The sequence below is a fragment of the Manis javanica genome, chromosome 12 (genome assembly GCF_040802235.1).
Source record: "Manis javanica isolate MJ-LG chromosome 12, MJ_LKY, whole genome shotgun sequence".
NCBI lineage: Eukaryota > Metazoa > Chordata > Mammalia > Pholidota > Manidae > Manis > Manis javanica.
In genome coordinates, this window is record NC_133167.1 from 27956205 (window position 1) to 28082901 (window position 126697).

Genomic DNA, 126697 nt, shown 5'->3' on the forward strand with positions numbered 1-126697 from the left:
ATTAACTTCCATGTAAACAATATAGTCTACTAAAGAATAAGGAACAAAAATTAAAATAAAAATAAGTAATTAACTTTCATTTAAAACACATTGTAAAATAAAGTGCATGTGAAATATAAAACTCCAACTCACAGTAATCAAAGCAATTGTTTAGAACGAAGCCCACAAAGGATTTTTTTGATGGGAGGATTGTTTTATCACTGACCTTGTTTAGAATTGCTGGCGCATTGTGATCACACAAAAAGCAGAAGGACTTCAGTTGGCTTTATTATTGTTTTTAAATTCCCTACACGGTACACTCCCTTATCGCCTGCACCTGGACAGATGGCTCCCCATTGCACCTTCTTGGTACACCACTGTTCATAATTAAGCTAGTTAAAGTTGATTTTGTTAATTTAATCATATTTTATAATGCATTCGGGTTTTACTAGGAAAACATAGAGGATTCACTTTTTAAAATAGGTGAGGGGGATAAAAAGGCACAAAACCTCAGTTACATATATGTTAGTCCTAAGATTGTACATCAATGATACTTTAAAAGGATACACAGCGAAAAAAAAAAAAAAAAGGAAGAAATGCAGTTCCTAAATGTGTTGTCTCACTCCAAAAATGATTATATATATATAAAAGTTAGCCACAGGGATGAAAGAACAGCAGAGAATATAGTCAATAATATTGTCATGTTTATATTGGCAGATAGTAAACTTGTTGGGATGAACATTTAATAATGGAGATAATCATAGTAATCACACTTATGGGGGTGAGCATTTAATAATGCAGATAATCGCTGAATCAGTATATTGTACACCTGAAATCAATATAATATTGTATATCAACTATACTTCAATAAAAAAATATTTCAAAAGCTTCAAACCTAAAATTGTGAAATAAATGTGATTGCCCAATTGTTACCAGCTCTGTGCACTCAAGTTTCCTACACTGAAGAAAGTTAACAGGAAAAGATTTTTATAGGGACACAAAGGTCTAAAAGGGCAAATTCCTGGACGGCCCAGCAAGATGTCGTCGGAGGGAGGGGGGCAGAGGAGAAAGGTGTGGGACTGCGAAGCAATGCCCTGCCAAAAGTGGGCGGGCGGGAGGGTCCTGGGGGCAGCCACTTCTCGGCCTCCTCCGACTGTATCCATTTGTGATGCAGGCCCATTGTGACCCAGATCTGTCCATTTTTTCCTTGGGGAAACAATAATCTGAATGGCTGTGTAAGATCTCCTGATTTTTAAATGATGGAAATTAATTCAAACTCCAGGAAACACAGCTCAATGCAAACAAATCACAGCTGTGGCTGCAATACGCCCCCGGGCCACCAATTTCTTACTGAAAAATCCAAGGAGTGGTTAAATCTGTTAAAGTTGAGAGAATATGCTCTCTTCTCCAATCCTTCTTCTTTCCCTAAATGTGACATTTTAGAAAAATCCAAATACTTACATCATATCCATAATCTGCAGTTTAACGAGAAAAGTAGTGCAATTAGGGCAAATCATTGGGAGTGGCCTGAACTCCCAGAACAGTCCTTTCTCTTGAATCTGAACCAACTATGGTGTCACCCAGATGTCTGTTGACTAAGTGATACACAACAGATTTATTTAACCACTGGCAACCCACATTTCTTTTTCCAAGGCAGCAAGTTAAAAGATTATTTACCTCCCTTGGTTACAAGAAGAGGAAATACTTTTTTCAAGACTCAGGGTAGCTGCAACCAGTTCTCCCACAAAAATTATTAACCATCAAGATTCAGAGCACAGAGCCCTGAAGCCTTTCCTGCACGCTTCCCTGCAGCTGCGCAGCATAGGCACCTTCTGAAAGGTGAGTGTTTACTTTGCCCTCTGAAAGCTTCAGGCCCTGAGTATCTGAGATTTGCAGGGAAGAAAATCAACCTAAATCCTTGTATGTAGCTTTCATTTGGTTTGGCATTTGGCATATTAAAAGAGAAGGTTTATTCAAATTAGAGATAACAATAGGAGTCTGTCCCCACATTTCCGCAGGTCATTAGAGCTTTGTGTATCTGAATTAAAAAGATGTATAGCTAAATCCTCTAACAGACTTCCTGAGTACCCTCATGTCAGTTCCTGCAGTGGCCCTACAGGATTAACAACAAGACCTCGGAGAAGGCTTTGTCTTCAGTGGCCTTTGGGAATTCTTTGGTTTAGGTGGTTGGAGAGCTGCCCTGTATGGTAAGGTTGGCAAGGCCCCTCAGTGTGACCCCCCCAGAGCCACGAAGTCTGTGACTGAGTCCATTTCAGTGCCTAGGAAAAGCGTGCCATGGTTCCCGCTTCACTGTTCAACCCAATTTACGGCTCCGAAGTCTAATCTCTGACCCTTCCTACCGTGAAGAAACAAGCCTAAGAAGGGCCAGTAGAACAAGAGGAAAACAACTGAAAAGAAGTGAAGTCTTTCTGTTTTTCACAGAGCAGCTTCTTAAAAGAAAATGTCCACTTATATCGTGTTAGGTGTTTTCCAGTGGTTATGTTCCACTGGAAAATTAAGTGGCTTAATTTTTAAAAAAAACAATAACAGAAAGATCAGTAATGATTAACAAAAATCAGTATGACCCTATCATATTCTTCCAAATGTCTATTTCTGATCTTTCTATCATCAGAGCATTTAGGTGTCTGGGGCAAATTTGCTTCAAGGAAAGAATAACAATATCCTTGACCATAGCAAAAGATGGAGGTCAAAATGCTGACTCCAATTTTTTCAGGTGGATTTGGGGTCGGGAGGGGTGATGACCATCGTAAAATTGTCCATTCCACTCTATTAGGACTTCACTGGCTTGACACAAAATTCCTCCTCTAAAATGCACCTCTTCCAAAGAACAGATCCAACAGTTAAATTTTAAGCATCAGTGCAGAGAAGCTATTTCTAGGGTAAGAGATATCCTGTTCCCCAAAACAATATGATAGAGGCACTGTTATCTTCTCGTTTGAGCCCAGTTGAACCTACAGACCTGCTCATGCACATATACGCCTCTTGAGAGACCCTTTGAAATCCAGACCACAAGAGGCTTCAGGGAACTTGCAGAGATGTAGAAAGTGGTGGAACGATCTTAAATCCTTTTACCTGGCAGAAGTTATTCCTGCCTCTTCCTCCCATTCACTCAATTCTGGAAACATCTGTTCTTATAGACAGATTAATGGTGAAGTCTCTACAGACAGGAGTTTGGAGTCAGAATGCCTGGAACTGAACCCCAACTCTGCAACTGACAGTAGAGGCTCTTTTGAAAGATCTCCAACGAACTAACTCACCAGCTTAACCAGTGCGCCCAACAGCCTGGCTGATGTCCAGTTGCACCTATTGAATATCTGGGGTGGCAGGTAAGTTATCGCTAGCACATCTGAGCACTTCAGCTTCAACTGCTTTTGAATAATGGATCAACGAGATGGCATGCCTTAGAATGTGTGAGAGGAGTTCCTCAAATGCCTGGCAAACTGTAGGGCTCATTAGCCTAGATTTTGTTTACTGTTCTTGAGTTTTTTGGACCAGTTTCAAAGCTAAGTAAGCATATGTTTCAATTCTGTTGATTCCGAGGGTAGCTAAAACATAAAAATGAAATGCTTACACTTTCCTGGGTTTATGTTATGCACTAGACTTGGTACATAGTAAGTGCTTGTTAAACGTCATGTCTTCTTTCTCTATCCTTTGCTGCTCAGTGCTTCCCGCTCTACCACCAAAAAATCAACTCAAAACCATGTAACTGAACTAACTGAAATTCTCTCCAGAATGTCTTGTGGATGAAATTGCTTTTGTGATTATAGAAGACAGCATCTAACTATTAAATACTAATATTATTGACGCAGAGAACTGGTGACTCGAGGAGAGTCTCCGGCAGAGAGCCCCACTACTCCCTCCTCAATGACCACATCTACACTCAGGTAACACTGCAAATATGCCAGAATGAGCACTGGTGGGTATTTCTGTGGAACAAAGGGATTGAGCAGATACGGGAGAAGTACTCCTTCTAGGTTGAGGGATATTTGTCGTTTGAAAAGCATACCCACCCCATCCCCCAAGGTCATTCTGGTACGTTCCCACCCCATCCTCACCCCCTATAGTGAGGATTATGCTTTAGATTTTGTAGACTTGGTCTTGCAGGGCAAGAACAATGATTTTCCTTCTGCCTTTCATTGTTCTTGGCTAAAACCGTTCTGTAAAAAAGATTAACAATAGAAGAAAAGAACGATTTTAATTCCGTACATATAGTGCTCCACAAAGGAGGCTCAAAAGGTGGCCGGAAGACTGAGAACTATATACCATCCTAAACTAAGAAAAGAGATTACAGCTCTAGGGCATAAGCGGGGAAGGCAATTCACTGGAAGGTGAGGAACTGTTTGGTAAACAAAGATGGCCCTGCCAGGCACCTAAATATCCCAGGTGAAAAAGTTCTCTCCGGTACTAACTCACTTCCTGATACAGGTCTCCTTTCAAATGTAAATATACTTTATAAATGTAGATTTCTTTTACAAAAGGGGTAACTTCTGCTTTTAGAGTTTCTTTAGTGCCTAAAGTTTCTTAAAAATATTCAGTTCAAAATAATCCTTAAGCCACCTTTAGGGTGGCACATTCCCCCCCTTCAGTCTTTCACAACAGTCAAATACAAAATCATGTGCTTCTCTGGGATTCCACTGACCAGCGTTCAATTAGCAGCCTAACAATGTTTTATGACCTAATAATGTTCAATTTCCAATTATCACATGGTCAACTTGATGTTAGACCTTACAAAAATCAAGTTAGCTCTGCAGAGGGAAGTTAACCATATCAAGGCATGCTTACCTTTAAATTCTTCATTTCTCATCCTGTGAATGTCTGAATTCTGAGTCCTGCCTCAGGTACACAGATGTGCCCACATCTGCCTGGAGCACAAATGAGAGGAGGAATAAAAATCAAGCCTGTAATTTCCTCAGAGCCTGGAAAATTCCCTCTCAACCTCCCTAAGTAAAGAAATCAAAACTGAAAGACATACTTAAGTAATATGTGATTCAATTCTTCACTATCAGAAATATGCTGAAATGCAGTAAAAGAAATGTCTGTCCTAATGAGCCCTACAGTTTGCTGTGCAATTGAAGAGCTCTCCTTTCACATTCTAAAGGTTCTTTTCATTCCACCCTTGGAATGAAATTTAACTTGACTTTTCATAAGCAAAAAGCCCACCCAAACAAAGGAGGGGTTGGTGCCTCCCACTTCGCGGCTTTTTTCAGCCTGTAGCACCGCAGGCAATAACAGTGATTTCCATTCAAAAAACAAACCTCAGTTACACTCACGTGCATGCTGTGCAAAAGAATTAATTTGTGCAGTATGTTCGCTGCTTACTTTTCTCCTGGAATATATGATGAATTTTTATGGAGGGTGGTGGAGGAAGGGAAGAACCACATTCAAATGAAACCCAACATCATTCTCCTCTACAGTGTCATTTCAAAAGCCAGACAAAAGCCAAAAGTGGAGGCTGGGAAAAGAGTGTACCACGAAGCCGCTCTGAAAACCACCCTCCATTTCATTCTGAAGCGGAAAGGTTACTCCCAGACATCACAATAGCTCCTCTCCTGACAGTAAATTAACTGGTAAGTGCTTTCTTATTTGTTTTCCTCAAACTGACACATTTGCAGCTGACCTGATGAGGATTCCTGCAGATGATTTATTTACAGAACAGAATTGTTACTAACTACCAACTGGCCAAAAAGAAAAAGGACTCCTGATAGTTTACAAAAAGCTCTGTGTGCAAATTCATATTTTTGGTCCTGCCAAAAACATTCAGAAAGGATTATAACAGGGTTTGCCACGGCTGCTGATTAAATCTAAAACACCGAGAGAACAGAAGGAATTGCTGGGGTGGGTGAGTGGGAGGGCACAAAGAACTTTCAGTAATTTCCTCAGCTTTTACCTAGAAAATTATAGCTCATAAATGTGGATTTTAAGTGGCTATGACTCAGAATATAATCAAATAATCAAATATCCTTTGTGGAAAGCCCACTGTAGAGAAATCTAGTAGGAGAAAATGGTACTCTGAGATGAAAATGGATTTTGCCCTCTTTAGATTACAAGGTAGGAAAAAGTTCTGAATTGAGTTATATAATGTGGTTCGGTTGTTTTTTCCTCTTTTTAAGATGAATAGCTGGTGGTTCTTCAAAACAAACATTTCTTTTTTGTTGCTGCCTTTTTGAAATCTCATAATCAATTGCCTGTTAGAATAATTGGTACTTGGGCTCTCCTAATGAAGTACAAATGGCTAAACGCAGGGAAGCAGCTGGGAGAAAAGGTTCAGCTCATGCAATTGCTCCTTTGGTAGTCGGGTACCTGTGAGCACCTATTGCTTTTTGCCTGATGGTTTATCCTTCCTCCAAATGAAAGCTAATGAAAATGAAATGAAGGGTTGATAAAAACTTTTCATAAGCAATTACTCTCCTAAATTGGCCCTTTTCACTTGAGCTCATTCCCCAGGTTTCCACAAACTTGTTGCTAAATTAATCCTGTAGTATTTTTTGTCTTGTAGGGGGTAAAAGGCCAAAGGACCTTTCTCGAGGTCTCAAATTACCTAGTTCAAGTAATTCCTCTTACTGAGTAAACCTCATCAGGCTGCACATCTTCCAGACACGAAATGGTTTTTAAGTGTTTTCATGGTGTTTATGATTTTACTGAGACTTAAGTCATTTAGTTTATAAAAAATGTACATTTTCTGTTTCATTACCACTAATTGTCATCTTGAGATGTATAACCCAATATTCCATTTTCAAAGGGTACAGCACTTGGAGCTAGCCTAGGAAGTAACTTTAAAAGGAAAAAAGCCTTATGTTCAAAGATTTTTCTTCCAAATTATTTATAATTTTAAAAAAATCAAGAGAAATCTAAATATTCAACAGTAAGAGTCTAGTTAGGGAACTTCTTAGATATCAGCTCAATGAAATATTTTGCAGTCAATAGGAAATCATAATTTGGAGAGTTGTGTAGCATCATGGATAGATGCTTATAATGTCAACAATGATTATATTTATGTGAAAAGTAAATGAAGAAAATTTACAAAACTGAAAATAGCTGAGTTAAGCTGGTAGTGAGCTTATGGTGTGCTACTTGTGTGTAAGGAAGGAAAATTTTTTCCTCCACCCTCTTAGGTTGTGTTCTGGAAGGCCTGTGAGTTAAACTGACAAAAGACACATTAGCAAGAGAAAACACAAAATTTAGTCACATATTTTTATTAGCATACATAGGGGAGGTCACAGAATAATGTGACTCAAAGGGATGGGTAGAATTTGAGGTTTTTACACCATGCTGGCTGATAAAGGGAAGGGGGAAAGGGCCATTACTGGAAAACAACTAACTTCTGAAGGGGAAGGGGAGAATGGGTTCTTACTGGGAAAACAAATGGCTTTTTAGAAAGACAAATGGGCTCTTAGGAGAATAAAAGGACAACATGGTAGTTTTTATGTTAACATCTGTTTAACTGTCGTATGTAGACTTCTCATCTGTGATATGAGTCAGTCTTCCCTGGTTGCTCCTTTGGGAGAGGATATATGACAACTGAGTTCTTTTGGGACCTCAAATGCCTCTGCTCAAAATTTTTAGGCGGATAAGATATCAGGAACTCAGGTGCTTTTGTTCAAAATAAGTTTCGTGCCACAGTAGAATATGCTGGTTCCCTTCAGGTGATACATCCCTACTTTTTTCCCCCTAACTTTCTCTAGTATTTCATTACTTTTGTAATTTAAAAACCTTATAATATTGAAAATTTCCATCTACTTTTTTCAAGTCACTACTTTCAATAGTTAAACCCTTCAGTCTTGTGGGGGCTCCTTAGTTCTAATTCACCTGCCTTCTTTGGTGGCATTAACTTTAGGTAAGGTTTCTGCCTCATAAAACTCTTAATGAAAGGAGAAAAGGCCAAGAGCACAATAAAAACTGATAGCATAAATATTTAAAAGGTGGAAAAACATAACTAGTTAGATGAAGATTACTAACCTAGCATTCTCTTAAATTGGACAGTTTCCAAATACGCCTCATATCTATGATTGTACGATATCTTTATACTTGTTATTTTGATTTTTCCTGTCACCCCAAAGCTCCAATCCTAACTCTGTCCCTAACTTGTTTCTAATATAGCTTGAGGCAGAGCAATTTCTCTGGACCTCACTTTCCTCTAAAATAAGTCTAATGCGCTAGGTTCCTTCCAGCAATCCAACCCCTTCCCCCCTTTTTAACCTCTGCTGGTTAAGTCATTGCTCTGTGTGATGTGTGTAATGGGTACTTAGCACATATAGTGGGTACCTAATAAATATTGGTGAGAAAGTCTCTTACTCAGATTCTCTTCTTTAATATTCTTCAATTATCACAGTATGTTCCAAGTATTCCATTAATGAGCAAATAATTGGAAAAGTGCCCATCATTGTTAAAGAAAATGTGTCCGTAGGAACAAAGTATACATGATTCAAGTACAAATTTTTTGCTAGAAATTATACAGTCCTCCTTCCATTCAAGTGAAGATATTGGGCAGGGATTAAATGGGTGAGGTGGTGGGGAGGGAGGGGGCTCTATTTTTGTCTGTGGAAGAATTTCTCTTTTAAGCAAACTGACTTAAGGGAGAGCCAATCATCCACCCTTGATCTCTTTGGCACCTTGTTCAGCAGACACAGCCGACTAGCCCACGTGAACTTGAGTGTATGAGACACTGCATACAACAACGCTCTATAAGAGGCATGCTAATAAAGACTTGGTTTGTGATAAAGGAATTTATCAAATCAAATAAATAAGCTATGTCAGGGCTTTTTGAATGGTTTAACTTTTATATTGTGTTCTTTTACTCTCAGTTTTCACCTGCATGTTCAGGCAAAGGAAAATGAAAGTTGGAAATTTTGGTTATTTATTTGGGAGTCTGCTATGTTCCATTTTTGGGGGGAGAAGGGTGGTTATTTGTTTACCATGAACTAAGAGAGGCCACCTGTCCATGTCACATGCAGTCAAGCAAATATTGACTGAACTCTCAGCTGGTGTGATAGAAGACACAAATATTTTAATGGAAAGATCTCACCTTGGTAAGCTTCGAGTTAGTTGTGCTGCCAGGCAGACAGAGTTAAGTTGTTAAACTAAAAAGTTTTAAAAGTGTGTCCTACCTACAGAATAGAGGTCAGAAAAGGGGGGATGAATGAGAAAGGAAGTGTGCAAGTTAACAGAGGAGGTGAGGCAGAGAAGTGGGTACTGGTGTCGTCCCTCATGAGTTAAAATGAGATGAAAGAATTTGGATTTGATGAGCAACTGATGGGGTGAACCCACCAGAAGTCTTCCTTGGCTTGAGGAGCCTTGTGGAAGCCTGGGCCTGTAGAAGAACTTGCTAGAAAAGAGGAGCCCAGAACAGCCTTTGACCTCTGAGAGGGAGGGGTGGGTAAGAATGCAGCGTGCAAGTGAAATGTGGAATTGTTTCCCCTAAAACATCAGTGCACGAGCAGCCCTATTTTGGGTCTCCTCTAACAAAAAAAATATAATGGAAGCCAATTCTTCAACCCACTACTCTCATTTCATCCCAAAGCTCATCCCAGCTTCAACAGGACAATGTAGCCCAGGTGCTCCGGTGGTGCACCTGATAGAGGCTTGGTGCCCTAAGAGGAGCAAACTTATATACAGACACATGTAATTCATCCTTGGAGGCCCAGAAATACTTTATTAACAAACTCTTCTCAAATGTGGTAGTAGGCAAACAGAGTGGGTACTGCATCAGCCAGTGGGGGCACCCCAGTGATTCCTAAATTAAAACTCTAAATACTGCATGATTTGTGTCCACTGCCACCTGGGGGAATTTTAATATTACAATAGAAATACATTTATATAGCACTTTACATTTTTTGCTGTGCAATTTTCAACACCACTGCTGGCCACTTTTCTCTAGAAATCCACGTCTAACTGAACTCCGCCATGGAGGTTCTCACTTTGGTCCTGGAAACCTGTAATACCAGTGTTGCTCATCTACATACAGTATTCCAGAATTTAACCAATTCCAATAATACAGCTGCACTCAAAGGAGGCAAACCCCATCCGGGACCAGGAAATTCCCAAGTGGACTTTATTTTGAGCCTAGTTTTTAAGTTGAAAACTGGAATAGGAAAAGAATTCAGGCCCACCAGTGGGTTAGGTGGACATTCTTAAAACCAAACACCAGAGGCCTCGGCATCCCTGGCAAAAAGGCATTTTCTGGATGACAAGGGTCCAAGTAAGGTGAAGCCAAGAAAGTTATTCATTTCATAGAGTTTAACACAAAGAATTCAGTAAGGAGAGGTCATAGTCTTATCTCAGGAATCATGCAGAAGCAAAGTAGATCTCATGTGTGCTTTAAGTGGCTTCCAGGGTTACTCTCTGAGGTCCTAGTTCTGTGTTTCTCTTTATGCAAAAAAGAAAAAAGGTATTAAAGAAATGTCCATGGTCAACCCAGTTAATCATGCTTTATGTCATCGGTTGCCATAGATCTCTATTCAACAGAAAGTGATCATTGCAAACACATGAAATAGCATTACACAAGTGTTTGAGGAACACTAGGGGGTGCATCAGGGCTTGGGATAAAGGCAGAGTTTGTACTGAAAAGGGAGGAGTTCATGGAGAAGGACTCTGAAAGGAGGTATGCAACTTGGCAGTTTGAAACGACAGAGAATCCAAACGAAATCTAATAAATATGTGCAGCGTTGAATTTTCATAGGAGCGAATTGTCCCTAGTGGCATGAAAAATAATTTGTTTATAAAATTAGGTCATGGGACCTAGAAGCAAGTGCTTATAGATAGACCATTTTTATTTTATTTTTGTGACATTTATTCAAAATGCTTCATATTTCATAAAACTTTCTCTTTGGTGGTTTATAATGATAACTCTATTTGAGTGGAAAAAAATCTGGTAATGGGGCATTGTGCTTAGTTATATAACTAAGAGCTGACCTAGTTTTTTTGTTAGTTTGTACCATATGAAAGTGTTATTTGACCTTGACCATTTTGACCTAACAAAATGGCAGTTTCTTATGTTTCAATATAAAATATGGATCACTAACATAATAAAAATAGTAAAATATATTTTTATATGTAGTCATATTTTTTTATTTGTATATTTTACTTACATACATTATATAGTTAACAATATTTAACACTGAAACCCCACTAAACAGACTTTAGTTCTGATGACTGAGAAAGCACTTCCTCCTTCATTCACTGAACTTTGAGCATCTATTGTGTTTCCTACACTCTGCTCTATATTTGAGATATAAGGAAAAGTAAAACATAATCCTTGCCCCTGAGGATCTTACAGGTGAGCAAGGGAGATAAACACATTAACAGATAATTATGACAGAGAGGTTGTGTACAAGAGTTAAGAAGGAAGTCCCCAAAGTCATACAAACCCAGAAGTCTTGTCTGGGCTTCACCACTTTACTAATATCCCAATGTCTTCTAGCCTCATGGAAATAATAATAGTACCTCACAGGATTGTTGTGAGAACTAAATGTGAAAATATGTATGTAAAGTTAGTTCGCATTTTATTGTATTTAACAAGTGCTCAGGAAATGTTAGGTATTCCCATAATTTGTTAAACACTATTATATAATTAGGTGTGCTTGGTATTTGTTTCCTTTTGAATGTGGTTAGGGGAACTGGTTTTAATTATAAGCAACACATGATCAGACAGCCATACAGTTTATAATGATCTAGCTTGCTCTTAATAGTAGTTTGGAGGAAAATCTCATCTTTCCCTGGAAATGGGACTTGTCAGTCAGAAGTTTTGGTCTACTTATGTGGCTGCACAAATTTAACACATCTCTCAAGAGTGAGGCTAGCTTTCCTAGGTACGCAACATTCTTTCAACAGCTTTAATAAGAAAGAGTAACTAAACACAGTAATGAATGGATTTGATGATAATTAGGAACTTAAATTCCCTTCTCAAACTCACCTTTGTGTTCTCAGACAAAAGCAAATGTTAGTTGTTGTCGAGAAGCCTGTGGACATGAATGTCTTTTATCAAAACCCACTTAATAGTCTTTCCCCCAGTCAGCACATATTATTGAGCAACAAAACTACAGCCTGCTGGAGGAGAGACATTCATCAAATAAGCATTCAGATATATAACCAAAGATTGTAAGTGAAGAATGTAGAGCAAGAACCCTATTTAGACTGGGGATAGGTTTGTGGAGGTCAGGGAAGAGTTCATTTAGGAAAGTAGCATCTAAAAATACAGCTTACCCTTTAGAAGAGCTACTTATTTTCTCTTGAATTCCAAAACCACCAGCAAGTTCAACAAATAAGAGCTTAGTCAAATCAATTGTTTGGTTACCTTATGGAAAATACCAAGTTGCTATAAATTATTTATTCTATCATCCAATTGTACTGATAATATTAAACATGACTTTTCTGTTATTCTGCCCCATATGGGCTTTCACTTCATTAACTCCATTCAAAATAAAACCATTCACCGCTGTAGTAATTTTTATCATTATTAATATGCACATAAAATGTACACTAATAAAGTTCTTCATAGGCAGTAACCAAGAGATGGGAAAAATTTAGAAGATAATAAAATTATGGTAAAACTAAGTTCTTCATACTTTGGGATAGATGCCTTGCTCTGGGACAATATTTCATGTAAAAACATGTCATTTCTGCATGGTTTGCCTTTTATTTTTTGAGAGATTGAATAGGGAAGGGGACACTTCAGCACACACTTAAACTGCTTGTCTCATAGGAGGAATTATAATCAACCACAAATACAAGTATTATTTTCAAATTTCCCCAGAAATATATTAATGACATCTCCCAAACACAAGAAGGAAAAAAAAGGATTGTAGAAAGTGCCTCTCCATTATAACTTTTACTAGAATATATACAAGAATATTCACACTCAGTTATTTCAGCCTCAAATAAACAAAAGCTTGATTTTTAGAAACCGGATCTCTTTTCCAGCCATGTCACATGGAATCTATTCAGATCCACAGAGTGCTTTTCAGTAATTTCCTAAAGAATGGCCATTTTTTACCTTCTAAATTTTTTTTAAGCTATCAGTAAATAACTTAACATCAAACTTAGGAGAATGCCCAAATAGAACTTCTTTTTGGAAGAACTGGGATTTGTCTTGTTGAGATTGTTTCAAACACAAGTGATAGGTTTTCTAGACAGTTGGATTATAGCAAGTCAGTGGGATTACAGCAAGAAGCCTAGCTATGTTGCACTGATCTTCATCACATGAAATGAACTCATCTACATGAATAATTAGATGAAAAATAAATAAAATCCTTTAGTAGAACATTATTACAGGATCAGAATGTCCTCCTTTGGAAAGGAATGAATGATCACAATGTAGCTTTACTGGGACAGCAAGAAACCATTTTTTGTTGCTCCCATTGGAATCTTTCAGCTGATATTTTCTCTTAGGATGACACATAAATCAAAATGTTATTTAAATTAATCACAGATAATACCATCAAACAAGCTCTCTGATTAGTCAGTGATCATTAAATTAGCTGGGAGCCTGGGAATTTGCTACCTTTCAACAGGCATTTGTTAGTTATGTTAATTATTTTGTAATACACCCCAATAAGAGGATCCATAAAGTAAGATACTAACAATATCCTACAGTCCTATGAGCCAGGCACTGTGCTACACACATTCATCACCTTGTACAATTCTTACAACAACCCTACAATGGTTTACGGATGGGGTTTCTCCCAGATCACAGATAAAGAAACCGAAATTGGTTGTCAGACAAAATGATATGGTACATGTGGCCACTGTCTTAGTTTTGCCATTGTAGGGGAGGGGGAAAAGGTATTTCTAGATTCTGGGCTGGAACCACTGTAACAAAAGACAGGTTAACAAGAGAAAAGCATAGAAATATTTTTTAATCTAAGTTTTACACAGTGCAGGAGACTTCCTAAGGAAATGAAGATTTGAGGAAACAGTTAAACTTGAGTGTTTGTGGATGATGATGAAAAATGGAGAATTGTGGAAAAAATGTAATAGGACAGAGGGGTGTGAGCTTAGAGTAGTAGTACAGGTATTGTTTGTTGAAATTGCTCTGAGTGCCTTGTTTTAGGTGATAAGGATGCTCCTTTCCACAGGGGGTAAGAGGGGCACCTCTCATATGAGAGTCTTAGAACCTGCCTCAGGGGAAGTCAGAGAGTCTGTCATGTGCCTGCCCTTTCTCAAAGTCTTTCAGCTTAAGATTATCAATATGCCAAGGTGCCATATTTTGGAGTAGCATTTCCTGAACACTGGCAGTCTCCTTGTTGGACTAAGAAGAAAAAAAGTGAAGTAGTACCTGCAAATAAGAAAGTGGAAACTAGAAGTGCACCAGAAACAGATGTAAGAGGAAACAGGAGATGGGAGATAGAGAAGAAAATTAGGATAGTAATAGGTGACAATGTAGCAGACACTGAACTTCACTTAATTGTCTCATTTCACCCTCAGAGCTGACCAATTAAGTGGATATAATTATTATGCCTATTTTACTGATGGACCAATTGAGGCTTAGAGCTTTTTGCTAACTTCCCAAGGCCACACAGATACATAGTAAATGGCCCTGCTGACTCTAGGGCTCCAATTCTTAGCCGTCGTAAAATACTGCCCAGAAATGCTTATGACTGTTTCTGGATTACATTGAAGCATGCAGTGAGGATGGACTGGTGGGAAAAGGGAAGTTTAACAACTGGAGAGACCAAGATGACGAGAAAGCAGACAGACATGAAAGACCAGAAAGGGGGAATGCAGAAATAAAACTCAACTTTACATAAACACCCTAGATATATTTAAATATCCCAAGGGAGAAGTGAGGCAAGGGCAGTTATAAATTAGATATAACTGGAATTTCTTTGGGGGCTGCTGTGACTTCTCTCCGTCGCACTTTGTCTGGCAGATAGTGTTCTCCGGCCAAAGAAGCCTTCTGTGCTTTCAAACTGCAGCGCTGATCAGGCAAAATGCCACAGCTAAACCAGTTATTTTGGAGTTTGAGGAATGCTAGGACATTGTCTTGGCTCTCTAACTCTGAGTAGTTGCTGCAGGCATTAGAATGACCTCAGTCTGACTGCAAAAAAAAAAGAGAGAGAGAGAGATAAAAGGGAAGCTGCACATATTTGAATACTGTGTTAATACTCTGGCTGTGCAAAACAGTTATATTAATCTTGCTTGTTGGTCTCTTGATTCCAACAGTGCTATGAAGGCTTAAAACACACAGTCCTTAAAGGGAACAGATAGGATGAAGGGAAGAGAGTCTGGCATCCCCAAGGAATTCACTTGGGCAATACCAAGCTCATGGTGGTGTCAGGGTTCTCCTTAAGCCCTTCCCTGCTTGTCTGTTGTTCACTTAGCCCTCCAGTCCTCTGAGGGAGTGCTTCCCCCATTATCCTAGGAGTGGAAGGCAAATTTAGCTTTTGGAAATTGAGTGGACCAGAAAGAAACTTCATATACATATATATATTTGAAAACCTTACTAACACCCTCTCTCCATTCTGAGTTGTCCTCCCAAGGACAGACGAACACTTTTGGACTAAAGACCTATTAAAATAGTGAATTTTTTAAACAGGAAAATGATTCATATACAAATGTAAAATTAACATGTTTCAAAGATTTTATTTAGCTCACTAATGAATGATAGATTCAGTAAGATGTTACAATGGGTTTAAAGGAGATTTCAAAGTATACATGGGGCATCAAAATGTTGGATTTATAAACAACAACAAAATGGCCAGAGTGGTTACTATTCACAGAGCAATCATCAGTTGCGTTCACTAGATACAATTCATTGTATTTCTGTGGACAAGGATCATTGGCATTATTCTTTCTTTTTTTGTCTCCCTTTCTTTTCTTTTCTTTTCTTTTCTTTTTTTTTTGTATCATTAATATACAATTACATGAGCAACATTGTCGTTACTAGATTCCCCCCATTATCAAGCCCCCACCACATACCCCATTATAGTCGCTGTCCATCAGCATAGTAAGATGCTGTAGAATCACTACTTGTCTTCTATGTGTTATACTGCCTTCCCTGTGGCCCACCCCAACCTACATTATGTGTGCTAATCGTAATGTCCCTTTTTCCCTTTATCCCTGCCTTTCCATCTATCCTCCTCAGTCCCTTTCCCTTTGGTTACTGTTAGTCCATTCTTGGGTTCTGTGAGTCTGCTGCTGTTTTGTTCTTCACTTTTTCCTTTGTTCTTATACTCCACAGATGAGTGAAATCATTTGATATTTGTCTTTCTCCGCCTGGCTTATTTCACTGAGCATAATACCCTCTAGCTCCACCCATGTTTTTGCAAATGGTAGGATTTGTTTTCTTTTTATGGCTGGATAATATTTCATTGTGTATATGTACCACATCTTCTTTATTCATTCATCTATTGATGGACACATAGGTTGCCTCCATTTCTTGGCTATTGTAAATAGTGCTGCAATAAACATAGGGATGCATATGTCTTTTTGAATCTGGGCTCCTGCATTCTTAGGGTAAATTCCTAGGAGTGGAATTCCTGGGTCAAATGGTATTTCTATTTTGAGCTTTTTGAGAAATCTCCATACTGCTTTCCACAATGGTCGAACTAATTTACGTTCCCACCAGCAGTGTAGGAGGGTTCTCCTTTCTCCACATCCTTGCCAACATTTGTTGTTGTTTGTCTTTTGGATGGTGGCCATCCTAACTCGTGTGAGGTGATATATCATTGTGGTTTTAATTTGCATTTCTCTGATGATGAGCGATGTGGAGCATCTTTTAATGTGCCTGTTGGCCATCTGAATTTCTTCTTTGGAGAAGTGTTTGTTCATATCCTCTACCCAATTTTTAATAGTGTTATTTGCTTTTTGCGTGTTGAGGCATGTGAGTTCTTTATATATTTTGGGTGTTAACCCCTTGTCAGATATGTCATTTACAAATATATTCTCCCATACTGTAGGATGCCTTTTTGTTCTTCTGATGGTGTCCTTTGCTGTACAGAAGCTTTTTAGTTTGATGTAGTCCCATTTGTTCATTTTTGCTTTTATTTCCCTAGCCCGTGGAGATGTGTTCATGAAGAAGTTGCTCATGTTTATATTCAGGAGAGTTTTGCTTATGTTTTCTTCTAAGAGTTCATGGTTTCATCACTTACATTCAGGTCTTTGATCCATTTTGAGTTTACTTTTGTGTATGGAGTTAGACATTCATTCTCTGGCATGTAGCTGTTCAGTTTTGCCAACACCAGCTGTTGAAGAGGCTGTCATTTCCCCATTGTATGTCCATGGCTCCTTTATCATATATTAAGTGACCATATATGCTTAGGTTAATATCTGGACTCTATTTTGTTCCAGTGGTCTATGGGTCTGTTCTTGTGCCAGTACCAAATTGTGTTGGTTATTGTGGCTTTGTAGTAGAGCTTGAAGTTGGGAAGCGAGATCCCCCCTCTTTTATTCTTCCTTCTCACGATTGCTTTGGCTATTTGGGGTCTTTGGTGGTTCCATATGAATTTTGTAGCTATTTGTTCCAGTTTGTTTAAGAATGCCATTTGTATTTCGATAGGGATTGCATTGAATCTGTAGATTGCTTTAGGCAGGATGGCCATTTTGACAATATTAATTCTTCCTACCCAAGAGCATGGGATGAATTTCCACTTATTAGTGTCCTCTTTAATTTCTCTTAAGAGTGTCCTGTAGTTTTCAGGGTATAGGTCTTTCACTTCCTTGGTTAGGTTTATTCCTAGGTATTTTATTCTTTTTGATGCCATTGTAAATGGAATTGTTTTCCTGATTTCTCTTTCTGCTAGTTCATCGTTAGTGTATTAGGAATGCAACAGATATCTGTGTATTAATTTTGTATCCTGCAACTTTGCTGATTTCAGATATTAATTCTAGTAGTTTTGGAGTGGATTCTTTAGGGTTTTTTATGTACGTATCATGTCATCTGCAGTGAGTGACAGTTTGGCTTCTTCCTTACCTATCTGGATGCCTTTTCTTTCTTTGTGTTGTCTGATTGCTGTGGCTAGGACCTCCAGTACTATGTTGAATAAAACCGGGGAGAGTGAGCATCCTTGTCTTGTTCCCGATCTTAGGGGAAAAGCTTTCAGCATCTCACTGTTAAGTATGTTGTTGGCTGTGGGTTTGTCATATATGACCTTTATTTGTCGAGGTACTTGCCCTCTATACCCATTTTGTTGAGAGCTTTTATCATGAATGGATGTTGAGTTTTGTTGAATGCTTTTTCAGCATCTATGGAGATGATCATGCGGGTTTTGTCCTTCTTTTTGTTGATGTGGTGGATGAGATGGATTTTCGAATGTTGTACCATCCTTGCATCCCTGGGATGAATCCCACTTGATCATGATGTATGATCCTCTTGATATATTTTTTATTTCAGTTTGCTAATATTTTGTTGATCATTGACATTATTCTAAGTTGTCTACAACTTGCAAAGTTGTAAATTACTCAAAGAAAGTGGCAGGCAGAGAGAAGTTGACACACTAGATAGCATACCCAAGAATTTTTTTGTCTATTTCAAAGTCCTTCAGAATTTTTCCACACAAGCCCTAAACACTGAGAAAATTCTGATCTCCCTATTCATATATAATTAAATGTAAAAGAATAATGAACTAAAACTCACAAATTTCATAATGAAAGTGAAATAGTTTCTTCCTGCAGAATTTCTTACTGCAAAGTTATGGATGTATTATGGAAGTTAAACATTTTTATTATTTTAATGCCTTTGCTTTTTTGGTGTACTAACTTAGTCAGCTTTTGGAGTAACACTCCCCTCCGGCTAACTTGGCTGTGGCCACACTGCTGACATCGTCAGTAAAGTCCTTTCATAGGCCAATCTTAGTATAGTCCAAAGCTGAGTATTTCTTTCTTTTCTCTTTCTTCCCACATATAAGGAAAGTGACATGGTATTTGTCTTTCTCTATCTGACTTATTTTCCTTAGCAGGACACCCTCTAGGTCTATCCATGTTGTCGCAAATGGCAAGATTTCTTTTTTACGGCTTGAGTAATATTCCATTTTGTATATGTACCACATATGCTTTACCATTCATATATTGGTGGGCACTTGGGTTCCTTCTATACCTTTGTTATTTTAAATAATGCTTCAGTGAACATAGGTGTGTATTTCTTAATAAAATAAATTTAAAAAGAAAATGGAAGAAACTTTTTTTTTTTTTTTTGAGAGGGCATCTCTCATATTTATTGATCAAATGGTTGTTAACAACAATAAAATTTAGTATAGGGGGGTCAATGCTCAATGTACAATCATTAATCCATCTCAAGTCTAATTCTCGTCAGTCTCCAATCTTCTGAAGCATAACGAACAAGTTCTTACATGGTGAACGAATTCTTACATAGTGAATAAATTCTTACATGGTGAACAGTACAAGGGCATTCATCACAGAAACTTTCGGTTTTTATCATGCATTATGACCCATAAACAATCACGTCAAATATGAATATTCGTTTGATTTTTGTACTTGATTTATATGTTGATCCCACATTTCTCCTATTATTATTATTATTTTTATTTTTAATAAAATGCTGAAGTGGTAGGTAGATGCAAGATAAAGGTAGAAAACATAGTTTAGTGCTGTAAGAGGGCAAATGTAGATGATCAGATGATCAGGTGTGTGCCTATGGACTAAGTATTAATCCAGGCTAGACAAGGGCAGCAAGACATCCACGGATGCAGAAGATTTCTCTCAAAGCAGAGGGGGTGAGGTTCTGAGCCTCACCTCTGTTGATCCCCAAATTCTCACCTGATGGCCCCCCTGCAACTGTGACTGTGGAAGAAACATTTTTTATGTAGTACTGTCACTGTAAACAGGTAAAATATCTGAAAATAAAACCCAATTATAAATCATATTTTTCATGATACTTACATACCATAATCATGTCTTAGAGCATATCTGTATTAAGACTACTGTACTTATTTCATTTTTAAAAGTTCCACTTCAATGTGTAATGAAAAACTTAAGATATTTGCTTGGTCTGTTAGTTAAAAGGATAATTTTTCATTATTCAATGCAAAGTAACTAATTACATATTGAAAATTTAAAATATAAGTTGCCTAGGGAGCAAGCAGTTTTCTAGATTGAAAAGTGAGAAGGGAGGGGCTGGACAAGAGAACAAAGATGAAAAAATTGAAAGGTCTTGGTTATACTTAGCTCACCTTTCTCTGATTCTGAGCTGAAAGTAGAAAGAGTAGGTACAGTGTAGTAAAACAGAGCATAAAGGGTGTCCTGAAAGATCCTGACACAACGGCAGAGTGTGTTTCAGGGTGACACTTGCCAGTTCGGACTGAGCTTCCCTTAGTCACCAGCACCATCGGCCAGCCTCCATCGGTTTGTCAGGAGGTCACAATCATGAGAAGGCAGTTGTTTTGCAGTTAACACTTCTGCCCAACCCCGTGTGGACAAATAGGACAAAACTGATACCCCAGGCTGCTGCACCCTATTTCCACAGCTGTTTAGGTTCCTCTTGGTCCTTGTTCTAGTCCTGATTTCTGCATTCCGACTCCTGGCTGATCAGTCTCCTGCACCTTTATTCATTTCTGGTCTCAATGAGTGAGTATTGACATTTCAGTAATATGTAAGCTATTTTCTCTGACTTTATAGCCATCTGACTTCATCCCTCCATGTGTGTGAGCATCTATTCTCCTGATTTAAAGTCTTGCTATCCTATGTGGTGAGTCATCCCCTCCCCGGCCCTCAGTTGGCACTGCACTTTTTGCTTCAAGGTCTCTCTACCCCTGAGTGCCCTAAAGGGCTTGCATTCAAAAGGCTCTCTGTTGCTCCCTCCAGGACCCCAACAGCTAGCTCAAACTATTTTCTAGCTCAGATTCATCCAGTTTATTTTATTGGTTGCTGAAATAATTCCAGAATGCTGATTCTTCCAATTTGCAGTGAGAAAGAGAAAATAAGCCCAAGAAATAATACCAAATTAAATTTTGACCATAATGGTGGGAGCTGATGTTTAGTAGGTAAAATTATTAACCTGTAGTAACATCATATTTATTTTAGATCTACCTCACTTATTCTTTCAACAGGTATTTATTAAGCATATTTCATGTTTAAGGAATTGTTCTAGTAACTAAGGATACAGCAGAGAATTAAAAAAGGCAAAGTTTTGGTACTCAGGTACACTGTATATCAAATGGGATTTCTTAGAGTGAGGAGGTAAATAATTAATGACTTAAATAGTTCTACTTTATAGAGGGGAGAACTTTAAGAGTCTAATTGGTATGCTAAACTGTTTCTCTCAGTTAATCACACATAGGATAACTATTAAGCTTGGGGCAGCAACTTGAAATAAAGGCTTAGTGCTTGAAAAGGTATCGTCTTGCAAGTATTAAAGAGTTAAGCGACAGCAAATACCCTGGCCTGTATTTTCTTTCCAACTTTTTATTATGAAAAATTTCAAGCATTCAGAGAAGTTGAAAGAACAGTTCACAGAAGAACTATATACCTCTTGTCCAGATTGGTTGCTAATATTTTGCTGTATCTGGTTGACTTATTAATTATTTATATATATACTTTAACTTATGACTTGAAAATAATTTTAGGCTTACAGAAAAGTTGGAAGAAAAAGACAAAGAATTCTCTTACATCCCCTTTGCCTACACTCACCAATTGTTAAAAGTTTCCTCATTTACTTTTATGTTCTCTCTGTATATGTAGCTTTCTGAACCATTGTATGGGAAGCTGCATACTTCATGCCCCCTTTTGCATAAGTGTCTGTTTGTGTCTATTTCTTAAGAACAGGGACATTCTACATAACCATTGTATACTTACCAATCACATAAAATTTTGAATTGATGCAGTACTATTATCTATAAGGCATATTCCAGTTTTGTCAAGTGATCCAATAATGTTCTTTTTGGCCTTTTATTTTTCTCCTGTACAGGCTTCAGTGCAGCATCACATAATGCATTTAGTTGTCCTGTCTCCTTAGTCTCTTTTAATTTGGAACGTTTCTGTAGCTTTTCTTTGTCTTTGATGACATTGGCATTTTTTAAGAAAACAGAACTTAAAAAGAGAAGTGTTTCTCATTTGGAGGTTGTCTGATATCCATCTCATGTGACAGATTGAGTTCTCCTAGAGGACTCTGAGACAGAGTTTAGTGATCAGATATGTATTAGATTTTGCCCTTAGGAGCAAGACCTGTGTGTGGAAAGGGGCAGAGGGATACCTGGGCAGGAGAAGAAATTGAGCTGCAAGGTAGAGCTGACAAACATCATCTACTCTAGGTAAACCTCCAAATCAGAGCTAAAATGGACCCCTCAGAATTGTCCCCAGGTGGGCCAAAGTGGCCAGGCCTTCTGCTTCTATCTCAGTCATGGTGGGAGGTGAGCCACTCTAGAAGGGCATGAGGGCTCTTTGCAGTACTTGCAGTCCCTGAATGGCTGCTAGCTGGAGGCTCTCTTAGTGGCTCTCCCAAGACCTTGGACAAGTTTTTCCTTGAAAGGGTATCTGGAAAATGCATTTCTAGCCACTGTTTTTCATGATTAGAATCAGGTTATAAACTCCCAACTGGACAACTATTATGTATTTTTTTTTCTGAGTCTTTGTAAATTATGTTGCAGACTTAGCCCCCAAGACTTTATCAGACACTCTCACAAAGGAGCATTCTCCTACAAAACAATATTATTAACACAACTAAGAAAACAAAAAATAATGTCTTAATGATATCTAGTCTATATTTAGATTCCCCCAAATATCCTCAAAATTACTTTTATAGCTTTTAAAAATCAATGTCTATACCCTAATTTTTTAAAAAGATGAATGTAAAAAAAAAAATCAGCATCTAATCAGTGGTCACATATTGCATTTGTTTTTGTCTTTTCTCTTTTAATCTGTAACTGTCCTTGTATTTGTTTTTCTATGAAAAAGACTTTGTCAGGAGACTAGACCTGCTCTCTTGAAGAACCTTCCTATTTTCAATTGAAAGTCCAAAACTTAATGTCACAAGAACTAAGGAAAATAGTATTTGCTTTTAATTAGATAGTTAGAGTATTACTACAAATAAAGCAATCTTTAAAGATGTGTACTATCTTTGCTAGAATGGTAATTGAATGCCTAGTTTTATATTTATTATTAATTAAGGAGAGTCATAGAGAAATAAAGAGATAAAATGATTTAGTATAGCAATTTTATTACTCATTTATTAAATTAAGTTAACTCAATATTTGTGCATGTATGTGTGTGTGCATGCATAGCCAGATTCTACTTAACCTTCACATCTTCTCTGACAAATAATGAAACAAAATAAGAAGCTTCTTAGTTTTTTTGGCAATTTGCTAGTGAGAACAGGAAATGAAAGAATCATATTATCTTATCCCATCATATTATGTTGTATCATAATCATATTATATTATATTGTTACTAAATCTTCTTTAGTGCTTTAAATGTAGCACTCTCATTATAACCAGCCTAATCCTCTTAAAATATTATGACTCATTCATTATAACAAATTAAGAAAGACATGAGATACAATAATCTTTTCAGATTATTTCCAAACAGGCTTCTTTAACCAATGTCCTTTAATTGAGCTAGTTATAAGTTTTCTGATGGAAAATAATTATCTCTGCTAGATATTAGTCAAAATACTTTTCAGAATTTGTCAGTGACTACCACCTTGACAACTGACAAGAGTATCTTCCTCTCTCCTGCCTCTTTCCATCCCTCCTTTCTCTTTTCTTCCTTTTATGGAAATAATTTACTGTTAAAACTATTCTGTGGGACTCATTTTCCACCCAAACTAAGATCTATCCCATAAAAATTAAAGGAAGTAGGAAATTTTCAATATAAAATTTACAACTTTTTATGAGATAATATAAAACTAGATTTAATGTTATGAGTAGAGTAAGATATAATAGACCCTGTCAGTTTTGCTTATTTTGAGCCAGTCTGTTTTGATTCAACACCATGCCTTTTATACCCATTGTGGTTAAGTCCTGTACTGGGCCCTTTGATGAGTTGCAGATTTAACTGATAGATTGATTTGTTCATTTACTTATTTATTCACTGCTATAGTCTCTAGAGCTAAAGCAAATTGAGGAAGGAAAAAGAGGTGGTGGAAAAATTCACGTTTTTCCACAGGAGTTTTAAGTATTAAGTGGGTTATATATTGTTCTTCTTAGATTTCATAAACCTAATGTTTAAAAGAACACCAGGCTATTTGGACCAAGTGGGTTTCAGATGAACTGAGTATACCTGTTCAAACTCCCTGTCCAGTTGATAGCAAAAATAGCAAAATAAGGACCTCAGAAAATTCCCTCCTCCACAAAAGCAACAAGAAACTGGCAAAATGGTAAGAATCAACTTTTTCATAACTCCGGAAATTACCCAAAGGCTTGCAACAATCTAGGGAGTGTTTATTAAAAACAAAAAAAACAAAAGAAAAAAATAGATCAATCTCAGTAAAAGAAGTGAACTTTGTGGCATTTTTAACTTGCTCTAGTCCCATCCTGGACTCTTCTGCTCTGTGATATTCTTGAAAACTAAGAACCTGCATTCACAGTGAAGACCAGCAGGCCCATAGCCCCCGGAAGGAACAGAAAGAGGCTGGAGTTCCTTCAAAGTTTCATTCCCAGAGAATTATTATATGACCTGTCTGGTAGTGGCTCCCTGGAAAACCTCACTTGCAAGACTGTCTTTATTTGACCTAACTCAGCCCACCCAGCATGAAAACCTTTTTCCGCATAAGCATTTATCAAAAACAATTATAGGCAATTCCTTAACTTTGCAGCTGCCTGAGGTGATGGATACCAGTTTGGAGAAGGTATTAGACTAAGCAAAAGCTTAAAAAGAAAAACTAGGGAATGAGGGGATTTGAAAAGCTCTGGCATATACCTAGGACTTAGGAAGGCCACCTGTATGTATACAGTTGTTCTTGTGCTCAGGGCTCTGTGCATTGTCAGGAAAAGACCTGCAAAGGCCTTAAGCTCACACCTCTCACCTTGAGGCTCTGTGCAAGCAAAGAATGAAGGCTAAGGCAGAGTTGAAAATGTGCTCTCAACACGCACACACAGACCCTCACCAAAAACTAGGAGACTTACTGGTTCCAGGCATTTGAGGAAATCTGCAGGTCTTAAATTATACCTTCTGAGCTTTGCACGTTGGTAACAGTAAAGGAAAAGTCATGGGCCATAGGACAGCCAACGAGCTTTGATGTCTCTCTGGATTCCTGCTCCTTCGCATTTCAGTCAGGCCACAAAGGATTTTCCTTTCTTTCTTGCCAGCTCAGCCATACATTCAAAAAGATGATTTTTGCATTCAGTCCAGGATTTTTAGTGGTTTCTAGTGAAAAGTGTTTAAAGAATACCCAGTGTACCCTATTGCCAGAAACACACCACCACCACCCGGCTTTTGAGCTATTACTTTCCCATTGTCATCTCCAAGAAGGGTCTACTTTGGTTTTTATTTCATATGTGAAAATAGGAGGAGCAGAGTTAAGCAGATGGCAGTGACTGCACTGTGGGGGAATCCCACTTGTATTTTGTTACTATTCAGCCTCAGCCAGGCTTGAACCAGCTGCCATTTTCTCTTATGCTTGCGGGGCTGCAGCAGTCCAGACACAACACTCTCCCACAATAGCTGACTCTACCCACTTCTTTTGTCACAAAACTTCCAATATTCTTTGTGCCACAAAAATGTGTTTTTATCTTAAGGTTTTTACTACAGGAGGTTTAATCACTTAAGGTTTAATCACTACAGGAGAAGAGCAGATAACAAAAACCACTGATATGAGAGATTGATAACTTAACAAAAGATCTTATGATCATGTCCTGATTTCTTTCTGGAATGACTTTTTGTCTCCCAGTTTTACTATTTTAAGGAATTATTCCATATTTAGGTGAAGACCACAGGGACTCTGTATTCAAAAATGACGCTTCTTCCTAAGCTGAAGATGTCAGGGCCTGTGGATGCTATCAAGGCAGGACAGTAAGTATATCTCTCCTCTCTAGGGGACATCTGGCACCTCTGAGAATCAACAGATTGAATGACACCCCAATCATTCATCCTCTGTCCTGATTAGGAATATTATGGGAATTGTTTTATAATCTTCTATTATTATATGATAAAACACCCAAACATAAACTAGATTCTGATTGTGGACCCACTTTTAACCACCTGGTTAACACAAGCCTTTTTTCCTTCTGAAACTTTGATTTGCTACTATGTTAGGCCTTCTTACTCTTGACTCATTTTTTAGCTTTTCTTCTGTTATTTTCCATCTCATTGTCTCTCTGGGCTACATTTTAGATAACCTCATATCTTCTAGTTTACATTCTTGCTTTGGCAGGGTCTAAGCTACTTTATACATTCAATAAATTAAATTTCAGTATTAACTTTATAACTTCTAGGAGTCCTATATAAAACTTTCTTGACCCAAAGTAGGTGTCCTGCCTAAAATCCTAGTAGTTATTAGTGCTTTTGTCTTTAGCATTCATGTCTTTAAAAGTGTTCTGCTTTCTGTTTTCTCATGTAGAAAATAAAAGGACCAGATTGTATCTTCTCTAACATCTCATCTCACTTGAACAGACTATAATTCAATGATTTAGCAACCCTGACTCTACACTCTTTCAGAGAGATTAAAGAATGGAAATTGGTGTGTAAAGGGAGAACTCTCATTCACCAACTAACAATGGCAAGTTGAAAAAAGCATAAAAGTTATAGAAATGGCAACTAGATCTTTGGGGTGAATATGGGACATAAGAAACATTGTTTCCCTTCACTGTGCATTACTTATGAAAGACATTTTATAGTGTCCTCTCTCTTTACCCTCCTTGCCCCCCCCCTCCTTCTAAAAAGCTCAACAGAGGTAGCACTACATATATGCATTGGTTGATAGAATACTATGGCTAAGCCAAGAATCAGGAACCGTCACTGTGTCAAGTATAACATTAGAGGGACCAAAGCAGTTCCAGCATTGGCAGAACTTCAGACGTGTTCAAGTCCCCTCATGTTTACTTACTGATTTCCTGCTTCTAAACCTTCAATTTATGGTTGCCTCATAAAACATCTCCAAGTCTAAGAACTGGGCCATCACCTGACACAGCTTTGCACTAGAATGAGAGCTCCATGGGTTTCACTGCTGTTCACTACTGTTTCTCCAGGACCCAGATATAATATAATATAGTAGATGCTCAATATTTAAACTAAAATGTCTCTTTCCCTCATATTGTTTTATTTTCTGGATAGATAAGAGCTCCCTTTTCTTCATGCTAGACCTTGAGGCATTTAAATTAAGTTACCCTGTCTTTTCTTTTCCAGTATAAATAGCTTATACCAGTTCATTCAGTGCTTTCTCTCCATCCTGTTACCACTCTCCTGGACGTGCTCTATCATTGGTCCTCTTGAATAGTAATTCTCAGAAAAGAATACAGTGCCCCCAGGTGCAGTTTGACCAGTTCAAGCAGAGCAGGACGTTCCTCCCCCAGTTCCATTAAAACAACCCAAGGGAAAATTCACTTCCCTTTCTTGACTCACATTGAACCCATGGTCAAGGAGAAAGCAGAAACTGAGCACGTCTAAACACTGGAACAGGTTACCACAGGACATTAATCTTCATGCCTTTGGCGAATGGTGCTCACCCATGGAAATGCTAGTGAGGGTGGTTGATTGGGCCCCTACCTGGGGGCATCATGTTGATTGCCTTTTGGATGGTGAAAGGTTACTGTATAAGTCAGTAGTCCCATATTACATTGCCCTTTAATGTAGGCTTACCAAATCCATCTTAGGAAACTAACTCAGGGCCTAGAACTGCTACCTCAGCACATTAGCAAGCAGGAAAACCTGTCAGGGAAGATGTTTGCCTCGTACTGTAACTGGCTGAAACTTCAATGCAGATGCTGCTTAATAAGTGAATTCTGAAGTGAAAGAAGACAGGTAATTTCTAAAGAACATTCTGGACACTGCCTTTCTGCCCCATTTTTCAGGTCAGTGTGGTAGAATTAGGTTTTTTTAGAAGTAATACAGTGGCCATTTCTGCATTTCTTTTTTCAGAACCTTCAAACTTCTGTTACCTTGAATGCAAGGAAGACCAAGGTGTCTTCAACGCAGGATATATGATTACTGTTGAGGTGATTTTTCTTAGGTGGTTTTAAAGATGAGCCTAGAATTGTTGCCTTTTGCTTTTAGTATCTAGATGCACAAGTTATTAAACATAGTTTCAGGGAACCAGATTTTAGGCTTCAAATGGTTTGACTGACTTTGCCTTGTTAGAGAAAACTCTGTGATAAGCAAAGATACAGGAACCTGTTTTAAAAGTAGAATTTTTAGAAAGAAGTTGTATTGTATCAAGTGGTTTGTTTACTGAGTTCCTTCCAAGTTCCTTTTCAGGAAAGAAACTGGTTGCATTGTATTTCAAGGAAGGTATATTGTGTTACTTGTACAGGTGCCAGGGTATTTCCTGACTTGAGTGTTTGGTGAAGCACTCGGCTTTCAGTTCTCTGAAGTACTGAGACAACAGCGACAGTGCAGATACATGCCTACATCCATTCTTTCTCAAGAACCACCATACTTTATGACCTTTGGAAAGTCACTTTTGTTTTCCTCAAGTCCCAGACCTCTGTTTCTGGGACAAGATGAGTCATACCAAATGCAGAGAAAAGACAGTAAATGAATGAAAATCATTTCCCTGTATGTTGCTATGTCCAGAATCACATTGCAAAGCAATATAGTTAAGAGGGCTCAAAAGTTTTCTTCCCTCGCATTTCTACGACTAGTCAGAAAGTAAAATGGAAAAGATGCCATAATATGAAATGAGATAAAAATAAGGAAAAGAGCTCTAAAAATATAGTCATGGGCCTTCGCATTGAACCAATATCCTTTCCTTCCTCTCTCCTCCCCTTTATTTCTTCCTCCCTCCCTCCCTCCTAACTTCCTTCCTTCTTTTCTCAGTCAAGGAAAGAAAAGAAGAAAATAAAAAGGGGTTTGGAGTCTATGCATAAATGCTTTCTCTCCCAGTTTCTACTTATGCAAACTTAAATATGAAGAACTAGTTAGGAAGTGGAGATTCTGTTTCTTATGCAGTTCTACAGCTGTTTTGGGCACTGTTGCATGTTTATAACCTTTTCTCACAGATGTTACATTTTATGAAATGTGATTCATTAGGGTGGTACTAGAATCTTTAGATGGAAAGAAGTCCCTGAGGGCTGGATGATTACACAAGTCTGGTTCATGCAAAACCTGAAATATTTGAATAGACTATTTCTTGGAAACAAAAAAAGGCAAAAAGATTTTGCCATATGTAAAAAAAAAGAGCAATGATTTCAAATTCATTTTCTCTGGGAAGAATAAGGGAGGGGGACAATATTCTTGTTTGGGGAGATTTTTTTTTTTCATTTGCAAAATGTTTTTAATTTGTGGAGACTTTTTGTTTTGGGCCTTGGTCATATTTTTGTTCTAATGTGCCAAAAAGAAAAAAAATTTACCAGAAGATATTTTTTGAATGCCTACTCTGTGCAAAGCACCAGATTTGGTGCTACTTGGAGGCAAGGAGAATAGAAAAAGAGTTAGAATACATTGTTCTTATATCTTTGAGTTTCTCATAAAAGTTTAAAACTAAATGTCACTTGTATTTTTTAAACAAGGCACCTGGGGTCCCAAGTGGGAAAGTGGCTCAACTGAAAGTCATGCAGCTAAGTGACATGCAGAACTAAAACTTCGAACCATCTGCTTAGTTCCAGGGCTCTTTCAACACACCAGGCTACCTTGTACCCATAGACTTAAATAGTGCCAAATGTCATGGCAGGGCAGATCTAGAATGAGGCAATTAAAGCAAAACTATACCAGGTGCCAAAAATCTCAGGAATCAAAATGAATGCAAAAAAATCCATGCTGAACACAGTGTCAAAATTTCAAGGGAAGTTAGGATCTGAACCTGCGCTTGAATGACACAGCCTCACTGTAATTTTGGCCTCATGTCATACAATCTGAACTTCCAGGCGGACGAAGGGGGAAATCCACCAAGAAAATATTCCCATGGCTGAGATAACTATAAGGAATCCCTGAATGTCTAGAGTGAGATGTACAGGTGTTCAAAGATGGCTCATAAACTGTTCAAGGTAGTGTACTGAGATAAAATAGCTCTCAATTGTTTTCATAACAAACTGAAACTGAAGAGCATGGGGAAAAAACGCAAGGTGTGACCATGGGTCATGCTAACCTCTAAGGGCCCCTGCTCCCATAATGAACTGGTTCCTTTCAAGGGCTCTGGACAAAATGAAGTCCTCAGAGCCTCACCCTGGGGTTTGGTTGGAGGGTTTTGATCCAAGCTAGAAGTTGGGTTAAAGGTTCTCTTCCCCTTTTGATTTTCTCTTTCAACCATGTCCTATGCCTGAATGTTCAGCTAGTCCCTAGATATGCACCACTTGTACCCATGCCTTTAGAAGGCTAAGAAGAAATCACAGTGGGGTCTGGGAGGACAGGAGAGGCCTTTGGGCAAAGGCAGTCCTCCAGATTCATACGTGGTCCAGTTCACCTAGAGAGACCACAAGGGAGCTGAGGACATAACCTGTGTGGGAGCGGGGAAGACTATGCATTTATTTGCCTGAATGTCCTGAGATCCAGCGAAGATGCGCTGGGTGGGAGGTGTTTAGGCTCCTGGTCCCACAGTTTGTTTCCTCACTTTTCCCCATTTTGCAGTGATTTTGACAGAGTCAGAACGACTTTAGGAGTAGGAGAGATTCTGGGTGGACCTCTGGAACCAGGGCTAATATGCATCTGTGACAGGAGTTCAAGGTTAAATACTGTTCTCACAAGCTGGCTCTGCTGGGCCTGGAGGTGGAGGTGGGTGAGGAAAGGAAGGAAAGAGTCTAAGAACCAAGCAGCATTCTTTTTCCTTCTGTTATTCTGAGCTTCCTCCTATCTAGTCATCCTCATTTGCTGGGAAGAGGGGCTTGTTTCCTATTTTGTTTTTTCATTCAGCCATAGGTACTGCTCTAGAACAAAAAATAGAATCCTTTTATAAATTCAGCATCATTCTCAGAATCTCTACCGCTTTAAAGACTCTTGAGAAAGGATTCTTGTGCCTCAGGTACTTAATGGTTAAGGACATGGCCTTTTACAAATTTGGATGAGTACTGTAACCATGACAACTTGCCAACTTGCCAACTGAATGGTTTTTGCAAGCATTTTAATTTTCCTCATCTTCAGTTTCCTAAGCAATAAGTAGAGAATAAGGGCTTAAAAATAATACCTGTTGTCATAGATTCTTGCCTTTAAAGGATGATGTTAAGGCCATCTTCCTGGATATATCAAAGCCTTCTAGACTATTCCAATCAAGCAGCCATTTAGGCTGTGCTGGAACCCCCTTAGTGCCCACCAGAGCAGTGTATCTGTTTGCTCGGTTGTTGGTTGGTAGGTTTTTAACATTCTCAATTTTTTTTTTTTTGAGAGGGCATCTCTCATATTTATTGATCAGATGGTTGTTAACAGTTAACAACAATAAAATTCTGCACAGGGGACTCAATGCACAATCATTAATCCACCCCAAGCCTAGTTCTCATCAGTCTCGGATCTTCTGAAGCACAATGAACAAGTTCTTACATGGTGAACAAATTCTTACGTAGTGAATAAGTTCTTACATGGTGAACAGTAAAGGGCAGCCATCACAAACTTTCGGTTTTGATCATGCATTATGAACTACACACAGTCAGGTCAGATATGAATACTTGTTTGATTTTTTTTTTTTTGAGAGGGCATCTCTCATATTTATTGATAAAATGGCTGTTAACAATAAAATTCTGTATAGGGGGGTCAATGCTCAATGCACAATCATTAATCTACCCCAAGCCTAATTCTCATCAGTCTCCAATCTTCTGAAGCATAACGAACAAGTTCTTACATGGTGAACGAATTCTTACATAGTGAATAAGTTCTTACATGGTGAACAGTACAAGGGCAGTCATCACAGAAACTTTCGGTTTTGATCACGCATCATGAACTATAAACAATCAGGTCAAATATGAATATTCGTTTGATTTTTATACTTGATTTATATGTGAATCCCACATTTCTCCCTTATTATTATTATTATTATTATTATTTTAATAAAATGCTGAAGTGGTAGGTAGATGCAAGATAAAGGTAGAAAACATAGTTTAGTGCTATAAGAAAGCAAATGTAGATGATCAGGTCTGTGCCTATAGACTAAGTATTAATCCAAGCTAGACAAGGGCAATAAGACATCCATGGCTGCAGCAGATTTCTCTCAAAACAGGGGGGGTGAGGTTCTAAGCCTCACCTCTGTTGATCCCCAATTTCTCACCTGTTGGCCCCCCTGCGACTGTGCCTGTCTTAGGTTGTTCCTCCCTTGAGGAATCTTACCCGTCTCTGGCTAACCAGTCATCTTCCGGGGCCATACAGGGAAATGTAAAGTTGGTAAGTGAGAGAGAAGCCATATTGTTTGAAAAGGTTAGCTTTTTACTTCTTTGCAGATTTATGTCCTGTGGTTTCTATGCCCAGCATTTGTCTTGAGGTATCTTTACCACTTGGAAGAATTATGATACTCGGTAAATTCGATATGAGGCACGAATTCTATTTAAGGGTTGTAATTAGGAAGGAAGAAGAAAAGCTATAGAAGTAGCAGACGGAAGAAAACATGGGAAGATTGGTTATTTCTCTGACATATCTTCTTATAGAGTAACTTAAGCATGTATAGGTTTTAAACTACTAATTAATTGTGCACACATGTTAACATAATAGGAATAGAGTTACATAACCAAAGCAGACCTACAATTACCAGCCATCTCCAGTGAAACCAAGAAAACCAGTTAGGCACCCTAAGCATTTGTGAAAATGTATCTATGATATGATGGATATTGTCTAACTGAAATTGAATAGTTTGAGAAAAATCAGACAATTTAAAACAATTCCTGGGAACTGTTCACATCCCAAATAACATTCTCCATTTTAACAGCTGTTAAGTTCTTGCTTCTACTAAGCCAAATGTTTACTGGCTTTTACACCAGTATTTTTTTGTGCTGGCTCCAACACTGAGTAAACGCCTTACTTTTTCCTCATCTTCAAGTATCTAAAGAGCTCTCAGACTCCTCAAGTCCTCCTTTCTCATTGATTTCTTCTACCATTCTAACAGAGACATAATTTCAAGTGCTCTCAGTTTCCCGTGTCCTGTCTTTGCACTGCTTTAGTTTTCACTGGTCTTCTCAAAACTGGTTTTGCAGACCTCAGAAAACTACTAATATTGACTGACCATGACTCAGTGGAGCCCTGAGGTTGCTAGCTTTATTTTTAGTACCATAAAATAATTAAAGAGGTTCATGGTGAATGTCTCTAAACCATCCATAATAATGAGTCCAGCGCCCAATTGTTTGATTATGATCAATAGGTAAGTCTTTCAACTTGTGCTTTATTCTGTCTTCCACTATCTCATTTTATCCCATACGCCCTCCTGCCTCATTCCAGGGGAGATAGAAGGCATATATAATTTCAGGCATAATTTTGTATGAATGGAAGGAAGTCCAAGAATTGTTGCCCTTCCCACTCCACCCCCTCTCCAGTTTTTGCTGCTGTGTCGAAAAAACATTACTATTGCTACCAAAACAGGTTTGCTTTAAACCCCCTTCACCAAGTTACTTACTACCTCTTTGGATGATCAACAATATTGTTCTGTGAAGTAGCTGCAAGTTTAAAATAGTCTGCAGGTTCCTTGACTGTTGTTCCTTCTCCTTTAGGAGAATAGCTTTCTCTTTCTTTAAAAAAAGGAAGTAACTTAAAATAGATTAAAAGAAGAATATAATGACTGCCAATTCAGTTCCCACCCTGAACCAGGTATTCCCCCACAGACTTCTATAAATGTCATTGACAGCATGTAATTGAGAACCAAGACACTGTCATCAGTGCAAAGTAATGGTGAAATAGAACACAGAGGTATATGATGGTAGCAGCACAAATGTCCACTGTGTGCCCTTGACTTTTCAGAAGCATAGATTTCAGAGACTGAAATCTGTCTGCAGAGATTTCAGGTCACAGTTAAAGATTCTAGACCCTCACAAACATAGTCATGTTTAACCTTTTTAAATGTTTTAAATAGATACAGATGACATCTATTCATAAGAAGTTTTATAATCTGTTAGGTACGCTATTGTGGCTGCTGTTTCCAGAATCAGTTCTTCAGGAGACATAATGCTGCCCAGAAGACATTTAAAAGGATTAAAGCTTTAGTTTTGACCATTTATATGGATGAAGATACCCAAAATATATATTGGGACATTTTAGATCTCCATTAGCTATCTAGTCATATGCCCTACAAAAACAAAGTTACAGAAGTCTTGTGCCAGCTTGGTTTCCAAATTCAGTGCCCACATTCTTCCTGCTAAAAATTTAACGAGTACACAGAAATCCCTTTTCACTGAATACTGATTTGGGGATTTCTCTCTGTGATCAAGTCTTTGAAACATTACATCATGGTGGTTATGCTTTCTTAGAGTATATGAAAACTGAGATAAAGACCTAGATTATATCCTTTAATCAAAAGTGAATAAACAACTTTTTTAAAGAGAGAAATAAGGGAAATACACAGTGTTGTATTTTATTTTCTCACTGTCTTGGCTAGATGGGGGGGTAATAATGGCATCTGGGGACTAGAATGGGGTTCCCCAACTCAAGTGTCTGGAGAGGGCAGGATTCTAACAATGTGTGAACACCACAGTGATTCAAAAATGAAGCCCACAAAGCAAAATGAATTTTAAAATTTCTGCTTAAAATATTCTCACCCATCTCTTGAAGTATTGCAAAGAAATCCCACTCTTTCTGCCTTCTAACTTTCTACCCCCATTGTGTATACTGCTTTCAGTCTTAAACTGGTAATAATAGCTACAGTTCTTGAACATCTGTGTGCTGGGTACTCAGCTAACCACTTTTTGAGGATTTCCTTAGGTGATCATCTCAGCAACCCTATGAGTCAATACTATTACTATTCCCATTTTGCAAGTGGGAAACTGAGGTTTCTATGTAGTAGGTGATTTGTGTAAGATTCCACAGCCAGTCACACCAGTTAGGATGGCCACCATCCAAAAGACAAACAAAAACGAATGCTGGCGAGGATGTGGAGAAAGGGGAACCCTCCTACACTGCTGGTGGGAATGTAAATTAGTTAAACCATTGGAAAGCAGTATGGAGGTTCTTCAAAAAACTCAAAATAGAAATACCATTTGACCCAGGAATTCCACTCCTAGGAATTTACCCTAAGAATGCAGGAGCCCAGTTTCAAAAAGACATATGCGCCCCCATGTTTTTTGCAGCACTATTTACAATAGCCAAGACATAGAAGCAACCTAAGTGTCCATCAGTAGATGAATAGATAAAGAAGATGTGATACATATACACAATGGAATATTATTCAGCCATAAGAAGAAAACAAAATCTTACCATTTGCAACAAAATGGATGGAATTAGAGGGTATTATGCTCTGTGAAATAAGCCAGGCGGAGAAAGATAAGTACCAAATGATTTCACTCATCTGTGGAGAATAAGAACAAAGCAAAAACTGAAGGAACAAAACAGCAGCAGTTTCACAGAACCCAAGAATGGACTAACAGTTACCAAAGGGAAAGGGACTGGGGAGGATGGGTGGGAAGGGAGGGTATAAGAGGAAAAAGGGGCATTACCATTAGCACACATATGTAGTGGGGGCATGGGGAAGGCAGTAGAGCACAGAGAAGACAAGTAGTGATTCTATAGCATCTTACTACGCTGATGGACGGTGACTGTAATGGGGTATGTGGGGGGAACTTGATAATGGGGGGAATCTAGTGACCACAATCTTACTCATGTAATTATATATTAATGATACCAAAATAAAAAATAAATAAAAATATATAAATAAATAAAAGATTCCACAGCCAAGAAGAGGGGAGACTGAGATTTGAAGGCAGGCATTCTGGTTCCAGAGCCCATAGACCACGTCATTGCCTGACACTTTAATTATACCTGTGCATTAGTTATCATAAAGTCTTGCAAAGGAAGTAAGCCTTAAAGGTTCTTCCTGATCTAAGGTTAATCATTTGCTCTGTTTTCTCCCAGCAACCAACAGAGCCATACAGATTTGACAAGTCAGGACTCCTAAGTTCTGGGTGGAGCATCAAAACAACTGGTATGTAAGTAGGCACTGACTTTTCAAATATGAGTTTCATTCTCTTAAACTGTCCAAGTGCAGCATGGGAGTTAGACATGCAGGTCAGTCTGCAAGGGCTTTTTATGAAAGGACTTTGATCCCGGCAGAGTGAAAATAGGTATCATTTTATTTGCAGTTGACTCAATTTGTTTTTCATAAAAAAACTCTCTCCCAACCTCACTGCCTTTTAAAGTAAATAAAACATTGATGTGTAAAATTAGCTTTTCTGTCTGAGGTTGAATTTAATATCAACTCATTAAGAAAGTTACTCTGAAGATTATATTCAGTTTAGTGAAGTTTCCTGAAAGATTTTATTAGTTTCCTAAATGAATATCTCTCAGATAGGTCTACCTTATCTCCATTCTCACTCTCACTGCCTAGGGCCCTTCCATCTTTGACTTCACTTGTGGCAGTATTCTCCCAAACTGCTACCAGATGATCTTTAAAAAAACAAAGATTCGGTGATACCACTCCTTGCTTCAATGTTTTTATTTGCTCCCAACTGGCAGTGGAATAAAATCCAAATGCTTAAGCATGACATTCAAAGGCCCTCATTACCAGAACTCTCCTCCTTTTTTGTCTCTTTTCCAGCTGAATCAAAATACTTCCACTCTTCCTATTAGGCCAAGGAGTATTGTCATTGGTTTTAATGTACAGCATTAAGCAGTAAATGGCAAGAGAATGTAGTTAGGCAAGATGTTTCTGTATTAAAGGGTAAGCTATGCCAGGACTTGGCGTGAGAGGTGCAATCTGACAATTATTGCTTTACCACCTCCCAACCAGCAGGAGCTGTCAATATCACACCCAAACTTCAGATTCAATTTAAACCTTCTTAGCTTCCTTTGAGTAATAAACAGGGTTTCTTTATAAGAGACACTGCTGTGCCTCAAAGCCTTCCAAGCAGGATTGTTCATCCAAAGGGCAGCAAAATATTCTACTGGTGCCAAACATCTTGAGTACAATCTGGGGTGTGGCATGCAATTTATATTTGATAGTTAGTGGAAAATACTGAGCAATGCTTCTGAATAACCACACACACACACATGCTTTTCCAAAAATCTCTCTTTACTAAGACACCCCTTGAAAAATAAAGTTTGCTGCCTATATATGTTTGCTAGGTCATGGATCTGTGGTTTTCACCAAAGAGCTTCTCTTTGCATTCTTTTTTTTTTTTTCCACTCATTCTATTCATCCCTGTCATCTGATTAAAAGTAAAATACATTTTCCCTCATTGGCCCCAGTGGTTTTCAAAGGAAACACATTGAGCTCCTGAGTTCTTTTTCCACCAGGAAGGGGCAGTCTACACAGGCAGTCTGCATAGACAAAGGTCAGTAACATTAAATTCTCTTCTCTGTTCAAAGTAGATTAGAGCCTGAATTTTCTTAAGATTCTGTTAGGTATACATTTTGCAGTGGTCCATGGAAACCCATCTAACTCAACATTATGGAACTAAATCAAACCCTTCTACCTTCACCAAATATTCTGCCAGAAGGAATCTTTGTGTTTTATCAAGGTAGATAAATAGAATGTTTCCCTCCATAGCCAAGTCTCATTTAAAGCCATATTTAAAAGTTTAATGACACATATTTCTACCAGATGTCCTTCTCCCAAATCATTTGGGTTTTTTTTTTTGAGAGGGCATCTCTCATATTTATTGATCAAATGGTTGTTAACAACAATAAAATTCAGTATAGGGGGGTCAATGCTCAATGTACAATCATTAATCCATCTCAAGCCTAATTCTCGTCAGTCTCCAATCTTCTGAAGCATAACGAACAAGTTCTTACATGGTGAACGAATTCTTACAGAGTGAATAAATTCTTACATGGTGAACAGTACAAGGGCATTCATCACAGAAACTTTCGGTTTTGATCATGCAATATGACCTATAAACCATCAGGTCAAATATGAATATTCATTTGATTTTTGTACTTGATTTATATGTTGATCCCACATTTCTCCTATTATTTTTATTATTTTTATTTTTAATAAAATGCTGAAGTGGTAGGTAGATGCAAGATAAAGGTAGAAAACATAGTTTAGTGCTGTAAGAGGGCAAATGTAGATGATCAGATGCTCAGGTGTGTGCCTATGGACTAAGTATTAATCCAGGCTAGACAAGGGCAGCAAGACATCCACGGATGCAGAAGATTTCTCTCAAAGCAGGGGGGGTGAGGTTCTGAGCCTCACCTCTGTTGATCCCCAAATTCTCACCTGATGGCCCCCCTGCGACTGTGCCTGTCTTAGGTTGTTCCTCCCTTGAGGAATCTTACCCGTCTCTGGCTAACCAGTCATCTTCCGGGGCCATACAGGGAAATGTAAAGTTGGTAAGTGAGAGAGAAGCCATATTGTTTGCAAAGGTTAGCTTTTTACTTCTTTGCAGATTTATGCCCTGTGGCTTCTATGCCCAGCACTCGTCTCGAGGTATCTTTACCACCTGGAGGAATTATGATACTCGGTAAATTCGATCTGAGGCACGAATTCTATTTAAGGGTTGTAATTAGGAAGGAAGAAGAAAAGCTATAGATGTAGCATATGAAGGAAACTTGGGAGGATTGATTATTTCTTTGACATATCTTCTTGTATAGTACCTTAAGTATGTATAGGCTTTAAACTACTAACTAATTTGCACACACATATTAACATAATAGGAATACGGTGACATATACAAAGCAAATCTATAATTACCATCCATCTCCAGTGAAGCCAAGAAAACCATTTAGGCACCCTAGGCATTTGTGAAAATTTATCTATGATATGATGGATATTTTCCAACTGTACTTGAACCATCAGACAAATTAAAGCAGCCCATTTCTGGGATCTGTTCACATCCCATATGTTCTTTTAACCATAGATAGTCTATAGTCATGAGATTTTGGGGTGCTACAACTTGCACCCCTCCCAACTCCTGGTTGAGTTCCAACAGTACAGATCCGGTCAAATTCGTTGTCTCACTGTATGCACATGCCAGCCTAGACATCTCCCTCCTCCTTCTTATGGCAAGTCCAGGAGACGGTGGGCTGGATGCAGCCACAACCGCAGCATCGTCCGGATCCCTGTGGAGGCTTTTTGATGATCATCCCCGGCACGAGTCCTCCAGAGAGTGCTGATGCCGGAAGCTCCTCCTCATATCGTATCTTAGTTCATTTTCTGGGTATCCAAGCTAGGCCTTGATCTTCTGCGTAGAAACAAACAGACCCTTTGCCCACACTTTGACATGCCCTCTATACCACTGTGAACTCATTGGAGGTCAGCACACAGTAACTGCTTTTTTTTTTTTTTTAATTAAGAGAAAGGAATATTATCAGAAAAGAGTACCTCCATAGCTGATCATCTGACACCCTTTAAGTGATCAACATTAAGGATATTTAAAGCATGCGTTGATCTTTGATTTACCAATAGTTTTATCCTGTTAAGGAGTAATCCCCCTTTTCTTTCTTTCTTTCTTTTTTTTTTTTTTTTAAATTTTTAATCTACACTTACCTGAAGAATACTATGTTTACTATGCTCTCCCCTATATCAGGTCCCCCCTAACAACCACATTACGGTTACTGTCCATCAGCTTAGCAAAATGTTGTAGAGTCACTACTTGTCCTCTCTGTGTTGTGCAGCCCACCCTCCCCTTTCTCCCTCCCCCCCATGCATGCTAATCTTAATACCCCCTTCTTCTTCCCCCCCCTTATCCCTTCCTGCCCACCCATCCTCCCCAGTTCCTTTCCCTTTGGTACCTGTTAGTCCATTTTTGGGTTCTGTAATTCTGCTGCTGTTTTGTTCCTTCAGTTTTTCCTTTGTTCCTATACTCCTCAGATGAGTGAAATCATTTGGTATTTCTCTTTCTCCGCTTGGCTTATTTCACTGAGCATAATACTCTCCAGCTCCATCCATGTTGCTGCAAATGGTTGGATTTTTCCACTTCTTATGGCTGAGTAGTATTCCATTGTGTATATGTACCACATCTTCTTTATCCATTCATCTACAGATGGACATTTAGGTTGCTTCCAATTCTTGGCTATTGTAAATAGTGCTGCGATAAACATAGGAGTGCATCTGTCTTTCTCAAACTTGATTGCTGCGTTCTTAGGGTAAATTCCTAGGAGTGGAATTCCTGGGTCAAATGGTAGGTCTGTTTTGAGCATTTTGATGCACCTCCATACTGCTTTCCACAATGGTTGAACTAATTTACATTCCCACCAGCAGTGTAGGAGGGTTCCCCTTTCTCCACAGCCTCGCCAACATTTGTTGTTGTTTGTCTTTTGGATGGCAGCTATCCTTACTGGTGTGAGGTGATACCTCATTGTAGTTTTAATTTGCATTTCTCTGATAATTAGCGATGTGGAGCATCTTTTCATGTGTCTGTTGGCCATCTGTATTTCTTTTTTAGAGAACTGTCTGTTCAGTTCCTCTGCCCATTTTTTAATTGGGTTATTTGTTTTTTGTTTGTTGAGGCGTGTGAGCTCTTTATATATTCTGGACGTCAAGCCTTTATCAGATCTGTCATTTTCAAATATATTCTCCCATACTGTAGGGTTCCTTTTTGTTCTATTGATGGTGTCTTTTGCTGTACAGAAGCTTTTCAGCTTAATGTAGTCCCACTTGCTCATTTTTGCTGTTGTTTTCCTTGCCCGGGGAGATATGTTCAAGAAGAGGTCACTCATGTTTATGTCTAAGAGGTTTTTGCCTATGTTTTTTTCCAAGAGTTTAATGGTTTCGTGACTTACATTCAGGTCTTTGATCCATTTTGAGTTTACCTTTGTATATGGGGTTAGACAATGGTCCAGTTTCATTCTCCTACATGTAGCTGTCCAGTTTTGCCAGCACCATCTGTTGAAGAGACTGTCATTTTGCCATTGTATGTCCATGGCTCCTTTATCAAATATTAATTGACCATATATGTTTGGGTTAATTTCTGGGGTCTCTAATCTGTTCCACTGGTCTGTGGCTCTGTTCTTGTGCCAGTACCAAATTGTCTTGTTTACTATGGCTTTGTAGTAGAGCTTGAAGTTGGGGAGTGAGATCCCCCCTACTTTATTCTTCTTTTTCAGGATTGCTTTGGCTATTCGGGGTCTTTGGTGTTTCCATATGAATTTTTGAATTATTTGTTCCAATTCATTGAAGAATGTTGCTGGTAATTTGAGAGGGATTGCATCAAATTTGTATATTGCTTTCGGCAGGATGGCCATTTTTACGATATTAATTCTTCCTAGCCATGAGCATGGGATGAGTTTCCATTTATTAGTGTCCCCTTTAATTTCTCTTAAGAGTGACTTGTAGTTTTCAGAGTATAAGTCTTTCACTTCCTTGGTTAGGTTTATTCCTAGGTATTTTATTCTTTTTGATGCAATGGTGAATGGAATTGTTTTCCTGATTTCTCTTTCTATTGATTCGTTGTTAGTGTATAGGAAAGCTACAGATTTCTGTGTGTTGATTTTGTATCCTGCAACTTTGCTGTATTCCGATATCAGTTCTAGTAGTTTTGGAGTGGAGTCTTTAGGGTTTTTTATGTACAGTATCATATCATCTGCAAATAGTGACAGTTTAACTTCTTCTTTACCAATCTGGATTCCTTGTATTTCTTTGTTTTGTCTGATTGCCGTGGCTAGGACCTCCAGTACTATGTTAAATAACAGTGGGGAGAGTGGGCATCCCTGTCTGGTTCCCGATCTCAGTGGAAATGCTTTCAGCTTCTCGCTGTTCAGTATAATGCTGGCTGTGGGTTTATCATATATGGCCTTTATTATGTTGAGGTACTTGCCCTCTATTCCCATTTTGCTGAGAGTTTTTATCATGAATGGATGTTGAATTTTGTCAAATGCTTTTTCAGCATCTATGGAGATGATCATGTGGTTTTTGTCTTTCTTTTTGTTGATGTGGTGGATGATGTTGATGGATTTTCGAATGTTGTACCATCCTTGCATCCCTGGGATGAACCCCACTTGGTCATGGTGTATGATCCTTTTGATATACTGTTGAATTCTGTTTGCTAATATTTTATTGAGTATTTTTGCATCTACATTCATCAGGGATATTGGTCTGTAATTTTCTTTTTTGGTGGGGTCTTCTCCTGGTTTTGGTATTAGGGTGATGTTGGCTTCATAGAATGAGTTTGGGAGTATTCCCTCTTCTTCTATTTTGTGGAACACTTTTAGGAGAATGGGTATTATGTCTTCTCTGTGTGTCTGATAAAATTCCGAGGTAAATCCGTCCGGCCCCGGGGTTTTGTTCTTGGGTAGTTTTTTGATTACTGTTTCAATTTCTTTGCTTGTAATTGGTTTGTTTAACTTTTGTGTTTCTTCCTTGGTCAGTCTTGGGAGGTTGTATTTTTCTAGGAAGTTGTCCATTTCTTCTAGGTTTTCCAGCTTGTTGGCATATAGGTTTTCATAGTAGTCTTTAATAATTCTTTGTATTTCTGTGGAGTCTGTCGTGATTTTTCCATTCTCATTTTTGATTATGTTGATTTGTGTTGACTCTCTTTTTCTCTTAATAAGTTGGGCTAGAGGCTTATCTATTTTGTTTATTTTCTCAAAGAACCAGCTCTTGGTTTCGTTGATTTTTGCTATTGTTTTATTCTTCTCAATTTTGTTTATTTCTTCTCTGATCTTTATTATGTCCCTCCTTCTGCTGACTTTAGGCCTCATTTGTTCTTCTTTTTCCAGTTTTAATAATTGTGATGTTAGACTATTCATTTGGGATTGTTCTTCCTTCTTCAAGTGTGCCTGGATTGCTATATACTTTCCTCTTAAGACTGCTTTCGCTGCATCCCACAGAAGTTGGGGCTTAGTGTTGTTGTTGTCATTTGTTTCTATATATTCCTTGATCTCTATTTTGATTTGTTCATTGATCCATTGATTATTTAGTAGCATGTTGTTAAGCCTCCATGTGTTTGTGAGCCTTTTTGTTTTCTTTGTAGAATTTATTTCTACTTTCATACCTTTGTGGTCTGAAAAATTGGTTGGTAGAATTTCAATATTGTGGAATTTACTGAGGCTCTTTTTGTGAGCTAGTATGTGGTCTATTCTGGAGAATGTTCCATGTGCACTTGAGAAGAATGTATATCCTGTTGCTTTTGGATGTAAAGTTCTATAGATGTCTATTAGGTCCATCTGTTCTAGTGTGTTGTTCAGTGCCTGTGTGTCTTTACTTATTTTCTGCCCGGTGGATCTGTCCTTTGGGGTGAGTGGTGTGTTGAAGTCTCCTACAATGAATGCATTGCAGTCTATTTCCCTCTTTAGTTCTGTTAGTATTTGCTTCACATATGCTGGTGCTCCTGTATTGGGTGCATATATATTTAGAATGGTTATATCCTCTTGTTGGACTAAGCCCTTTATCATTATGTAGTGGCCTTCTTTATCTCTTGTTACTTTCTTTGTTTTGAAGTCTATTTTGTCTGATATTAGTACTGCAACCCCTGCTTTCTTCTCACTGTTGTTTGCCTGAAATATGTTTTTCCATCCCTTGACTTTTAGTCTATGCTTATCTTTGGGTTTAAGGTGAGTTTCTTGTAAGCAGCATATAGATGGGTCTTGCTTTTTTATCCATTCTATTACTCTATGTCTTTTGATTGGTGCATTAAGTCCATTTACATTTAGGGTGACTATTGAAAGATATGTACTTATTGCCATTGCAGGCTTTAGATTCGTGGTTACCAAAGGTTCAAGGTTAGCTTCTTTAGTATCTTACTGCCTAACTTAGCTCGCTTATTGAGCTGTTATATACACTGTCTGGAGAGTCTTTTCTTCTCTCCCTTCTTATTCCTCCTCCTCCATTCTTCATATGTTGTGTATTTTGTTCTGTGCTCTTTTTAGGGGTGCTCCCATCTAGAGCAGTCCCAGTAGGATGCCCTGTAGAGGTGGTTTGTGGCAAGCAAATTCCCTCAGCTTTTGCTTGTCTGGGAATTGTTTGATCCCACCATCATATTTAAATGATAGTCGTGCTGGATACAGTATCCTTGGTTCAAGGCCCTTCTGTTTCATTGCATTAAGTATATCATGCCATTCTCTTCTGGCCTGTAGGGTTTCTGTTGAGAAGTCTGATGTTAGCCTGATTGGTTTTCCTTTATAGGTGACCTTTTTCTCTCTAGCTGCCTTTAAAACTCTTTCCTTGTCCTTGATCCTTGCCATTTTAATTACTATGTGTCTTGGTGTTGTCCTCCTTGGATCCTTTCTGTTGGGGGTTCTGTGTAATTCCATGGTCTGTTCGATTATTTCCTCCCCCAGTTTGGGGAAGTTTTCAGCAATTATTTCTTCAAAGACACTTTCTATCCCTTTTCCTCTTTCTTCCTCTTCTGGTATCCCTATAATACGAATGTTTTTCCTTTTGTATTGGTCACATATTTCTCTTAGTGTTGTTTCATTCCTGGAGATCCTTTTATCTCTCTCTATGTCAGCTTCTATACGTTCCTGTTCTCTGGCTTCTATTCCTTCAATGGCCTCTTGCATCTTATCCATTCTGCTTATAAATCCTTCCAGGGATTGTTTCACTTCTGTGATCTCTTTCCTGACATCTGTGATCTCCTTCCGGACTTCATCCCACTGCTCTTGCTTTTTTCTCTGCATCTCATCCCATTGCTGTTGCATTTTTTTCTGCATCTCTGTCAGCATGTTCATAATTTTTATTTTGAATTCTTTTTCAGGAGGACTAGTTAGGTCTGTCTCCTTCTCAGGTGTTGTCTCTGTGATCTTTGTCTGCCTGTAGTTTTGCCTTTTCATGGTGATAGAGATAGTTTGCAGAGCTGGTACAAGTGACCGCTGGAAGAGCTTCCCTTCTTGTTGGTTTGTAGCCTTTTCCTGGGAGAATAGCGACCTCTAGTGGCTTGTGCTGGGCAGCTGTGCGCAGACAGGGCTTCTGCTTCCCGCCCAGTTGCTTTGGGGTTTATCTCCGCTGTTGCTGTGGGCTTGGCCTGGCTGGGGCTGTTCCTCCAAAATGGTGGAGCCCCGTTGGAGGGGGAGCAGCCAGGAGGCTATTTATCTCCGTAAGGGGCCTCTGTGCTCCCTGCTGCCCAGGGGGTTAGAGTGCCCAGAGATCCCCAGATTCCCTGCTTCTGGTCTAAGTGACCTGTCCTGCCCCTTTAAGATTTCCAAAAAGCACTCTCCAAACCAAAACAACAACAGCAACAATGAGAGAGGGAACAGAAAGAAAGAGAAAAAAAAAAGGAAAAAACAAGCGATTTTTTTTTTTTTTTTTTGTCCTCAGGTGCCGGTCCCAGGCACCTGCTCACTGGTCCTGCTGCCCTGTCTCCCTAGCACCAGGGTCCCTGTCTTTTCAAGGCTTCCAAAAAGCACCCACCCACCGGTCCCGCAGGGAAGGAACGCTCAATATTCTTTGTCCTCAGGCACTGGTCCCACGCACCCGCTCACCAGTCCCGCCGCCCTGCCTCCCTAGCACCGGGGTCCCTGTCCCTTCAAGGCTTCCAAAAAGCACTCGGCAAAACGAGAGAAAAAAAAGGGGAAAAACGCGCGATTTCTTCCGTCCTCAGGTGCCGGTCTCAGGCACCCACCCACCGGTCCCACAGGGAAAAATGCGGGATATTCTTTGTCCTCAGGTGCCGGTCCCAGGCACCCGCTCACCAGTCCCGCCACCCTGCCTCCCTAGCACCGGGGTCCCTGTCCCTTTTAGGCTTCCAAAAAGCACTCGCAGAAAAGAGAAAAAAAAAAAGGGGAAAAACGCGCGATTTCCTCTGTCCTCAAGTGCCGGTCTCAGGCACCCGCCCACCGGTCCCGCAGGGAAAAACGGGGGATATTCTTTGTCCTCAGGCACCAGTCCCAGCCACCCGCTCACCAGTCCCGCCACCGTGCCTCCCTAGCACTGGGGTCCCCGTCCCTTCAAGGCTTCCAAAAAGTGCTCGCCAAAAAGAGAAAAAAAAAAAGGGGAAAAACGCGCGACCTCCTCCGTCCTCAGGCACCGGTCTCAGGCACCCGCCCCCAGGTCTCGCAGGGAGAAACGCGGGATATTCTTTGTCCTCCGGCGCCGTTCCCAGGCACCTCCTCACCGGTCCCGCCACCCTGCCTCCCCAGCAACGGGGGCCCGTCCCTCTAAGGCTTCCAAAAAGCGCTCGCCAAAAAAAAAAAAAAAAAAAACCGCTCCGGTTTCTCTCCACCCACCGGGAGCCAGGGGGAGGGGCGCTCGGGTCCCGCCGGGCTGGGGCTTGTATCTTACCCCCTTCACAAGGCGCTGGGTTCTTGCAGGTGTGGATGTGGTCTGGATGTTGTCCTGTGTCCTGTGGTCTCTATTTTAGGAAGATTTTTCTTTGTTATATTTTCATAGCTCTATGTGTTTTTGGGAGGAGATTTCCACTGCTCTACTCACGCCGCCATCTTGGCTCCGCCCCCCTCATTTGGGTTTTATAGATGAGTTATTGCTACACTTTCTGCCAGAACTCTTGCAGTGAAATCTAGTTACTCAGAAAAGAGTTTCAGCTTTACCATCTATTAAATCTGAATAGATCAGAAACCCATTTGTTTAATTCAATGAATAGTTATGTGCTCCAGACCCAGACATTTGCCACTTGAGTGGCAATGTGACAACGTGGATCCTCGTGGCCACTGAATCCCTACAGTAAATATGCCTCTTTCCAGTTCTTGGAAACCAAGCCACAGACTCCAGGGATGGTTCTCTGAACTTTTCTCCACACCAGGCATTTTCCACACATTTCTAACATACTTGAGTGTACTTGCATATGTTCATGTCCACAGGATAGCCTGGCACTTGCTTAAGTGGCTGCTCAAAAGATTTTATGATCATGTAGATCTTTAGTAATCTTTATTTCAGCTAGAATGATTTACTTGCCTTTCAGCAGCACACATGGTTTAAGACAAATACAGTAGCTATTTCCTCTTTTCAGTCAAGTCTAAAAGCCTCATCCTGACATTGTTATTGTGCTCTTCCAAATTGAAAACCTCCCATCAGCTAAGGTGGTTGGACTGCCTATTTAATAAATGACAGTGTTTCTTGTAAACCTGAGCTTAAAGACCTCATTCTGCCTCTTCCCCACCTTCATTTCTGGGTATTGTCCAATAAGACTTCTTTCTATTGCCCAGACATTCCTCCTGTTTCACTGCTGAGTCTTCACTCACATCTTTCCATCACGTCTCAAAAAAATATATATATATACATACACATATATTCACATAATTAAACTGAGGACAGATTTTCCCACATTCTCTTTCTGTATCTCTTTTTGCCCCTTCTCTCTTACCCACCAAGAATAAACAGATAAGTTTAACACAACATGTTTGATGACACAGCAGAATATCAATTTTTTGAAGTTTAAAAAGGCATCTCTATAGACTCTTAGCTTTAAATTGGCAGAAATGCACAAGATAGTAATCTTTTTTGTAGAGCAGTTTTTTGCTTTGAGGGTGCAGATATTATTTTGAGATTCCATTATCCATACTTCATTTGTGCTCTCTTTTGCATGTGTGTAGTTTTAAATCTTTGAACAATTTTATTTCTTACTATATATAAGGTGCAGTGTTAGCAAAGATTTAATTTAAGTGCTGACAGCATCTTGCAAAGTATCATAAAGAGTGATTCGGGAGTGGTGGTGACCACTGCAAATCAGAGTACATACCTGTCTGAGGAGGAAAGCAAAAGCTGCTGACATTCAAGCTCATCATTAACAGATAATATAAATTATCAGGAGATGGTAACAATTGGAATCTTTTTGTGGAACCTCCCCATGTTTAAATATTAGTGTCTACATCAAACATTTCAAAATACTTTTTCAACAAAATTAAACACAGACCAACAGTTTGCAACCTCTGTAAAGCACAATTGATTGGTAATGGGATGGAACAGACCAGGCCAAATGAGGACTCCAAGATAATAAGAGTTCCCCACAGTAAGAGAGCAGATTCAGCGGCAGGAAAGAGAAGGAAGGAGTGCAGACTGAGCTTAGTGTGTGTAGATCAGAGTTTCTTGACTTTGTCTGGTGATGTCTGTTTAGCCTTAGGAGTGCTCCCATTTAGAGCAGTCCCTCTAAAATACCCTGTAGAGGTGGTTTGTGGGAGGCAAATTCCCTCAACTTTTGCTTGTCTGGGAATTGTTTAATCCCTCCTTCATATTTAAATGATAATCATGCTGGATACAGTATCCTTGGTACAAGCCCCTTCTGTTTCATTGCATTGAATATATCATGCCATTCTCTTCTGGCCTGTAAGGTTTCTGTTGAGAAGTTTGATGATAGCATGATGGGTTTTCCTTTGTAGGTGACCTTTTTCCTCTCTCTAGCTGCCTTTAATACTCTGTCCTTGTCCTTGATCTTTGCCATTTTAATAATTATGTGTCCTGTTGTTGTCCTCCTTGCGTCCCCTCTGTTGGGAGTTCTGTGTGCTTCCGTGATTTGAGTGACTGTTTCCTCTCCCAGTTTGGGGAAGTTTTCAGCAATTATTTCTTCAATTACACTTTCTATCCCTTTTTCTCTCTCTTCTTCTTCTGGTACCCCTATAATGCAGATATTGTTCCTTTTGGATTGGTCACACAGTTCTCTTAATATTGTTTCATTTCTGGAGATCCTTTTATCTCTCTCTGCATCAGCCTCTATGCGTTCCTGTTCTCTGGTTTCTATTCCATTAATGGCCTCTTGCATCTTGTCCATTCTGCTTATAAATCCTTCCAGAGATTGTTTTATTTCTGCAGTCTCCCTCCCTACTGTGTCAGTTAGCTCTTGCATTTTTCTCTGCAGGTCCATCAGCATGGTTATGACCTTCATTTTGAATTCTTTTTCAGGAAGCTTGGTTAGGTCTATCTGTCCAGATTCCTTCTTGGGGAGGATGTCTGGGTTACTCTGGTCTGTATCAAATTCTTCTGCCTGTTCATGGTGATAGAGGTAGTTGTGGGGAGCTGGCACGTGTGTCAGCTGGGAGAATCAAGTCCCTTTCCACTTGTTCCTGGCCTTCTTTTCCTGGGAGAATGGTGACCCCTAGTGGCTTGTGCTGGGCAGCTGTGCACAGACAGGGTTTCTGATTCTTGCCCGGCCACTGTGGAGTTAAGCTCTGTGGTTACTGTGCGCGTGGCTGGCCTTAGGCTGCTGCTCTGCTATGGCAGGCCACGCCAGAGGGGGAATGGGTGGGATGCTGTTTATCGCCCATGGGGCCTCAGAGCTGCATTGCTGCCCAGGGGGTTAGGGCACCTGTAGTTCCCCGGTATTCCCAGCTGTTGGGCTGAGTGTGCCGGGACGCTTCCATCCAGCTGTGGGGTTCCTGTCCCTTTAAGACTTTCAAAAAGCACTCGCTTTTCTTTGTCCCAGAGGCACTGGCTGCAGGGACCCGCTCACAGGTCTTACTGTCCTGTTTCCCTAGTTTCCAGCACCCCACACAACCACTGTGTCTGCGCTCAGGTGTGGCTGGCTAGGGCTGGGTGTTTAGCAGTCCTGGGCTCCCTCTTCCTCCCTGCTCTGACTCCTCTCCCCCTGCCAGGAGCTGGGATGAAGGGCACTCGGGTCCCGCCGGGCCGCGGCTTCTATCTTACCCCCTTTGTGAGGTGCTGGGTTCTCGCAGGTGTGGATGTAGTCTGGATGTTGTCCTGTGTCTTCTGGTCTCTCTTTTAGGAAGAGTTGTTTTTGTTGTATCTCCTCCCGCTGCTCTACTCACGCTGCCGTCTTGGCTCCTCCCTCCAAGTTTCTTGACTTTGTCACCATTGATTTTTGGAGCAGGATCATTCTTTGCTCTGAAGGCTGTCCATTATAGGATATTTGGGAGCATCTCAGGCCTCTATCCACTAAAGGCTATTACTTTTCCTCCACTCCCCTAGTGTGACAACCAACAGTGTTTCTAGACTTTGTCAAAAATTATGCTGGGTTGAGAATCACTGGTGTCGACTTGGTTGGTAATAAGGGATGGGAATTGGCATTGGGGCAATGCCTCATGAGGTGGTAGGTGAGTGAGTAGTCTCACCAAGGTGGGAGCACAGAAGCATGGAGCGTGGGAGAGAGCAAAGGCACAGAATCATGGAGATGCAGTAGCAGAGGTTACAGTGTTCTCCAGAGGACTGGAAAGAACCAGAGGTATAGCAATCCAAAATGAACCCAGAAGCAAGGACTAGGAACTAACTAGGTGGTTAACCTGGTTATCCCAATCAGAGAATGAAGCAGAGGTAGGACCGTGGGTTGGATGACGGCCGAGTTATACTTTGCATTAGCGACATGGTTGAGTTCAATCTAGGGGTAGTGCATGGCTGACAACTAAGAGTTGGAAGACCAAGCTGTGGGGATTAGAGCAGTAAAGAGACAGGAACATGGGGGCCTTCTAATCAGAGATGGCAGGAAGCAGGCTGAGATCTCATTTATCAGTGTGATTTATTCCTTCTCAAAAATCAGAAGCCTTGTCAACAGCGCCAAGTAGCTCTGGTCCTAGATGTAGATCCATTATTTTGCTTTTCTTACCAGGGTCTTCCCTGTAACAGAAACTCAGAAAAGTCAGGAACTTGTCCATGGCATTTTTTTTTTCTGGGGAAAAAAAGAGTTGTCCTAACTCTTACAGCTAGTCTCCTATGTTAATTGCCAGAAAGAGAGGGTCTCTGGATAGGCCTTGAGTAACATTAAATTGTGGTTGCCTCCCTGGGACCAAGAGATAAGTCATTCACAGAGGCCAGCACAAGCCTCCTTCACTGTTGAAAAGCTCAAAGTGTTCAAGAGTTTCCCTGCCCCATGGACCACAAATTTGTAGCTGGGTTGAACACGGCCCACAGTTGCTTTGTTTTAAATAGTAGTTTAGAAGCTGAAAGTTCTTCACATTAAAAAAATATATAGATATTCAACCATTCTTCATAAACTCTGGTAATACTGAGTCTTTATTTCCCACATGGAAACAGTTGGTCAGAACTGAGTAGCTGCTGTTCACTGAAGGCAAGTCTACTACTCTGTGGTTCACCCAAATGCTGTTGTCTCCCTGACCTGGAATACTGTGCCTGTTAAAGTTACCTGCACCTGGGGACATTTAAATTATAAAATAAAGTGAACAGGATGTTTTACCTTTGCCAAAAGAGTATAGGTCTAATATCACAATTCAAGGTCTGCCCCTCATTTCCTTAGGAAGTGGGAGTCCTACCAGCCCACCAGAGTCAAGTGCAGAAACTCCCTCATACTCAGTCTCTGTGCTTAAAAAGGGTTTTCTTTAAGTGGCTCCCCAACTCTTGCTGTGGTAAGAGAGATGCCTCTCACAAGGTCAGGTTCTTCCTCCTCCCGTTGGAAGCTCCCCGCTCTCCCTTCCAGGAAGCTTCTGGGAGCCAAGACCATTGTTAGGAGCAGCCCTTACCTCAAGGGTTTCTTATAACATCTGTTAACAGGGTTAGGCATTGCCAGATCTCCACCACAGTGCTTAATGACAAGGCCCAGAAAAGCTAAATTAGTTAGAATATAGGTTCCCCTGCCTTAGGAAAAGACCAAAAGAGCAGTGGAAATATCTTCTTACACAGTTGACCCAAGAAGTAGGGCTACTCTGCTCCACAAAGTCATCTGGGAGCCCGAGCTTCTACCTTGTGAAAAACCACGGTTTCCTCATCCACCTTATACGTGATGGCTCATCACGGCATCCATATTCTAGACAGCAAGCAGATGAAAAAGGGGTAGCGGAGGGCCTTGGACTCTGGCACAGAAGGTCCCAAAGTCTGGGGGTCATTTTTGAATCCTCTCTTTCTCTCACATCTGGTGCATTAAGAAACCTATTGACTCTATTTTCAAAATAGATCTAGAATCCAATCATTTTTCATCATCTCTGCTGCTACCATCCTGATCCAAGGCACCCCCATCTCTAGCCTGGATCATTGCAGTCATCTCCTTACTGGTCTCTCCTCTCTGTACTTGCTTGCCCCACCACCCACCACTACACACAGCAGTCTATTCTCAGACTATTCACAGAAAGAAGGATCTATAATATAAAACAGATTGCTTTTTCCCTGTGCTCAAAATTCTTCAGTGGCCTCCCATTTCCCTTGGAGTGAAAGCCAGTGTCGTACAATGGCTACAACAAACATCTTCATGATCTGACCTCTCACATGCTTGTTGCTTCTTTCCTTCTACTCTGTCCCTTGCTCACTTTCCTCACTCTGTTCTAGACATACTGGTGTCTTTACTGTTCCTGGAATATGTTAGACACACATCTGCATAGGGCCTTTGCACTGTTGTTCCCTGTGCAAAGTTCCCTGGAATACTTTGTTGTTCCCTGGAATACTCCTGCCTGAAATATCCACGTGACTTAACACTTCTATGGTACTTGCCATTTTTTTACATACTATGTGGTTTGCTTTTTTTTTTTCATTATATTTATTTATTTTCTTACTGTTTATCTCTTCCTGCTAGAATCTAAAATCTAAGAGGGAAGAAAGTTGTCTTATTTAGTGAAGAGTAATAATCAGCTAGAACAGTGCCTGACAGATGTAGGCACTTAATAAATATTCAGTGAGTGCGTGAGTGATCAGGATTCAGAAATGGTGGTTGATAGCTCTGAGTTAATGTTATGGGTTCAACTGTGGCCCCCCCAAGAAAAGATAAAAGGCGGAAGTATTAGCCTCCAGCATCTCACAGTGTTATCTTATTTGGAAGTAGGATTTTTACAGAGATCATCAAGTTAAAGTGAGATTATTAGGGTAGGTTCTAATTCAGTATGGCTGGTGTTTTTATAAAAAGGGGAACTTTGAACACAAAGACACAGGAAGAATGCCATATGATTATGAAGGTGGATATCAGGTGATGCATATATGTACTGCCAATGGCTTTCATCCCCAGGCAAGTTCACTATGGATTCAACGTGACCAAAGAAATGACAGTAGGACGTTGTTGGGGCGAAAGAGTTTATCACCCGGCTTGTTCTCCTGGTGGCAGGTTGAGCACTAGCGTCTCTGCCTCTGCCCAGAGCATTGGGCCTAGCTCTCCATATAGTGCAATAATCGCATATTGCCTACTGGTGTGGAAGCGGTAGCCTAGCAACAGGCCAGTTACATCATCAGTGGTTAAGTTCAGTGAGGATCCTGGCCATAGGAACCCCAACTTCCCCACAATGTACAAGCCAAGGAACCCCAAAGTTTGCCTGCAAACCACCAGAAGCTAGGCAATTGGCATGGAGCAGATACTCCCTAACAGCCCTGAGGAAGAATCAACTGTGCCTACACCTTGATTTCAGACTTATAGCTTCCAGAGCTGTGAGACACAAATTTCTTTGGTTATTTTAAAATTCTAAGACTTTAAGTGTAGGGTTCTTTGCTATGGCACCCCTAATATAGTTCATTTCTGGATGTTTGGGTAGGTCTAAATGAGGTTTAAAAATTCAATTAGATCAGGAGGTGCCTGGAAACTTTGAAGCAGTGTGTAAACTAGATATAATAACTAAACAAGAATGTGTCTCAAAGGGCTAACTGTGTCTGCCCAAGGACTCAGTAGGACAGTTGCTGAATTCTGTCTTACTTCTCTTGTCTCCATTCTACTCCTTCTCCTCACCGTTGCCACCATACATAAACATCTAAGTCATAGGGGAATTCCTAGCTTATGTTTCTCATGAAGGCTTCAGCTGGGCGACATTCAGCAACTCTTGAAGATCTTCCTCCAAGCCTGAATTAACTGGTTCTTGCATCAACTCAACTGCTTTCTGGAAAACTGGGAACCTCTCTGATGCAGGTTTTTTAATTTTTTTTGTTTGAAGGGATTCTGAAATTGATAAGATAGATCACTCATCCTCAAAGTACCTTCCCTACCTCGGGAGAAGTGGGAAGAGGAGTGGTTGGCGTCCTTTAGCAGATGCTGTGATCCCTCTGGCCCAGCAGGCTCAGTAAAGGCATTGGAAGAGCAAGGCTCCTGACTCCTGGCCAGCATACTGGTTGTGTTCCAATTAGGAGTCCTCCATGGGCTTTCTGTGTTTGGGTAATGAGGTTCTTTCTACTTAGTGCTTAGGGATTTGTAAGGTGATTTAGACCACTACCTAGGCCATTTGGCTTCAAAATTGCTAATAGCCTGGGCACCAGGAAGGTAAGGGTGTCCTAGCATACAGGCAAAAAACAAGACTGAGTAGGGGACTTCAGACTGGAAAGGATTTGACACTGAGAAGGATCAGCCACCATAAGGAGAGGAGAAGGCAGAGTCATTTCCCAGATCTGAAAGAAAAGGGGAGCAAGAAAGAAGCCAGTTCCTGCTCACTAGAATAAGACAGATGAAGAAGGGACTTGGTCTCAAGGAAGAAGCTAGGATCCTGGTGATAGAACTGTGGGTCAAGGTCAGAGAGATTCTGGAAATGACATTGACTTAGGGGTGAACTCACAGACTCTCATCTGAGCTATTAAAATTACATTTGGTTCTGAAAAGGATTCATAGCAGAGCCAATCACTTACCAAACACACATTAAGCACCAGTGATATACTAAGACTTATACTAGGCACTGTGAGGTACAGAAATGACCGTCACTGCTCTCAAGGAGTTCACAGTTAGGTAGGGAAGAAATTAAAGGTACATCAGTGACAGTGTAGTGAATTAAGTACGGTATGAGGGGAATGTCTTGGTAGTTAAGAGCTCGGGCTTTGGGTCCAACAGATTTGAGCTGAGATCCTCCTAATTAGAAGGTTCTAATTAGACTTAGACTCTAATTAATAGGTTGTGTGAAGCTTCTCCAGGCTTCAGTATCCTTTCTTGTAAATGTCAATAACAATAGTACTACTTACCAACTTTATAAGATTCTTACATGGGTCAAATTAGATCATACATGCATGGCACATAGTAAATTTTCAATAATATTGTCTATTATTTATACTAATATTTATTATAATTATCTGGGGAAAGGTAATCTCAGGAAATGTTTCCAATAAAAGGTGTCTTTTGAGCTGAATATTGAAAAATAGAGAAGCTGGTTGGGTCTGGGGTTGAGAGAACACTAATGAGATGCTTTTGCTTTTTAATTATGCCCTGCCGGATTCCTCAGACAAGTCTAGGTGGGATAATGAACCCACTGTGAGTCAAATCGAGGGTGAGGTGCCTCTAGACAACACAAGATGTTTTGACCTCTTCGTTTTAACCCTACTATAATCCCAAATCTTAAATATTTGCCCCATTAGTGATTGTAGCTCCATGAAATGAATACAACTATTAATCTTTCTGTACTTGATTTTGAATACTAATAGAAAATAGAATTGATTTTAGAAAAATCAATAGAATTGATGAATTCTGTCTTACAAAATAGAATTGATGAGGCTATAATTGTAACCAGTAAACTTTTTTTGATTAAGAAATAGACATTTAAGAGTTCTTAACCCAGGGAAACTCACCTTGATAGGGGGGAAAAAAGGCCACACAAAAAAAATTCCTTTGATAGTAGGTAAAATTTGGTATGGACAGAAATAAAATAAAAGTAATTAATAAGTTGGTTGTTGTAAATGTAGAAAAGGATTAATTCAAAGTAACTCAAAATAATGGAATTCCAGTAAAGTAAAAACTTAATGTTTAATTGTATTCTATAGTTAATAATGAAATTAAATGGTCATAATCAAGTTCACTCCAAAAGATTCTTTTAGTTGAAAAGTCTTCCATATTCTTATAGCTCTGATTAACATGTTTGCATTCATAAACATAGAATCAGTACATCTGTGGTGCAAAACAATGGGTCAGAATCTCCAGTGCTTGCCTGTGGCATCCAGGTGGATGGGTTAAAGAAGCAGTTGGAACTCTGTCTAGAGCTTAAGAAGTCAGGGTACAAATAAGGATTTTGAAGTCATCATCACATAAGTGTTAATATGTTTTCATTTGCACCTTTCATAAAAAAATAATACATAGTAAGAACTTAATAAATGCCTGTTGAATGTCAGATTCTCTCTAGTCAGCCCACAGTCTTTATGAACAGAGGAATTGCCCTTGTAGAATCAGTCATTTTAATTTAGCACTTACTGAATACTTCACAAAAATGAATTCTTGCAGCTTTGGGGAACATGAGAGCAAAACTGAGGGCACCTGGAGTGTAATCACAAGTTCTACCAAGAAATATACTATTTCCAGTACCTCAGATGGCATATTTTTATTCTTATGTTGTGTACTGAATAGTTCTTTTAAAAATTGCTTTATTTCTTTTTAAATTTGCTTCTGTAGATATCCTCATTCTCCACTTGGCAAGACCATGGAAGATCTAGAGGAAATATTATTTGAAGACTTTGAGAACTACTCCTACGCCATGGAATATTACTCCCCAGAGTCTGATTTGGAGGAGCAGGTCCACCCAGGAGTCATTCACTGGGTCTCCCTGGTGTCGTACTGTCTAGCATTTGTTCTGGGAGTCCCAGGAAATGCCATTGTCATTTGGTTCACAGGGTTCAAGTGGAAGAAGACAGTCACCACTCTCTGGTTCCTTAATCTGGCTGTTGCAGATTTCATTTTTCTTCTCTTCCTGCCCCTGTACATCTCCTATGTGGCCATGAATTTCCACTGGCCCTTTGGCATCTGGCTGTGCAAGGCCAATTCCTTCATTGCCCAGCTGAACATGTTTGCCAGTGTTTTTTTTCTGACAGTAATCAGCCTAGACCGTTATATCCATTTACTCCACCCTGTCTTATCTCATCAGCACCGAACCCTGAGGAACTCCAAGATTGTTGTTGTATTTGTCTGGCTTTTGGCTTCTCTGATGGGTGGTCCTGCCCTCTACTTCCGGAACACTGTGGAGTTCAATAACCACACTCTCTGCTATAACAATTTCCATGAGCATGATCCTGACCTCACTCTGATGCGGCACCATGTTCTGACCTGGGTGAAGTTTATTTTGGGGTACCTCTTTCCCTTGCTGACAATGAGCATTTGCTACTTGTGTCTCTTCTTCAAGGTGAAGAGGCGAAGCATCCTGGTCTCCAGTAAGCATTTCTGGACCATCCTGGCTGTGGTTATGGCCTTTTTGATCTGCTGGACTCCTTATCACCTGTTTAACATTTGGGAGCTCACGATTCACAGCAATAGCTATTTCCAGCAGGTGCTGCAGGCCGGAATCCCCCTCTCCACTGGCTTGGCATTCCTTAATAGTTGCTTGAACCCCATCCTTTATGTCCTCATTAGTAAGAAGTTCCAAGCACGCTTTCGGGCTTCAGTTGCAGAAATACTCAAGCACACGCTGTGGGAAGTCAGCTGTTCTGGCACAGTGAGCGAGCAGCTCAGGAACTCTGAAACCAAGAGCGTGTGTCTCCTGGAAATAGTCCAGTGAATTCTTCTTATTCCACAAATCAGTGTAAGGCTTGTGTGTGGGTCCCCTAACAAGGCGCTTTCCAATTATTTAGTGCAAAGATACAGAGCTGACCTTATCTTGTTGTTTTGGTCAATTTATTGGCATCACACTTTTGTGTGGACACAAAACTTAGGACAGATCTTACCTTTGTTCCCCTGCAACTTAAATTATCTATATTATTCTTGCTATACCATAGTGGGATTGATCACCACTATTGAGATATGAGTTACTGTATTTTTCAACTAAGTAACTTTTAAGTGTTCGATCTTAAGTATATGATTAACTAATTCCAAAAATGTTAAAATGTGTTTGTTTAAGCTCACTTTAATTTTGCACAAGTAACCTATTTGACATTCTTAAAATGCAGCATGTGTCCTTAATTTCATGTAATCTGTGTATATACATTTATGAATTAAAGTAATAGTTGGTTATAGTAGTTTAAAGCATTGTTCCAGTTAACTATTAATGCTTAGTAAACAGCCCCCAAATCTAATTGCTTAGATTTTATTATATCTCACAATTCTGAGAATCAGGAACTCAAAAAAGGGACAGAAGGGAAGTTCATTCTGCTTCACAGTGTCTTGAGTCGCAGCTGACCTGGGATGAGCCAAATGGCTGAGGTTGGAGTGGGTAGGGGTTGCCTGAGCAGCCGCTCTCTCCTCTTCCCTCTTCTTCCCTTTCCCCTTCCCCCAACCTCCCCCTTCTCTTCTCCTCTTTCTTCACACAGCTATCCAGCATGACACCTCAGCATAGCCAGACACTCCTTATATGGCGACTTAGTGCTTCAAGAGATCAAGGTGGAAATTTCATGTTCTCTTAAAGGCTATGCCCAACATTGACACAGTATCACTTCGTAGTATTTATTGGCCAAAGCATCACAGACCAGCTCAGATTAAAGGAGAGGGGACATAGACCCCACCTCTCAATGGAGATGTGCTCTCATCTTTAATCCTCATGATATCATTAGAAAAATAAACGTTTTTGGAAAGTTCTGGATATGTGCAAGTATGTATAAGATTGCTGTAAACATAGAACATTGACCCTGCGAGTAGATAGGCCAGCCCAATCTCAAAATGATTTCAGAAAAAGAAAGCACATGTGACACATTGATAGATTCCACCTACTTCTAGTGCTCTAACTGAATTTACATAGGCATCTAAGACTAGTAAAAAATTATTTTAAGTCAGTGACCTCTTCATGATGCAAATCTGTCACACTTTCAGACTTTATAGAGTATTTTAACCTCTATTCATTTACCCCTTTTGCAAATAGATTAGTACCTAAGAGGTATACAGAACCATAATAGATGGATATTGTGAGGGATGCCAAGATGCTTAAGGTACTTACATTTTAGGAAACATTCCTAAAACAAGATAGACCATAATAAGTGCTATAAGAGAGCCAAGGAAAGTATAGATTGTTCAGGGAGGAAAGGTGGCATCCAATGTAGAGGTGAAGAAACACTAGAAATATATTCCCCTGCCTTTGGGTTTTCCTAAAGATCCTCCTATCCCTCGTTTCTGCTGATATTTTTTTTTTTAAAGGAATACAGAGTCTGCTACTCACTACAATTTTAAAAATAGATTTAGTTTCCTATTTCTCAGTTTTATTTTGAAAGTTATTAGGAGAGCTGTGTTATTTCTTGAATCATTATCTTTTTTTATATCATCTCTTAGTTTTGGAAATGCTCGTTAGGTCATCTATTGGCTGTGTTCTTCACTGTTAGCCCCATGCAATAGTCAGGCCTGGTTTTGGATATTGTTCCCCCAAAATGTGTGGCTAGCTCAGCATATTCCAAACTTCTGTCACTCCCAAATGTCATGGTTTCTGCTATATCCAGCTTGGGGTGAGAGAAGGTAGGGAGAGAATTGCTCATCGTGAGCTTCCGGCTGTTTAACCCTGACCCTCCAGGGTTTGAGATTGTTATACCCTGGGTTCTACGTGGCCCTCAAGGAACAGAGCCTGGTTTCCCAGGATCAGGCGAAGAGATGGAGGATCCAAAAAAGAAAAGAGAACTCCGAGAGCCCATGCTTAGTTTGAGCAAATGGAGAGACTCTCAGGGCTGTGGGAGAGAGGAAGGCTGAGGAGTAGGAAGGGGATTCAGCCACTAAGGCAGAAGGAAATTATGGAGCAGGTACCATCCTGGAAGTTACATTTCAAAGTTACAAAGGTGGTGATTGCTGACCTTTGTGAGTTTGTGAGTCTAGAGCCTGTAAGTCTGAGGGCCTATGGAAATATTTGAGGTCTTAAATATTTTTGGCTCTAGAATACAAAAAGGAAACTTGAAACTCAAAATTAATAAAAACTTAATTACGTCTGTAAACACCTTTCTGTTCATCAAATGAAGTACTTTTTAATTTTTAAGGTATGATTGATATACTCTTATGAAGGTTTCACATGAAAAAACAATGTGCTTACTACATTTACCCATATTATCAAGTCCCCGCCCATACCCCGATGCAGTCACTGTCCATCAGTGCAGCAAGATGCCACAGATTCACTATCAAATGAAGTATTTCATAGTTATATAGAAACTTACATTTCAAAATTATACTGAAATATGGGATTTCAGTATATTTGAAGGTTTGATGAAGAGTGGAGCCTACAAGAAGAAAAATATTGTAAGGAGGGTCTGCTAAGCTCTTGGAGGAAGTCTGGATTCATTTGAGAATCTAATGAAAATTATTTTTCTGGGCTTTTACCCAGAGAAAATGCTTTTAAGTAAAATATCAGGAAGTCCTTAGACCCCAGGCTAAGAACTCCACAGTTTTAGTGGCTTTAATAGTAGCTGATAGTAGGGATATAACAGGAATCCACTTGGAGAAAGTAGCAACCGGTACAGGCACTTCCCAGGAGAAACAGGAGCTTGTTTTTTGTTCTCAGTTTGAGGGAAGATCCAGAGTAGTGTAGGACCCAGGATTGGGGACCCCAAGTCTCCTCCCCTGGCTCTGTGACCTTGGCTAAATTGAAATTTGTAGACATCACGTTCCCCTGTCTGCAAAGTGGGGATAACAATAGCAGTACCTGCCAGATAGGATGATTGAGAAAAGTAAATGAGCTGATGCAGGTAAAGCACTAAGTGCAATTCTTAGCTCTATAAATACTTGATAATTAGCTTGTATTACACTTATTCAGTGAAACTCCTAGCATCTTCTACCATCGTAACTGCTCAGTAAATGTTAGATCCTTTCCTTCTCTTGAGTGAACATTAAAATCTCAGGAATAAGGGAGCTCTGGTCGGGCATTGGTGATTCAGAAATAAGGAAGCTCCACAGAGAACTTTAAGACAAGACAGTTTATAAGTACAACAAAAGAACATTCTGTACCAGGAGGCTGCAGGGGGCAGGTAGGAGTAGAATATGAAGGACTTCCTGCAGAAGGTATTTGAAGTGCATCTTGAAGAATGAGTACAATTTTAACAAGTACAGGTGAGGAAAAGAGGCCTTTTTAGGTAGGTGGCCCAGCAAGAGCAAATGTAGAGGTTGGAAAACATGAGCTATGTTCAGAAGAGAATTGTCCTGTTTTATAGGGACAAAGTAAGGATAGATTCAAGTTGGCGTCTGGCTTGAATAGTCCTCCACAGTTTTGGTGGGGGATGAATATTTGGAAGTCTGGACATTTTCCTTTGGTTTTTACTGAGTGTCATTAAGGCCAATGACATTCCAAATGACAGGCTTTCATTTGGGGCATTTTGTGAATGCACTGTTATCCATCCAACCATTACCTGTCCATGTCTATCAGTCTCAATTTCCATTTTAAGTTTACTCTTACGTGGTATTACTTTCTCATTCTCATTAGTGGGAGGTATGGAGCAAGTTACACTGATAGAGTAAGATTAAACGTCTGCAAGTAGGAATGAAGAATGTACTCATTTTATTGCCAGTGCATTAACTGGCCTCAGAAGACCTGGGTTTGAGTTCCTCTTCTCTCACCAGGTTGTTTAATCCAGCAAGTCATCTTTCAGAATTGTTTCCTCATCAATAAATGGTGATATATAAATGATACATAAATGGCCACGTATTATAACAAAGTCCAAATTAGACAATGTATATGAGGCGTGTATTTTTACATTTTTATTCCAAGGACAGTAATTGCCATTGTCAGACTATTTGTCTGGGAAAACAATACATATATCCCAAAACACTAATGGAAATCTTTGTATTTGTGTCCTCATCCATAAATTTCTTTCCATGGTAATAGTGAATGAAAATTTGAACATTTTTCAGTGTTCATAGTCTCCATTTTTTAAATTATATCGTTTATAAAATATTTGTTTATATGTCTTAATTTAGTCATTTCCACTTACGTTAGGATTATAACATTTATTTACCTGCTTCCGCTGACACCATTTCCAGATCAGAGCTCTGCCTTTGTCTTTCTCTGGCTTAAAAAACTTCAGGGCTCCTCATGCCCTTAAAGAACAAGCCAGACTACATAATTAAAATGCCTCTACAATGTGGCCCCACCTTATCTAATCCCCAACAGACACTGCAAAATCCAGCCAAACTGGTCTAATTCCCGCTCAAATGTGTATTTTCATTCCTGTCTTTATCATTCTGCCTTTCACACCCTCCTGGAACATTCTCAGTCTTTTTTAAAATACAAATTACTGATCAGGTCCACCCAGCTTAGTCTGGATTTCTTTAAAAAATTTTTGTCTTAAATTCTAGCCTTCTCAACCTCAGAATTTTAGTATTACTTGTTTAATCACAAAATGACTGAACAGTTTGTGTTTTAATCACCTTCCTCTAGTAATTTTCTCAACCCTTGAGTATTTTCATATCATCTAATGTAGTGATACTGAATCATTTTTCATTCTCACATTGCCCAGCCCTGTTAGGGATGCTGAATATGAAAAATAAGGTTTCAGTTTGTAATCATTTATGGGACATGCAAGAAAAGGTGGCCTCCTATTTTTTGTCTTCCACTCCAAAGCCAGATACAGAAAAAAAAAAATCTCTGTATCCATTTGCCTTCTGAGCCCATTGGTTCAAAAACAGTCTGTTCAGTATACTGGCTCATGTGCAAATGTGAGCATTGTTCGTAATTGCAGAAAACTGGAAACCTAAAGATCCAATAGACTTGTTACATAATATGAGACAATGAATTAACTGTTACAAAGTTAAAGCTTTTTCTGTACTGATTCAGAATATCCAAGATACAATCTCCAAGACATCCAAGTCTACATGGACAAAATGCAAGGTGCAGAATAGTTGGTTTTATGCTACAGTTAGTCTTTGTGTATGCCTAGACCAGCTCTGGAACAACCTAAGAACCTGGTGACAGTGGTGGTTATGGATGTGAACCCGATGCCTGGGGTATTGTGGAAACTTCACTGTGTAACATCTTGAATTTTGAACTTTGTTAATGTATTATCTATTTTTTTTAATGTCAAATGAGATACTATCATATATACTTTTATTCAAGGCCATGGAGTCGATTTTAATGTCACATGCTTCATGATTTTAAAATTTACAAGACAGCTATGATTGACCATTAGCTTTACTCTTAACCAAATTGCCAATCTTTTGTCATTAGTAATTTTAAGTTATTACCATTTTCATCACTATTTAGTACTCAATCCTGTTAAATTTGTCAGTGACCGTGAATTATTTTTGGCTACTATTCACCAGTTACTGTATCTGTATCTTTCCATAGCATTTCCAGAATCCCCAGGCTTGCTAGTTCTCCGGAAAATGGAAGTGCTGCCCTCTGCTGTTTCTCATGATACTGACAAGCCTGAAAATTTCACCTTTTTAGACTGCGTCTAATAGGTGAAATACAGCTTTGTGAAGATTTTATTCATCAGTACATGTCTGATAAAATTTTCTTTAGAAAACGAGAAACTCATTTTAATCTCTTTGATATACAGAGAATAAACTACAAAATAGAGGTCAGCTATTTCCAAGCTCCACTTTTGTAAAAACTACTGTAAAAATATCAAATGTTACAGAAAGCCCAAACTGAGACACACCTGTTTCCAATATTTAACTGTCCCTTGACTAAACAAACTGCCTTCACTCAGTACATATACTTGCATTTCCTCAGTAACTGAAGTCCCTAAACTCCCAACAGGTTTGATCAAATTTCCAAATCCAAGTCAAACGTCCCACTTAGTCCCCACCTCTATACCCAAGTCAGGTTTATGAACCACAGCCTGGGAATCAGTTACCTATGTGACTTCCAAGACACAATAGTACTTAAAAATCACACATCCAATAGAACAAAATTTTGCCTCAACTGTAATGAGACATTAAATTTGCAGCATCAGCCTTGACAAAATGGTTAACATACCAAATCCTGGGAATCCTCTTACCTGACCTCTGGGTTACATGTCCTTTGGTAGTTACACACCCCACCTCCTGACACTTAACACAGAGGGGTCTGTAGTTGTGTGACTTCAGTCACGTGTAACCCCCAACTTGGAAGATGCTAGGTTCAGATTACTTGATCAACCAACATCTTGGGTTTCTTTTAAAAAAACAAGACAAATAGGAAAACGTGAAAAATTGTGGATAAAGGTGGCATCATGCATTGCCAAGGACATCACTAATGGGAACAGAATATGTACTAAGATTAAATCCATCTCTATTAGTTTGTAATAATCTACTCAACAACTACCTATTTTCACAGTATTTGTAATAGGTATTTTCCCCTTTTGGGCTAAGAACTGTTGAGTATGAATTGCTGACCCAAATATATACTATTTATGAGTCACCTATACATTGAATTTCTTCACTCAAAATGGAAGGGCTGTAAACACCACCATCCTATTTACAGAGTCAAGAGCCAAGGATTATCTTTTAAGCTTTTATTGAAGTGTAATGATCCATGATGGATTTTAGATCTTGTTGAAAGCAGCCACATCCATGGACTGCACATAGTCCTCAAAAGCAGTGATCTGCTCCTCCAGCATATCTGTTCCAACTTTATCATCTTCAACTACACATTGTATTTGAAGTTTTTTAATTCCATAACCTACTGGAACTAGTTTAGCTGAAAAAGAACATAAGGAAAAATCTTAGAAAAAACCTGTTGACTGACAACGGTTTAAACAATGCCAATTCCAAATGCAACTTCAAAAAGCAGACTAAACTCACAAGAGCCCCAGACCAAACCATCTGCTTGAATGCTTCGGACGCACTCCTCTAATTTTGCCATGTCTGTCTCATCATCCCAAGGTTTCACGTCTAGTAAGATGGAAGACTTGGCAACAAGTGCAGGTTCTAGAAAAACGTAACAGCATTATTCTAATAATTGTATTTTTTCATTTTAGTATAAGCCCCTTAAATCTTTGTTTTGCAAGGAATCAACTCAGTCAAACCATAGAATACACTGTTTGTCACACATAGGGCCCACTTTCTCTTTTGCTAAGAAAGTGGCATTTAATTGTGTAACGGTTGATGTCCCACAGAGGAATGCCACAACTGCTACCATAAGAACAGCTGCAGACCAGTAGCTGTGGAAGTTTTATGAAAAACCACCTCTTCAGGTGGTTTTAGAATATGGACCTATTCAACAAGTAGGAAGGAAATTACTTGGGGTGGGGGGGGTCAAGTTTCAAAAATCTCTTCACACTGTTATAACATGAGGTTAAAGAAGCACAAATTATAAAATGACCTACTTTTGGCTTTCTTTGACTCATACTGCGCAAGACGTTCTTCTCTTACCCTCTTTGCTTCTTCACTTTCCTGGAAAGAAAAAATATAACTAATTTCAAAAAGCTTAAATAACTAATTTCCTCAGCTTAAAGTTGGTGGGACCACCACAGTAATAACCAGTTTTATCAGAAAAAAACAAATCCATCACGAGCTCAGCCGAAAGATGGTGATTTGATTTTATTCATCATGTAAACAGAATTTTTAAAAAGCAGGTAAAAAAGTAGTAAAGCCAGGATTCAAATCCGGGCAATTTTGCTACTACACAGCCTGTGCTAAGCACAATGACAAATTTATGTCATACCTCCTCATCATCAGATCCAAAGAGATCAATGTCATCGTCATCTTTACTGTCTGTAGCCCCACTTCCTGTGGTATCTTCCACATTAGCAGGGCCGTACTTGCCCAAAGCTTTCTTCACTCCTGGCAGGCTTAAAAAAAATTTTAAATTGGACCACTATTAGATTGGTATAATGTCATTTTCAGACATTACACGAGAAGTTGTGTTCATCACTGCTTCTCAATAGACCCCTTTTGTACTAAGAATTTACCCTTTAATACTCCCAAATAAATACTTTTATATGTTTAACTCCTCACCCAAGAAACATTAGTAGCATGGGAGATGTTATATTCAATACTCACTATGGTTTACTCTTTCAGTATGAACATTTCTGTTTGAGATTTCATTAAGTATGCTCAGTTCCATTCTTAGTGAACTGGAGTCCAACTTCCCCAAACTTCCACCCTTGTTGGTAGTTTCAGAAGAATGGCCAAGGACTGAATGAATGAGCCACCCTCTCACCCCAGAGGTGGGCCCCCCAGGTCAGGGTCCAGGCACATTGGCAGGGCAGTGTGGGAAAAAGCTGAATTGCTGTTGTCCATGTTCTACCTGTTCTGTGAAAAAATGGAGCACTTCAGTCTCTGGGCCTTCTAAAGTCACACAGAAATTAAGCGTACAATATCCCAACAAAACTAAAGTGGCCTGCACCCAATTTTGTCGTGTTAAAATCCTGAGTTTAAGTTTAGGGGGTAGTCTACTCTTAAGACAAATTAAAAAATTATTTAACCTGGCCTTTTCCTTTTCGTAAGACTTGATGTGATTATACCACCGTAAGGCATGACACAAGTCAGCTGGCGGAGGGCCGGAGACCGCTTCAAATACAGCAACATCGGCTTGTGATGGCACATACCTGCCGATAATACAAAAATAATTACACCTTTAAAAGAAAAGCCACAAACAACAGGAAAAAAGTGACAAACGCTGCATCCATCAAACTAATTAGTGGGAACTCGCCCATATTAGCGTGCTACCTAAGTTGCTTTAGTGTTTTTTTTTTTTTTTAAGTAAGTCCCTTAACATCTAGGACCATCTGGTTTTCCGCGCCATCCTGAGGAACGCCTTTCAGTTGGTAGACCTGTGCTACTAGGATTGCAAATTCTAACACAGACCTACATTCAGTCTTACATTTACTGATGAGCAAAGAGGCGAAAAACCTGGTTGAAGCAAGTTAAGGGGAAAGCAACCTGCTTTTCCGCTGGTAGTCTCTAACCGCGCGAGGGCCCTGGGGGCTGGTCTTCCTCTCCTCCAGGAGCAGCGGAGGCCACGCCACGTGGCCCGGGCCGGCCCCCGGCCCCAGCCTGTCCGCTTACCCCTCGATGTAGCTCTTGTCCGCCAGGTAGTCGTTGAGCACCTGCAGACCAGCAGAGCTTTTCAGGTCCCCAAAACCCATGGTGACGCCGGATCCGATAGCAGGGCGGTATCGGAGAAAAGTGAATCAGCGCGACAAGCCCACACTGACTGCTTAAAATGAAAAGAGGCCGTAAATGGTCGGAAAATTCCTTATATAGAGACGGAGGCGTCTCCCTCCGACGCACACGGCCGAAGGTTAAAGGTCAAAGTACGTTAATATTATACCTCTACATAAAAACCAGAGTCTCTGAATAAAGTAGCGCACAAATTATCCGCCGTCCGTTCCTCGTATTTGGGAATAAGTTAATAAAAGGGGTATTTCTTAAATGAGTACCTCCACGGCGCCCGAAGACTACAGGAACCGCCCCTTGAAGCGCCGGAGATGACCGAAGACGCTCAGCGTCTGCTTACCACCACTACCGGCGGAACTGCAGGCCCGGGCCGTCCCTCCTCCCCGCCCGCCCGCGTCTCCTCCCGGCAGCTACGCCATCCGCCCCGCCCTTGTCCCTTTGACGGAAATTGCCGAACTTAATCGAAGCGCGAAATTGTCGAGTCTGGGGTTTCAAGTCCCTCCTGGCTTTCCGTTCTCCAGGTCTGTTTGCCGGAGTTGACCGAGGCCACCATATTGGGCGAGCGACCCGGCCTCTTAGGGGTCCGCGAGGAACAGACAGCTGTGCAGAGCAGCTTCGGCGGCTCCACGGAGAAGGTAAGGCTGTGTTTAGATGAGAAGGCTGAGGTACCTCGGCCACAGGCGTTAATTTATTGACTAGAGTGTTTCCTTTGGCTCAAGCGTTATTCTCCTCTTGTCCTTGACTGTTCGCCGCATCGCACCCCGTCGCCTCGGGAACCCTGAGAACCGGCAGGTGAGGACTGTTATCCTTGGTCTTTGGTCTGATGGAGCAGGAAGGAGGAGAAGGTTCAGGAAGCTCCGGGGAGCGCTGGCCTGAATGCAGGCTTGTGGATGACCTTCCCTCTGCAAGGGAAATGCAGGACATTCCCCTTCTGGAGCGGAGGCCGGGAGAGAGGACCTATGTCAGGTGACTTAGGCTAAGACAGAGCATTCTCCCCCAAATTAACACAGACCTGCATCACTGTTGGGCTGCTGTTGCATTAGCAACCGTCCACACCTTCGATTTTTATTTGTGTTCTTGTCCATTGGCTGAGTTACGTAGCAATTTTGATTCCTTTCACTGGTGAAGAAACGGAAGAAAAGGACATTTAAAGAAATCAATCCAAGATTGCAGTGCGAATAAAGAAGTTACATTGTTTAAAAGTTCTTGGGATCTAATGCATGTACTGTAAGATAGTGGATCAGACACAACTCATTATTAGTAGGTGACAGACGATGTCTGCAAATTCACTGTCACAAAGTCAGATTTAATGAGTTTTATGAATTACTGTAATCTGAATTAATGAAATTTTCTGTTATTTATCATAATAGGTATGTGAAACTTTATACAAAATATTCTAATTAAAAGTAAAGATACCTTGACACTTTGGAAAATTCTTTATTATGGGGGACCGTCGTGTGCATTTTGGGACGTGAACATTCTCACCTGGCCTCTGTCCACTAGAATCCAGTAGCTTTCCCGCATTCATGACAACACAGACATTGCCTGGAAAGCAAAACTGTCCCTGGTTGAGAATGAGTGTTTTAGAGCTTACTGTGTGCCAGCTTGAGGATAGACACTGAAGGTAAAAAGATTCAAGAATCCAACCTCCAAAGTGTCAAGAGTGCCAAAGTTAAGAAACCCTGCTCTAATATTGAGCTCTACAATCGCTGGATCACTGAACTTAGAGTGGATTATATAAGTAACACCAATTAAAAGTATACATAAGCTAACAGAAAGAAAAGTTATCTTTACTTTTAATTAGAGTATTTTGTATAAAGTTTCACGTACAGTGAGAATAGAACAGGCATCTAAACAGATATTTTACTCAGCAAAGAAAATGGCACTCCAGATACTTCAAAAGATTGGGCTTGTGAGCCAGCTGAGAATATTTGAGAAACATTTAGTAGATAACTGCTCAGAGCACAGAATATTAGAATGCATATTGGTAGGAAATGAAGGCAGAAAGGTAGTGTTATTTTATACAGCTATTTATGATAAGCTCACAGTTATTCTTGCAGTTTATTTTACTATATGGTAGTGTTTTAGGTTTGATCATTTGTTGACTGTTAAAGACAACAACGGAACTGCCCTTCACATAGAACTGGAAGGCCCAAATTTTATACACTAGCTTCTCCTTCTGAGGCCCTTGACATTGTACAAGTCAGTTTATCTCTCTGAGACTGACTATTCTCATCTTTAGAACGCGAGAGACAATACCAGGACTTGTGAATGTTCAGTGAAATAGTGCATATGAAGTGTTTTAAAACTATAAAATACTACCAAAAAGTTTGTAATTAAGGTTTTTTCCCCCTACAATGATAATGCTTCTTTGTTTTATTCCTAGCAATATGTTAAGGATACCTGTAAGAAGGGCCTTAGTAGGCCTTTCTAAGTCTCCTAAAGGATATGGTGAGTATTTTTTTTTTAATTTGCACTTGTGGGTACTAGACTTTCTATTTTTGTAAATTCATAGGTCTATGGAATGTTTCTTGAAAGACCCTAAATGCATAATTGCTTTTAAGTGAAAATTTTAAAAATGACCCAAGTTGAATAGAATTTTCAAAATGTACCTTTACCTTCAACAGTTTATAGAAATTATCATAGAATAGAAAGTAGTAGGAACTGACCATCAGTGCCAGAATGGAAGATGCAGTCGTTCTGCTTTTGATAAGTGATCTTCCATCAGCATATTTTCAGTGGTATTAAAAGTCTTGACTTAAACTGCTATTAAAAGTAGATAACCATATTCTGTCTGGCCTTCAGGATTGAAAAAGCTTTTTCCTGATTCAGTATTTTAAAAGTTTGCATCTAGAGGAATAAAGGGGAATAGTGTAAAACGAGGACAGACTTTAGGCTTGTAGGATAGAGTTAATTAATCTGTTATCCTTTGCTGTAATAAATACAACTCTGTTAATTTATTTTTCACCTCAATATTTTTGATGGTCAGTTCGAACAACTGCCACAGCAACAAGCAACTTGATTGAAGTATTTGTTGATGGTCAGTCTGTCATGGTGGAACCAGGAACTACCGTCCTCCAAGTAGGCATACGTTCTAATTCTTTATTTTTGTGCATGCTCTGATATTTTTTAAATTACCAATTTATTTCCTTCATACTTCTAAAATTTTTAAGATTCCTTGATAAACGTTCATTAAGAAAACTATAGATAGAAAAATTATATGAAAATAAGTTTGATTTGAAATGTTGGCGTTTCAAAGTGAGCTATCATTTATCTGTTTCTGGTTTTCTTAGTGAACTATGGCAATTCTTTTGTTTCACTTCTGGTTTCCAAATAGATACCCATTAAGACATTTGAAATTATTAGAAATAAATTATTAGTTAATGTAGGTAAGTTTGGGAAAAGGATAGCCTTTATTTGTTGTGAGCCTGCTTCATGCTTTTCATGTAACCTTTCTATTTTTAATAATTCTAGCAGACAAGTAATGACTCTATAGCATCTTGCTATGCTGAAGGACAGTGATTGCAGTGGGATTGTCGGGGTGGGACTTGGTGATATGGGAGCTAGGCAAAGAGGAAATCCAGGTATGAAACCACTTGGATAGAGTTTGAAGGACTGTGTTTGTAGACAGTAGTTCAGAGTGGAAATGCGGAGTCAGGCCGTCAGTATGGTCTGAAGAAACTTCATCCAGTTTCTTTGACATTAAGGTATGTGTATGTTCAGGATCCTTAATGGGGCAGCTTCAGAGCAGATGGGTTGCAATTGAGCAAAGAAAGAGGGAAATCTCTTGGAGATGAAGTAAGAATTAAAGAAGATACAGATACTTACAGATTGGACTAATAAGATAGGTGGGGGATGGGTGTTTTTGGCCTGTGTTTTAGGCAAGACAAGGATGAGGTCAGTTTATTCTAATGCAGAAATTTTTTACTTTGTTCTAGGCTTGTGAGAAGGTTGGTATGCAGATCCCTCGATTCTGTTACCATGAAAGGTTGTCTGTTGCTGGAAACTGCAGGATGTGCCTTGTTGAAATTGAGAAAGCTCCTAAGGTACTTGACACCTAAAATTCCACACCATGCTGTAGAAGGTAGAAAACTTTAAATCTTGCAGCAAACTTTATTTAGAATCAGTATTATTGTAGTGGAGAAACTTAGCCGTGTTTTTATCTATTAATTCATTTTTTGTGTGATTGATTTTCTTCATTCAAAAATGGAAATACATCAATGAAAGTGGCTTTATAAGTACAAGTAGATATAATTGTAACAGATTTAGAAATTGAAAGTGAGTTCTTACAGCTGTCATTATTTCCAAGTGGCTATATGACATACAACTAAGATGCAGAGCTGCCAAGCAGCACATGCCAGTCTTATGCTGTGTCATTTTCACTGGAAAAAAGGGTTCTGGTGAAGAAGCTCACTTTCAGTTTAATTTCATTTTGGCTTATGCCATTTTGATTTAGTACTGCCTGTTAATCCAAACAGTTACAGATGTAGCTTGGAGATACTGTGGGCTCAATTCCAGACTACCACAATAAAACAAATAATGACAATAAAGTGAGTCAAATTAATTTTTTGGCTTCCAAGTACACATAAAATTATATACTGTATTGTTGTTTGTTAAGTGTGTGATAGCTTTATGTCTAAGAAAACAGTGTATACCTTAATTAAAAAATAATTATTACTAAGATATGCTATCATCTGAGCTTTCAGTAAGTCAGTCTTTTTGCTGGTGGAGGGTTTTGCCTCATTTGATCAGAGTGGTGATTGCTGAAGGTTGGGATGCTGCGACAATTACTTAAAATAAGACAATGGATTGACTCTTCCTTTCATAAAAGATTTCTCTGGAGCATGTGATGCTTTGATAGCATTTTTCCCACAGGAGAACTTCTTTCAGAATTGGAGTCAGTCTTCTCAAACCCTGCCAATGCTTTATCAACTAAGTTTACATAGTATCCTAAATTCTTTATTGTCATTTCAAAACTTACCACAGCATCTTCACCAGGAGCAGATATCATCTCAAGACACCCCTTTCTTTGCTCATCCATAAGAAGCAGCTCCTCATCTCTTAAAGTTTTATTGTGAGATTCAGCAATTCAGTTGAGTCTTCAGGTTCCCCATCTAATTCAAGTTCTCTTACTCCCACATCTGCAGTTACTTCCTTCACAGAAGTCTTGAACCCCTCAGTCCTCCATGAGGGTTGAAATTATAACCTTCTTCCTAACTCCTATTCATGTTGATATTTTGATCTCTTCCATAAATCACAAAAGTTCTCGATATCATCTAGAATGGTGACTCCTTTACAGAAGGTTTTCAATTGATTTTCTGCAGATCCATCTGAGGAATCAGTATCTGTGGCAGTAATAACCTTAACCAAATGTATTTTTTTTTTTTGAGAGGGCATCTCTCATATTTATTGATCAAATGGTTGTTAACAACAATAAAATTCTGTATAGGGGGGTCAATGCTCAATGCACAATCATTAATCCATCTCAAGCCTAATTCTCATCAGTCTCCAATCTTCTGAAGCATAACGAACAAGTTCTTACATGGTGAACGAATTCTTACATAGTGAATAAGTTCTTGCATGGTGAACAGTACAAGGGCATTCATCACAGAAACGTTCCGTTTTGATCAGGCATTATGAACTATAAACAATCAGGTCAAATATGAATATTCGTTTGATTTTTATACTTGATTTATATGTGGATCCCACGTTTCTCCCTTTATTATTATTATTATTTTTATTTTTAATAAAATGCTGAAGTGGTAGGTAGATGCAAGATAAAGTTAGAAAACATAGTTTAGTGTTGTAAGAGAGCAATTGTAGATGATCAGGTGTGTGCCTGTAGACTATGTGCTAATCTGGGCTAGACAAGGGCAATAAAACATCCACGGATGCAGAAGCTTTCTCTTAAAACAGAGGGGGGTGAGGTTCTAAGCTTCACCACTGTTGTTCCCCGATTTCTCACCTGATGGCCCCCCTGCGACTGTGCCTGTCTTAGGTTGTTCCTCCCTTGAGGAATCTTACCCGTGTCTGGCTAACCAGTCATCTTCCGGGGCCATACAGGGAAATGTAAAGTTGGTAAGTAAGAGAGAAGCCATATTGTTTGAAAAGGTTAGCTTTTTACTTCTTTGCAGATTTATGTCCTGTGGCTTCTATGCCCAGCACTTGTCTCGAGGTATCTTTACCACCTGGAGGAATTATGATACTCGGCAAATTCGATATGAGGCACGAATTCTATTTAAGGGTTGTAATTAGGAAGGAAGAAGAAAAGCTATAGAGGTAGCATATGGAAGAAAACATGGGAAGATTGATTATTTCTTTGACATATCTTCTTGTAGAGTACCTCAAGCATGTATAGGTTTTAAACTACCAACTAATTTGCGCTCACATATTAACATAATAGGAATACGGTGACATAAACAAAGCAAATCTATAATTACCAGCCATCTCCAGTGAAGCCAAAAAAACCATTTAGGCACCCTAGGCATTTGTGAAAATTTGTCTATGATATGATGGATATTGTCCAACTGTACTTGAACAGTCTGAGAGAAATCAGACAAATTAAAGCAGCCCATTTCTGGGATCTGTTCACATCCCATATGTTCTTTTAACCGTAGATAGTCTGTAGTCATAAGATTTTGGGGTGCTACAACTTGCACCCCTCCCAACTCCTGGTTGAGTTCCAACAGTACAGATCCGGTCAAATTCGTTGTCTCACTGTATGCACATGCCAGCCTAGACATCTCCCTCCTCATTCCAGTGGCAAGTCCAGGAAATGGTGGGATGGATGCAGCCACAGCCACAGCATCGCCCGGATCCCTATGGAGGCTTTTTGATGATCATCCCCCGGCACGAGTCCTCTAGAGAGTGCTGATGCTGGAAGCTCCTCCTCATGTCGTATCTTAGTTCATTTTCTGGGTAGCCAAGCTAGGCCTTGATCTTCTGCATAGAAACAAACAGACCCTTTGCCCACACTTTGACATGCCCTCTATACCACTGTGTAGAACTCATTGGAGGTCAGCACACAGGAGCTGCTTTTTTTAATTTAATTTAATTTTATTTTTTTTATTAAGAGAAAGGCATATTATCAGAAAAGAGTACCTCCATAGCTGATCATCTGACACCCTTTAAGTGAACAACATTAAGGATATTTAAAGCATGTGTTAATCTTTGATTTACCAATAGTTTTATCCTATCAAGGAGTAATCCCCCTTTTCTTTCTTTCTTTCTTTTTTTTTTTGTTTAATCTTTAATCTACACTTACATGAAGAATACTATGTTTACTTTGCTCTCCCCTATATCAGGTCCCCCCTAAAAACCATATTACGGTTACTGTCCATCAGCATAGCAAAATGTTGTAGAATCACTACTTGTCCTCTCTGTGTTGTATAGCCCTCCCTCCCCTTTCTCCCTCCCCCCCAATGCATGCTAATCTTAATACCCCCTTTCTTCTTCCCCCCCCTTATCCCTCCCTGCCCACCCTTCCTCCCCAGTTCCTTTCCCTTTGGTACCTGTTAGTCCATTTTTGGGTTCTGTAATTCCGCTGCTGTTTTGTTCCTTCAGTTTTTCCTTTGTTCTTATACTCCTCAGATGAGTGAAATCATTTGGTATTTCTCTTTCACCACTTGGCTTATTTCACTGAGCATAATACTTTCCAGCTCCATCCATGTTGCTGCAAATGGTTGGATTTTTCCGCTTCTTATGGCTGAGTAGTATTCCATTGTGTATATGTACCACATCTTCTTTATCCATTCATCTACCGATGGACATTTAGGTTGCTTCCAATTCTTGGCTATTGTAAATAGTGCTGCGATAAACATAGGGGTGCATCTGTCTTTCTCAAACTTGATTGCTGTGTTCTTAGGGTAAATTCCTGGGAGTGGAATTCCTGGGTCAAATGGTAGGTCTGTTTTGAGCATTTTGATGAACCTCCATACTGCTTTCCACAATGGTTGAACTAATTTACATTCCCACCAGCAGTGTAGGAGGGTTCCTCTTTCTCCACAGCCTCGCCAACATTTGTTGTTGTGTGTCTTTTGGATGGCAGCCATCCTTACTGGTGTGAGGTGATACCTCATTGTAGTTTTAATTTGCATTTCTCTGATCATTAGCGATGTGGAGCATCTTTTCATGTGTCTGTTGGCTATCTGTATTTCTTCTTTAGAGAACTGTCTGTTTAGTTCCTCTGCCCATTTTTTAATTGGGTTATTTGTTTTTTGTCTGTTGAGGCGTGTGAGCTCTTTATATATTCTGGACGTCAAGCCTTTATCGGATCTGTCATTTTCAAATATATTCTCCCATACTGTAGGGTTCCTTTTTGTTCTATTGATGGTGTCCTTCGCTGTACAGAAGCTTTTCAGCTTAATGTAGTCCCACTTGCTCATTTTTGCTGTTGTTTTCCTTGCCCGGGGAGATATGTTCAAGAAGAGGTCACTCATGTTTATGTCTAAGAGGTTTTTACCTATGTTTTTTTCCAAGAGTTTAATGGTTTCATGACTTACATTCAGGTCTTTGATCCATTTTGAGTTTACCTTTGTATATGGGGTTAGAGAATGGTCCAGTTTCATTCTCCTACATGAAGCTGTCCAGTTTTGCCAGCACCATCTGTTGAAGAGACTGTCATTTTGTCATTGTATGTCCATGGCTCCTTTATCAAATATTAATTGACCATATAGGTTTGGGTTAATTTCTGGAGTCTCTAATCTGTTCCACTGGTCTGTGGCTCTATTCTTGTGCCAGTACCAAATTGTCTTGATTACTATGGCTTTGTAGTAGAGCTTGATGTCGGGGAGTGAGATCCCCCCTACTTTATTCTTCTTTTTCAGGATTGCTTTGGCTATTCGGGGTCTTTGGTGTTTCCATATGAAATTTTGAATTATTTCTTCCAGTTCATTGAAGAATGTTGCTGGTAATTTGAGAGGGATTGCATCAAATCTGTATATTGCTTTGGGCAGGATGGCCATTTTGACGATATTAATTCTTCCTAGCCATGAGCATGGGATGAGTTTCCATTTATTAGTGTCCCCTTTAATTTCTCTTAAGAATGACTTGTAGTTTTCAGAGTATAAGTCTTTCACTTCTTTGGTTAGGTTTATTCCTAGGTATTCTTTTTGATGCAATGGTGAATGGAATTGTTTTCCTGATTTCTCTTTCTATTGCTTCATTGTTAGTGTAGAGGAAAGCTACAGATTTGTGTGTGTTAATTTTGTATCCTGCCACTTTGCTGTATTCCGATATCAGTTCTAGTAGTTTTGGAGTGGAGTCTTTAGGGTTTTTTATGTACAGAATCATATCATCTGCAAATAGTGACAGTTTAACTTCTTCTTCACCAATCTGGATTCCTTGTATTTCTTTGTTTTGTCTGATTGCCATGGCTAGGACCTCCAGTACTATGTTAAATAACAGTGGGGAGAGTGGGCATCCCTGTCTGGTTCCCGATCTCAGAGGAAATGCTTTCAGCTTCTCACTGTTCAGTATAATGTTGGCTGTGGGTTTATCATATATGGCCTTTATTATGTTGAGGTACTTGCCCTCTATTCCCATCTTGCTGAGAGTTTTTATCATGAATGGATGTTGAATTTTGTCAAATGCTTTTTCAGCATCTGTGGAGATGATCATGTGGGTTTTGTCTTTCTTTTTGTTGATGTGGTGGATGATGTTGATGGATTTTCGAATGTTGTACCATCCTTGCATCCCTGGGATGAATCCCACTTGGTCATGGTGTATGATCCTTTTGATATACTGTTGAATTCTGTTTGCTAATATTTTATTGAGTATTTTTGCATCTACATTCATCAGGGATATTGGTCTGTAATTTTCTTTTTTGGTGGGGTCTTTGCCTGGTTTTGGTATTAGGGTGTTGTTGGCTTCATAGAATGCGTTTGGGAGTATTCCCTCTTCTTCTATTTTGTGGAACACTTTAAGGAGAATGGGGATTATGTCTTCTCTGTGTGTCTGATAAAATTCCGAGGTAAATCCATCCGGCCCTGGGGTTTTGATCTTGGGTAGTTTTTTGATTACCGTTTCAATTTCCTTGCTCGTAATTGGTTTGTTTAACCTTTGTGTTTCTTCCTTGGTCAGTCTTGGAAGGTTGTATTTTTCTAGGAAGTTGTCCATTTCTTCTAGGTTTTCCGGCTTGTTGGCATATAGGTTTTCATAGTAGTCCTTAATAATTCTTTGTATTTCTGTGGAGTCTGTCGTGATTATTCCGTTCTCATTTCTGATGCTGTTGATTTGTGTTGATTCTCTTTTTCTCTTAATAAGTTTGGCTAGAGGCTTATCTATTTTGTTTATTTTCTCAAAGAACCAGCTCTTCGTTTCATTGATTTTTGCTATTGTTTTATTCTTCTCAATTTTGTTTATTTCTTCTCTGATCTTTATTATGTCCCTCCTTCTGCTGACTTTAGGCCTCGTTTGTTCTTCTTTTTCCAGTTTCGATAATTGTGATGTTAGACTATTCATTTGGGGTTGTTCTTCCTTCTTCAAGTGTGCCTGGATGGCTATGTACTTTCCTCTTAAGACTGCTTTCACTGCTTCCCACAGAAGTTGGGGCTTTGTGTTGTTGTTATCATTTGTTTCTATATATTCCTTGATCTCTATTTTGATTTTTTCATTGATCCATTGATTATTTAGAAGCATGTTGTTAAGCTTCCATTTGTTTGTGAGCCTTTTTGTTTTCTTTGTAGAATTTATTTCTAGTTTTATACCTTTGTGGTCTGAAAAATTGGTTGGTAGAATTTCAATATTTTGGAATTTACTGAGGCTCTTTTTGTGAACTAGTATGTGGTCTATTCTGGAGAATGTTCCATGTGCACTTGAGAAGAATGTATATCCTGTTGCTTTTGGATGTAGAGTTCTATAGATGTCTTGTTAGGTCCATCTGTTCTAGTGTGTTGTTCAATACCTGTGTGTCCTTACTTATTTTCTGCCCGGTGGATCTATCCTTTGGGGTGAGTGGTGTGTTGAAGTCTCCTAAAATGAATGCATTGCAGTCTGTTTCCCTCTTTAGTTCTGTTAGTATTTGTTTCACAAATGCTGGTGCTCCTGTGTTGGGTGCATATATATTTAGAATGGTTATATCCTCTTGTTGGACTGAGCTCTTTGTCATTATGTAATGTCTTTCTTTATCTCTTGTTACTTTCTTTGTTTTGAAGTCTATTTTGTCTGATATTAGTACTGCAACCCCTGCTTTCTTCTCACTGTTGTTTGCCTGAAATATGTTTTTCCATCCCTTGACTTTTAGTCTGTGCTTGTCTTTGGGTTTGAGGTGAGTTTCTTGTAAGCAGCACATAGATGGGTCTTGCTTTTTTATCCATTCTATTACTCTGTGTCGTTTGATTGGTGCATTAAGTCCATTTACATTTAGGGTGACTATTGAGAGATATGTACTTATTGCCATTGCTGGTTTTAGATTCTTGGTTACCAAAGGTTCAAGGTTAGCTTCTTTAGTATCTTACTGCCTAACGTAGCTCACTTATTGAGCTGTTATATACACTGTCTGGAGATTCTTTTCTTCTCTCCCTTCTTATTCCTCCTCCTTCATTCTTCATATGTTGTGTGTTTTGTTCTGTGCTCCTTTTAGGGGTGCTGCCATCTAGAGCAGTCCCTGTAGGATGCCCTGTAGAGGTGGTTTGTGGGAAGCAAATTCCCTCAGCTTTTGCTTGTCTGGAAATTGTTTAATCCCACCATCATATTTAAATGATAGTCATGCTGGATACAGTGTCCTTGGTTCAAGGCCCTTCTGTTTCATTGCATTAAATATATCATGCCATTCTCTTCTGGCCTGTAGGGTTTCTGTCAAGACGTCTGATGTTGGCCTGATGGTTTTTCCTTTATAGGTGACCTTTTTCTCTCTAGCTGCCTTTAAAACTCTTTCCTTGTCCTTGATCCTTGCCATTTTAATTATTATGTGTCTTGGTGTTGTCTTCCTTGGATCCTTACTGTTGGGGGTTCTGTGTATTTCCGTGGTCTGTTCGATGATTTCCTCCCCCAGTTTGGGGAAGTTTTCAGCAATTATTTCTTCAAAGAGACTTTCTATCCCTTTTCCTCTTTCTTCTTCTTCTTCTCGTACCCCTGTAATATGAATATTATTCCTTTTGTATTGGTCACATAGTTCTCTTAGTGTTGTATCATTCCTGGAGATCCTTTTATCTCTCTCTATGTCAGCTTCTATACGTTCCTGTTCTCTGGTTTCTATTCCTACAATGGCCTCTTGCATCCATTCTGCTTATAAATCCTTCCAGGGATTGTTTCACTTCTGTGATCTCCTTCCTGACATCTGTGATCTCCCTCTGGGCTTCTTCCCATTGCTCTTGCATTTTTCTCTGCATCTCATCCCATTGCTCTTGCATTTTTCTCTGCATCTCTGTCAGCATGTTCATGATTTTTATTTTGAATTCTTTTTCAGGAGGACTGGTTAGGTCTGTCTCCTTCTCAGGTGTTGTCTCTGTGATCTTTGTCTGCCTGTAGTTTTGCCTTTTCATGGTGATAGAGATAGTTTGCAGAACTGGTATAAGTGACAGCTGGGAGAGCTTTCCTTCTTGTTGGTTTGTGGCCTTCCTCTCCTTTGAGATAGCGACCTCTAGTGGCCTATGCTTGGCAGCTGTGCGCTGACATTGCTTCTGCTACCTGCCCGGTTGCTATGGAGTTTATATCCTCTGTCGCTGTGGGTGTGGCCTGGCTCGGGCTGCTCCTCCAAAATGGTGGATCGCCGTTGGAGGGGGAGCGGCCGGGTGGCTATTTATCTCTGTAAGGGGCCTCTGTGCTCCCTGTTGCCCAGGAAGTTAGAGTGTCCAGAGATCCCCAGATTCCCTGCCCCTGGTCTAAGTGTCCTGTCCTGCACCTTTAAGACTTCCAAAAAGCACTCTCCAAACCAAAACAACAACAGCAACAACAAAAGAGGGGAAAAAAAAGGAAAAAACTCGTGATTTTCTTTGTCCTCAGGCACTGGTCCCAGGCACCCACTCACCAGTCCTGCTGCCCTGCCTCCCTAGCACTCGGGTCCCTGTCCCTCGAAGGCCTCCAAAAAGCACTCACCAAAAAAAAAGGGAAAAATGCGTGACCCTCTCTGTCTCCAGGCCCCGGTCTCAAGCACCCGCCCACCAGTCCTGCCGCCCTGCCTCCCTGGCGCTGGGTCCCTGTCCTCCTAAGGCCTCCAAAAAGCACTCGCCAAAAAGAAAAAAAAGGGAGTAATGCGCAAATTTCTTTGTCCGCCAGGCACCAGCCCACCGGTCTTGCTGCTCTGCCTCCCTGGTATTGGGGTCCCTTCCCTCCAAGACTTCCAAAAAGCACTCGCCAAAAAAAAAGGGAGAAACGCGTGATATTCTTTTTCCTCAGGTGCTTGCCCCAGGCACCCGCCCACCGGTCCTGCCGCCCTGCCTCCCTAGTATTGGGAAAGCCTAGCGATTTTCTTTGTCCCCAGGTGCCGGTCTCAGGCACCCGCTCACCAGTATTGCTGCCCTGTTTCCCTGGTATTGGGGTCCCTGTCCCTTTAAGGCTTCCAAAAAGCACTCGCCAAAAAGAAAAAAAAAGGGAAAAACGCACGATTTTCTCCGTCCTCAGGCGCCGGTCTCAGGCACCCGCCCACTGGTCCCGCCGCCCTTCCTCCCTGGCATTGAGGTCCCTGTCCACTTAAGGCTTCCAAAAAGCACTCGCCAAAAATAAAAGGGAAAAACACGATTTTTCCTGTCCCCAGGCACCAGTCTCAGGCACCTGCTCACCGGTCCTGCCGCCCTCCCTCCCCAGTACTGGGAAAAATGTGCAATTTTCTTTGTCCTCAGGCACCGGTCTCAGGCACCCGCTCACCAACATGTATTGGGGTCCCTGTCCCTTTAAGGCTTCCAAAAAGCACTTGCTAACAACAACAACAATAAAAACCGCTCCATTTTCTTTCCACCCGCCAGGAGCCGGGGGAGGGGCGCTCGGGTTCCCCCGGGCCGGGGCTTGTATCTTACCCTTTGCGAGGCGCTGGGTTCTTGCAGGTGTGGATGTGGTCTGGATGTTGTCCTGTGTCCTCTGGTCTCTATTTTAGGAAGAGTTTTCTTTGTTATGTTTTCATAGATCTATGTGGTTTTGGGAGGAGATTTCCACTGCTCTACTCACGCTGCCATCCTGTCTCCGCCCCCCCAAATGTATTTCTTCAATAATAAGACTTCAAAGTAAAAAAGTCTCCTTGATCCATGGACAATGGATGTTGTGTTAGCAGGCATGAAAACATTCATCTTGTTCTATATCTCCATTAGGGCTCTTGGGTGACCAGGCCTGTTGTCAATGAGCAGTAATATTTTGAAAGGACACTTTCTGAGTATTAGGTCTCAGTAGTGGGCTTAAAATATTCAGTAAACCAAGTTTTAAACAGATAGGGTGTCATCCAGGCTTTGTTTTCCATTAGTAGAACACAAACAGAGTACATTTAGTGTAATTCTTAAGGGCCTTAGGATTTTTTTTAATTGATCTTTTTTTTTTGGTATCATTAAAATACAATCACATGAGCAACATTGTGGTTACTAGATTCCCTCCATTATCAAGTCCCCACCATATATACCGCATTACAGTCACTGTTCATCAGCATAGTAAGATGCTATAGAGTCAGTACTTTTCTTCTCTGTGCTATACTGCCTTCCCCTTGCCCCCCCCCTACATTATGTGTGGTAATCTTAATGCCCCTTATTCCCCTTCACCCTCCCTCCCTTCCCACCCCCCTTCCCCAGTCCCTTTCCCTTTCCCTTTGGCAACTGTTAGTCTATTCTTGGGTTCTGTAAGTCTGCTGCTGTTTTGTTCCTTCAGTTTTTGCTTTGCTGTTACACTCCGCAGGTGAGTGAAATCATTTGGTACTTGTCTTACTCCGCCTGGCTTATTTCACTGAGCATAATACCCTCTAGCTCCATCCCTGTTGGAAATGGCAGGATTTGTTTTCTTCTTATGGCTGAATAATATTCCATTGTGTATATGTGTCACATTTTCTTTATCCATTCATCTACTGATGGACACTTAGGTTGCTTCCATTTCTTGGCTATTGTAAATAGTGCTGTGATAAAAATTCGGGTGCATGTCTTTTTGAATCTGGGATCCTGCATTCTTAGGGTAAATTCCTAGGAGTGGAATTCCTGGATCAAATGGTATTTCTATTTTTAGTTTTTTGAGGAACCTCCATACTGCTTTCCACAATGGTTGAACTAATTTACATTCCCACCAGCAGTGTAGGAGGGTTCCCCTTTCTCCACGTCCTCGCCAACATTTATTGTTGTTTGTCTTTTGGATGGTGGCAATCCTAACTGGTGTGAGGTGATATCTCGTTGTTATTTTAATTTGCATTTCTCTGATAATTACCAATGTGGAGCATCTTTTCATGTGCCTGTTGGCCATCTGAATTTCTTCTTTGGAAAAGTGTCTGTTCATATCCTCCGCCCATTTTTTAATCATGTTATTTACTTTTTGGGTATTGAGGAGTGTGAGTTCTTTATGTATTTTGGGTATTAACCCCTTGTCAGGTATGTCATTTACAAATATATTCTCCCATACTGTAGGATTCCTTTTTGTTCTACTGATGGTGTCCTTTGCTGTAGAGAAGCTTTTTAGCATGATGTAGTCCCATTTGTTCATTTTGTTTCCCTTGCCCGAGGAGATGCATTCAGGAAAAAGTTGCTCATGTTTATGTTTAAGAGATTTTTGCCTATGTTTTCTTGTAAGAGTTTTATGGTTTCATGACTTACATTCAGGTCTTTGATCCATTTTGAGTTTACTTTTCTGTATGGGGTTAGACAGTGGATCCAGTTTCATCTCTTACATGTATCTGTCCTGTTTTGCCAACACCAACTGTTGAAGAAGCTGTCGTTTCCCCGTTGTATATCCTTGGCTCCTTTATCGTATATTAATTGACCATATATGGTTGGGTTTATATCTGGGCTCTCTAGTCTGTTCCATTGGTCTATGGGTCTGTTCTTGTACCTGTATGAAATTGTCTTGATTACTGTTGCTTTGTAGGAGAGCTTGAAGTTGGGGAGTATAATCCCCCACCCCCATGCTTTATTCTTCCTTCTCAGGATTGCTTTGGGTATTCGGGGTCTTTTGTGGTTCCATATGAATTTTAGGACTATTTGCTCTAGTTCATTAAAGAATGCTGTTGGTATGGGCCTTATGATTTTCAGAATGGTCAGTGAGGACTGGCTTCAACTGAAAGTCACCATTTTCATTATCCCCTAACAGGAGAGTCAGCCTGTCCTCTGAAGCTTTGACTTAACCCTCTTTAGCTATCAAAGTCCTAGGTGGCAGTATAAGGCTGTTTTGTCTACATAGAAAATCTTATACTTAGTGTAGCCACCTTTGTGAATTATCTTAGCTAGAACTTCTAGGTAACTTGCTACAGCTTCTACATAGGCACTTGCTGCCTCATCTTGTACTTTTATGTTATGGCTTCTTTCCTTAATCCTCATGAACCAACCTGTGCTAACTTCTAATCTTTCCTCTACAGCTTCCTCACCTCTCTGAGCCTCCATAGAATTGAAGAGAGGTAGGGTCCTGCTCTAGATTAAGGGAATGACTTGGTTTAAGGGAATGTGTGGCTGGTTTGAACTTCTGTCCAGATGGCTAATACTTTCTCCATCTTAGCAATAAGGCTCTTTTGCATTCTTATCATTAGTGTATTCATTGGAATAGCACTTTTAATTTACTTGAAGAAGTTTTCCTTCGCATCCACAACTTGGCTACCAGCTCAAGAGGACTAGCTTTAGATGTGCCTTCCCCACTAACTTTAATCATTTCTAGCTTTTGATTAAAGTGAGAGATGTGCAACACTTCCTTTTACTGACCACTGGAAGGTAATTGTAAGGTTATTAATTGGCCTAATTTTAATGTTATTGCGTCTCAGGGCATAGGGAGGCCTGAGGAGATGGGGGGGAACAGCTGTCAGTGGAGCACACTCAGGGCACACCAACATTTATGAGTTAAGTTCAGTTTTATGGGCACAGTTCATGGTGCCCCAAAAGAATTACTACAGTGACATCCAAGGTCACTGATCACAGATAACCATAACAAGTATAATAATAGTAAGGTAAAAGTTTGAGATATTGCAAGAACTATAAAAATATGATACAGAGACATGAAGTGACAAGTGCTGTTGGAAAAATAGCACCAGTAGACTAGCTTGACACACGGTTGCCACAAACCTTTAATTTGTAAAAGAAAACAAAACAGTATCTGCAAGTAGGTAAAATGTTTGAGTAAAATGAAATACAATAAATCAAGGTATGCCTGTATTGATGTTCTATTTCAGAGCCTCTTATAAGGAAATTACATTGATTATTAGAAAAAAATTAAGAAGTAGGTGTCTTACTTGTTTCTAAGAGAAATATGAAGTGTCAGATCATCATATCATGAATATGAAAACAGTACTAGCACTGTTCTGTGCATGTTTTTAAATGTGTAATGTTTTTATTTATTTATTTTTATGTGCAATGTTTCTATATATTGGGTTACTTAAAATTATAAATAAATACAAATACAGATTTTTCCATTGAAATTCCAGGTTGTAGCTGCCTGTGCCATGCCTGTAATGAAAGGCTGGAATATCCTGACAAACTCAGAGAAATCTAAGAAAGCCAGGTATGTTATTGTTACTCACATAGTAATTTTTCTTAGAGCAGAAAATTGCTCATTTCAGTATTCAGACCTTCCCACACATGAGAAATTCAGTATCAAACTGTTAAGAAATTACTGTGTTTGGCTTCTAGGAGCAGTGTAAGTGAATACATAGTAGAGGAGGTGAGGTCAGATGTTTATTATTTTGAGCCGAGTGTGGTATCAGTATTAAAATCCCTTATTTAGTAACTTTTGTTTAGTAATTAAGTTCAGCTTGTAACGAACAGTGAATATGAGGCTTATTGAACTGAGATTATTGCAGCAATATATTACTGCACTGTACTGGCACTGACTGTTTTTGTTTTTGTTTTGAATTAATGTGAATGTTTTGTGAGGACCGTTCAGCAACTTTTGCTAATTCTGTTTTAAAAGTAATACTTTTCTAGGTTCTCTAATAATATTAAATTCTAGACTCCTGTAAACATTTTTAAATTGTGTGTTTAATACTACTTGTATGATAGTTACATTGGCATTTCTGATAATAAATGTAAAATTTAACAATATGAGAGCATACATCTCTAAAGATTATTGAATAGCCTATACAGAAACCATTTTTGAGTGCCAGCAATTTATATATTACAATTTTTATACAGAGAAGGTGTGATGGAATTCTTACTAGCAAATCACCCACTGGACTGTCCTATTTGTGACCAGGGAGGTGAATGTGATCTGCAGGTTTGTGGTCTAATTTCATAAATCATTTTGGTTGTCTCAAGTTTTAATTTCATTAACAGCATTAGATTACCTTTCTCATAATCTGTTTTAAGGACCAGTCCATGATGTTTGGAAGTGATAGGAGTCGATTTTTAGAAGGGAAACGTGCTGTGGAGGATAAGAATATTGGGCCCTTGGTAAAGACCATCATGACTAGATGTATACAGTGTACTCGCTGCATCAGGTAATTTTTTTTCCCTTTCTCTTCTGGAATATCATTTGTATTCTTATTTAGTATTCACAAAATTTGGTAAAATAATAACACTGGAAAGGAAGGCAACTTTTTTTGGTGGGAGCAGAGGGATGTTGTTAACAATTTTTGCATAAGCCAATAAAGTTGTTCACTTTCATTTAATATCAGTCCATTGGTTATAAATGTCAAGATCTGTATCTAGCTAAACTACATATTATTTATATGATTTGTGCAATTTTCTTTCTATGTGTTATATACTTCAATTAAATTACATGCAAACATTGAATTATATTTTATTCAGGTACTGTACTCGCCATTGCAAACGTACTTGTCTTTTTAGTGTTTTGAAAATCATTATCTTATTTGTGAACGTGAAATGGAAAGGAGATAATTCAATGTATTTGACCATTTGGTGGTACATTTTTATCTTACAGATTTGCAAGTGAGATTGCAGGAGTAGATGATTTGGGAACAACAGGCAGAGGAAATGATATGCAAGTTGGTACATACATTGAAAAGATGTTCATGTCTGAACTGTCTGGGAATATCATTGATATCTGCCCTGTAGGTGCCCTAACCTCTAAGCCCTATGCCTTTACTGCCCGGCCTTGGGAAACAAGGTATTCATTGTGGTATTTCTTGACAATTTGTCTTTCATCCTTTTATTTGCTACTATTCACAAAAATTTCAGATTCTTCTTTTTCCTGAGTTCTAATTATTCAAATTTGTGTTAGGGTTTTATTTGTTTGCTTTAAGTTAAAACCTTTTTCATGGAAGGTAAACAGTTAGACTGAAAAATAGGATATGAACCTGTGAAAAATTAATTGTAGCTTTCTTAGAAATTAATTCCGGAGTATTTAATCTCAAAACTGTTTTTCTCATTTGTTCTTCCAAGGAGTAAAATTGTCTTGATTTTTAAAATTTATAGTCTCCTCTCATTAAGTTTTCAACCATGTAGGTATATCATACTTTCTTTAACCAGTTCCTACTATTAAACATTTAGTTTGTCTCTATTTCTTTGTAATTACGTATCTATGATAAATATTGTTGTATATTTCTGATTCTTCTAAGCCAAGAAATGACATAGGTAGTTGCAACATATTTGAATATTGTTAAGGTTCTAGGAACATACCAAATTGCCCTCCACTTTTAAACTCCCACCAGAGTATAAGGTGGTGTCTTAAAATTCGAAGTTTTAAACCACATATTTAGGTATTCAAAAGGATTGGGGGGTGGAGAAGGGTGAAACAGTACATAACTGTTTAAGCAGAAAGTTACTTTCTCCTCTCCTTTGAGACTCCCATAATACACAGGTTGCTACACTTGATGTTGTCCCACAGGTCTCAGAGACACTTCATTCTTCTTCGATCTTTGTTTCTCTTTGTTTTTCATGTTGGATAATTTCTATTGAATTATCATCAGGTTCATTCATTCTTGTACCATCTCAAATCTGCTGTTAAGCCCTTTTAGTGAAGTTTTTATTAAGTTACTGTATTTTTGAACTCTTGATTTCTGTTTGGTTCTTTTTTATACTTTCTGTATCCTTACTTAGAATCTCTACTTGTTCAGTCATGGTTGTCATACCACCCTTTAATTCTTTTTTTTCTTTTTCCTTTTGGTATCATTAATATACACTTACATGAGCAACATTGTGGTTAATAGATTCCCCCCATTATCAAGTCCCCACCACATACCCCATTACAGTCACTGTCCATCAGCATAGTAAGATGGTTTAGAATCACTATTTGTCTTCTCTACCACCCTTTAATTCTTTAAACATGATTTTCTTAGTTATTTGAACATATTTTAATCTTCTTGTTTTTATTTCTAAAGACGTCATAGGAATTGCCCATGTCTGCATAGCTTAGTAGTCACATAATGATTGTGCTCAAATACCATGAGCCAATAAAGCTTCCATCCTCTGCCAGTGGGTCTTTGTGTGGAATAGAGGAGCAAATTCAAAGTTCAGACTGTTTTCAAGTGTGCTCAGCCTGTACTTACACTAGGCCCTTTGAGTCTCAGTGTTGTCCAGGACTGTGTGACTAGCTTAGGCCCTCTCCCGTCACAGCTGCACATAATACACAGTCTCCTCTAGGAGTACTTGTCCTGAGGATGACTGCAGCCTCAGGCTCGTAGACCCTTGGCTCTCTTTGGCACAACAATCTCCAAGATACCACTTCCACAAAACTTTACCTATTGCTCCAAACTGAATCTTCATGTGCAGGAAAGAAGTTCCCATCTAAACAGCTTGCCTTACTTTGATAGAACTTCCAATTTAAGGTGGTGAGAAAGGGGTAAGAACAGTTCCAAGCCAGAACACCACTGATTTCCACTTTCTTACTGGAAATTCGGTTTTTCTGCACACATGTTGCTGTATGCCTTGGTAGATTTCCAAAGTGCTGAACTGGTTGTTTTGTTAATTTTGTCTAACTTTATTGTTACTTTTTTGGATGGAAAAAGATTTGTCAAGCTCCTTAATTAGGCATACCCAGAAATCTCACTCCTTTTAAAATTTCTGTAATCAAATTTTCCCAGATTTGGCCATTTGGAATCCTTCCTGTTGCCTTTTAAAAGACAAAGACTTCATTTTTGCATTAGGAATTTATGTGATGTGTTAAAATATGAGGTAATTTTTTTTATTGCAATTCCTCTGAGTTATTTTTAGAATTGAGAAAGGAAAATAATTTTTAAACATATTTTGTTTTTGTTAAACCAGGAAACAAACTTTGTCTTTATTGTCAGAATCAACATAGTACATACATGTGTTTATTTTCTCAGAAAGACAGAATCCATTGACGTAATGGATGCAGTTGGAAGTAATATTGTGGTCAGCACAAGAACTGGGGAGGTGATGAGGATTTTGCCAAGAATGCATGAGGACATCAATGAAGAATGGATCTCTGATAAAACCAGGTACATGTTTTTTTTTCCTTAACTTTTGCCATATTTAAAGGAAATTTTATAGGAGTTCTCATTTTAAAGAACTGTCTTTTATATTTTCAAATTAATAAATTAGACTGTTATGGTCTGGACCGTTTATATAGAGAATTGGACAAAACTGGTATCAGTAGTCCTATGTGTATCACTGGCTTTCATATAAACTTTGAGAAATATTTTTTGGAGAAAATGAACTGTATTAAGATTTTTAATCTATTTTGGTTTGTTCACTGGAGGAAAAAAGCTAAATATAAGTTAGAGTTTACAGAACATAGTTTTAATAAAATATCTAGAGATGCTCAAGTTTTATAAACAAAAATGATTTGGCTTCTTCAGCTGTCAGACTTGTTTTTTAGTTTTAAAATTCAGGTAGCTGAAAATAGATTTTAAGAACTAATGTTTTAAATGGTAGTTTTAAGTGATGGTCATAAAATATTTATTAGTTCATATCCAAAAAAACCTGAAATAATTATTTCTGTCCAGGTGTTTATTAATACACTTGATGCTTTAATACTGTATTTAAATAAAATTTACTTTAGATTTCAAATAGAAAATTATAGCTTCCCTTTTTTAGCAAGATTCCGCAAATTGTGTAATTTCTGTTATCTAGATTTGCCTATGATGGGCTAAAACGTCAAAGACTTACTGAGCCGATGGTCAGAAATGAAAAGGGGCTATTAACCTATACCTCCTGGGAGGATGCACTCTCTCGTATAGCTGGAATGGTAAAAAATTGAAATATACACTAAATAGTGATATCTGATTTTCAAGGGGTAACTTTGTAGTTAGAAGGGAATGTGTGTCTCTTTACTTCTTTCCTCTTACCAAGATTACTTTATGTTTAGCAGACGTTTATTGATAACTATATACCAGGTGTCATGCTGCTTGTAGGGATATAAAGACCCTAAAGACACATTGTCCCTACTTCCTACAGTCTTGTTGAAAGATATATAATCAGTCAATTATTGTTGTATGCTGCTATGTGTAGTTGTGCAGGAAATGATATATGGGAGAGCTCTTAAGAGGGGTGCCTTACCAGGGCTATCAAGGATGCTTTCCTAGGTAAGGTGGCTCCTTTGGCAAAGTCTGAGGATGAATACAAGCTTGCCAAAGCAAAAATGGAAAGAATGGCTTCCTTGTCAGAGAAAGCAGCATGCATAAAAGGCTTGAGGGAATGGCAGATACTTCAGAAGAAGTTGTATTTAACTATACTTCCACAGTTCTCAGCCTCCACACTTCATTTTGAGACCCCTTTGTTCCTAAACAAGCTGGTGTTACTAGTCCTGGCCCCACAGATGTCTCTGCTTCTCACTTACAGATTAATTAATAGTTGGTATAAGTAAAACTTTTTAGTCAAAAGTTTGTTGCTTTTTTGTACATGGAAATAGCTTGATTTTTCTGAAAATGATGGTTTTTGCTGAATGAAGGTTTCTGGGTGATAATCCTTTTCATCCATTTTTAGTTTCAGAGTTTTCAAGGCAAGGATGTGGCAGCAATTGCAGGTGGCTTGGTGGATGCAGAAGCTCTGGTAGTGCTCAAAGATTTGCTTAATAGAGTGGACTCTGACACTCTGTGCACTGAAGAGCTCTTCCCTACTGCAGGAGCTGGGTGAGAAATGTGAAGTTAGGGTGTAGGCTTTTTTGTGTGTTTTTTTTTTAACAAGTTGGATATAAACCAAAACATCTATGGCATCAATGACTAATAGGTAACAGCTTGGGTTTTCCATATAGCCAACAATTTATTTTCACATATAGACCAAAGTTAAATCAGGAGCTATTAGAGAATCCAGATGTCTGAAACTTATATGTAATTTGGGAATCTGTAATAATAAGGATTTTTTGGGATTATCATGGGTTTGTTGACATGAGAATAGTCTGTGATTATTATGTGTTAAGTTTTAAAGGAAACTTGCATTATCTATTTTGTATTTCCAGCACAGATTTGCGTTCCAATTATCTTCTAAATACTACAATTGCTGGTGTGGAAGAGGCAGATGTTGTCCTTTTGGTTGGTACAAATCCACGTTTTGAGGCACCACTATTTAATGCTAGAATTCGAAAGAGGTTAGTAGTAATACAGGGTTTTAGAAGTACTTATGTAATAGTTGTCTGTTTTACATATGAAAGATGTCTACTTTAGCTTATTCCTAATAGTGGGAATAAGACTCCAAGAGATAATGAGAGGGTGATTTCTAACAGGTCCATTCCTCCCACCCTGCCCAACCCCCTGTGCTGATCTTTTTATTTTATCTTCTTAATTTTGAAATAATTCAAGATGTTTGAAATAGCCTTAAATATACTCATTTTTGTGTACTGTTCACCCAGATTAACCACTGTTAGCATTTTGTCATACCTTATTATTCCCTATCTATGTGTATATATGTGTGAATGTAAATTTCTGAATCATTTGAAAATCATCTATAGACAAGATGCCTTTTTATCCCTGAATACAACTGATCCTTGAACAACATAGGTTTGAACTGTGCAGGGTCACTTATAGGCATGCTTTTTTTCAATAAATACATGGAAAATGTTTGAATATTAGCAACAATTTGAAAAAACATTTTCTTGTCTCTAGCTTACTAGCTTACTTTAAGAATATAGTGTGAAATACGTTAACATACAAAATGTGTTGGTTGATTGTTTCTATTATCAGTAAGGATTCCAGTCAACAGTAGGCTATTAGTACTTAAGTTTTTGGGGAGTCAAAAGTTATATGCATATTTTCAACTGCATCGGGTGGTTGATACAATAATACTATCTAATCTACTGTTTATATTCAGGTTTCACCAGTTTTCCCTTAATTTCCTTTCTAATAATTTTTTTCCTGCCCAGAATTCACTTTGGAGTCATACATTGTGTCATGGTCTCCTCTTCTGCCATTTTTTGAAGAGCACAGGCCAGTTATGTTGTAGAATGACTGTCTGTCTTTTTGTATCTTAGAGACTTGCAAAAGGCCAACAATATAATTTATCATTTATACTGGGACACTGAGGAGTGAAACGGAGTTGTTAATTACTCCAGGATAGTAGGTAAAACCAGCACTGTCTCAGACAAACCAGACTATATGGTCACTGTATTTATAACTATTTTTAGAGGAGCTGGATCCATACTTCCCTGCTACAGAGAATAAATATGAATGATGTAGTATATTTTGATGAACTCTATTTAAATGTCCTTAATGTATAATTAAGAGATAATAAACTCTGCTGTACAAATGTGGCATAATAAAAACTGTAGGTCATTTATTATAAAATTAAAATTCATAGCTGGCCTAGAGTTAGCATTCTTACACAGTAAACTAATTCATTGAATTACCTGGTATGTATTTTTGCAACACTATTTAGGAGGGTACACAGAATATATGTGTTAGTAACAGGTTCAGTGTTCTGTGAGTGCTTTTGTGCTTTTAACATTTTGTAATATAAGTAGATGTAGCACCAAGCATTGATGAGACCAGTAACTGCTAATTTGAATTTAGCTCTCAAAACTTTGTTGTTTTTTTTTCAGCTGGCTTCATAATGACTTAAAAGTGGCCCTTATAGGCAGCCCAGTGGATCTCACTTACAGATATGACCATCTGGGAGATTCCCCTCAAATTCTTCAAGACATTGCTTTGGGTAGCCATCCATTCAGCCAGGTACTTTCAAGTTATAGTATCTGTTCTTGTTGATTTTTAAATATTATTTTTTATTAAAGTTACTGTTTTCATAATAATGACATGTTATTACTGTTAAAACTTACAGCAATATAGAAAAGAACATGGAAGTAAGTAAATCATCTCTCTTGATATATATATAGAGAGAGCAAGCTGTATGACTAGGTAGGCAAACAAACAGAAATGAGGTCGTACTATATATGCTGTTTTTATTTACCAGAGTTTAATTTCCCATGAAATTATTGGAAAAGAAACTGAAAGAATTAAACTTTAAACTTAAATGAAATTTTCCTTACCACAAGAGTTACTATTCCTAAAAGAAATTTCAGCAACACTTTTAACATGACTTTTTCATTACTGAGTTCTTTATTTACATTCACTTCATTGCAGTCTTGATTTTATAGTTTTTACTATTTTTCCTAAGAGGGGCTTGTAGGTACACCATTTCTTGAGTCCTTGCTTGCATGAGAATGTCTATTCTATTCCTGAAGAGAGCCTGAGCAGGATGTAAAGTTCTTGACTCACGCTTGTTTTCCTCTCTGAACTTTATAGACACTGCCTTTTGTTACTGTGGAGAAGGCTGTGTCAGCCATATTCTCCCCAACTCTATCCTAATTTTTCTTTAGATACTTTTTCTTTGACACTTGATGCTTGATTCTTTATCCTTGAAATTTGGTGACTTCCCAGAGTATGTCTTACTAGTGGTGGTTCTTATTGGTTCTTTATGGGACACAGTGAGCCTTTCAGTCTGAAGGTGCAAGGTTCTCTTTATTTTAGAATTTGTGTGTCAGTGTGTGCATGTGTAGGGGGGTGGTGATTGTTGAAAAAAATGAAAGGGGTTTCTTTTTCTCACACAACAATAGTTCTGGAGGTAGATGGATTGACAGATAATGCAGTTGTCCAAGAATGTCATCAAGGAAGGAGCCTGCCTTCCTGCATTCCTATTCAGTTCATTTGCTCACTTTGTGTGTGTGTGTGTGTTTGAGCCTCTCCTGTGGTTCCAAAGATGATGGTTTCTTCGCCTACAGCCTCAGGTATATGCAAGAAGGTCAAGTGCAAAGGGACAAGGCAGCCAAGCTCAACTTTCGTTTTGTTTTGTTTTGAATAGGAAAAGCATTATCATGATGCCAATGATCAAAAATATAAAAAATATTTATTGAGAAGTATCCCTCTTTTCTTTACTTCCCATCCCCATGCCCTAGAATGTGATAAGTGTTCTTCAGAAAAGTTTTCTTCTGTAATGGATTTAAATATATTTTCTATTACTAGCTCTGTTCTCTTCATTTAGATCCCTTAACAATGCAGATATAGAATCCCCTTTTCTATCTTTTCTGTCATGTTTTCCTTTGTTCTTTTGTTCCTTTTCAGTTTGTTTTGTATAATTTCCTATAGCCTATCTTTCTTTTCCTTGTATTTAAGTCATGTTTTGTTTTTTTGTCTCTGGAATGGTATTCATTTTTAATTTATTTCTCTTCTGGTTCTTTCCTGAGTTCTGTGTTGAAAGTCTCCTATTGTACGATAACCCATTGTGTAGCCTTTGAGGTCTTTTTTTAAGTGAGAAAGTGTGTATTTTTCATTTCCTTTGAGTTTTTTTGAAAACTTTCTCTGAACTCTTAACATTTCCTTGGGAAATGTTTCTTGTGATGAATATCCTATACTTTGTAGTATCCAGGTATCATTCTCATGCTGATTCTTTGATTTGAGCCAGCTACTATTGAAGAATGGTACAGAGAGTGGGCAGGACAATGAGCTGTATTGTCTACAACTTCACTTCTAATTTTTACGTCCTCCACCACATCTGCAATTTCCTTTGCTTTTGGATGCGCTCAACTGAATGACTCAGTTTTTGTCATTTAGGAAGTTACTATGGCTTAAAGCAAAGCCCTTAAAGTTTTAGGTTTTCTACATTGTGATCTAGTGATCATTGCTTTTCCCTGCCTCCTCCTTCTTCTGTAGGCATGGTAACTAGACAGAAGACAGCAGACATGGTACTTCAGTGTGGTTTCCTGAAAACAGTACAAACTGAATCTCCCTAGGGACATTCTCCAGTTTCTGTGAGACCTACCCATAGTCATTCTGACCAAGGATATTTGGGAAGGGTTTTCATTCTCAGTGTTTACTTTTAGAAAATGTGTTTTATCTGATTATAATTTAGCCATTTCACAGTAGCAGTGGCAAGGTGTTTTATATTAAATCTGATTGGATGTATGTCTGTTGACTAGCAAATCACTGACATTCATTTTAGAACTAAAACTTAGGACAACACTGATGCTAATTTGATTAGGTTTAGTTTACATTTAATGAATTTTTTAATTAAAGTTCTTTTTTTAAAAAATAGGTCCTAAAGGCAGCTAAAAAACCAATGGTCATTTTAGGCAGTTCTGCACTCCAAAGAAACGATGGGGCAGCAATTCTCGCAGCTGTTTCCAACATTGCTCAAAAGATTCGGGCAAGTAGTGGTGTTACTGGTGATTGGAAAGTTATGAATATCCTTCATAGGTATGTTGAGTAATTGTTTATATACAATAAAATTCAAATAATTTTATGTTTGTGTTCCTGTTACACTGTCACATTTAGATTTATAAACTTAATATTTAGCAACATCTCAGCAGATGCAAATAGAAACCTTTGTATTTTGTGTGAGAAGAACCCAAGATAATAAATGATATTAAAAATATCCAAAATAGCATTAAGGGCTGAATCTTGAAAAACTGTATTATATTAGTGTACCTTTGTTCAAAAATTACAAGTTCTCTCACTTTAAGTGATAAAAATATAAGCTACCATGAAAGCTCATCTGAAGTAAAGTTTTTTCTGACTATATTAATAATGCAAATTTATTTTAGAAGAGTTGGAAAGAAAAGAAAATGTGGGAAAATGGAAATTATCCTTAGTTCACAATCTGCAGATAATTACTGTTGCTATTTTGGCATCCTTTCTTCTGGTCTTTTTTTTCCCCTGTGTGCATATTGTTTTAGTCATACAGTTGAAATACTGTGTATATAATTCTGTGTATATAATTTTGTTTTTTGATTGATTTTCATTACCAAATAGTATTTTCCTCCTGTGATTAGAAATGCTTTATAATATAAGTCTTAATGGCTATTTAATATCAAATATAATTTTTTAGTCATTTCCTTTTTGGGCAAATGGGATAGATATTTCTGAAGTTCTCAATGCGTAGTATTTCCAGCTTGTTTTAGAAAGGTTGTACCAATTTTACCTTGGTGAATAAGCTTTCCTATTTCACATAATCCTTTCTACCTTCAGTATTATTTTACAAATTCTTGAAATTTGTTTAAGGATTGAGGCTAAACACTTTTTGAAGTATGATATGCAAATATTTTAAATCTTAAAGTGTTTAAGTACATTCTTAAATGTTTCCCCTTTTATTGGTTTAATTTGGTATTGTAGATCATCAACATTTTTTACAACTTTATATTTTTTAATAGGGATTGTTTTCATTGATCACCTCTAGATCCTTTCACCCACAATTTTAATTCACTTTTGTGTCCATGTTTTTATTCATAGTTTTTTATTTTTTGGTTTTTTTTTTTTTACCTTCTAAATGAGTACCTAAGTGAGTAACTTTTTTTTTTTAATGTACCTGAATATCGAACAGTGTACTGGTCCATTCTAACAAATAACCACTTGGCTAAGTACAAAGATCACAGTCTTTTTTGCTTTAATACTCAGTACTTTTTTAACTTAATATTTTAGAGAAGATTAAATTTAAAACTCTAACCTGAATTTTGTTTCTGATGGTAACTCTGATGATGATTTTATCTTATGTGTGTCTGACTGCCTGCCCACCCTTAGGGTTCCTTACTTTTTATGTTAGAAATTCCTACCAGAATATAACTGGGTGACACACCCTTGTTGTTACCTTTGCCTGGGAATGTCATTAGATACTCTACAGTTTCAAATGACATTCATTCATTCATTCATTCATTCATTCATTCATTTATTTTAGGTTCAGAAAAAGTTACTGGTTTATTCTTACATTACTGCTGTTCTGTAGAAGCTTCTGTTTGTTATGCATTGGTTGGCCTTCAGGTTCTTATTTTTTTTTCCTCATAATTTTTCTAACTTCCTTTTTCTCTATCCTTGGAGAAAATTTCTTAAATTATGTTCTGTCATGAGTTTTCATTCTGGTGAGTGCTAACACTGTTGTAATTTTTCAATTTACTAACCTTGTTTTTTTATTTCATTTCATGCTTACCGCAAGATTTTTTTTGAAAGTTCACTGTAGTGTACTAGGACATACCTTTTAATGCTTATTGAGAACATGAAACACATTTTTAAACTTCTTCTTTATTTCTTATAGTAAGTTTGTTTCAAAGTAAAGAATATTTTCTAATTCTTGGAGAATCTTTTAATAAGCCCTGTAGTTTTTTTTGTTCACTGATCATTTTCACAAATGCCAACTTAGGCATACTTAGTTTGTTTTCTAAGATGAGGTGTATAAGATAGTGTATCTGCTCTGTTTTGACAGAGAAACCTCAAGACTTAGAGGGAAATTTTTAAGAACAAAATATTGTATGTGGGGTGAGGAGCTAAGTTTTGAGATTGGGAAGTATGAGTCTTCCACTTTGTTAATTTTTAGGATGTTTGGCTATTCAGGGTCCTTTGCATTCCATATGAATTTAGGATCAGTTCATGTGTTTCTGCAAAGAACTTAGCTGTGAGTTTTGGTAGGGATTGCATTGAATCTATAGATCAATTTGGGAGTATTATCTTCACAGTATTAAGTCTTTCAGTCTGTGAACACGGGATGTCTTTCCATTTATTAAGGTCTTTAATTTCTTTCAGAAGTTGCTTTATAGTTTTCATTATATGAATCTTGCATTTCTTTTGTTAAATTTTTCCTAGGAATTTGTGATGTCTGGTCAGAAGGTTTGATACAGCAGTAGCATCTAGTGAGAGTTAGTTTGACCTGACCCTCCTTATTAACAAATAAGTAAAGACTACTTGGCTCCATACACAGTAGGTCCTCAGAATGACTACTATTTCTAGAAAGAAATTTAGTAATAGTAAACTATATCAAAGATTTACAATTGTTCAAAGAATAGTTACTCCAGAAATTTCTTTAAAAAAATTATTTTCTGCTTTTAAGAGTAATATGTGTGGAGAAGGGACATAGTAGTAGATCTCTAGCAACTTGTTGAACTGATGGACAGTGCCTGCATTGGGGTATGGGTGGGGACTTGATAATGTGGGTGAATGTAGTAACCACATTGTATTTTCATGTGAAACCTTCATAAGAGTGAATATCAATCATACCTTAATAAAAAATTAGTAACAAAAAGAGTAATATGTGTGCACAGAAAAAATTTCATTAGGATATACACCAGTGTACTAATTATAGTTTTCTATTAATTACAGTTTATGGATATCTTAATTTCTCCCTTTTAGTTTTAGTTTTCAGAATCATCTGCTTTTTGTCTAATGACTGTGCTTGGCTTAGCATGTGTTTTGTTTTACTGTTTTGAAAAAGAAGCAATATAAGACAATTGCAGTTGGCATAAAGTTTCCAGAATTCTTCCATTAAATATTACCTCATGAAGAGACACAGTGTTGTTCTAAGCATCTTCTTTCTTTCTTTGCCATTCTTAAGACAGTAAGTGCTGTTTCTGGTTTTGACATCTATTTTAAATGGGTAAAAAGGTGTTGGACAGCACTGAATAGAAAAGAGACTAGGTATCATTATAAGAGTCACATTTAATTTTTTTATAATGAGAACACTGTAGGTATGCTAAAAATTGATAATTGTTTTTACAGGATCGCAAGCCAAGTAGCTGCTTTGGACCTTGGCTATAAACCTGGGGTGGAAGCAATTCGTAAGAACCCTCCCAAAGTGCTTTTTCTCCTGGGAGCAGATGGAGGTTGTGTCACTCGACAGGATTTGCCAAAGGATTGTTTCATTATTTATCAAGGTAAGTTAGTGCCTGTGACACCACAAACAGAAGAGAATAGTACATTTTGTAGAAAAGAAACTATATGGCAATATGTTGAGTGGCTTGAATATTTTCTATTCAGGAATTTCCTATATCATACCTCCCTCAATTATTTCTTTAAACCATATCATAGGTTTTATTAGTTACATAGTTGATATTAATATTAAGAATTATTAGCTGATGTGATTTAATATTAAGAACTAGAAGAAACCTAAATGCCCCTGGTAACAGGAATGCTGTATTATGCCTTTTTATACAATGAATATTATGTAACATTAAAATTCAGCTTATCAAAGAATATTTAATATTATTATATAATCAGGGGGAAGTCCTTTTTTTAATAAAAAGAAGTATTAAAAGTTAAAAAAAACTCATGAATCCTGTGTTAAAGGATATTTAATGAGTTATACTTTATGGTACTCCTTTGGCCTTTCTGTGTTTGATTCATTTTCTTGAATTCTCACTCATTATAAATGTAATCAAGTTTCCCTGGAATAAATAGAGTCCAGAGTACTCCTGGATATTTTGCAGAGAAAAGCATTATACAAGTTCCCACTTCATTTTACACATAAAACCAGGAATTTATTATAGGCTTTTTATTACCATGACACTTAAAAGCATTATATAATATTTTACATTTTTAGTTTGATAAACTTAAACCAAAATGCATTAGCCTAAATTCCGTTTCTTGTCCTTTTGAGAAAATCATTGATGACTGTTTTGATATTCATGCTTTGTATATTTTCCTGTGCATATACAATCATGTACACAAATGAGATCAAACTTCATATATTGTTCTTTAACTTTTGTCATTAACTCATTTCTTTTTTCTTTCAGCAATTTAGTTAAAATATTAATGAGTGACAATCTTTTAGTATATCATTTTTTATAATTTTCTGTTTATGCCCTTTTATTATTATTACCATCATATTCCTGTTCTGTTTTTCATTCCTCTACCACTTCAGTCTACTTTACCAAATTTCACTAATGTACATCTGAGCATTTCATGATGATTTGTAATCATCAAAAGAAATAATATAGCTGGTTGCCCCTTATATATGTGTATATAATATACAATCAAATTTGTGTATTTGAAAAGTAATCTGAGAAAAGACAGCAGATGCTTTAACAGTAATCTTCTTTGGGATAGGAATTGAATTGTGGACAAGGCAGACTTATTTCAGTTATTTTATTTCAAGTATTCAAAGTATATTCAGATATTTTATTCAGAGTATTTTATTTCAAATACTTGAGTGCTATACCACTTTAATTTTTAAAACACTTCTGTAATTTAAAAAAATGGGACTTAAAAAGGATATTCAGTGTTCATATATGAAAGCTAATCAGTTTTTTACTAAAACGTGGTTTATCATTTTCTGACTTTTCACAGGACATCATGGTGATGTTGGAGCTCCTATAGCTGATGTTATTCTCCCAGGCGCTGCTTACACAGAGAAGTCTGCTACTTACGTCAATACTGAGGGCCGAGCTCAGCAGACTAAAGTAGCAGTGACACCTCCTGGCTTGGCAAGAGAAGACTGGAAAATTATAAGAGCCCTCTCTGAGGTATTTGTTGTTATTAGTGATGCTATGAATGGGGTATTTGACATATTAGCTTGTCAGAATGACTTTCAAAATCAAGGAAGATGCAAGTCTGAAACGCAGAGTGAAATCTCTGTAGGAAAAAGTATTCAAAAAGTGAGGATTTGAAATTGGTGTTTTATTTTTGACTTGTCTATTGCCTAAAAACACTTCTTTTGACTCTTTTTTACTGTATAAAAAGAAGCATGAGATTTAAAATAATACACAGTTGTATGTGATTGATAACAGGTTAGCAGAAGCATTCAGATTGAGCATAGATAGCATTGTCTGTTTAATCATTTATTTCATAATAAGTGTTTTATAAAGATAAATTACTAATGTACTGATAGCTGTTTATGAATTAGAATTTTTGACAATTGTGTTCACCACTTAACCATTTGCTTATAATTTATGCTAATGGACACCAGTAGATTTTTTTCACTGGTATTGCATTATTTCAACATAGTTGCAGTTATATGTTATTTGAAATTTTTACATATTAAAGCTTTATGTCAATTTTGGGGTACCTGATATTTATAGATTGCAGGTATAACTCTTCCATATGATACTCTGGATCAAGTAAGGAACAGATTGGAAGAAGTCTCTCCTAATCTTGTTCGATATGATGATGTCGAAGGAGCTAATTATTTCCAGCAAGCAAATGAGCTCTCCAAGGTAAAAACTTGGCTGTATGCAGTTTCACAATACTGGTGTTAACAGTACTAGTTCTCAATACTATTTTTGATCTTTAACTCCTTTTTTTGCAGCTTGTGAACCAGCAACTTCTTGCTGATCCACTTGTTCCACCTCAGCTAACCATTAAAGACTTCTATATGACAGGTACGCAGTTGTTAACATGACTGCAAATATGAAAGGTGGGAAGGTGTAAGATCACTTAATTTAGCATTATGATTCTAACCTGTTAGTGGTAGTATTGGATATTTTGAATCTTTGAAGATTTCAAAACATCAGAACTAATAAAATTTGTGTTTTCTGGCTTTACTCAAATTTTTTTTGATTCTGACACTAAGCAGTTTGAAAATCCAAGAATAGTTAACAGATTTTAAATATAAAATTTCACTACTGTATGTGAAATCACTGCTGTATAGCAATTTAGGGAGAATTTTATTCTAAGTGACAAATAACTGTGAAGGTTTTCCTGAGAATTACAGTATAGAAGAATCAAAACACCTAAGTGTGAAACATGTTAAACAGTGCTTCTGATATAAATTGTTAGGGATGTTTTTAAGAAATGTAGATTTACTTGAATTTGTTTACTGTATATCTTAACACTTGGTATAACATATAGGTTATGAGGTAGTTGATAGATTATTTTAAATAATTTTCTATCTAAAAGCAGGTAGGAGTATATTTTTCAATTTTTGTTACAGTTTGTATCTAAGATTATTTTTAAGAGGTTTTTTTTTTAGTTATAAAAGTTATATTCATTATAAAATACATACGTAAGCCCAAAAGAGCAAGGAAAAATTACTGATTCCGCTACCTAGAAATAACTACATTTATTTTTTTTTAACATTTTGGGCATTCATCCAAAGATATAAATACATACTTTTCATTTAAACCAAAAATGTTGATTAATTATTAATGGAGAGAGGGGACTGCCAGCTTTATTCAAATAATTTCACATACCATAAAATTCACCCATAAAGTACACAATTCATTGGATTTTAGTACATACTGTTTTGTAATCAGTTTTTCAATAACACTATGTACATTTTTTTCCTTACATCTTTAATACTTTAATATTTATAATGATTGCATACTATCATATTGCATGGCTATATATAGTTATTTAATGATTCCCAGTAGTACTACTAAAAGTATTCAGCTAACAAGGAGCTTATCTCCTAAATTTGTTGGTTGTACTCACACAATTTACATATAGTTGCATAGAATTTCATAGTCTGTTTTTGTTTTCTTCAATATGTGCAACAAGGTTTTACTATGTGCTTTTTAAAAAACTGTATTATCAAAATGCATTTATTAATATCTTTCAGATTCAATTAGCAGAGCCTCACAGACAATGGCCAAATGTGTCAAAGCTGTCACAGAGGGTGCCCAGGCAGTGGAGGAGCCATCCCTGTGCTGAAACATCTACTGGGAATCCTGCGTGGTTACAAATGGTTGACTGACAATCATGTTGGAGTAACCTCTCAGAGGTTTCTCTCTTTAAAACATAACCTGAATGATGTAATATTTAAGGTTCTACCATGCTTATTTGAAAACAATATTGCAGTTATCAAAGAACTTTGAGGTTTCAGAAACATTTATGTATTATGTGTCAATGTTGTTAAATAGTTTAATAAACATGTATATAGATAGATGCTCTTTCATGTAAAAGTATTGATAATCTTTGCCGTAAATTTAAAGAAAATCCTTAAAATATGAATTTTTGTTCATAGTCATTGATCATTTAATGTTTGTAAAATGGATGAAATAAGAAGAGCTTCCATTATTAAGACCCAGTTTTTTCTAGTGCTAAAGAAAAGATTTAAGCATTCAGTCATGCTGGATAAATAGAGAAAGTACAATAATATAATCATACATCAGATATATATCTTGGACAACTATAATTAATAGTTGCCATAATATTATTAGATAATTATTCAGCTTTCTCCATGTGGTAAGCACTCTGGTTTTACATGCATTGTCTTGTTTTGTCCTTGCTACAGCACCTCCTGAGGTCGTTGGAAATGACAACTGAAGTGCAGGGATATTAGGTAGCTTGCTCAAGGCCACAGCAGAAAGTCACAGACCCAAGTCTAGTTCTCTCTGACTCCAAAGCCCATTGTTCTTTTTTTCTTTTTTTTTAATTAAGGTATCATTGATATACAATCTTATGAAGGTTTCACATGAGCAACACTGTTGTTCTACATTCACCCATATTATCAAGTCCCCCCATATACCCCATTACAGTCACTGTCCATCAGCATAGTAAGATGCTGTAGAGTCACTACTTGTCTTCTCTGTGCTATACTGTCTTCCCTGTGTCCCCTCTACATTATGTGTGCTAATCATAATACCCCTTAACCCCCTGCTCTCTCCCTCCCCACCCACCCTTCCTACCCCCTACCCTTTGGTAACTGCTAGTACCCTCCTGGTGTCTGTGAGTCTGCTGCTGTTTTGTTCCTTCAGTTTTTGCTTTGTTATACTCCACAAGCGAGTTGAAATAATTTGGTACTTGTCTTTCTCCGCATGGCTTATTTCACTGAGCATAATACCCTCTAGCTCCATCCGTGTTGTTGCAAATAGTGGGATTTGTTTTCTTATGGCTGAATAATAATTCTGTTGTGTACATGTACCACCTCTTTATCCATTCATCTACTGATGGACACTTAGGTTGCTTCCATTTCTTGGCTATTATAAATAGTGCTGCAATAAACATAGCGGTGCATATGTCTTTTTGAATCAGGGATCTTGTTTCTTAGGGTAAATTCCTAGGAGTGGAATTCCTGAGTCAAATGATACTTCTATTTTTAGTTTTTTGAGGAACCTCCATATTGCTTTCCACAAAGGTTGAACTAATTTACATTCCCACCAATAGTGTAGAAGGGCTCCCCTTTCTCTGCATCCTCGCCAGCATTTGTGGTTTCTTGTCTTTTTGGTGTTGGCCATCCTAACTGGTATGAGGTAATACCTCATTGTGGTTTTAATTTGCATTTCCCTGATGATTAACGATGTGGAGCATCTTTTCATATGCCTGTTGGCCATCCAAATTTCTTCTTTGTAGAAGTGTCTTTTCAGATCCTTTGCCTAATTTTTTATTGTGTTATTTGCTTTTTGGGTGTTGAGGCATGTGAGTTCTTTATATATTTTGGATGTTAACCCCTTAATGTATATGTTGGTTATGAATATATTTTCCCATACTATAGGATGCCTTTTTGTTCTGCTGAATGTGTCTTTTGCTGTACAGAAGCTTTTTAGCTTGATGTAGTCCCGTTTGTTCATTTTTGCTTTTGAGATGTGTTCAGGAAAAAGTTGCTCATGTTTATATTTAAGAGATTTTTGCCTATGTTTTCTTCTAGGAGTTTTATGTTTTCATGACTTACATTCAGGTCTTTGATCCGTTTTGAGTTTATTTTTGTATATGGAGTTATTCAGTAATCCAGTTTCATTCTCTTACATGTAGCTGTCCAGTTTTGCCAATACCAACTGTTGAAGAGGCTGTCATTTCCCCATTGTATATGCATGGCTCCCTTAGCATATATAATTGGCCATATATGTGTGGGTTAATATCTGGAGTCTCTGTTCCATTGGTCTATGGGTCTATTCTTGTGCCAGTACCAAATTGTCTTGATTACTGTGCAAAGCCCATTGTTCTTAACTGCTGCACTTAATTCCCTCCTACCAATAGAGATTCTATAGGTTGTTATTTCTAAGAATTAGCATTGAGAAGCTTGATGGATAATGCATTTTTCTGTTTTCTCTTGAATTGGTTTATATAATGTCATGGTGATTTAGCTGACATTTTTCTTTGTGTAATAGATTACACATGCGCGCACACACACACAGACACACCCTTGGAGTGAGGGACATCTTGAGATAAATTGAGATATTTGATGTTCCATATTCAGTATATTAACACCATCTGCAATAGTAGGTCAACTAAATTATTCTACACAACTAACAGGTTTTGTAATTTTCAGTTATCAAAATAAGTAAAAATTTTATAATCTAAGAGATAATCTAAAGCTATATTAAATTTTTTTCAAAACCTCTGTTCAGAATCCTTTTGTTTTGCAATCCTCATTCCTTGCTGCTTTCATTAAAGATTAGCCCAACTATAGAATGTGGTTTTCCTGATAAAACAAAGTATAAGATTTTTAGAATAATAGTATGTCATCAATACTCTATCTTCAAAAATTATACAAAATTTGTCACTTTTAACAGCTTTTTAGGAACTATTTTATCCACATTAGTGGTATGTCATGAAATTGTATACTTGGCTTAAAGTACTTTGCTTAAAATTCTCAGTTATCTGAAATTGTATAAATTCCTGCTGAAAGTCTTTGAATTCAATACAAACTTTCTGTCACTCTCTATTTTCTTTACTGCTTAGCACTGTTGGTGACCTCACAACACAAGGGTATACACTCTCAGTTTTGTATTTTCCGGGGTACTCTTCAGTCAATGGGTGTAAACTTCATAGGGTTGTTGGTGAGAAAATACTGTGTTTAAGTGGAGAAGAGGTGACAGATGACTAAGATGGTCCAGGATTTTTGGGCTGCCATCCAGGCAGCATGTGTTGAATTTGTAATTCTGTAAAAAATACTTTGCCTGGGGTGATTAGTGCTCAATAAAATTCATTGGTTTTTACATAAAGTAAACATGAAAGTCTGTCTCAGGTACCTATTAATCACATAATGTTAAATATTAAGGTTATTATGAGCATATATATTATAGATGGCTGCCAGGAAAAGAAAGACTTTCTGAAGGAAAACCTACAGGTAGAAGAAAAATAGGTATAGGTGAGAAGAATGACCTGGCTGATGGAATTATGATTCAAAGCAGAGTCCTAAAGCATGTTACTACTATGATAGACAATGACCACAGTGGGCGGGGTGAGGACTTGATAACATGGGTGAATATTGAAACCACAATGTTGTTCATGTAAAACCTTCATTAGAGTGTATTTTCAATGATACTTTAATTAAAAAAATAAAATGGAAAAAAGGAAACTGTGTCAACAGTGAGGACATATACAAAGGCTCAAGACCAAGTCCCTCTGGTCAAAGAAGGCCAACTGGAAAGAATGTGGAACAATGCCATTTAAAGAGGACCTTCTAAATATGTGCCATTAAAGCTTTAAGTATTTTGTGTCTTAATTTTCACAAAACCCAGCTGACAATGGGTATTAATTGAGACCCAAGAAATATCAAATAACTTGCCCACGGTTACAGAGTTAGAAACTAAAGACAAAGGGGTTTAGAGAGATTTTTACTGCTCCATGTTGCCTTAAATGAAAACCTTTGAACAGCTATAAAAATTGAATAAATGTTGAAGAAAAATCTTAAAGCTTGAACTCCATACAGAATCCCCCCAAATTTACTGTGCATTGTATTATAATGAATATATTAATAAAAAGTATTATGCATTATTAACAATACCCAGAATATAATCATCTTTTATTACTTATTGCTGAGTTGTTTATAAACATTTCTTGCCAGATCAGACAGATCATGTTCAATTTTGGAAAAATAGCTTAGAAAAATTTTAGTATTTTTTCATTTGTTAAAGATTGAATGTATCTACCTCCAACTTAATAGGGTTGTTAAAAAGATTAAGTTAGAAAGCCTGTTAAACTCTTAGCCTGTTTCCTGACACATAGTAAATGCTCAGTGTGCTTATTAATAAGAGAATCATCCTTATAGGAAAATGCACATTCAAAATTTTGCTGACAATTTCAGGAGGTTGCAGCTAACCATCCATGGGAGTCCTTGATCCTAAAATGTAAAAAGCCCCCATTCTAGCTGAATCAAGCAAAAAATTTTGAATATTAATTGTGAGGAAAAGCTATACCTAATATAACTTCCAACTTGTATTTTCCTAATGTGGGTAAAATTGCAATATTTACAGAATCTCTTGCCTGGCCTTAGTGCATCTCCATATTAATAGGTGTTTCCAAGGAGTGGAGAGAAGTCCATCTCCTTATCAATAGGTGATTACAAAGGGGAGCATCCCTTTTTGCAGCTGTGTGGCTAGAGAGACAGGCAAGCAGAAGTGGATCACTGCTTGTAAGCAATAAATGGGCTTCTCCCACTTTATTTTTCCCTTTGACTTATTTCGGCCTCAAAGGTAATTTGCCCCAGGCTGGGAACTTATTTTCCCACCAGAGTTACACCTAAGAAATGCCTTTCTTTTCTAAGGCTCAAATGAATTAAATGACTTGTTCAAAGTCAACCTAATCAGCAAAATACTGTTACTACAGACCATCCACCAGGGTTGTGAAACTTAATTTATTGTGCAGAACTCTGCCTGTTTTGATGGAGTTTTTACAAGTCCCAAACTAAATGAACAAAATGGTACTATTAAAAGAGGAAGAATTATATGCTGGTGATAGAAAGGGTACTGAAGAAAGGTTAGAGCTATTGATGCACATAAAAGGAGACAGGTGGTTTCTTTTGCCAACATAAACCTTTGCTAATATAAACTGTGAGCCTTATTGTTGCCCAAACAAATTACCCAACCACTATTTAAGCTCCCAAGGAGAGGAACTAAAGTAGTTTAGCAACCAAAGCAGTGGTAAGAGGTTTTTATTTAATAGTGACATAGTCATTCACGACCACTTTAAAAATACTACTAGCAAAATCACTGCAAACCCCTCTTAACCAAAGGCCCTGTGTGGCTGTATAAATTAGGGTTCAAGCAAAAATTAATGATCTGCATGAGTACGGCAAACTTTTTTAGAACATTCTGTAAGCTTAATCCTATCTTAGTATAGCTATGTCTTAGGTTTGACTCAACTTTTTGGAAACAAATAGACATGAAAAAAAATCTGTTAAAGATCTGTTGGAACAAAAATTTGTGTATATACTCCTATATAACCACTTTTTATAAGAAGAAGATAGCTGGTAATTCCCTAATAATTTTGAATAGCCAATATTTTTAAATACCTTATTAATTGCATAGTACTTTAGTTTGCTTACTTAATTTAGCTCAAGAGATAAGAATGTTAATGAGAAAACTATGACTAGACTTCGTCTAAATATTAAGAGAACAAGGATCTCAGAACCAAATACCCTTGCCTAAAGTGTTTTTAGTGTTTTTTTAACCAATGAAAATATTTGAAGGTTAAAGATTGACTTATTTATGACTGATGCATTTCATAATTGTGGAAATGAAGGCCAGAGAAAAAGGAGCAAATTACAGGCAGATCTTGTGGTTAGAACCAGCTCTTTTAATTTCTGGTTCAGTGACATCTCAAAGCCTTAAATTCAGCTCTAACATTTATTATATATTTGCAGAGTATCTACTGTGTCTGAAGTATAATATTAAGTACTAGGACTACAAAGAAAAATATAGTTTGTGCCCTCAAGAAGCTAAAAGTATAATAAAATATGTAGACATTAATTATAGTAATGTCATAACATTCAAATGCAGGTATGTACATAATACATTGGTGGCCATGGCTGGACCTGACTAAATTTTAAAGTTCACTAATACCCATTGTTAGCCATTATCTAGGGAAACATACACATTCAGATATTGTACCATATCTATCAAAATTTTAAATGTGCATTTTTTAGACCTAGTAATTTCACTTCCCAGGAATTTATCCTAAAGATACCAGCATGAATTTGCTAAGACATGGGTAAGAATGTGCATTTACATCGTTTGTAAGAAGACAAAATTTAAATGTAGATCAATAGAAAACTGATTAAAATATTTATGGTATAGTCAAAAAATGAAATATACAGATGTTTAAAAGAATGAGTGAGATCTCTAAATGCTGACATGGAAAGAGCTCCAAGGTACATTAAGAACATACAGTATACAGTAATATGTTTGTATCTATTCATATGTTTATATGTGAAAAGTAGCTCAGCAGATACAAAAAAAAAATGGTACCTCTAGGTAGTTCAACTAATGTGAGGAATAGCATAAAGAAAAGGATTTTACACTTATAGCACTTGGACAATTTTAAGTTTTTACAATAATATATTGCTTTTATAATTTTTAAAATATTGTTTAAATGAAGATTATGTAACAAAACATTAAAGTTAATGAAAACTTGAAATAGCAGGATACAAAATTATGTGCATGCTAAGTGATAGGCAGTCTCTAAGATGGCCCTGTTGATCCCTACATGCTATGATTCACACCCTTATGGAATTCCCTCTCCTTGAGTATGGGCTAGACTTACTGATTCAACTCTAAGGAATACGGATGTCCCTGCTGAGATTAGGTTTTAAAAAGACTGTGTCTTCTGGTCTTGGGCTCTCTCCCCCTGAAATTACAGCCTGCTACAGTAGACTCATAGACACTGGAAGTGACTAGTGGTTAGCAAGGGGGAGGGGATAAAGGGACACAATAATTCAAAATCACAATATAAGTTCATCACAGGGATGGTAGTACAGCATAGAGAATATAGTCAATTATTCTGTAACATCTTTCTACATTGATAGATAGTAACCGCAGTACAGGGGGTGAGGATTTGATAATACAGATAACTGTCGAACCACTGTGTTGTACATTTGAAATGAAATAAGATTTTATATCAATGATACTTCAATGAAAGAAAAAAAAAATTCTGCCTGCCATGCTGTGAGGACACTTAGGCAGCCTATGGAGGGCCTCGTGTAGGAAGGAAGAGGCCTACCGGCAACCGTGTGTGTAAGTTCAATCATTTGGCTTTCAGTTGAGTCAAGATGACTATTCCCAGACAACAGCTTAACTGCAGCCTCATTACACTTCTGGATTCCTGACACACAGAAACTGAGATAATAAAATTTTTGTTGTTTTCAGCCACTAAGTTTTAGTTTATTCTGTTATGCAATAACAGATAACTAATATACTGTAATTATAACCTAGCATAAGCATATGACTGCGTGTCCCATATCCAGTGACTGATCCATGTGGGAGTACAAAGGCCTGGGCATCTAGACCCAATGGGGTGCAATTCTGAAGGGACATTTAAGCTCTGGAGCCTCTGTGGGATTGGCTGAGGCTGTTATTGGGCCTGAATTGCAGTTCAGTTTTTAATCTTTGCCCGCTCCTGCTTTCTTCCCCTCCCTTACAGGTTTTGATCTTCAGGGAACTCCTAAATATTCTTCCTATTAAACTGCTCATGGTGCTCCCTGGGGAATCCAGCCTGTGACAGCCATTCAGAATATTTATGGATCCTTGGTAGCTGCTCCAATTACCCCTGTCTCAGCCAGCAAGAAGTGGGTGAGGAAGAGGAAGTGGAGGACAAACACATAACGTTTTATCATTTAACTGTTATGACTTGGAAACTGCATCACTCTAATCACCTACCATAGGTAAGACTTATATCCACATTCACCTGCAAGAGAGGAACTAAGAAATGTAGCTTCTAGCTGGACAGCCACTTACCCAACTGAAACATACAAGAGATTCTAAGAAAAGGTAGTCTAGTTGTCTTTTCCTATGTAGTAAACCACCCCAAAACTTAGTGGTATGAAACAACCACCTTACTATGCTCATGAAATTTCTTGGCTCCAAAATACAGAAAGGGCATAGCAGAGATGGGGGCAACTCTTCTCTGTTCTGTAAGCTGTGAGCCACAGCTGGATGACTGGAATATTTGGAGATGACTCAAACAGCCGGGGGCTGAAACAGCTGTGGCTGGAGGCCTCAGTCCCTAGGTGGTATCTTCACATGTTTGGCTCCTGAGCTGGAATGATGGAAGGACAGGTTCAGATAGGATTAACTTCCAGATCATCTACATGTGGCCTATTCAGCATGACAGACTCAGTATAGCTGTATTTATAGGGTAGTTCAGGGCTCCAAGAGCAAGAGCATTCCTAGGAAGAATCTGCAAAGCTTTTTAGGATTTACCTCAGAAGTTATATAGCATCATTTCCACTGTACTCTTTTGGTCAAGCCAGTCTTAGCCCACTCAGATTCAAGGGTAGGAAACATACATCCCACCTCTTCATGGGAGGAGGGTCCAAAAATTAGAACCATTATAAAGGTAGATATTGGCAGTAAGTTCCTGCCATAGGCCCTATGATGTGTATCACAGTAAGAAGAAGATACAGAGTTAAAAAAAAATGGACCATAATAAATTACAAAGTTTCTGTAATATACTGGTTAATCCATTACTATTTTCCAATTGCTTACCACATACCCAACTTTATTGCTTTCGTTCCGGTATAGAGTCAGTAAGTCCCCAATCATATAGGCTAGAGTTGATGCCCTTCCTTTGGCTTAAATTCTAAGCTTTTAAATATAGCTCAAGAACCTTGGCACATATAACTGAGATGTTCTTTAAATAAAATGCTCTATAAATAAGGCTATTTATAGGAGGAAATGAGTCTTTGTTAGGTTGCCTACAGATTGTTCAGCCTGTGTTGCTATAGAATGGGTAGGTACTAGGTCCAAATGAAGCAGTGTTCTTCAGGTAACATATTTAGTATCAGTTTGGATTCCATAGTGGAACCCAAATGGTAATTTTCCAGTATCTCCTAGTACATTTCCACTTTGCAGGATTTACTATATTCTTCAGCAGGATAAGTAACTTTCCTGCCAGACTATGTATTATACATTATTAATATAAATTATTTTCTGAATTAAAAAAAGAAAGTGTCAAGTTATGAGGACAAACTAGGACAGGAACTGAGGCTACTGAGATCTTTAAACTCTTCTAAGACTGGGTTTTCCTCATTGTTCTGGGGCAGGGTGACCTTGCCTCACTGCTCTAGAACAGAAGCATCTACTTTGCTGCTGAAAGTCCTGGGATGATGTTGGGAATCTAAAAGCAGTAAAGAATCACTAAATTTCATTGATCTCAGTTTTCTCTGCCAAGAAGAAAAAGGCGAATTTTTTCTTGACTGTTTCTAAGACTGGAAGCAACCTGGTCTTTATCTGAGGTGTATCATTATGTGGATGAAGTTAAGTAATAATAGAACATGTGCCTTCCTAAATCTCCCCAACCTACAATTTCCATAAAGCAAAAAATGGAAAATAGTATTTGCTTATTAGCAGGAGCTAAACAGTCACACCTATCATGGGATGGGTCTTATTTTGTATCTGCAAACCGGGAGGGAATGAGGAGGGAAAGGGGTGTGTCCCTGGGCAGCAGCATCTCCTTGGGAAGCTCAGTAACTCCTTCTTCACAGTGTGAGTCCTCACTCTGTGACCTATGCCCTCTCTGTGTTTACCCTACTGGCCAAAAGTGTGTGTCCTCAATGTTCAAACCTTTTGTTCCATGAAAGATGAAATGTGCTCCTTACTTCTTGTGCTGTATATATTGCTAGTGGTTTGCCTCTAATGTTCTTACCTATTATTTCCCTCTGACATCATTCTCAGTCATGTATGAGGTGCCATTTGTCATTAGCATTCTCATGTATTCTGCCCCTTTGGTCCATGTGATTCAGTATGCAAAATATATTGCCCTTTGGTAAAACTGGAATGATCCTTATCCAAAACTGGAATATCAAGACAAATATAAGGGAGCGGTTTTAGGAAAGTATGATACCCTCTATAAATCTATTGAGTACTAGAAAGGTGATATCTAATCATTTTTAATAATATATTTGAGTCTTGAGAGTATACATTATGCCACTGTGAACTTTTTTATTGGAATTGGTTATTTGATGCTTGCTTCATGGTTTAATTCATGAAGTCCCTGTGCAAGTAAAGGAAATTTTCATAAGGAAAATGAAAAACACCCTAAAAGGGGGCAGAAACTTTTCTGCTAGGCAAACCACTGAAGAGATTAGGATCTTCTTTGCTTCTGATACAGCAACCTGCTATTATCTTTAATAGCTTTACGATTTACAAGGCAAGGACTGTGCCTACTCAATTGTATTCCCTGGGCAGTACCCAACATGCTCTTAAACTTGAACATTCTGACATTAAGTCAAATTGTTATGCCTCATCCTCAAGGTTGAGTACATGTCAAGAGCTCACACCTCTGAATAATAGTTAATTTTTCCTGGGCACCAAGATACTGATTAGAGCACTAGGCAAGGAATTTTCCTAAATGGGTCCTGCTGCCCAGAAAGAGGTCATCCCTTTTCCCTTGTGAGCACCTCCCTCATAGAGAGCAGAGTTGACTCACCCTCTGACTCAGCATAATTACACACAATAAATGGTTGAGAAACTATATAACTGCTGGGGTTTCTGATGCAGTAAAGCATATGTGTGTGCTTCGTGACCAAAAAGATAACATCTCAATTTCCTATAGAGCCCGTAATTCTTTTCCTTGTCCCTTTTGCTCCCCTGAACCCACCTACCAAATGAATATATCAAAAGTATTGATGACTCTTATCTTTCCTTGCACTTTGTTCCTTCAAAGCCTCTCACCTTCCTCCCCAAAAAACATCAAATTCCTTTTTTCAAACAGAGCTTAAAAGAATTTGCTCTTTGTTCTTTAATATATATGTATCATATTTAGTCCCTGTCTAGCTAAGTTTTTTCTTGGGCATTGGAGGGGGACAAACTGAGTCAGCAGAGACTGCGTCCTGGTTGAGTACCTAAAACTCTCTTTTAAAAATAGATGCCTAGTATTTAATTGTGTGTGGCTACCAAAATTTACTCTATTTTCCCATCAATAATGATAACTAAGATGTACTGAGCATATATTATGGATTAAGCACTGTTCTAAATACTATCACAACCCAATGAAGCAAACCCTGTTATTAATTCCACTTTATAGATGGGGAAACTAAAAGCATAGTGAGATAATTTGCCCGTGATCACACAGCTAGTAAATGGTGGAGGTGGGATTTGAATCAAGGCAATTCTTAATGACTATGCTATCCTGCCTCCCTGTTGATGGGGTATTTGATGCTCTCTAGGTTTTTTCTTTTTGACTCTTACAGATAATGCAGTAATAAATACTCTTGTACATAAGTATTTTCATACTTTTCTAAGTACATTTGTAAAGACAAATTCTTTGAAATGATATTACGGGGTCAAAGAGCAGTATATTTGAACAGGAAGCTTCTCCTCAAAATTTATCATTTATTTTGAGGGGGGAGCATTTTGTCAGAAACAGCAAGTCTTCCTCTTGATATATTTAACATTTTACTAGCAAAAGTACCAGAAAGTCATCTTAATCCTTTAGCAGATGGAGTAATTACCCAAGTCCTTTCCTCATATCATTTCTCTTATTCAATTAGGGGTAGACATGTAAACTGCAAGCGAAAGGGCCTTGGGCCTGGAGCATGATAGTTCAGAGACTGATTTTAAAGACTGAGTCTTTGGTTTTTTTATTTTCATCTGTAAGATGGGGATATTAATACTACCTACTTTACCACAAGTATGAACGTATACATTGTTCATATGTATTACTAAGAACACTTTTAATGGAGGGATAGATACCCATACAGGGACCAGGGAAAGAATTGTGGGCCCTACAAGGAACTGAAATTTGGTATCTTGTTGGTCACTAAACATATACATGTACTTTACTGCATCAGAAAATCTAACAGAGACAATAATTTTTCAACCACTTACTGTGTGTGAGCATCTGTGTAAGTCTTAGTATGCTTTCAGCAGTAGTGTCACTATGAATATTTTTCTGGCACATTTATTTTTATTAAGGTATCATTGATAAAACAATGTTATGATGGTTTCACATGAGCAACATTGTGATTACAACATTCACCCATATTACCAAGTCCCTCCACCATACCCCACTGCAGTCACTGTCCATCAGCATAGTAAGATGCTAGAGTCACTACTTGTTTTCTCTGTACTATCCTGCCTTCCCTGGGATCACTATAAATATTTTATGAATAAATTAATGAACAAAGTTTTCAAGGCAACTCATCAGTTTTCCATAGCTAAGACTAATGTCCTTTCTAAAGAAAAGAAAACAATTTTAGCAGTTTGTCTTACCCCTAAATAACAAATACCTACATCTTCTTTAGGAGAACCATGTTCAAGTATATGGTTTAAGGGTCTTAAAATTTGATCTTGGGGAAGCTAACAACCAAATCATCCAGAGGAAGAACGAAAAATGTCTGAGGTCATCTAGTTTGTCAAATGTTGAATAACTGCCTCTCTGTAAATTTGGAAAATACAGAAATGTAGAAAAGCCATCCTTTTATTGACTAGTAGTCCTTTCCTTATGCTGTATAATTTATTGATCCTTCAGGATACTATCTTCTATTTTTTTTAAATTATTGATAGACAACTCTATTTATGAAAATCACTTCTAAGTAATTAGCAATTCAGTAGAAATTAGTCATGTATAGTCATATACATGATGACAAAACTTAGTTTCCAATTATAAATGTATTTTGAATGTATTTTAGATTATTTGGATTTTATTGGACTTCATAAATCACGTCTTACATTTCATTTTCTATTTTATTCTAGAACTTTCAATTATGAATAATGTTCTTGTTGAGTATATCCATATTTCAAAGACTTGTACAAATGTGGATATAAATTGAATTTAATTTTCCTCTTTCCAACTTACCTAGATTTACATATTTTTTAAACTAGGTTGGGAAATATATACAGACTTCAACATGAAAATATTTTAGACTTAGGTGTCCTATAAGGGAGAAAAAAGGTACATGTTTCTTATAAATTAAACATGTCTAAGTACTCAAATATAGAAATCAAGCAAAAATGAAAAACATTCTTTCTGATTAGATGTAATGAATAGAATATATTTTTAAGAATCTATCACTAGGTAGCCAAAATTTATTTACCCAACAATTTCCTTTCAGGATTCCTCCAAGAGCTGGGAAAATAGTAACTGTTTTGGTCTGTTTGGGCTGCTATAACAAAATAGCACAGATTGGGTGTCTTATAAACAACAAAAAAATCATATTTCACAAATCTGAGGCCAGAAGTCCAAGATCAGGGTGCCAGTATGGCTGGGTTCTTGCACAGTCCCTCTTCTGGGTTGCAGATTTTCATCTCTTGCTGTGTCCTCACTTGGTGAAAGGGACTAGGGAGCTCTCTGGGGTGTCTTTCATTGGAACCTAATCCTATTCCTGAGGGCTCCACCCTCATGATTTAAGCACCTTCCTAAGACCCCCTACTAATACCATCACACTGGACATCAAGATTTAACATATCAATGTTGAGAGGACACATTCAAATCATAGCAAATACTGAAATTGATAGCAGTCTTCCTCAATAATGGAAAAGTAATTGTCAATGAAACAGATAGAGTATATAGTTCTACCTTAATCTGCATAACTGTGCTGGGAGCTACATACTCCCTGACTCATACCATCAAATTGAAGAGATGTTTTCAACAGCAGCAATGATAAATTTGAGTATGCAATGTCCTGGGCTCTAGTTACTCTCTGTGCTCTAAACAAGACTTTGATTTACTAAGTCTATGAAGCATTTAGGCTGTTGATAAAGTTTCTGTTCACTGTATGTATCACAATCCCTTGAAATAATAGGTTTTAAATTGAATGCCAAAGTTGGGAAAAATGATCAAAATGAGCAGGATGTGAAGCAATCATCATATTCCATGCCATTTACTGAATGGCAACACTATGTGATATTGTATACATTGATTTGTGTGTTAAAGGAGAAAGCTCTGGAATCAGTTCCTGAGATGTAAATCCTGGCTCTGTTACTTACCAACTATGTAATCTCTATTACTATTACCTATTGAAATGGGGAATGATGATGATGGTAATAACACCTGCCTCATAGAATTGGCCAAATAATTTAGTAAGTATAAAGCACTGGACTGGAATAAGTACTTAATAAGTGTTAGCTGTTGTTAATATTTTACCCTTTAAAAAGAAAGAATGAAAATGGATACCTCAAATCCTGTGAATTAGTGTGCAACCAACCTATTGTTTAGTATTAGAATAGAAAGTATTAAATAGCTTTTCACATATAATATCTTAACATCCAAAAATTTTTTTCTAGTTATTTGAAAATAGTAAGAATGGGAAAGTCTGTCAGAAAATAAGTATGCGTTAGATACTTGAATTATTCCCTAAGTTTAAGCTACTAAAAGCAATATCCCATATTTTGAATCATGACTTATTACATCTTAATGGTCACACCAATATCTATTGCAGTCTCTTGCACAGTCAAATATTCAATAAACATTTGCTCAATAAATAAATGAATAATAAGTAAATGCATAGTTATAACCAAGGTATAAAGAGAACATTTCACTTTTTTAAATTTAGCTCCAGCAATGTAATTCTCAACCAACAACATGCATACATGTTATATAAACCAAGCTGTTTGGCCAGCGAGTAATGCATCATGGGAAATGATAATCAGCTTTTACAGCTGGGTATGATCCTGTAAAAATCTGCTGTTGGTGACAAGCAAATAAAGGAAGAGAACACAAATGGATCAAGTAGAATTCTTCGCTGCAGATGGAGCACAAATTGAAATCAGTGTCCTACCAGTGGAAGATTAATGACATTAACTTTTATGGAGGATCTAGACAAATGTGCAAATATACTACAATTATTTTAAAAATAACTTACTGGGCTAAGAAGAAAAAGTAAAAAAGGGCCTGTTATTAAAGGAATATTTTCCTTTTGCCTGATGTATGTGAACTGATTGTCCCATTCATCCAAATATATTCAATATGGTAGGCAGAACTATAGCCCCCAAATATGTCCATGTCCTAATCCCCTGAACCTATGAATGTTCTTTTACATGGTAAAAGGGATTTTGTAGATATGATTAAATTAAGGAACTTGAGATGGGGAGATTTTTCCAGATAACCTGGGTGGGCACAATATAATCACAAGAACCCTAAGAAAAGCAAGGCAGGAAGATAAGAGTCAGAGGACACTGGAAAACAACTATGCTGCTGGCTTTAAAGACACAGGAAGGGATCGTGAGTGAAGGAAAGGAAACAAATGATCCCCTGGAGCCTCCAGAAGGGAGGTAGTCCTGCTGGGCCCTTAATTTTAGCCCAGTAAAGCCCATTTTGGACTTCTGACCTGCATAACTGTAAGATGATAAATTTGTGTTGTTTTAAGCCACTACATTTGTGCCACTTTGTTGGGACAGCAAGTGAGAACTATTACTTCATGAATCTGCATCTAAACTAGAGACACTAATTTGTTGCCAATACAAACAAATTTACTTCTGGTTCTCCTGGATTAAAACTGGAGTTATCTCACAGAACCCAAGAATGGACTAACAGTTACCAAAGGGAAAGGGACCAGGGAGGATGGGTGGGAAGGGAGAGATAAGGGGGAGGGCGTGGGGTAAAAGAAAGGGGGTATTATGATTAGCATGTATAATGTGGGGCGGGGGCATGGGGAGGGCTGTGCAACACAGAGAAGACAAGTGGTGATTCTACAGCATCTTACTACGCTGATGGACAGTGACTGTAATGGGGTTTGTTGGGGGGACTTGGTGATGGGGGGAGTCTAGTAAACATAATGTTCCTCATGTAATTGTAGATTAATGATACCAAAAAATAAAAAAAAAACTGGAGTTATCCTTGGAAAAGTGACTTGATTTATTGCAGGGCTGGTGCAGGAAAAAATACAAGAGGGATTTAGAACATCTTATGGTGTCAGAAAGTAAATAAGTGCTCAAAAAAGGACAGGGGCATGTCAGAAAGGCACAGAAGGTAACCTCAAAGAGCTCCCAATGGCTAGGACTGTAACAACTGGATCAAGAAGATAGATAGTATTGGATTACAACTCCTCAAATAAAAAATATATATTCATGAATGTGTGATGAAATAAACTAATACATAACTAAATGGAGGAGAATGTACAGTTCCATTGATGAATGTTAAAATTAGTGCAGGAAAGTTTGAGGAGAAACAATATTTGCATAGTTCAAAATATCTCCCCCAAGGTATTTTAAAATTGCAAATGGCAATGCAGTAACTTTACAGCAGAGAAACTCAGGAGACATCAGCTTAAACAACTTAGGTTAATATCACTAGTGGAGTAGACAGAATTCTAAGATGTCTGCTCCATCCCCCTCTCCTTCACAGGTTGGGTATTCATGCCTTGTGTGATTTTTCAGGCTGTGAATGTGATGGATTTCGATCCTGTGATTAGGTTATACCGTGTGATACAGCTGACTGTAAGAAAGGGAGATTATAGGTTTGGGCCTGACTGAATCACATGAGCCTTTTAAAATTGGGTCTGGAAGTCAGAGGTTTGAACGTGAGAGAGATTGCAACAGAGGGAAATGCTGCTGTGCTCATAGATGCAGGGGCCACTTGGCAAGAATTTGAGAGTTGCCTCTTGGAATTGAGAGTGATCCCCAGCTGCCAGCCAGCCATAAAACAGTTTTTAGTCCTACAACCAAGAAACTGAATTTCACCAACAACCTTAATGAGCTGGGAAGTGGACCACAAACTCCAGGTGAGAATGAGAGCCTAGCCGACACCTTTTTATTTTGGCCTGTGAGACCCTGGACAGAGTCCAGCTATACTTTGCCTGGACTTGTGGCCTCCAGACACTGTGAGATAATCAGTGGATATTGTCTTATGGTGCTAGGTTAGTTGTGATTTGTTATGGTAGCAGTAGAGATCTACCCAACAACTCATAGCACATATCAGCATCATATCCTCCCTCATAGGTACACATCATGTCTGAGATTTTCTTGCCAAAAACACAGTACCTTATCTAATCATGAGAAAACAGATATATCCAAAATGACAGACATTCTACAAAATAACTCATCAGTATTCTTCAAACAGGTCAAGGTCATGAAAGACAGGGCATTAGAGGTAAGCAGGTAATCTGAATAGTTTGTACTTTAGTTAAGAACAAAAATGATAGCACCTGAGGTAATTTCGCTCTAGAATTGGCCTAGTGTATCTTAAGCAATTCATTTGCTTGAACTTGTTTTCCTAATTGCTATGTAACACGAAAAGCATTTGCAATGTGTTGGAAGATTCTTAGCTGAAATAGTAACAGTTACGCTGCTTACTGTTTGTCTTTTAGTAATTATTTTTCCTTTAAGACAATTTTAGAAGAGTTGGTGGGTTTTGAAGGACTTTGTATGCTTCAATATTGTAATGATTTTGATGCATTAGTATAGATTACTGAAAGCAAATATTATGAATGGATGCAATCCAAAAATGAAAACTTGGACAACTTAGTACATGGTGGAGGGTTTTTCTAGTTGTTGCCTTCAAGTTTGCTTTTAACTTTTATTTCAAATTAAGGAGTTAGCATGTGATATTATAAATATAAAAAATCCTTTCAACAGCTTAAAAGAATGAAAATTTCAAGTTTCCTGAACTCATGTCAAGATAAAGAGTGGGCAGTAAAAAGAACACAGTAACACATTATTCAAATAGTTTGATTCAGACAAGATAGAAACCCTCTTCCAACAGGAAAAAATAAAAGGACTAGTGGATTGTATGGAGTATTTACATAGCTTTCTATGGTATCATGGGTGTGTTTCCCTACAATTTTCATCTTAGTTTCATTTCAGAGAGATGGACACATACCGTAGGGATTGAATGATAATTTATCACATCATCAGTGATTATTGTATGAACTATTCTGACTTTACTGCTCATACATTTTAGGAAACATAATTCTTGCCTCCCTCCTCCATAGAGAGAAACCATGCTTACAATCTAGCTCAAGGCTGGCTTAACGGCCTCCTCTGAGGTTAATGTTAACATCGTTCTGGACAGAGCAACAGGAAGCATCTGCGTATCTTACCACAACTGAGATGATCCATTCTTTCCCCATTTGAAGTATAAATTCTGTTGATATTAAATTACTTCATTTCTCTCAAATTATACATTTAAAACATTTAGATATAGAGAACATGGGAATAACCTCCGAGAAAACTGAAATGATTTATGAGTATGTAAATATTTACTTAGTTCTTCCCAGTTGGTCAATACTGATTCCTTTTTTTTCTCTGGCTCTGTAATTTAAAGGAAACTTGTATTATGAAAGCTCTTTTTACAAATCTTTTTTTCTTATGTTCTCGAACCATCTATGGTGACAGCAAAACTCAGGGAACAATGTTAGTCAATTAACAGCTGCCAAATTACCTGGAGGAGCAGATGGTATAATTGATCATGTCCTACAACATGGAGGAAGGGAAAACTCGAAGGTATTTGCTCAGAAATGCTAGAGAGTTTCCACACACAAGGCTATATGAAAACCATATTTTTTTCCTCTTGTAAGTTTTCTTTTTATTTCAGGTTATTCTCTTATATTGTATTTTTTTGTTTTTTAACAGATTTCAATACTTGACATTAGTCATTAAAAAGAATATGCATACATCTTATATGTTTTTAGCAGCAAAGAATGTAAAACAGAAATATCTCAAAGAATTCAAGTAGATTATACCACTCCCCAATTTTTTTAGCTAGGCTATAATAAGATCAATTTAAATATAATGTTCAGGAGTTATTGATAGAATTACAATTGTACAGATATTTACCGATCATCCTGGACTCTTTTAATGAGATTGGCGGAAAGTCCACACTTGCTTTCCCAGAATGTTTCTCATTCTAAAAGCCCTATCTTGATTTCCTAATAGTCTCAAAGAGATTATACTGTTTAAGAATTCAAAATCTCAAATATTCATTAATTCAACAAGTATTAGTGGTATATAGTATATTCTAATATGCACAATTCTAGGTACTGTTTTAGATGCTAAGTGAACAAAGGTCAAACAAAAAAAAAAAGAACAAAACCCTAGCCTTCATGGAGCTTGTATTTTCTAAAGTAGGGTCTGTATAAAAATAAAGCATCCTTAAAACAGTAATTCTTTTCTCCTGCCAGACTTAAGCCACTTGAGGGCAGGGGCTACTGTTCCCACAATATCTGAGCCACAGAATCTAGCACACTTCAAATGATTCATAGGTACTCCTTGAATAATTCAACATCCTTTATGCCTGAGTACAATAATAGCTCTATTGCCTGTTATCTCTGAACTTTTTGGCTTGGCTTTCAAGTCCTCTTAATTGGTCCCTACCCTCCGCCTTTTTTCTCCACCATTTTTTGCACACAACTTCTGTTGTACTGTAGGGAAGACATGCTCACTCCTACTCTACCTCAGGCCATTTCCTTTGCCCCAGATAAATAAAAATTCTCTCCATTGAGATTCAACAAACACCGATCTAGTATCTTCTATGTGCCAGGACTGTGCTAGAGATTTGCACGTATCTTCTTGAATCTGCACAAGCACTGTCATGGGATTTAAGGAGCAGAAGAGGGTCACCCGGCTGCAAGCTGGGGCCTGGACGTCTGACAACACCCCGAGACAGCCTTCTCTCCTTACACTACCCCTTCCTTTCCCTACTGCTGGTTCTCTAAGGACTTCTTGGATGTTGTTTCTTTTTGCAACTAGATTGTATGTTCCCTGTGCACAACTGTGTATTATATTTTGTTTTAATTCCCCAATTGATTACTGTGCCTGGCAAGCACTCAATAAATTCTTCACTGAGAGAAGGCTATAACCACATTGGGCTGAGCCTCCTGTTTTCAAGTGTTACCAGTTAGTTTTTCCAACAAATTCCATCTTTTGAATTAAGTTCTATAGGGTCAGAGTTTGGTGTGAAAAAATACTTCCTTTTATTCTGAAATACTTCACTTGAAATTCAAGTTATCTGATTTATGGGTAAACAATTTAATGTTAGACTGATCTACTTCCTTCATTTACTTTAATCACAACCCTGTTCAGGTTATTTTTCCAAGCAGGGAAGTCCTAGTATTTCCAGCTTTTCTTTCATTCTTTTTACCACATATTGGCTCCATGTTTTTGAGGTATGGCAAGCTAAACTGCACCAACAAGCCACATTTTGATGAGATAAACCTATCCAGGGTTACATGTTCTCATCAGCCAGAAAATTAGCCAGTGTTTAGCTTGGCTAGCAGTTGAAAGAAAGAAAGAAAGAAATGAAAAGTCCAATGGTCTCAAGTTCCTTTCAGCCTCCACTCTTCCTAGAGCCTTCAACCAGGCCAGTTCAGACCTTTATCCTCCATCTAGACTGTGAAGCCAAGGAGGGTAAGGACTGTCTTGCTCACTACTCAACCACTGCAGGGCACTACAAAGTCCTGTTTTATAATACATAGCAGTAGCTCTTCAACATTTTGTCCCAACCCACCATAACATACGTGCATATGCAGCTGAAGAGGACTGTTTCATGAAGTAATACTTGACCACAAAGACTGGATATTTTCTATTCTATATCATTCTTCTTCTTGCAGGTTGTAAGCTGCTACATTGATTTTTTAAGTTCCCTGCTTCAAGCACACTATGCCACAGAGTTGAGGTGAAGTCTCTTGCCACTGTATCAGCTAGTACCCCATGTAAGAAGATCTCTGTAATCATTTTCTGTTAGAGCCGAGTGCTAGGGGAACGCCTCGCAGCCTGGCACCCAGCTAAGTGAATAAACGCTTGTGGTTTTGTGTTGGCTGAGTCTGTTCGTACTGTGAAAATATATAGTTCAATATTTTTAAAAATCGAATCTTCAGTTGAGAGCATTAATAACTTTCATCAGAAAAAGAAATCTCAGATAACTCATGCAAGAAAATAATAACTATGTAAATAGGGTTCTAATTAACTTGGTATTTGTTCTTCAATACTTTAGAAATTGATTCTGGAGCAAGGCTCCTTTTCAGTTTTCTAATTAAAGTCCTACTTTGATTCCAGGCACTTTCTATGAATTCAGTGAGAAGTGGAAATGGACAGTTATGGAGTGACTGTTATGTGCCCGGTATTATGCTATGTATGGTCCTATCAATCATCTTGTTCAAGCAGTTAAGAATGAGGACACTGAGGTTTGAGAGGCTAGGGAACTTGCCGGAGTTTGTATAGCTAGTAAGTAAATATTAGCGTTGGGATTCACTTGTAGCTTTTCTGATATAAACCCCATACTTTTAACTATTTAATACTCGATGTACATTTCAAAACAATAAACTAGTACCTGCCCTATAAGTAAATAGGAAATATTACATGTGTCAAACATCTACTATTCCTTTTGTGAGATGACTCTTTTTGAAGATATTTCATAATCCTTTTTATGCCTCATTGCCAGGAAAATCTTTCTTCAGTACTTCATACTGAAATTTAAATGCATTTCTTTCCTTAGAAAGGCTAATGAAAGGCTGTTAACTGGTCATGGTATTCTCCAGTTGTGTATTCTGCACGTACTTTTCTTGTACCCCATTTTATATTTTTTAGGACCTTGATTGAACTTGAAAGCCACCAAAATCTCAGCTAAACTTATGTCTTGCAAACTGTTCATTTTGGTTTTTTGCCAGATATTTTTGAAAACAGATAAATTAACTGTTTATGTTTTAATGCAGATATTTGGTGTGCCATAATCCTCATCTTCTTTCATCCTTTTCTATGTTGAATTAAACTTATGACTAGTGCTAAGTCCACTGTCTTGGTGGTGTTTAAAAACAAAACAAAAATAATACAGTACTTCCTGACCTTGAGCCATACTGCCTGGAAGGTGTTTATTGGCAAGCAACCAAAAGGATAGTTGACCTTTATATAGCACTCACTGTGTGCTGCAGAACTTTCCTTGTGCCTTATACGCACTGTGCCATTTAATCCTCAGACATCACAATAAGGTAGGTACTATCATGATTTCTGTTTTTACAAATGAGGAACTGAGAGGTTAAATAGCTTGTCCAAAGTCACACTACCAGGGAAAGTGGTAGAGCCAAGTTTCTAAGCCTGATGGCCCTGACTGAAGATTGAGTTCCTACCACTACAGCCCTCTTACACAAGCGGGACACAGGTAGAAAAACAAAAAACCCTAGGAAACATCTCAAGGCGTTAAAGTAAGAATAAGGTCACTGCAGGCTCAGGTTGGCACCAGAAGGCTTCAGATGCCACCAGATGACAAGATTTGAATGAGTCATCAAAGCAGAGTAGGATTTAACTGGCAGAGCTACCAGAGACATCAAGACTAGAGGCCATGGCTTGCTGGGTGGGGCAAAAACAGCAACAGGCTAATAGAAGGGTAAGTCAGGGTAATAATTTTTAGTAGAATTGTGTCTATTCTGTCCCTGCACTTCTTTCTCTTTCTGGTTTCTCTTAAGAATAAAATAAAATGCAAATACGTATCATGACATAATACAGCACCCAACTGTTTTATATGCATAAAACAGAAACACCAATGCATACAGTTAAGGTAAATAGTACAATTTTTAGTTACTGACAGGTCTTTTCATCTTTCCTGGTGTACAACTGGCCTTAGCACTTTACATCCTCAATAATCTTCCTTACCTGAATTTAAATAAAGCTGTGTGAACTGTGTTAATAGTTACTCTTTAATTGAATGAGAGGGTTTTCCCACCCTTACTATTGAATTTTGTTAGTCTGTAACATACATGGCAAAAACATTAGTATAAGTTCAAACTTATTAACAGGCTGTGTTAAGAACATCACTGTAAATTAGTTGTCTGGAACCTTAAGTTTATTTTCCCATGGAAATAGTGGTTAAGTTCCCAGAGGGTCTACAAAAGCTTGCTTGATTAGGAATGTAGCATAAATGAACACTGTTACCTTTGTGTTGACTTCTGCCTATTATACTGAGGAATCTGTGGATTTCTCTTCTTACTACAGTGTTTTAGCTAACCAGTACTTTTCAGACACAGTTCTTTCATTATAAATTATAGAAAAGGGTGACTGTAACTTAATAATTCTACCCAAATCTAGTCTTTGATACTGCTTTAGGGTGTTTCTTTTTACTAATAATCATTACTTAAAACATGACTTCAGTGGAGAGTTGTTTTCTTTCGTCCAAGGTCAGGAGTCAGAGAATGGCCCAGGAATGCTTATAGCCTTGGCTATGTCCTCACATTATCGGCCTGCACCCTGATTAGTAAGGCAGTGAAATGGCATCAGGGATACATCTTGCCTCTGCTGTTGCCAGTGACATCTGGTTCCTGGATACCTTTTGGCCCTTGTGGGATTTAAATAAAGACTTTCCTGGTTTCTGGCTTAGCATCAGGTCATAGTTCCTAGGTCTCAATGTTGTGTTAGAATTTGGAGATTAATTACCTGATCATGTCTACTTTAACTATAGTTTAATCTATATTACAGAAACTTCATACTCAAATAATCCAAAGCTATGATGTAGACATCTGCTTGTCTCAAGAACATTTTCTTGCAAGTCATACTAACAAAATAAAACCAAAATCTTTTGTTTTAGATAGAAACATCACCCACAAATGTTTCCAAAACAGAAATACTTAATGTGAAAAAATGTGTCTATGGCCATCATAGTGGTTTTGAAAACTTGAAGGCTCTCTACACACCCCACACCTCTACCTTTTCACCTCCTTGGGAGTTTTTACATTAGCTAGGGATTCTTGGTATAACTTCAGAGTCTGCCTATAGAAATGTTAGAGAAAACTTTTGTATGACTAGGTAAGGTTTATATCCACATCCTTACTCCTCCAAACACTTCCCTAAGTTTGTAATACCTTGTCTGCTATCGTGTCTTTTTAAATACTTGGTGATGCTGTCAGCAAACATCTGCCAATAAAGGCATGGACTTATTGCTTAAGGACATGTTTATATTAAACATGTACAAATCTTTCACTTTAAATCAACCGGTCTATGAATGAGATCTTTTAAAGATATAGGTGATATTTTCTTAATAACTTCAGCATAGTGTTCACAATAAGGTGGTTATTTTTACAAAATTAAAATCATTAATACCAAAAGGCACATCAATTAAAGATTCTAAAAATAGTAAAAATATTAAGACTAGCTTTCCTATTTCAACTAAAAGCCAAATAAGCTACTTGGGAATTAAGGCATAATAACATAAAAAAGTAAAAGCCACTACTGCTTCAAGTACAACATAGGTAAAACTTTGGCACTCATGGCTACAAGTCACTGTCATCCATTAACTAGATCTTTAAAAAAATAGTGTCGTTTTACAATTGCAGGTAACATTTCTAATTATGCTAGTGTTTTACAACATATACTGTTCATTTTCAGGACCAGGAAGGAAGTCTTAATCACAGTGCATTTCAATCGACAAATACATATTTTTGCATTCCTCAAAACAATGGGTATACTTAGGTACTAGACCTCATCAAGGTGAAATAAGCCACTAATAGATAAAAAGGGGTCCAACTCCTGGCTTTGCAGTTTGTTTTTGGTAAAGAGTATATGGTAGGAACACAGCATTTCCAGATATAGATCTCAGAAACTCTAGAGCAAAATTTGGCATCTTATTGGAAAGCTTTAGGGCCAAAGTCTATACTCCCTGAAAGAAAATGACAGACAGTGATCCCAATTTTATTTAATAGAAGAAGAAAAATAGGAGATAGGAGGAGGAAAGAAAAACAACAATAACATTTTGAGCTCTTGGGGGAATTAAATGAGAGCACAGATAAAAAAGCATCCAGCAAGGTTAACAAGATGCATTAAGTGTTCAAAAATGTTAGTCAAGTTTGAGTATGGAAAATTTTACTGGGCAAAATAGGGTTATTTAATTATATCCCTGCAACTTCTAGGAATTAGAAACAGCTCCTGAGTTCAGGTATCAACTAAAATAAACAGTGACCAATGAAATTCACCAATGTTGCAAATGTAGCAGGATTTCCTTCTTGGTTGGGCTGTAATTCCCCAAGTTTGGGCTATTTAGCTCAGCTGGTGATAAACAGCATGGACTATAGCAGTGTACAAGTTAAGCTTTATAAAGAAAAGACACTGATGCTAAGATTATGCACCATATCCCTATCCCCGGATAGACATCA

General features: G+C 38.1%; 3 protein-coding genes and 2 non-coding genes across 20 annotated transcripts; 2 read left to right on the forward strand and 3 right to left on the reverse strand.

The window, feature by feature from the left end:
- The first annotated feature begins 1618 nt into the window (after nt 1-1618).
- Nucleotides 1619-57694, forward strand: CMKLR2 (chemerin chemokine-like receptor 2). Of its 15 annotated transcripts, XM_073218303.1 has the most exons (6): nt 1619-1818; nt 3138-3326; nt 5415-5567; nt 25805-25893; nt 36001-36070; nt 56142-57694. In XM_073218303.1, exon 6 carries the CDS (start codon nt 56170-56172, stop codon nt 57235-57237), a length of 1068 nt encoding a protein of 355 aa, XP_073074404.1. In that variant the 5' UTR covers nt 1619-1818; nt 3138-3326; nt 5415-5567; nt 25805-25893; nt 36001-36070; nt 56142-56169; the 3' UTR covers nt 57238-57694. The 15 variants fall into 15 exon arrangements, with proteins under 15 accessions (XP_073074404.1, XP_073074401.1, XP_036865170.1 ...); XM_073218300.1 differs by lacking the exon at nt 36001-36070; XM_037009275.2 differs by lacking the exon at nt 25805-25893 and having other exon boundaries at nt 36001-36074.
- Nucleotides 57695-64054: 6360 nt separating this feature from the next.
- EEF1B2 (eukaryotic translation elongation factor 1 beta 2) lies at nt 64055-66751 on the reverse strand. Its single transcript, XM_017678863.2, has 6 exons — nt 66567-66751; nt 65984-66106; nt 65221-65347; nt 64883-64949; nt 64359-64484; nt 64055-64254 (listed from the first exon to the last, which is right to left on the reverse strand). Exons 1-6 carry the CDS (start codon nt 66644-66646, stop codon nt 64100-64102), a joined length of 678 nt encoding a protein of 225 aa, XP_017534352.2. The 5' UTR covers nt 66647-66751; the 3' UTR covers nt 64055-64099.
- On the reverse strand, nt 64592-64725 carry LOC118970701 (small nucleolar RNA SNORA41). The gene has a single exon (XR_005058758.1). It is a non-coding gene; the product is annotated as a small nucleolar RNA SNORA41 (small nucleolar RNA).
- On the reverse strand, nt 65037-65115 carry LOC118970700 (small nucleolar RNA SNORD51). The gene has a single exon (XR_005058757.1). It is a non-coding gene; the product is annotated as a small nucleolar RNA SNORD51 (small nucleolar RNA).
- A 392-nt stretch (nt 66752-67143) lies between the features above and the next one.
- On the forward strand, nt 67144-105477 carry NDUFS1 (NADH:ubiquinone oxidoreductase core subunit S1). Of its 2 annotated transcripts, XM_037009266.2 has the most exons (20): nt 67144-67312; nt 67397-67469; nt 69064-69128; nt 69667-69758; nt 70616-70723; nt 84199-84275; nt 84905-84986; nt 85079-85209; nt 85653-85838; nt 87997-88131; nt 88766-88880; nt 89618-89763; nt 90090-90218; nt 91665-91794; nt 94151-94311; nt 97594-97748; nt 99160-99335; nt 99891-100025; nt 100118-100190; nt 101369-105477. In XM_037009266.2, the coding sequence occupies exons 3-20, from the start codon at nt 69068-69070 to the stop codon at nt 101458-101460; spliced, it is 2184 nt and encodes a 727-aa protein (XP_036865161.1). In that variant the 5' UTR covers nt 67144-67312; nt 67397-67469; nt 69064-69067; the 3' UTR covers nt 101461-105477. The 2 variants fall into 2 exon arrangements, with proteins under 2 accessions (XP_036865161.1, XP_036865162.1); XM_037009267.2 differs by lacking the exon at nt 67397-67469.
- Nucleotides 105478-126697: the final 21220 nt, after the last annotated feature.

Coding starts and splice junctions, on each gene's coding strand:
- NDUFS1 (XM_037009266.2), top strand. CDS start 69,068: ATGTTAAGGATACCTGTAAGAAGGGCCTTAGTAGGCCTTTCTAAGTCT. Junction 91,795..94,150: donor GTAGCCATCCATTCAGCCAG/GTACTTTCAAGT, acceptor TTTAAAAAATAG/GTCCTAAAGGCAGCTAAAAA. Junction 97,749..99,159: donor TTGTTTCATTATTTATCAAG/GTAAGTTAGTGC, acceptor GACTTTTCACAG/GACATCATGGTGATGTTGGA.
- EEF1B2 (XM_017678863.2), bottom strand. CDS start 66,646: ATGGGTTTTGGGGACCTGAAAAGCTCTGCTGGTCTGCAGGTGCTCAAC. Junction 65,348..65,983: donor TACGAAAAGGAAAAGGCCAG/GTTAAATAATTT, acceptor ATTTTTTTTAAG/CCTGCCAGGAGTGAAGAAAG. Junction 64,950..65,220: donor TTGGATCTGATGATGAGGAG/GTATGACATAAA, acceptor TTTTCTTTCCAG/GAAAGTGAAGAAGCAAAGAG.
- CMKLR2 (XM_073218300.1), top strand. CDS start 25,835: ATGACGCTTCTTCCTAAGCTGAAGATGTCAGGGCCTGTGGATGCTATC. Junction 25,894..56,141: donor GATGCTATCAAGGCAGGACA/GTAAGTATATCT, acceptor TTGCTTCTGTAG/ATATCCTCATTCTCCACTTG.